At 35.9% G+C, this 144179-nt stretch overlaps 5 protein-coding genes across 6 annotated transcripts in view; 3 read left to right on the top strand and 2 right to left on the bottom strand.

Annotated features, from left to right (window-relative positions):
* The window catches only part of LOC128985319 (transportin-3-like), a 5314-nt gene extending 4910 nt beyond the window's left edge, over positions 1-404 (top strand). The window contains exon 7 of the mRNA XM_054404712.1: positions 222-404. Coding sequence (XP_054260687.1) covers positions 222-282 — 61 coding nt within the window. The 3' untranslated portion in view covers positions 283-404. The remainder of the gene's footprint in view (positions 1-221) is intronic.
* Positions 405-797: 393 nt separating this feature from the next.
* Positions 798-22648, bottom strand: LOC128986621 (UDP-galactose transporter senju-like). The gene is made up of 8 exons (XM_054407075.1): positions 22539-22648; positions 15939-16085; positions 13300-13417; positions 12780-12826; positions 10844-10983; positions 9539-9748; positions 8963-9160; positions 798-7791 (listed from the first exon to the last, which is right to left on the bottom strand). The coding sequence occupies exons 2-8, from the start codon at positions 16054-16056 to the stop codon at positions 7525-7527; spliced, it is 1098 nt and encodes a 365-aa protein (XP_054263050.1). The 5' UTR covers positions 16057-16085; positions 22539-22648; the 3' UTR covers positions 798-7524.
* A 10120-nt stretch (positions 22649-32768) lies between these two features.
* Positions 32769-52386, top strand: LOC128987618 (uncharacterized). Of its 2 annotated transcripts, XM_054408564.1 has the most exons (5): positions 32769-32857; positions 38754-41037; positions 41606-41668; positions 49657-49993; positions 52097-52386. In XM_054408564.1, the coding sequence occupies exons 2-5, from the start codon at positions 38800-38802 to the stop codon at positions 52177-52179; spliced, it is 2721 nt and encodes a 906-aa protein (XP_054264539.1). In that variant the 5' UTR covers positions 32769-32857; positions 38754-38799; the 3' UTR covers positions 52180-52386. The 2 variants fall into 2 exon arrangements, with proteins under 2 accessions (XP_054264539.1, XP_054264540.1); XM_054408565.1 differs by lacking the exons at positions 49657-49993; positions 52097-52386 and adding an exon at positions 44354-44426.
* A 2684-nt stretch (positions 52387-55070) lies between these two features.
* Positions 55071-64278, top strand: LOC128986338 (pancreatic triacylglycerol lipase-like). Its single transcript, XM_054406664.1, has 8 exons — positions 55071-55219; positions 56514-56658; positions 58689-58834; positions 60201-60301; positions 61182-61341; positions 61800-61991; positions 62531-62687; positions 64150-64278. The coding sequence occupies exons 1-8, from the start codon at positions 55171-55173 to the stop codon at positions 64256-64258; spliced, it is 1059 nt and encodes a 352-aa protein (XP_054262639.1). The 5' UTR covers positions 55071-55170; the 3' UTR covers positions 64259-64278.
* Positions 64279-64476: 198 nt separating this feature from the next.
* On the bottom strand, positions 64477-126803 carry LOC128987905 (uncharacterized). Its single transcript, XM_054408992.1, has 5 exons — positions 126691-126803; positions 100639-100697; positions 68974-69193; positions 66199-66411; positions 64477-65599 (listed from the first exon to the last, which is right to left on the bottom strand). The coding sequence occupies exons 2-5, from the start codon at positions 100689-100691 to the stop codon at positions 65246-65248; spliced, it is 840 nt and encodes a 279-aa protein (XP_054264967.1). The 5' UTR covers positions 100692-100697; positions 126691-126803; the 3' UTR covers positions 64477-65245.
* Positions 126804-144179: the final 17376 nt, after the last annotated feature.

Raw genomic sequence — 144179 nt, 5'->3', positions numbered from 1 at the left:
AAGATTATTTTACGGTACCTAATTCGGTTTTGAATTACTAATGGCTCCGATTGTGTTACCTAATTTTTTTTTAAATCATTCTTAATTACTCGTAGCATTTACTAGACTCTCGTAGTTATTTCATGTACTGATATAGATTTAGTGGTAAAAGTAGACAGAAAGTATGTATTACTGTACACCTTGCTCCAAAAAATTATCACAAACTTTTAATTTTGTTTCAGTGCTCAGAACGTGAAGATCATCACGCACAGTTTACGAGATTTCGCTCGATTATACCGATAATTGTACATCATAAACCTTTTATTTATTTTTATATTCAGATTATTTGTAAAAAAGTAATAAATCATGTTTTATTTCATTGTACAACGGACTCTGCAATATTAAATATTGTTTAGTCAGTTCAATGCTTGTTAACCCCCATCCTTACTTTTATACCAGTCAAACCAGAGTTTCTAGGTTTTTAAATTTGAAGTTTATCAATAATTTTAAAGAAAATCATGTTGCTAATGAGATATTTTTTTAAGTGACAGAGTTCAGCTAACTTACCCAAAAAGTTAAGGCCCAGTGGCTAGCTAATAATTACTTGTACAAAAAAGGTCACAATACATTATTTCATCCTAATACAGGACTTCTTAAGAGTTGATCCCTTCAATTATGTACTAGTCTGCTATTTTTAAAACAAGGTAAAAAGTTAATTAAGAAGATTAAGTTTACGGAATCCAAACTGAAACACTTAAACTTCCAAAAAGATAATGTATTTTGATCAAAGAATACAAATATTTAGAAAAGTACTGGCTAGCATCTGCTTTATATTTTTTGGTACTCCAAGCGCAACAGTATACTTCTGATCCTATTATAATATCCTAGTTTGTTTTTCTCTTTTTTGGGGTAAAGCTGGGTTTTTCTAGACACGGAGAGAGGAACGCAGAGAGCGGACTCCTCTTGTCTTAGGTAATTTAATGTTACTGTTTTAATAGGAGTGGAGCAGAATGCAATGTAATCGCTTTTCCGCTCTCCGCCCTCCTCTTCCGCGTCTAGGAAAACACAGCTTTAGATATGTGCACTCAACTCTTAGGTTTCAATACCAGATGACATACTCCATGTTATAAATTTATTGAAATTACAAGAAATACTGAAAGTCAAATAATTATGTACACATTAACATACAGTAGAATGACTTAAAATTGTCTTCAATTCGTAAGGATGATATTGATATCACATTTACAAGTATGTAAAATCTATGGTTATGTCTAGCAGCATTTGATATAGCAAACTAAAAAAAATCCAACATTCTTAGGTAGACATTCTTTTTAAATCACTTTTAGGTCTCTTCTTATTCGCTATAACAAATAATAACAATAAAAGATTTTTGCACAACTGCTTTTATTGAATCATTAGGAACTAAAATAATATGGATTACACTGATATCACATTGATACTTAATTTCTAACCCGTAAAATTTTCTGATGAGATTTACCAATCTATATAATTAATACGCTACATGAAACTTTGTCGGTTGAACTCCTCCGCCATTTATTAACCGATTTCATCCACTGACGTCTCACTGGAAAGAGCGTGTCGCGTAGATTTGCAAACTGGCCTTACATTTTTGAAAAAGTCCTTTGGGCTCTGCCCCAGTGGCTTTGAAAGTTCCCATGTTATCCTTATGAGGAACATAATTGTTTACATTTTGATCAGCTGTATAATTTAATTGCTGTTATTTATTTTTCAATTCAATGAAACGCATTGAGTACATTTGTTTACTATTTGAGTTTGTGTAAACATAACCCCCAAGACGGATCGTGTTAGTATGGTTTTATCTTAAATTTGTGTATTTATGATTGTTTTGTGTCGCTATGACGGATCGGGTTAGCATGATTATAACTTAAATTTGTGCATTTATAGTGTTTTTGTGTACCTATAATTTGTTTATTTGTTGTTGTTTTTTTCTTTTAAATGTCTCCGACGCGACGAAAACGAAACATAGACAGGAGGCGTAATCGTGATAACGACCGCAGCTACAGATCAGTGGCGCGTATTAGGCTTAACTCATCACAGTCGGCACCTGACCCTGGACACACTCAACTATTAGGTTACAAATGCGCCCTAACACTACCCCAAAACGACTTTTTGTTCTCAATTGGCCCTCTATGGCCGGCCGCACACCTGATACAGCACGGCACGGCAAGGCGAGGCGAGACGTCTTTGCCTCGCCTTGCCGTGCCCGATGGAGATTTGAGATGCATACGGCACGGCACGACAAGGCGACTTGAGCACCCACATGGTCGATCCCATGGTTTCAGTAAAGTGAGATACTGTGTGTTATGAGGTTGTTTGTACATTTTGTGACACTTTGTACTACACATTTTGTGAGAATGGATGCAGAAGGCGAAGAAGAGGCTGCTGCCATCGCTGCTATATGGTACCATTGACTGTTGTGTTTATATAGTCAATGATGGTACCTAATGAATGTAATGGATGATCTCCCTAACAGAGAATCGTTGGTGCATCCCATCAACCAAAAAAGGACTTGAAACCATTCATTGCAGAACTAAGAGCAGATCCGGAAAAAATTCATAATTACTAATCGTTGGAAGTGCACACTGATTTTGACAGGGGCAGGGGCTGTCACTGCGCTGAACGTGGTGTCGATCCTCGCGCATGCGCACATCGTTTTGCCTCAAGCCTTTTGCCCGAAAGACGAAAATTGAAAAGGCAGAACAAAGCGCCGTACGTCGCTGTTTTGCCTTGTCTTGCCGTGCCCGATGATGTGTGCGGAACCCCCAGTTGAAATAATAGAAATCTAGTCGCATAAGGCAAAACGTCGCGCCGTGCCGCATCAGGTGTGCGCCCGGCCTATCAATGACCTGTGTTGCCTGTACAGCGAGGCATTTAGAGAAGGAGAAAACCGGCCGGAATCCTTTAGGTTTATCAATAACGAAGATAAACATGGTCTGAGTTACACACCGGTAATCTTTGAGTTGACTCTTTTAAACTCATTGTAAATATGACTGTTATTCGTTTTGAAAAAACTCCTGTAATACATTGCAATTGCTCGAATTCGAGCAACATGTACGCTAGTACACTATTAGTTCAGGGAAATGGCCTCTGGAATTGTTAATACTTTTTTTTATAAACTAGATAAAAGACCATTTGACTCGCTAATAGAACACTTAAAATGAATAAAACAGAATCTAGGTCATTTACCCTTCTTTGCTTTAATTAAAAATCACAGAGTAATATAGTAAAATATTTCAATAATAATTTCTGGATAAAATAGACACAGGAAAATATGCTTCCTATTCACAAGGCTGTGAACTATATTCCTGGTCCTAACATCCAATGCATATACATATTACACCAGAAAGTATTTCCTTCTAGGGAAACAGAAAGTTATCAGTAACATGATTATAGTGTTAACCTTTGAATCTGGTTGCTGGCTCAATTCAAAGCAAAATTGTTTCTAGGCCCAGATGCCTTTTGGGGGTATCAATTAAAGATGCTAACGTTTGTCCAACAAACAATTGACGTTAAGTAACAAGAACCGGGGTTTGGAACATTCCTTTATAAAATCCCAAAAATAAAACAAGAGCACACTATTGTTACTAGACAAAACATCCATCAGCCAACATAGATATTGCAAGGAAAAGAGTTTGTTTTCGGTTGACGCTTGCACAACTTACATAAAGATAAGCACTATCCTTTTAATGTGCTTAGTGCTTTATTCACAAAGTAGGTGACTAATCCTAACTTAAAACTTTAGATCCATTTTTCAACGTACCAAACAAAACACATCTAAGAATAAACTTAACATATTCAGGATAAAACTTTATGTACATGACAAACAGTAAATATTATCTCAATATTATTGTTCTAACTTGTGGCACAGGAGCGTAGGTTTTAAAAATATGGTTGTGATGAAAAGGCTTGCCTGAATAGGGAAAAATCCATACTAGTATAAGAAAACATAAAAAGTACTGTATGACCATATACACAACAGTTCAAACAATTTGTTGCTGATAGCAGTTCTAAACAAGGAATGTTTGAGTTGGACAGGTAATATTCAATTAAAAACATTTTACCCAAACCAAAACATTTTTGTTTCAAATGCTGTCAATGACAGTAAAAATTCTAATTATTGAGTGACCAAATTTTCTTTTCCCGATCCAGGCAAGTCCAGGCCACGCCCTACTAAACCTTGAAAATATCAGTTATATCACAATATGTTTGTGCTGAGGAACAAAGAGTAACAACATAATTGTTCAGATTGTTGATAACTAATATTGATCATAAAGCCTAGTCCACACATGGAGACTGAGTCTGCCGACTGTGCGTGGGCAGTCGGCAGACAGTCTGTCAACACAGTTTTGGATACAAATTTCCAATGTGTTTTGCGTCCACACTAGCCAGCCAGTGTTTCCGTGTTTGTTGGTATGTTGACCGAGGAGGACGTATTATATCCTGTGTGGGCTTCATTTTTCTGAACCATGTGCCTAATGAATCTAGGAAGAGACGATGATGGACCCAATATTTTCTCGAGCAAGGTTCGTACTATGGTCACAATCTTCTATCAGACCTTCAGATTAGGTGGTGGATTTAGGAAATTCACGAGGTTGACTTCTAAAGATTTTGAAATTTTTCTGGGCTTTGTTGGTCTTAAGTTTTGTCTCTTGTCTCCCATTCGAACGGGAAACAGAAAACACTGTATTTTGTCTCCAACAGAAGAGATCATATGGTTCAGTCCAGTGTGGTGGGAAAAGTGAAGGCAAGATGTGTCGAGATGTGTCTTATCTCATCTAGTGTCTTCTCTCATCTACCATACTGGACTGATCCAATATGGAGTATTATATTTGGTTCATATAATAAATCTCCCCCTATAATAGGCTTCAACCCCTAGGCTTATATTAGGTTTTTAACTAAATATAGGTAGCTTCATATGGCATCAACCTATAAATTAGGGTACTAAAGGGTCCTAGAAGGTTCCTATTGTGTAGAGAGTACTGGTTAAATAACAACAATTGGATACAGTATAATTATTTTATTTATAGACATATATTCAATATATACAGATTAGCTTACATTTCCAAGAGTAGGTAAACCATCAGATGCATAAGCATTATCAAACTTCTTATTCTTATGAATGAAATATATTTTATTAGGATTACTTTGAGGATGACTAGCACTTCCACTGCATAATATACTACCTCCAAAAGATAGTAATAATACTTTTAAGTACCCCCCTTAATAATTATTTCTGTATTTATACCAATTTCTGCACAGGCTTCTACATTTTTACCATCCTTGGATCTTTTTGGAAATAATCCTAAAGCTAGACCATCAACAAGAAAGTCCAATTCCTACTTGACCTGCTAATTTACCAAAAAACTCAGTATATGAAGTTGGTTCTATATCACTCAACTCGTTTAAAAAAGTCTCATCAGCTTGTTGAACTAACTGAAATGCTTATTCTTTGTTACCTGTAGATTGGAACGAAGTCGATGCTTGTTGATAAGCTCTATCGTGATGTTGTGCTACTTCATCAACTCTGTTGGTAGGTGGTCCATTATCTAGGGGATTTCCAGGTCCAAGGTAGTTGTGTCCAGGAAATAATAATCCTCTAGTAGTTCCAATGCCAGAATCTGTTGTAGTGAAGAACTCCTTGTTGGAGATAGATGTATCACTTGAAGTAGGTAGTTCTTTTCGATTTCCTACAGAGTTGCTTCGAAGTCTTGATGATTTACTCTGTTCACCTAAAGATAGGCTACGATGTCTAGTTGGTTTAGTAACTTCTTCTGTCCTTTCACGACTTCGAAATCTATCTTCTTCTTTATCTTGATCACTGTCTCTCTTCCTTTTGTTTCTTTCTTTACTCAACTTTAGTCCTAACGTTTTCTTCGACTTCTCAGCCATTTAATGTGCTTAACACAATTCAGTTCTTATATATACTCTAGAAACTGATTACCATCCTGTCACGTCTTTAAGTGACCTCACGTTTTACTACTAACGTGTTATAACTATAAATATGGCAGTCTTGAATGATACCTACACTTAATACACTCCTTATATAACTCTTATCCCCTAAGACCTCATAGGGGTTGATTCATAAGGGTTAGAAACTACCCCTAATTACAGCCTATTATAGGGGGGAGATTTATAATATGAACCAAATATAATACTCCATATTGGATCAGTCCAGTGTGGTAGATGAGAGAAGACACTAGATGAGATAAGACACTAGATGAGATAAGACACATCTCGACACATCTTGCCTTCACTTTTCCCACCACACTGGACTGAACCATATGAAACACCAAAATTTGTCTGCCCCCTTACTGGAGACAAAATAGCAAAACTCCAGAGACAGTCGGCAGAAAATGTTTCCGCAGACAAATCGCCATGTGTGGACGAGGCTTAACAATAACTCCTTAGCTAAAGCACCATAAAATTCTTAAATTCAATTGGCAAAATTGGATCACATATCTCAAAGCTTTGAGGACAGTTGAGTTGAATAATGTAAAATAATAATAGATATATCGTAAATTAGGGAACTAACTAAACTTGGATTGTACACATCTGAAAAAATAAGAATTTGGTGGTCTTAAAAATCCTCCTGTAAATATCCTTTATGCACACTTCACTGTTTTAACGAACTTCCCACACAAGGATTCAGTCCAGAAAACAGCTTGCCTCCAGCTAAAGTAAATGGGGTTTCATTGCGTACTAGTGTACTGTAATGAGTGTTTACTGGACACCAGCTGATTATATTTGGCAATGAACAACAAACATAACAAAAACATAACCTCTCTTATAGGTTATGATTAGTGATTGTTAGTCCTTTAGTCGGTGGGAATATATAAGGATTTGTACAGGTTTTTTATTGTTAATTTAGCATAGAGTAGTATGGCATAAAATATCATTCGCCACTCGTCCAAAATGTGTTTACCAGACTTGGCTTTGTCTCACACAGGAGCGATCACACTCGTCCAGTAAATACCTATTTTCAGGACTAGTATAGTAACGTAATAGTATACTATTATTTTCTTCATCCTTATTTATTTTGATACCTCATAACTTACACAAAAAAGACTTTCGTAATTGAAATTCATGTAATGTTTTGTCTTCTTTAAATAAAAGAAATAGTTCTCAAAAGTTGAAAACTACCATCACAGATAATTTTTAAGTATACCTAACACAAACGTTTTTTAAGAGGCAAATAAATAGTTAGCCAAATATATCTGAACCACTAGATAAAGCAGTTCAAGGTAAAATTAAAATTTAAAATTAAATAGTATACACAACTTTCAATAAATCAGCACAACGATTATACCTCTAAAAATCAGTGTTACGACTATAGGTATGTGTCATAATACTGTACATTGAGACTGCAATTTCACTCACTATTTTTGGTAACTAAGCTTGGTAAAAATAATTTAATATCTAATATTTACAGTTATAAACTACACTTATTTCATTCAATAATAAATGCAGGTAAAAGTATACTCTATTACATTGTAAAACAGATCCTTAAACAGGACAGATCTCCTTGGATTTATCCTTAGGCCTTAAGTTGCTAACAGGGTTTTGACTGTACATGATCACAGCTAAGGAAACAATCATGATGGCAAAGACTGTGTTTAGGTAAATAGGAATACCAAACAGTATCCTTGTCAGGATGGCAGTGAAGACGAGCTCCAATGCGCTAGCAAAGGTCTTCAGTATCGAATTGAGCGAACGCAGAAAGAAACTGGTCACGATGCCGATTGCTGCGTTGTTCAATATCACTAGAAACACCTAAAAATGTTGTGGAATGAAAAAATATGAATATTTCAATGCATTTTATTTAATTTAATTTTAACTGGTCTATGAAGTTACTGATTTTACGAGAGGATAAGGAAGTTCATTTGTGTATATATCTGTCCTAAAATATTATTTATCATTATTACATTCTACAAGGGGGTGAAAAAGTCACTGTCAATTTTCTGATTATACTAAGCAGCAAGAGGTCGTTACGGAGTTCACTGAACGCATTTTACATACACTACAGATTTTTTTCAGAACTACAAAAATGTACTAAAAGCACTTACATTAGTTTTAATTTCTCTTCCACCAAAATAATCAGTGACAGTGGGAAAATGATGCTGTTTAATATAAATTAAATGCATTTTTAAACAAAACAAAAATTAACTTGATAGGTCCTAGTACATTTGTAAAGTTTGTAAAAAAAACTAATCATTTCAAAAGAAAATTTTTATGGCAAAAGGCAACTCTCTGTGAAGTTACAGATTTTAACAACAGAAAACTACAAATTCAAAACAAATTCTTTTTAAAGTTATAATCAAGAATATTCAAATTATATGAAAGGATAAGTTGTAGCTAGTATCGAAACTCAATGATTCAGAAATAAACCAAACAACAGATGCAATCATCCAATGTGTATGTATCAAACAAATACATTGTAATTGTTTACTGATTCACCAAACAATATAGGCTAACAAGCAGCGGGGAGTAGAAATCAGTCGAGCAAGATAATAATTTATCTTTAACGAATAAAAACCATGAATAAGTTTTGAAATAGATTGCAATTACATGTAAGCTCCAAAAATGTAGCATACCTCAGTTAAAACCATGTTTACAAAACTAGCATTTAAAGAGTTTGTAATATATCTTAAATTTGCTTACAACATGTGTTGGTAATAGTATTTCATATTCAAACATTCTAAATTCTAATGCTTTCAAGACAAAGTGATAAACCACAATTTTACAAATTTCAGCAACTTGCAAGGCGTACAGTCTTGTGAAGATTAATAGCTGCAACTGAATTACAATTGAAAATTAGGTAAACTTTGCAAATGTTAAATCAATTCGAATTCAGCAACAATGCAATCAAATTTAATGTAAACAATAATTTGGAATAAGCTACAAGCTATTATGCTAGAGGCCTAAACGCTTACAAAATACTTACTTTGGCTTGAAACAGACTGAAGAACGCTTCAGAATCCCACAAAACTGGCAGTTGGCCCTGCCAGGCTAGTAGTACGACATTGCACACAATGGAGTCAACGTACATGAAGATGTTTTGTATATATATATTGCAAGCTTCACCGTCAGAACTTTTCAACAGAAGTTCGTTGTACACTCCTGCCAGGCATGAGCACACCACCTGGTTGAACATTGAACATATATTGACAATAATCAGATACAGTAAACAAAATAAAGATCATATTTCAAGTTATGTTTCCAAGTGGAAGCCTTATTTTTGATCAGCAGTAAGTGTAGCAAACATTGCTATGGCTGACAGAAACATAATTAATATAATTTGTTCTCTAGGGACATCAAAACCTAAAAAATTCAGTTCCGGGATCTAGTCTTACCATGAGACCTATGGTGTAATAGTAAATCCCTATATAGGAAATTCGCTAAAATAAAAATGAATAGAATTGTTCTTTTAGTTTCCAGTGGTAATGTAAACAAATGTATTAACCTCATTTCAGTAAACATGACTGTCGTCTCCTAACAATAGTGAGAGGCTTGTGTATACCTGCACAATAATAAGTAACATGTGGAAACTGAGGAGAGGGGCCGTTCCCTTGTCAACAGCTTTGATCACGACATCCGCGTTGTCTGTTGTCAGCTGACTGAGAGGCTGGGGAGTGTTGTCAGACAACGGCAACTGTTTGATCATGCAGCCGGCGGTCAGTAGCACCAGCGACACCCACTGCCTGCCACTTAGATGTTTCTTGAACAGAATCTAAGAGGAAAAAAATGAATTAATACATCATTATACACAACAGACAGCCCTGATATCAAACAAACAATAACAATAAAAGCAATGATCCGTCTTTGATTAGAGCTGGGTAGCTGAGTGGTTTTAGTGCTCACTAACCATAAAATAGTAGCCACATTAATCCTGAATATTTAGTAGCTTTTAAAGGTTCAGAACTGGAGTCAGTAGTAGTTATTTTTGGGTTTGGAAATGAAAATGGCTAAAAATAAAATCTAATCTTAGTCAGTAATACAGAGCACACAGATCATCTCATTCTATTCTTCATGTCAAGTGTGAAATAGGCAGCATATTGTGTTGTATCTAAATATAAAGCAACTGGTCATAGTGATAATGATCAAAAGAATGGGAAATTGACTTCTATACTCAAAATCATATACATTCAATTATAAAAATATCTTTAAAATATTTAAAGAGGTATACTCTCACTTAAAACACCAGAAATGTTCTGCTTTTTTGTTATTCCGACTTGATATTTTAAACAGACTTTCATGATGAGAAAGTAGTGCAATTAGCGTGTTCTAGGAACACTAACCGTTGCATAAAATGCGTCGTTCTGGGAGACCGGTGAGTTAACCTAGTAGAAAGCTATTTCCTCTTTTTCCTCCACCGGTGCCGGAAAAGTTGTACGGTGCTTAATACACCGGTTTCCTTTGATTGGTCAGTTTGTTGGACAACAGTATGCAGCTACAGTAAGATGGAGGGTCCATCGAATAATGCACATCAGTTTGATAGGTTATATTAAGTAATGAGTGAATAATTTTCAAATAATTTATTCTATGAGGAAGTTTGTAAATTGGATGTGTAAATTATAATCCGATGTGTATCGTAAACCGGTGACTAACCATTCTGGGATACCATGACTCTTGCCCCGGGGCAGTACCAGTGAGTAATGCACCGGTACATGTTCCCGGAACGTGCCCATTGTTACAAAAGATTATGACACAGAGAATACTGTACTGTCAGTTCCTGACCTTGGATTGTCCTTAACTTTAATCAAGGTATGAGACTCCTAAAAAAAAACATGCAAAAGGAAAATTCATTGATGTGATTTTAAATTACCTGAAAAAGAATGCCTGTAATGACAACTCGTAGTTGCAGAAGAAGGTAATACGATGGAGGATCATACACTGACAGGTTCACAAACGCCAAGTTGTTGTATAAACAGTATAGGAAAGCAGGAACAAAATAATGGTACATCACTGAAACAAAAAAATGTTATGAGACTTTATGAAAAAAAAACTCTGTTCAGAACATGGCTCTTCAAATTGTTTAGGGAAACTACAAATATGACATCCACAATACAATACAATACACAATACAAATATGAACCACGTAATTAACACAAGATTGAAACCCTTTTTAAACTACGATATGAAATTCTATTCCAACAAGGATTGGATCAGCCCTAAAAACCACGTTTACACCGGAGCTAACGGTTAACATTACTTTTGGAACAGAAATATTTTTAAGTTGGAAACAGTAATTTAGTCTTTACAACAGAAATTTTGCGGTAAAGATCAAAGGGCATTCCAAACATAAGGAAACATTTGTTCGGAACAAATGTTTCTGTACTTCTACGCTGTTTGCAACAGTTCCCCGTAGGGATGGACGGGATTGAATTTTTAGTTCGGGACGGGACGGGACGGGATTTTTATTTCCTTCCCGATTTTCGGGACGGGACGGGACGGGATTTTTTTCTGTGCATAAAAAGAAAGTACTGTATTGCAGTTACCAAAAAAAGACATACGAAATCAATTTTTACCATTTTTGGCACTGATCTATAAAAACCAAAAAATGGGTAACAATTTACAGGTACCTATAGTAACTTGGGACTCGCGGGTCACGGGGTGATCGTCTGTATGACTCACGGTCACGGCGCGATCGTCGTCATGACTCGCGGTCACGGCGCGATCGTCAGTATGACTCCGCGCGGTCACGGCGCGATCGTCAGTATGACTCCGCGCGGTCACGGCGCGATCGTCGTCATGACTCGCGATCACGGCGCGATCGTCGGTATGACTCGCGGTCACGGCGCGATCGTCAGTATGACTCCGCGGTCACGGCGCGATCGTCGGTATGACTCGCGGTCACGGCATGATCGTCGGTATGACTCGCGATCACGGCTCGATCGTCAGCATGACTCGCGGTCACGGCGCGATCGTCGTCACGACTCGCGGTCACGGCGCGATCGTCGGTAGGACTCCGCGGTCACGGCGCCATCGTCGGTATGACTCCGCGGTCACGGCGCGATCGTCGGTATGACTCGCGGTCACGGCATGATCGTCGGTATGACTCGCGAACACGGTTCGATCGTCAGCATGACTCCGCGGTCACGGCGCGATCGTCGTCATGACTCGCGGTCACGGCACGATCGTCGGTATGACTCGCGGTCACGGCGCGATCGTCGGTATGACTCCGCGGTCACGGGGTTATCGTCGGTATGACTCCGCGGTCACGGTGCGATCGTCAGTATGACTCGCGATCACGGCTCGATCGTCAGCATGACTCCGCGGTCACGGCGCGATCGTCGTCATGACTCGCGGTCACTGCGCGATTGTCGGTATGACTTCGTCTCCTGCGTTTGCGGACCTATCGCTCGCAATAACGGCGTTATCGGCACACGCGAAGCGGAAAAATCGCCGACGATCGGACCAAATCCCGTCCCGAAAAATTCCCGAGTCAAATGTAATCCCGTCCCGATAATCGGGAATATTTTTTTCCCGAAAAATTCCCGAAATTTCGGGACCCGTCCATCCCTATTCCCCGCACCTACCTACCATTACATGAATATCTCGAGAGGGACTGACCTTGTGCTCTCGGGAACGGTGACTAAACTGTTTCCAACAAAATCAAAGAATAGTGCACTATCTGTTGTAAACTTTTGTTTTAGAAACGAGTATTACTGACAAAAAATTCAAAACATTTTCTTCCAAACTCCGGTGTGAACATGGCTTAACTCCTTAACAAAAACCTTGTTCAAAGAATTATTTCCTACCTTTGGAATGCATTCTCGCATCAGCGACTAGACTAAGTATGCTGTGACTGAAAAATAACAAAATTTAAGTTTAAACAATATTCAATGCAGTTTTATCATACAGATCTTGATAGCATAATTGTCCTTAACACTAGACGTCTTCAGAAAATAATGCTATATTTTCACCTAATTTGTAAACCAGATACTTAAAAACAAATCTTACATGATTGTGGTATGCAATACTGAAGTTAGTTAGTCTAGTAATGTTAATTGCAGAGTTTGAAAAATTCATTATTACGTTGTTTCTGAAATGTTAATATTATTTTTCTTTACTTTTCAAAGTTTTGTTGTGAACGAAATATCGTTCCATAGCACTTTTTGGGGGGAAAAACACACAACGATATATCGACACATAGCACTGAAAGGGTTAAAAAGTGCAAACTCCTATTCTGATCAAAGCTCTGCAAAATAATAAATATGCCAAGAAAACAGTGTGAATTTACATATAGGCCTACAATCTGACCAAACAAATTAAACTTACTCTTTGGTGTAAAGCATGATGGAAACAATCAATTTGACCACTTCTGTGGCCAAAACTGCTTCAATTGTGTTGTAGAGGTAACCATTGTTGGAGTCCTGAGATGCTGTCACTAAGAGGCCTGGAATATAGATAATTTTCAATAAACATTAAATAGGTTTGTTTTCCAAATCACACAGGTAATTAACTGTTTTCATCATCTGAAATGTTTTTGTCGTACATAATTCCTAAATTATTTTTATATTTCCTAAATTTGTATTGAATCCATTTTAGCTTGAAAAAGTTCATTATGGTTAGGGACATTTAAAAATGAATAGTATTTTTATGTTAGGCATTCTATTTAGAGTCCAAATGTACACTGATTGTACAGGTTTGATTGTTGCAAATTGAAACAGCTAAATAAAAACAATAACAAAATTGTTGTTTGTTTATGACGGCAAAATCCAAAATAGATAATAAACATTACTTTTGCTTAGTAAACAATGTAATGTTGAATTTTTCAAGGTGATAAACATAAAAAAAGAGGTGATTTCACAGTGGTGTAGCAAAAACGAATAGAGGATAAGACCTGGAGGGTAAAAATTAATCTAAATTTAACACAATTAGCCCTAGAGTACCCGCGCTTATCTCCATAAGGCGAGAGCTCGCAGGGGTAGATCTACGTTAACCTTATCCAATTTTATTGGATTTAGAAAAAAATTACAAACCTTAATAATGTTAACTGGATTAAATTGAAATAACATACACTCTACTATGTGGAAAAACTCATTAAAAAAGTTCAGCATTAAGACATTAACCCTCCCAGTGTTACTTGACGAAAATTCGACAAGCAGCACACTTTGTGTAGTGTTACTTGTCGATTTTTCGACACGCAGACATCGTTTACGGCGAAGGCTCTATGACTGACTGAATCGGATTGAACTGGATCGAGTTAGGTATCGTTCTTTCCGTAATATTCTAAGCTTTCTCCAGAGGTCTGTCTCTAAGCGCTATTCATTTTAGTTCCGAAAATATTGTAGCAGACAGCTGACGTGCGTATATTTGTAAACAGCTAGGTTCCCCCGGACCGATGACTGATGTGTTTTATTACGTTTATCATTGTTTTAGTGTTAAAAATCAAAAGTAGTGATATACGTGGTGCATTATAAGAAGATTTAAGTGGTTTTGAAATGCTGGTTGATGATCCTGAAGAAGTAGGTAGTGATATTGATGTAAATTATCAGCCAGATTCCTAGCTATGGTTAGGCTATGCATTCTTAGCTAAACGCTATGTACTGAAATCAGTTTTTTGCCCATAACTTATTTATTTGCAAATATACTTCCTTATATTATTATATATTTGTAATCCTCATAAAATTTAGAACAAAGTGGCTATTTTCAAATATTTATAGGCCTATAATTTATACAATTTCATTGAGCGCGAACTTATTTTTTTTTTGAAAATTTTCAAAATTATATTTTTTTTACCTAAAAATTTTTTTTTGAAAAAATGTTCCTTATGTTTTATATATAATATTGAAGCCCATGATTTTCCAAACAAAATGGTATATAGAACATTAGAATTAACATTGTTTTAAGCTTCTCAGATCCGTTTTAATAAAACCTTGCAAATGCGCCAAAATAGGTGGACATTAAGGCCTAAACTATGGACACTTGGAGGGTTAAAAACAGTTGTAGCTGTATACTTTTTCTACTTCACGGTCCTTGCAAATGCTTTAAATTATCATTTAATCAACACAGCACTTGGTAGTTACTTTGACAAAATATTTTGGACCAAATTCATATCTGGCATTATTCTTAGATACTTTTTGCGTTGGTTATCATTGTAGGCCTAATAGTCCTAAAGTCAGCTTTATCCACATTTGTATCTATAGTCCGTGAGGTTGGCGAAGGACTCTGAGGGATTAACGTTCCTTTCACCAACGCACGCGCACTCGCAAGCAGGGCCCTACCAACCCCACGGCGGCGTGACCCATGAGTGTGTGTAGGTGTGTCTCTGTGTGTGTGAGGGCTGTAATCCCTTAGAGTCCTTCGCCTACCTCACGGACTATAAATATTGTCTCTCCAATGAACCGTGCATTTTCTTTCAAAATAATATTGGATAATGATAATTACTGTGACTACTAGTGATGGTCGAATCCAGGAATTTTGAATCTCGAGTCCCAAAAATAATTACAAATGGGCTTATGGTGTTTAAAAAAGCAAGAATGGAATAGGAACCATTTAACACTTATAACCACCACCACGACAATATCCTTTATGGTTAGTCAATGGCACAGTATATGCCTTATAATTCTATAAAAAGAATGTTATTCTTGAATCTTGTTAATCAAATCTCGAATCCGAATCTTTTTGTAGGATTCGGTGAATTCGAGATTCGGATTCGACACATCCCTAGTTGCAACATCCCTACCTAATTGCAATATAAATAAAAATAACAAATAGGCCTACTGTAATATGCACTCAGTAAGTGGTGTTCGTTATCGGTTAAGAATGTTCAGATTGAATGATTTTGGTCACCACAGTTTTCACAAAGTAAAATGTTTCCAAATAATGTCGCCCTCAATAAAGAATTTCATGCTTAGTTGTGGTAAACTGAATACAATTTAGGTACCTAAGTTATTTAAAAATATTTACGTTACCTTGATTTACAAATAATGTCATGTATGCAACAAAAATAAAACCACTCCATTTTGATGGGAACAATTCAGAAAAGTGTAGTTTTCCACAACACTTTAAACTTTTAGTCAGTTCCATCATGTGCTTCTGTCAACACAACACTGCAGTTCCTGCAAACAAAAAGAAATTTGGTACTTTGGTGTTATCCGGAGGCCACCCTTATACAGCGCGCTGCGGGGGTTACAAGACATTCTTTAATCTTAAGTAAATTTTATGACGGGCACTTAAGAAACCCTTTTTTTTTTACTTCATCCGGCGTAAAGGAAGTTCAGTTTTAGACTCATTATCAGTGCCTAGTTTATATTGTTGTTAACCCTTCACGGACGGGTGGCGGATATATCCGCTTATGGTTTTTGATGTTCCAGACAGACTAGCAGGTGCTTGAGCTGTAACCAGATGTTTTGCGGTACCAATGCGCCACTTTCCTGCTCTCTCCATGGCTGCGCTTTCTTCCGCCCACACTCCCACGCCTCCCCCTCTCCCGCACCTCCCCCTCTACTGCGCACCACCCACCTCTCCTACACTCGCCCCTCGACGTTTCGCGCTCAACACTACGTTGTTTTTATTTATTGTTTACAAATTGTTCTTTATTTATTGCCCAACGTGGTCATGGTCATAACTTCAAAAACAGGTGGCAGATATATACGCTGCTTTTCTATTCATCCGCGGATGGGTAGCGGATATAAAAATAGTTAAAAACGAGTACAGTAAACAATTATTTCAACAGTATGAAGTGTTCCATTGTGTTTATTTTATGTTTACTGGTATAACAAAACACAAATAAGGAAAATTAATTTTTATTTTTTCCTATAATTTTTTCCCGTTCTATGTCACGATTTCTCATGTCCAGGAAGGGTTTTTTTAATCCTTTAATTGTCTATCAACTTTGTTATAACTGTTCCTACCTTAGTCTACTGTTGTTTATATTTTAATTGTCTATCAACGTTTGTTGCAATCGCTATCTTTGTTAATTTTTATCTTAATTTCTGCTGTCAGTATATTGTTGCCGGTTTCTATAATTTATTCTTTGTTAAATTATCATATTTATTTATCAAATGTATTGATTGTTAAATCACATTCCATACTGTTAGGTAATCCACAGAGCTGACACCTCATAAACAAACATATTAGACATGTTATCTGTAATGTCCAATGACAAATAAATTATTCTGATTCTGAATCATGTCAAATATGGACAGTAAGTAAACTAAAGTAGCCTATGTTCTTTCCATTTATGATAATCCAACCTTACATAGCCTAGCAGCCGCAGCACGCTGTATAAAGGTGGCCTCCGGATAATACCAAGAAGTACCAGAAATTTGATAACTATTAGTGGTTTCTGTGTTTATTCAAAAATATATAAGTTGTCATAATATCTTGATAAAATAGCCTTAATACTACAATGACAAATTATAGCAACCACTGGGTTCAGAATCTCTCGCTTGTAATGAAACAGCAAACATTCAGATTTCAAGGCGAGTGTTAGGCCTATAAGTTAACAACCACAAGGCTAGGCCTAGCCAAACAAGATACAGTCTAACCTTGATATAACGAATTGTTTTTGAATCCCCTAGAACTCTCCATAAGACACAATGTATGTTTTACCTCTACATAACGAACAACCCATATCAACGACCTTGATTTAATGAAGTTTTCATGATCCCGGCTAAAATAAGACACCTCAATATAGCGAATTTATCATTGTCAGAACCTCTACATAGCGAATTTAACCTCTACTTAACGAATTGTCTGCGTCTCTCCCTCGATAAAACGAACCCCCCACCCCCAATTATTGTTTTTGAAAAATCAGTTTCTTCATCAAATGAAATTGAAAGGTGACGTCAACGCTTGCGCTAACATTCGTCTGCTCCATTTACACATCCCTGTCTGCTGCCGTCGCTGCATGCGCGCTATGTTAAGTAAGCCCCCCATATACGGGCGAGCATGTTCATGAACGTGAACATGTACGTGAACATGCTCGGCATTGTCAACAGACGGACAAGCATGCTCGCGAACATGCTTGGCGTTTCCAAGAGACGGACGAGCATGCTCGCGAACATGCTCTCGAACATATGGTCGTCCCCACAGACGGGCGAGCATGTTCGCGAGCATGTTCGTGTTCGGGCTCGCCAAGTCCGACGAGCCGAGCGCCGAGCCCAACATGCATGCAACATGCTTGCAGCATTTTTGAAATCGAAATTTCATTGTGCTTAATACACTATTTTTATTGCACAACAATTGCCTGTGCGTAATATAAATTACCAACTCAGTTCACTGTAACCTACACTTTACCTTCCTAATCTAACCTAACTTCAAAACACTTAATACAGTCACGAATCCGCATAAGCCCGACTTGCCTTCCACACATGCCTAAAAAAAATCATTCTGAAATAAGTTATTCAGTGCCGTGTTGTTTCTTAGATGTTTGTAGCACATGTACTTTAAATGACTTGATTGACTTATTTTTATTCTCTTCTCTTCAATTTCGTATTTTCATTTCAGGTTCAGTTTTAGTAACTTACCTATAGTTCTACAAGTAACAGTTAGTGCGTTCCGTAATTCTGTAATGCGGCAAGCAGTAGCAGACTTGAATGGAAGGTAGATAAAGGAAATCAAAACGACAAATATCTTAAATTACCTTAGTTAATATTCGTGGCCTCTGAAACATTTTTGCACTGTTATTTCCTGGTAAAAAGTGAGTCTTCTACTTTAATTACTTACAATTAGCGTAATATATCAAGTATCTGGAGAGAACATTTCATAGGCTTATGAATAGGTTAGGTAAAAAAAACAAAGTACCGGCAAATAAAACTTAAACAGCCGTAACTCCGTTAATATTTGAGAGCGCGGAAAAATCTTTGCACCATTATTTTCAGCTAAAAATCTAGTTTCTAGTGATATATAAATCTATATAGGTTCCCATGGTCACGTTCGTCGCAATAAATACCCAAGGCCCTTCAACAAACTGGATGAATTCCTTGAATTGCCTGACGTCGATATTAAATTTTCAATTCTGTCTGTCTGTGATATAGCCAAAGGCTGCAATGTTGTCTTATAAGTATTTATCTGTCTGTTTGTAAGTATTGTATTTAAAATTTTATATTATTTTCTTGACCCCAGCTATGTTTTTACTAATCTATATACTTATTTAATACGCAAGCAGGATTTTTGTGACAATTACTCATCCGAAACTACTGAACCGATTGACATGTTTTTGGTGTCATTGGAAAGAGCGTAACGTGAAGTTGTGCAGGAAACTTTCTTTTTAGGTAAATAATTAGAGAGTGAGGCCCTGGGACCCTTTAAAGTTTCGTATTTCTCCATAAGATTAACATTGTTTTGAAACTCCAGCTGTTGTCAGGAATCTATATATATAATACGTGAAGCCGTATTTTGTTAACGCAACTCCTCCCTTATTTGTGGACAAATTTCAACGTTTAAGGTGTCAAAAGATTCGTCTCAATATGTAGTTTTGCAATAAGGTTTTAAAATTTAAAAATTCCTACTCTTAAGGGCGTGAGACCCTCTCAAAGGTCGGATTTTCTCCATAAGAAATACACAGAACAAATTTAAAAACAAAAATCAGCTGTTTATAATAAGAAACTCATTAGCTTTTTGGGAGTAAATATTATTGTTTGTAATATTCAGTAGGTTAAGACCAAGTTAAAACAGTTAATCAGTTTTGTTGGAAGAACATAATATGCCTCAAGTTCAAAGATGATATATTGAAAACGGGAGGAGGAGACGATTAATAATAAGATATCTTATGCGTATGAGGAGAGTATAAAAAGAAAGGCCTGGTCTAACATGTACCCATGCAGATACAAATTCACTTGGTGAGATTAATAATATTTGACAGTTATGCTATGCAACTTACTTTGGAAGTGAAAAAAATATACGAAGCACATACTGTTTTCACGGTGGTAAAGTAAACTTGCCTTATCACAGATCAAATGAATGCATGCAAGAAATGTTTACTTCTGACACTGACGGATCGAGAAATTTCAAAACATTTAGTGAAACTATAATATTGCCACAATCTTTTGACACCTTAACCGTTGAAATTGGGCATTTGCTATTGAAAGTTTTAGTGGTAATATTAGACCAAACATAAGTGAAGGAATTAGTGTTTATGTATTTAACGATCGAGTAGTTACGGTCAAGTTTATTTTTATGATCCAGGAGAGGCAAATATATAGGTACTCTTTTCAAAAAGAGAAAATGAAAATTGATATCCAAATTTTATAGCTACAAGAGTTATCCAACCTATTTCGACATATGAATTCATACTTTCAAAAGTTTGGGACAGGTATAAAAAGAGGAAATCTACTGAACAACGTGAGAACGTTCAGATGCGGGGCATATACTGCGACTGACAGACAACACGTTAAAATATGTTAACCAACATTCAATGATGTTGCTGCTTTAGCCTATTCAAAGCAGATTATGGCTGTCCAGTTGGTAATCCAAAGTTTGTGGGTAAAAAAATGGAGCACGTGAAATGGTTGATATCACCCAACTTTTCAGGATTCTCTACGGAGAAAATGCTTTTGATTAGAAGGAAGTCTCAAATCAAAGAAATAAAATGTACCAAACTTTAATTAGGTACTTAACACAGTAAGGCAACAGTTTTTTTTCAATTCTCAATGCTGGAAAAACTTTGTTGTAAACATGTTAACTCGAATTGAAGCAGATCGTTTAGCATTCATTAGAAGTTATCAGTTAAAACTAAGAGCAGAAATAATGTAGGTGAACCTTTTACGACGCAAATAAATATATTTAAAATTAGTTTCTAACAAGTGTTTAAACAACTCTAAGATGTAACTAGAAGTACTGGAATTTTAGCATAACGTTTTCCTCGGAGTTATGTTTCATATTATGCGGCTCATTGAGCCGCACGGGTTCTCTAGTTTATTATAAAACACACTGCAAGTATTGTTTAAACTGTGCACCTGTTTATATGTTTGCTCTAGTCTTTGCATGTTTTTATAACCTACAGTATTTTATTTTTAAGATGACTGTGATACTTTGCATGTATACACTGCACTTGTTCATATTAAGTTTGCTCTTATAGTGCCTGTAAACTTTAGGCTACTGTGCATGTAATATACATAGCGCTTTACGATGGATAAAAATTCTTGATTCTTAACTCAGAATGTAGCCTATGATAGGTTGTTATTTCAAATATTTCTGTCAAAAATGTTGTGTTAAATAGGCCTAGGCCCTACTTCTAGCATACTTAGCCTACATTTGTGTGTTTTCTTAATTGTGTTGTAGGAAGTGAAGTTAATATGAGAAAAATAGTATTTAACTTATCTACTAGGCTATAACTTACTTAACCCTTTCAGTGCTATGAAACGATATATCGTTGTTTTAAAAAAACCCTAAGGGATATAGAGAGGAAGGTTATTTAAAAAAAAAAATAGCAAAACGGCCATTGGTGACCTGCATGTTCATAGGATACACTACCAACCACTTAGCTAAAAGATTCGCCCAATCCGATGATTTCGAGGTGTATGTCTAAACCAAGGATTATGAACACCTCACTATGCCCCAGTGGTTGTAGTATATCGCTACAAACACACAGGTCACTAATTATTTGCCACACAGGACGGGATTCGAACCCGAGCAGACGAATGCCACTGGCCAAGTGACACACGCCCTAGCCTTCTCGGCTATCTGTGCTTGAAGACTGGGGAGTCAAAACCCGGTATTTAAGCTGTCGCCACCGATTGCGAACAGATGGCGCTGCAGATGGTTGTTCAATGCGTTACTAGGTAGCAGCACCAGCTAGTCACGGACTATTTAGATGCAATCTTTTAGTTTTAGTAGTAGTAAATGTGTTCCTGAGACTTTGCTGCAAAACATTAGTTTCCCTAAAATTGCTATATTACAATAACCTCGTCCAACTAAATCAGGGTTAAATACAATATTACATTGTAAACTATATGTCTTTTGATTTTGTGAGATTTTGGTTTCAAATAATGCTATCAGAACATAAAAATGTATAGGAAAACCAGGAAAATTACAACAAAAACTAAGTTTTATTTGATGTTTACTACAAATACCGGGATTTATCTTTCTTAAGTTATATGTATATTTTCTTATTGTGTTATTATTCAAAATTAGCCTTTATTAAAATAGTGACAACATGACAGTTAAAATTCAACAACGGGTAATGGAATTAAAAGGCAAACAAAAAAGTCTTACAAAATATGAATTATTGGCCTAGCACTGAAAGGGTTAACTTAGGTGCCTCCAAACAAATTTCTTAGGTTATCGGTTTTTACCTCCTGAATATCGCAGTCTATCCGGTAACTTATCAACTTAACTTAACTTAACTTATTTATTTGGTCAATAGTAAAAAACGCAGATATTTTATTATAATTGGCCAAATTTAATGAATAGGCCTAGCGGACATACAAAATTTGTCGATGTAGCAAAAGTACTACTAAGTAGGCCTAGGCTGGAATGATTTGAGCTAGCTCGGTTGTGTGTGTTAAATTTATATTGTTGAAGTTAGAGTGATAATTTTTTAGCTTTAGGTACAGAAAGAATCTTACCACAGATTATCTCATAGTTTCACTGACATCATCTTTTATGTAAAACGTAACTAACCGACCACAACACAAGAGCTGAAGAGCATGACATGATTCAATCAACCATCGGCTGCGCTGCAGTCTGCACTCTGCAGGTGCAATTTCAAAAATCAACAATAACATGCAACTGCTAGAGTGCTAGAGTGCTATTGTGCTAACGCTGCTAACTTTGAGCTGCTAATGCTAAAAAAAGCCTCAAATTTGTTGACAAGTCCCACCAACCGATCACATGGCCAACCTAACAACACGAAACTCCGAAACAAAACCAGCAAAAACAGTGGTACGTTTTTTAAACACAGAGTGGCCCTCGCGGGTTACTCGTTACTCCAGTTAGCTCAGTGATCAACAAACTAAAATAAAACGGTGTTATGACTTGTTGACTTACTTAAGGAAACACAGTACTCAAATATAATTTTTTTTTATTATTTAGTTTTGTAGAACAGACTTTTCTGAATACGTAGATAATAAAATTTAAGGAAGAAAAAAATTATTTTTAAAAATTTCAGCTACTTTTATAAACTATTGCAGCCTAATTTAGCATGTCCAAGGTCCTACTACTAATCAAGACGCAGAGGGTACGCAGTCAAATATTATTTTTTTTAACGTTTTTTATTATTTAGTTTTGTAGAACACACTTTCCTGAACACGTACATACCAAATATTATGGGAGAAAGAATTATTTTAAGCTATACAGCGACTTTTATACACTCTTACTTTAGCATGCCCAAGGGTCCTACTACTACCCGGACAGGGGGTACTTTTGTCGTTTTCCGAAAGTCAAGTGGTTTTTAGTCAGGTACACTTTTCTTCCTCAATTATAATCCAATTTCAATAATACCCCCGCCGCAGAGCAAACCTGCCGTCTAAGCGAATTTCCATTTGGCTGAATAGATTTTCAATTAATCTATTTAAATAACATTAGGTTTAACGAGTACCTAGGTTTGCTGCTACAAAGAAACTAATAAAGTGTGTGTTTTAAGTAAAATAATTATTGCTTAGTATATAATGAATATATTTGCCAAGTTTGATCAAAAGATATCCATAAACAAGCAAACTACAACATTTTACAACATTCTCCATAAGAATAATATGGGAATTTTAAATGTACCATTTTTTTTTAGTTTTCTCCGCAACCAATAACCGTACAAAAACACTTTGATATACTGAATTGTTTGTTTTTTAAAGCTCTTTAAGAAGGTTTAGAGAAAATTTGGTAAATTTTGATTTTTGAGGGTCAAAAGTGAGAAAACCCAATTTTTACCCCATAAAACCCTGTTCCCATAGTCCGATCATGCTGGATCGCGAATTCATTCAAGTTTATCCCGCCTTACACCTTCAAACCAAATTTCATCAAAATCGGATCAAAATTACTCAAGTTATCGTGTTCACGGACACATATATATATATATAAATCTATATATATATATATACATATATAAAAATTTGAACGAATGGTGTTTTTGGCCTCTTGGGACACCAAAATGAAAAAGTAAATCGGTCCCGGGCCTAAGTCTTACCATGAGACCTACGGTAATAACTACTTCCCTATAGGGAAATTCGCTAAAAAAATTGGTGTGTGTGTTCCTCATATGATAAGGAACAATAATACGAATCAGTTTCCATGACAACCAAAAACCTTTGAAATAAAAAAATATTTTATGTTAAAAAATTATAAAATATTTTATACAATTTTAAAAATCATACTAACAATTTAATTTTGCACAAAAACTTTTTTTGCTTCATTTTATTGTTGGTAATAATGTATTAAACATAGTACAACAATTTCAAGTTGATAGGTTAATATTTGTAAAAGTTATGTGTACCTAAAAACTGTTATTTTAACATGGGCGGGATAGGGAGTACTGTGTCACCTTAACGCTGGGGTATCGTCGCTATTGGATGTAGGTAAAGACTCGAAGGGTATGTGCATAAAATAGTGATGACGTATGAAATCTATTCACAAGTGAACATATTATTGTTTCATCGTTCTTTTATTTATGACGTTTTAAAGGTAAACTCGTAGACCTTAGTATGTTTTATCTATGGTAGAACCATTGACTATAAATCCTTAGTCAATGGTAGAACCTTGGAGGCTTTTCTTACCGATTCGATTTCGATTCCCGCAACTTTTCTTTTTAGAAAAGAACTTTAATGTCATTTTTTCAGGACTGGTAATACATACACGCTGTGAAATTTTTACCATGTAGTCTTAGTGACTTATTCTAAACACAGAGATATAAGGATTTCATAATATCTTTAGTAGGAGCTTTAATTGTAGGAGCCTGTAAAACAATTCGATTTATTTTGGAAACAAATATTTTTAAAATCTATAAAAACCCATAAAATAATAATTTTTTTTATTTTAAATGAAAAATATTGTGTCTGTGACTAGTTTATTAGTTAATATGAAAGTATACCAAGTTTCGCTATCCTACCTGTTCTAACTCCTGAGAAAAGTGACATTTAGTTAACATTACTAAAGATATGACCTAGGACTCCCCTTAGTTATAACATTATTTTTATAATCATAAAATAATTTAAATTTTTTTATCGTAAAATTAAACTGTCATAACTTAACCAACCAAACTTGCTGATAACATAAAAAAGGTACAAGAGAAAAATCGAATGAATGTTTAGTAATCTAAAAAAAATGTTCTGTTCATAAATAAAATCATAAATGACTCAAATTCTAACAAAAGTTGTACAGTTAAGAAGTATTCGCATTCCGAGCGTAATCTTTGACAAAAAGTTATGTAGTGTCGCCACTCGCCGGCGGGATTCGAATTGTTTCCACTCCATCATTATTTACGGAACCAGGCTCTGGGGCCATTCTTCTGGTGTAAGTAAAATTCTAGTGTTGCAAAAGGAGGCTGTCAGGGTGCTGAGTGGAGCCCAGTACCTGAAACACTGCCTTCCTCTGTTCCAACAAAACCGCATCATGACTGTTATAATGTATATATCTTTCAATGTCTTTTAGAAATTAAGGCAAATGAAGTGCACCTTTTAAGAAACAACCAAGTACATAACTATACCACAAGAAATTGTTTAAATGTTTTTGCGCATAGACACAGGCTGAGCAGAACAATTAAATGCTTCCCTGTTTCAGGTTACAGATTTTTCAACCATCTAACAGTAGCCGTAAGGGACTTGCCTATTTCAAGGTTCAAGGCAGTAATGAAGGACTGGTTGATAGAAAACCCTTTTTATGACCTGTCTGAATTTTTTAAAGTAGGACTAACAGTTTTGTAATGCTCATGCACTGCCTTGTATGGCTATTTTCTTGCCTGTTTTTTTTTTGCATGGTTTTGCTTCAGTTTTGTTTTGCATGGTCTTGTTTGTTTCCTGTATTAGCCTATATTTATCTAACTTGCATTTATTTGTGAATCAATTAAGAGATGGACTATTTATTCTTTACTTATTTGTATTGTAAGTGACTTAGCCTATTGCTCTGCTTAATGGCCTAATAAATCATTGAATCATTGAATTGAAGACCTCCAGAACACCAGTCTGAAACGCTATCAACTACGCCACGAATTCCGATGGACATATCGTCTCGGCCTCGTTACGGTAATAGTGTTCCCCACGAATACTAGAAAAATACCGGTATGGATCATCTTACATAAACAAATGATGTTGTTGGCCCGAATCACGGCCGCCTTTTAACTACAGGCCGCGGCCTGGTAGAATTGGCAACGTCGCAAGTGGCGTTGTTCAGTGGCAGACGTCCCATAAAATAACATGGCAGACAGGTGACATCAGCTCATTAATTCGCACTTTATTGATTTAAACTTATATTTATGAACATAAATTTATTAAAATATTGAAAATAAAACATAAAGAATTTAAAACCGAAACAATATGAATTAAAATCTATATCTGTACATTTTTAAGCGGAGTCAATATTGTCATAGTTCAGTAACCAATCTTTCGTAAATACGCAAATACCATTAGCTGCTTCCAAACAAAAACAGCGTTACAACACCACTTGCGACGTTGCCAGTTCGAAAGCCGCGGCCGTTAAAGGCGGCCGTGCCCGAATCCTATACTAATAGCATTGAACATATGTTTTGGCAGTTCTATTTAAGCAATATTAAATTATGTTTATTTTCGGGCCAAAAACATAATTTGTTTATGTTTATGATCCATACCGGTATTTTTCTAGTAATCGTCGTGTTCCCTCAAGAGAAGAGTGACGTCGCACCCTCCCCCCTACTCCTTTTCTAAAGAGAGTCTCATCCGTTCGTGATGAGGAAAACGAGGCGCTATACCGCCGGCGCCGGGCGGCACAATTTTTATTTCAGCTACAGTTTTGTTAATAGGCAAAATAAGAGCATTCTATTGGCTTAGGGAACACCATTACCGCAACGATACGGCTAGGAGCCATCGGTCTCGGTGGTCTAGTGGATAGCGTGCACTGAGCTATTGGAGGTAGCACTGAATGTCAAAGATGCGTGTCGCCAGCCGCCATGTTTGCGTGAGGTGTGAGTTATAAGAAGCCATGTTATTGGATAAGAAAACTCACTGCTATACCAACCTAGTTATAGAAGCCATGTTATTGGATAAAAAAACTCACTGCTATACCAACCTAACAAAATCAGCGACACGCTTTTGACAGACTTCTGCCATGGCAGTGCTACCTCCAGTTATAATTTTAGCTCAGTGATAGCGTGCCGGGCTAAAAATCTGATGGTACCAGGTTCGAATCCCATCGATGGAATAAACTTTTTGTCTAAGATTTTTGCATTATCAGCAAGTTTGGTTAGTTTTAGCGAATTTCCCATACTGTATAGGGAATAAGCTATTACCGTAGTACTCATGGTAAGACCTGGACGCGGGACCGATTTTTTTTTCGTTTCGAGGTCCCTAGAGGCCAAAAACACCATCCGTTCAAATTCATATATATATATATATATATGTCCGTTAGCACGATAACTCGAGCAAAAATGATCCGATTTTGATGAAATTTGGTACAAACGTGTAAACCTACGTTTATTCGAACGAGTTCGCGATCCAGCATGATCGGACCATGGGAACAGGGGTTTACGGGGGGTTTTATGGGGTAAAAATAGGTTTTTCCCATTTTTGACCCAAAAAACATAAAATTTTGCAATTTCTTTCCAAACCATTTTGTAGAGCTTAAAAAAACAAATAATTCAGTATATTGAAGCGTTATCACGCGCCTAATGGTTACGGAGAAAATTCCAAAAAATTGTAAATTTAAAATTTCCATGTTATTCTTATGGAGAACAAGTAAACTGTTGTAGTTTGCTTGTTTATGAACATATTTTGATCAAATTTGGAAAATGTTTTTATTTCTTACTAACTATTAACATTTTACAAAAAAAAAAGTTTTACCCTCTCTGATGCAGCAAACCTAAGTACTTGTTAAACTAATTCTATTTAAATCGGGAATAAATGTTATATTTTTAAGTAGACATTTCAGTGTAAATCAAATCAGTCAAATGGAAATTCGCTTAGTCTGCAGGTTTGCTGTGGCGGGGGTATTGTTAGGTTATGACAGTTTAATTTTATAATTAAAACCTTATAGAATTTAATTTTTGCTATTTATAGTTGGACCGCATTTAGCAGAAGGGAACCAACCCACAAAATTAAATATTTTGAGATATTGTTTGTTTTGTATTTAGGAAATCAATCTGTGTAAAAAAAAATTGTTTCGCTCATCAAAACGACATTAATATTAAATACCCCCGTCGCAGCAAACCTGACAACTAAGCGAATTTCCATTTGTCTGAATTGATTTTCAATTAAATATATTAAAATGAGTACCTAGGTTTGCTGCTACAAGGAAACTAATAAAGTGTATTTTTTAGTAAAATATTAATAGCTTAGTACAAAATAAATAAGTTTCCCAAGATTGATCAAAATATATCCATAAACAACCAAACTACAACATTTTACAATATTCTCCATAAGAATAACATGTGAATTTTTTTAAATTTTCTCCGTTACCAATAACCGTACAAAAATACTTTTATATACTAAATTATTTGTTTTTTTAAGCTCTTTAAAAAGGTATAAAGAGAAATTGGGAAACTTTGTGTTTTGAGGGTCAAAAGTGAGAAAAACCAATTTTTACCCCATAAAACCCCCCGTAAAGCCCTGTTCCCATGGTCCGATCATGCTGGTTCGCGAACTCATTCAAGTTTATCCCGCTTTACACCTTTAAACCAAATTTCATCAAAATCGGACAAAAATTACTCAAGTTATCTCGTTCACGGACATATATATATATATATATATATATATATATATATATATACATATATAAAAATTTTAACGAATGGTGTTTTTGGCCTTTGGGGACATCAAAATGAAAAAGTAAATCGCTCCCGGGCTTAGGTCTTACCATGCCACCTACGGTAATAGCTACTTCCCTATAGGGAAATTCGCTAAAAAAAACAAACACAATTTTGTTTGGATTAGAATCCTGTGTATGAATTTCGAAGAAAAGAACCAACATTGGTTCCACAAAAATACTCAATTTAGATTTTTGGAGAAAGGAACTAATCCACTTTAGTTCTGTCCTTAAATGTAAGGTAAACGCACCAGTAGCTGACAGTATAAGAAACTATACGCACTTAATAATCCGTGGTTTTGAATAAATAGGAACTAAAGAGATATTACGGATTTTATGTGATTCTAAATTTAGTGTAGTTTTCAAATTTGTCTTACAAAAAGGGGTTTTAAAATATATTTTATAACATTCTTAAACTTAATTCAACCTTTGTACGTGTTCCAGTGGCTGACAGTGAAAAAAGCGCTTGTACCAGTAGCTGACTGTCAGTTGTCCCAGTAGCTGACACTGGTAGGGACTATACATGTACTAGCTGCTAAACCTAAGGGTTTTATAATTTATAAGATGAATAAAATCTAACTTAATAATTAAATTATAAAATCATGTAAAACATTATTAAGAAAATTTACTTTACATACCTATTTTAAAATAAAAACATTTACATAAAAAAATATATATTTTATATACATTAAAAAAATATATATTTTTTAAGATAATTTGGATTATTAATTAAAAAATTAAAATGTGTGAAATCAAACACATAAAATTAAACATTAACTATTCATTAGGTTAATACAGAATGGGTTTAGACTGCTAAAAACATGTTCTTTTATGTACTCTCATCTTCACAAAATATCCCCCGTCAGCTAGTGGAATTTGTATGGCTTTTGTGTACCAAAGCCTGACATTGATATAATTTTAAATCAAAAACCCCTAACACCCCAATTTTATCATGAATTTGTCAACAAAGGTATAATTGATAAAAATAATGAGCCTAATCATTAATACTATTTAAGAAATTTAGCGAAATGACAAAAAACCAAACTTACCTTCTTAACAATTTTATTAAGGGAATCGACTAAATGTGATGTGTACAGACAGGGTCGCTTTCAAACCACCACCATTCAGCGAGTATGGGCTAAATTTCACTGACTTGTTTGTAAACAAATCAAGAATAAACATATGTTCTTATAACAATGCAATCATGTGTACATATTTTTAAGAGACCACATTATAATGTAAAGAAACTCAAACTGTCAGCTTCTGGAGCACTGTCAGCTACTGGTGCATTTACCTTACATGTTACATCCTTACCCATATATCTATTTCAGCAGAAAGAAACCAACCCTAAAACCAGCTGCTACTAGAACAGCTGATGTTTTGTGTTTGTGAAGAACAATAATTTAATTCAAACATAAAGTTGTTGTTATGTAGGCCTTACAACAGAATGATTATTGATCCGTTGGCAAATGTGTTATGTGCATAGTTTGTTTATTTAACTTTTGTAGTTGTAAGTACCAAGCCTATTGTGATGCTTGTGAAACTAATTTAAAAATGGCAAAATTGCATTTAATAAATATTATGTAATAAAATATTTATTTTTTATCGTAATTGTTTCTTGAATTTGAACCTTTAAAAGATACTGTTACCAGTATCTTTTACCAGTACCAGTAAGAATTCATTAACCAAAATTATAAAAACAGCAAGAACTTTTTATATTATTCACCAATTTGTTGAATTTTTATTTGTTTTGGGAAAAATTGCAAAAATGTTGTTATTGTGCCAGCCATAGTCAGTAACAAGGCTATAAGATCGCGCAACAATCATGACAATCATCACACTCATCCTTCATTCATATTCAGGTTAAAATACCCACTAAGTGAGGTCCCTGTCTTAAAATAGTGATATAGCTGACGTAATCCGCTTCGCTGGGTGTTTAAATTAAATAAGAAATTACAGCTTTCGATTTACATTAGCAGACAAAATTCAAAAAGTATAGTAAAAATAATAAATTGTTTATCAGCTGATGGAAATTAAACACCTTTATGTATGTTCAACTCTTCCCTTTTATTTATATTTGGGTCCTTAGGAAAAACTAGTTCGAAAAACGAATATGTTACCTCAAATTTTCTCATTGAGACCTTTCATCTAAGTATAAGGTTGATGAATGTCAGACTTATGGTTTTCTCAAAGGTAATGATAATCGAGGCTTCATAGATAGAAGATAGAGAATGTGTCTTAAAGAACAACTGGCTTTAAAACAAAATGTGTCAAAAGAATTTCAGAGAAAGGAATCAACCCTCTAGACCTTTTCTGCTAATTTATTCCTAGGAATTTTTTAAAAAGCTGAACGGAACCAACCCACAAAAACATAGAATAACAAATTAAATTACAATAGGTACCTAAATGTATAACCTTTACACATAAAAAAAACTAGAAAAATAGTAATTCATCAACTCAATTCCTGTATCTCTTGGTTAAAACAGTGATTTATAGTAATCAATCAAATTTATAGGCTTCTAACTCAAAATTGACCCAGTGTGGGTTGGTTCCTTTCTGCTAAAAGCGGTCCAGTTTTATTTTATGAACAGAACTTTTTTTTCGATTAGTAACATTCATTCAATTTTTTTATTATCAGCAAGTTTGGTTAGGTTATAACAGCTTAATTTTATAATTATAAAATTATAAAACTGAATTTGAGGCATTTATAGTTTTATTTCATGAACATAACTATTTTTTCGATTAGTGAACCTTCATTCAATTTTATCATTATCAGCAAGTTGTGTTAGTTAGGTTAGGTTATGACAGTTTAATTTTATAATTAAAATACCCCCGCCGCAGCAAACCTGCAGACTAAGCGAATTTCCATTAACCTGATTGGATTTACACTAAAATGCCTCCATAAAAATAGCACATTTATTTCCTATTTGAATAGAGTTAGTTTAACGAGTACTTAGGTTTGCTGCAACAGGGAGGGTAAAAAAGATTTTTTTTTTATAAAATGATAATAGTTTAGTAAAAAATAAAAGTATTTTCCAAAATCAATCAAAATATGTTCATAAACAAGCAAACTACAACAGTTGACTTATTCTCCATAAGAATAACATGGGAATTTTAAAATTACAATTTTTTTGAATTTCCTCCGTAACAATTAGGCGCATAATAACGCTTCAATATACTAAATTATTTGTTTTTTAAGCTCTACAAAATGGTATAAAAAGAAATTGTGAAATCTTGCGTTTTTAGGGTCAAAAATGGGAAAAACCTATTTTTACCCCATAAAACCCCCCATAAACCCCCGTTCCCATAGTCCGATCATGCTGGTTCGAACTCATTCAAGTTTATCCCGCCTTACACCTTCAAACCAAATTTTATCAAAATCGGACAAAAATTACTCAAGTTATCGTGCGGATGGACACACATATATATATATATATATAAAAATTTGAACGAATGGTGTTTTTGGCCTCTGGGGACATAAAAATGAAAAAGTAAATCGGTCCCGGGCTTAGGTCTTACCATGAGACCTACGGTAATAGCTACTTCCCTATAGGGAAATTCGCTAAAACTAATTTTATATTTTTTTAGTTTTATAATATTTTTTTAATTTCTAATTTTTAAACTCTCATTTTGTCCGTATTAAAAAACTGCAGCTGAAATAAAAATTGTGCCGCTGGGCGCCGCCTGGAACTGCGATTGCGAAAATTGCGAGTATTGCGACTGACTGCGAGTTCCGACTTCCGTTCCGTTTCATCCCCACTACTACCACTCACTACTACCGCGGCGCAGTCCGGTGGACTGCCAGTCCACCTCCACCATTCCAGATCCAGAGTCCAGAGTCCACACAACAGGCACGCCGGCACACCGCACAACCACAACGCACAACACAATAATTTGAATTCACATTCACATTCGCAACGCAAATGGGCTTTTGGCGAATACAATAGAACCACGTTGTTGTAATAACGTAAGTTAAAGTTACACAATTTTATCTTTTACTAGGTAGGCATAACCTATTCAGTTTATGGTTGACATTTCAATATAAATTATAGCACATAAAACTCAGTTAGGATATTGTACATTAATAAACTTAACTTAACTTACTGAAAGTTAAGTTACATTCATGTTAGGCCTTGTCTGTCAATCAATTTTCGATTCAAAGTGTAAGCTACTTACTAGGCCTAAGCTATGCCTCAATAACTTACAGCACAGGTAGGAATTGGGATTAGGCCTAATTATAAAAAAAAAATGGTTTAAATCAGGTGATCCTTGGAGTAGTAGGCCTATTACACTACTGCAGTTTCAGCCCTCAGGGGCTTTCTTCAGGTGTCAAAGGAAGTCAAGAGTTGTCATTCGTACAAATTCGTCACATTTAAACTGACTTAGCTACAAGAACACAAATAAGGACAGGAACACAAATTAAAAAAACTAATAACTTAAGTTTACATATACTAAGAGTCACGAACATTTTTCATGGGTTGATTGATGCGCGATGTGTGCATTTAAACTGCAGTTAGTTAACTTAAGCATAAACCATTTTTTAATTAACTTAAGTGATTCGGAGGCCAACATCATGTAGCCTAATATTTTTAACCTAGCAATCAAAACTCAAGTATATGCATTATTTTACATGTTAAGTTAATCCCAACTTAAGTTAGTTCAGAATGTTGAGTTCAAATTTTCATTAGGCCTAGACGTTTTAAGAAATGTTCCGCTCCAATCTGTTTATTAGAGTAAGTCTCTCATTCTCTGTATAAGTTAAAATAAAGAGATGATCACTCTTCAGTAGCCTAGATGATCACTTACCTAGTTCAAAATTATCCTACGTCATTTTTATTGCCTACATATTTTCCCATATATCCCAATAAAACACCGGTTTTGGGAATGTTTAGCGTCATTTTGGGTTTATTCAAGGTAATTTTTATTTTTTTCAACCTCAATAACTAGGCCTAGATGGGCAAGCCCTGTCAGTGAATAAAGTTAGTCATCGAATAAAAAATCGGGTGTCAGAGCTCGCAACTCCGTAGTCTGCGGACTAGTCTATTCGGCGACTACCTTTATTCGTCAACTTCTGGACTACTTATTCTAGGACTAAGGTTCGAATCACGGGGAATTTTAGTTTTTGAGTGGTGGTAGGGGCAGCTGAAATACAAATTTGAGACAATACTTATCAAAGTTGTTCACGGTCAGCGCTTATAGCGACCCTAGTGTCTACTGTCTCTCTGGTTATAATCTGTTATCAGTTGGGATAATGACTCCTTCGTGCTTTGTCTTTCCTATTGTGTTCAAAAACGTATGCCGAAATAAAAACCCAGTTAAGTTATGTGAACCATCATTAAAAAAAAAAAAAAACTGAAGGATTATCTTAATTTATTGCTGTTAAGTTTGATAAAAAAAACTTCCCGATTGAAGGATAAGGTGTCAAATGTGTTATCCTATGCCTTTACTTTGTCCAAGTTATTTTTTATGAGCATCTAAAAACTGTAGATATTAGAGATATAGGCTATTCGAGATTGGTTGCGACTTTTGTAATCCTAACGCAAGCCCCAATAATTGTCTAGGCCTATTTAAGGTGTTACAACTATTTTGAAATAAATATTTTGGGATGATAAAAATAGGGGGAAATATTTGATAATTTTTTGTATGCAAATCAACCATAACAAATGATTATTATTACAACATAACGCTCTAGGGGTAGGCCCTACATAGTTATAATTTATCTGCTTAGAATGTATTTGTGTTCTCAGATTGTTTAACAATTCCTGGAAGTACAATCTGTAGTAGAGAATAAGTAGGTGTCCAAGCAATTTCAGTTAACTCCCAATCATCTGAGCTCCGGTTATCTGTGACTCCAGGTTATCTGAGTTAGCTCTAGGCTGAAATATTTGTTTTTTTACACAAATTCTAAATTATTATACTATGAGTTTCAATTGAAAATAATACTGTAATAGGCTAATATAATCTTGTTTTGTTAGCCTATACTGTTAGTTTTGATTAAAAGTATTCTTTAGTAAAATATAGCATTATTAAAGTCATCTGTAGCAAGACTCGTATCACAATCACCACATAAACAAAGATTGACCTGCACGAGGTCAATAAAACAAATAAATTAATTTTTTTCATTGTAGGCTATTAATTAATACTATGTGAAACCCGCCCAAATCAACGGTTACTCTTAAGGTTCCATGCAAATTCAGCTATACAATAGACAGAGTGAAGTTATTAAAATCTTGAATATTTAACTTAATTTAATCAGTAAAAATATATATATATATATATAGGAAGGAAACTTAAAAGGCCACCGGAACAAAGCCCCGGGGGAATTTACATCGTTTCTCTTTTGTTGGCTCATCTACAGACCAATACCTTTCCTTAAAGGGTCACCGAAATTTTATATTTTATCCCCCTGGAATTTAACCCCATGGGCAAAGCTCAAAAGTTTGTTCGCGGGCGGATTTTTACCCCTGCGGATTTGGAAGTCTAATGAAAATAGACAGAGCGTGATTAATCAGATTAGCAATAAAAGCTGGAATTTTACCCCCTGTCCATATAACTAGCGTTTGGACAACTGAAGATGTACGGGCCAGATTTTTAACCCCCTGAATTTAACCCCCGGATTTTTACCCCTGGCCGGATATAGAAATGATTAAGAATGATTGATTTTCACATTTCTATTTTTATTTCATTGTAGACATTTTATACGCTTATCTTTATTTATTTATCTTATAATCTCAACTACCTATGTAAACAGAATTCGCTGTTTAATTTTGATCATATAAATTAACAGTTGGCTTCAATGATCAAATCCTGATACTCGAATCTCAAAATTAAAATTAAAAACCTATTCGATTAGTTTATGTTACAAATAAATTAAGATAGGCTACTTAACAATAAAATGTTTAGGCCTACTATTAAATTAAAAACGAATGAAGAGAATTAACCATTCCCACTAATTTAATACATCTGGCCAGGGGGTAAAATTCCGGGGTGTACATTTTGAGCTGATCTCATGAAGGGGGTAAAAGTCCGGAGGTAAAATTTCGGCCCGTACACTAAGCTTATAGGTTTTAAAAATTTTATGTGTTCTGATTAAATTCACAACCTTGAAAATATAGGTTTGATTCCGCGTTTATCCATTGAACTGATGTCGCGAAACTCAAAAATTTGCGGTCGGAATTTTACCCCCTAGTTTGTGACGTCACGTTTGCCCAATGGTAAAAACCATTATGTAGGCCTACCTAGCGTATTAAATACGTACTTAGATTTGATAGGCCCTATATTTTATTATTACAGTTAAGTTTTCCTTTCTTTTATCGTTATATTATTTAAAATCTACGTTTAGTACCTTATAAAATTAATTTTAGGAACCGTTTGGCCTATTATAGTCTTTAGCATAAATTGTAAATACAGTAGGCCTAAACAAGTTTCATTCAAAGATGATTTTGCTTAAATACTAAAGAGAAAATTATACAAAAAAATATCAAAAGGTACGATATGAAATTGCATGTAAATTTTGGGCTGATTAAGAATTTGACATTTAATGGAATGGGACGTTAAAAGTAAACTATTTATTACATGTAGTGGGTAGTATAATTAATTGATTCTGTTCATTTCGTCCTCGTCCTCAGCCCTCGCGCGACGCCAATACTGCCGTTTGTTGTTGCACAAACACCAACGTTTTGCATTCTTTCGGTGAAGCAGGTATAGTAGCCGTTGGTATATATATACGCTACCGGTAACTAAAAACTCTTAATTTCCATGTGAATACCTTTTGCATTAAAGTTTAAAAATTACAAGGAAACAGAAAATGCATTAAATAGTTTGAAAGGAATATGTTTATATATTCAAAATAAATCAAGTTAAAACCATATTATATCAAAGCATGCACGGATTTTTTATTCCAAGATCCTGAGTTATTAGTCAACAGATTCGCTTGATTCTTCTGTTGAAATAACGATAATTTTAAGAGTAAGGGAATGTCAAAGGCGACAATTTTAATTTTTGGTCTCAATTTTGTTTCAAGTTGGTTTTAGTTTTTAACAAGTCTAGCAGACGACGCAAACGTTCTAGATTAGCTTTTGGTAGGCCTAGGCATTGCTTTTGGTAGGTACATTTATTGAAGTTGACAGCTGCAAACATTCAGCGTGTGCAACACTTTTCAGCATTTAGATAAAAATGACACGGCCTATGTATAGTTTATTTATTATACTATGTGTAAATGCCATAACTATTAATACGTTTAGGCCTATTTCTTTGGTGTAACAGGATGGCTGATTTATGATAAAATACTATGTATGTATCCTATTTCAATTCTTAATTATTCTAGCAGCCGATTTAGTTGTACAAGAATGTTTTGTACAGCTAAGTGGTAGGTCTAAAATGTTTATTGATCAAAGGAAATAAGTAATATTGTATAACCGTTGCTGTATTAACCTCTTCCCTCTAGTTGTAAACATCAAGCTTGTGGGAATTATTCTCTTAATAGACTTTTGTGGAAACTGTAAAATTAAAATGTTTTAATATATTTTAACAAATTGTTGTTTATGATTTTAAATTGCTTAACATGTGGTGGGATTAGGCCTTAAAATATGCATGTTTATTATAACAATGTAGTATACACATAATTACAATTTTTGGAGAACTCCACAACTACAGTAGGTAGGCTATAGGCCTACATAATTTGCTTTATTGAACAATTTTGTAATCATGATTTTTAGTTTCTACCAATCAGTTCTGAGAAGTAGCAACAACAAAATAGTCAATAGTCATCATTGATTTTCGATATTGCAAGCAGTCGTCACATCCTATTGAACAAATTTGTAAACCTTTTTTTACTTATGTTTCTTGCAAGGTTACGTTGAAATGCACTGAGCAAAAATGTTTACTCTTATATTTTAAATTAAATCATTTTGCGATTGACGTTGCCTCTCCTCGATTAAGTGTTTACTAAACACTGGCTTCAATTAAACCAAAGAGAATTTTATAAAACTGAGAAAATTTTTATAATTTACTTTAATCCCTAGCATCAATTGAAAATGTTATGCTATTTTTTAGTTTATTTAGCCAATGTGTTTGTTACTATAATGTCTCGTTTATAGTATAGGTAAGTGGGTAAATGTACAAACAGTGATCTACTGAACGGTTAAAGTGTCACTTGATTTATGGGGTGAACCTACGACTGATATGGGGGAGGTTTGTCTTGATCAGTTTTGGGGGGGAATTTGCGTCATAAGCCTTAGGGGGGATGGGCACCCCTGATTCTAACCCTCCACTTGGACAAAAAATTGCTCATTATACTTATTCCTCGAGTTAGTCTTTGTTGCCCAGTTGTGGATAAAATATTTGGCTCCAAAACCCGATTGAATAAAATTTTATTTGAGGATTAAGTAACCCGTGACTCCGAAACCCATGAAAGTAAGTCCAGGACTAGTTAACTCTCGGAATAGACTTAGTCGTTGACTAGCGTAATCCTCAAGCTCCAAAACCCGATTTTTTAGTCCTAGAATAAAAAGTGGTTTGAACTGGATTTTAGTCCAGGAATAGCGTTAGTCCCGAGCTCCGAAACCGGCCCTTAGAGGCATTTTTAAGCACTCTGAATAGATGTAGGCCCTAATGCTGTGAGCGCATCTTTAAAGGATTCGACTATAGTCCTACATGTAACAAAACCAAAATTGTTATTATAACCTCAAGGAAAATTGTATATTTAGGTAAAATGTACAGGTAAAGTACATATAAATGATCAGAAGCTATAAATGATACAATGAAGTCTGTAAAATGCAACTGATTCTTTTTAGTCTAAGTTAAGTATATTTTTTCCAATTATAATTGAAAGTTAAAAGTTACTTATTCGTGTTATTTTACAGGTTATTTCTTCTATTGGTCGGCTCAAGCTATTTGATTGGGAATGGAATGAATTTGACAAAAACAAACATGGCTTTAAGTAACTCGCCTGGACACTTAGTCTTCAAAATTGATGAAAGTAAAAAATCATATGAAAAATGTTTTCCTGGGCTTATGTTTTCGAGCTCCGATAATCCAGTAAAGAATTGTGGCCTACAGGAAAAGTTGAGTAAGGCATTAGATGAATTAAAACCTAAAGATCTTATTGGATCTCTAAACATCACAGACAATATAGGCGTAAAAGTTATCAATGATCAAGCAGTCACACCAAAATCACAAAAACAAAAACCTGATGTAAAAAGATGGGCATCTGTTGTCAAAGCTCAAAAGAAAGTTCAACATTCAAACGATCTCGATGTTAATGACAATCACAATTCAGAAAATGTAGAAAACAATTCAGAAATCTTTGACTGTATATTCAAAACTTTCCCGAAAAGCTTTGAGAGCCACAAGAGTTTTTTTGTTATTAATGACAAAATGTTCTATTGCAACATCTGCTTGGTGAATTTGGATTCTGTTTTGAGCCTTTCAAATCATCTGAAAACAAGGAAACACGAAGATAAAGCCATAGAGTATTTTAAAACTAAAATGCCCACACATCTCCATCATATCATGGAATTTGTGTCTTTTTATGGATCTAGTTTATGCTGTAACTTATGTCATTGCGATATACCTATGTCGTCCTTAAATCCACATGAGACGATTGTGAACATTATAGCTCACAACAACGATGACTCTCACATCAGCAAGAAGGTGAACCATGACACAGGCAGCAGTACCGAGACAGTCTTACAGGCACTCTCTGCATCCTCTGATATCATCAAGGAAAATTTGCATTTTGTTGAAAGCAGAGTAGTGCCAGAGTTCAGATGCCAGCTTTGCAAAGTAAAGATACCGTTTGAAGATAATCAAGAAGTACTATCCCAAAACTTTGTCATGCACATGAAAAGTCAGGGTCACATTAAGAACCAAAAAGCTGTTGAAGTGCTCAGACTATTCGGAGAAGCCAGCATCGCTGGTAAAGACAACTGGGTTGTAGTCAACGGAAGTATAATGTGTACATACTGCAATAAGGAGTTTGAAACCAACTTGCAGCAGTTGGTATCTCATGTGAACGAAATGGAACATGCAGCCAATGTGCTGTTCAAGCTCAATATCAATTCAAACTTTAACAAGGTTTCAGAAAAGAGCACTGTGCAGGAAAACATAATGAATGAAGCAAAATCTATTGTTTTAAAAAAGAAGGGTGATGGTGATGGTGATCAGCCCAAGCTAGGAGGTAGTAGGCTGAAGGAACTGCTTAGCACCATGCCACCTGCCCTTAGAGACGTTGACTATGTTATAGAAAATGAAAAGGGCAGTGTCACTTGTCTGATATGTAACCGTGTCGTGCCTCCTAGCACATACAATCTCAGGACACACCTTCTGGGAAGCAAACACAAAACCAACATGGAAACGAGAGCACCTGCTCCAAAAGTAAACAAAGAATCAAACAAAGCTGTGTTTGAAGCATCTAGACCAGTCGCGAAACTAGAAGCTAAAAACGGTGATCATAACTCTAATGTACCTTCGAGGCCGATGAATATAGCATCTATTGTTTCAAATAAGTTTGGCTATGTTTTGAAGAAGGATAACTTTTCCGTGATGTGTATGCTGTGTCAATTCTCAGGACCCAGTCATAGTTTTGAGACTGAGCATCTCATGAGCAGTGAGCATAAGAAGAGAGAAAATGAATGGCTTAAAAACTGTCCGGGCTGTTCTTCAACAAATCCTTTCACATTTAAAGTTCTGACAGCTCTACCAACCAGTATTAGAACATACAAGTGTCGTCGAATGGAAACAATTCCGGCCAGTGTCCTCAATCATTTGTACTCTTTGCTTTTGGATGAAAACCAATTGGTTAAGAACAATGAAAAAGTCATTGTCAAGAATGTGGATGGAAAACATTGTTACTGTAAACTATGCAAGACCTTGATACCATTGTCTTTGGATCTGGATATTCTTGAAAACAATTTAGTGGACCACTTCAAGGGGAAACGGCATGAAGGCTTCACTACGAAGAAAAAAAGTACAAAGGATGCTTCTACTTCACCTAATGTCGCCAGATCTTTATTTGAGCTTCCGGAAAATTTGGAAAAGTTGCCCAAAGATTCAAAAGTCTTCAATTTTGATGAATTTTCAAGATTGATGAGTAAGGATTCTGAGAAAAAAACATCAGAAGACGAAATAAAATCATGTGAGGAGAATGTAAGTGTTGAACCATATACTTTATGTATTCTTACCTAGTCATCTCTGTTAACAGTCCCATCACATTCACTTGTTCTCTCCTTATATCAAGCCTGCACAAAAAAAAACTAATAATAATAATAAGTTAATGATAAGACCTGTTCTTACCAAGTCAATTATTATGGTGTAACACATTTTATTAGTTTTTTTACTTTTCAAATCACAAAACCAAAAATATTGCTATATATTGTTAAATAATAGTTATGGAAGTCATGTAATTATTTACTGGTTGACATATACAGTATTACTACAATTAACCTAACAAAAAAGTTTACCTTCCTTCAATTTCAATTAAGTTGTTTATAGGATCTGTCATGATCAAGTCTATTATTATGGGTTTAAACATACTATTTTTGTGTTTTTAAACATTTTTCAAATCACTACTAAAAAATCCCTATACATTGCTAATAAGGCGGAAGTCATATATTGATTTACTGATTGACAAAGATCTCCACAATTTACCTAAGTGTTCGGCCATAATATTACTTGTCTTTACTACCACAATTTTATCACAATGCTTTTTGGGCAGGTGCTTGGAAGTAAATCTGAGGAAGGACAGAATCAAAATGACAGCCAGAATGAAAAACAAGAGGTGAGATCTTAAGTCACATTTTATCTATAGATGTGTATAATGATAAGAAATAAGCTGTGTGGTTTGGCTCCTGAACTGTGAGTATAGGAGGAAGTAATATCTCCAATCTCCAACTGTCGATCAGTTAAACTATTTGCATTTGGAGGTTATGACATGTTTTGCCACAATGTATGATGTTTTGCTAGCCACATCTTCAGCTAGTCAGTGCGATGTAGCTTCGATGAAGCCCTTAGCTGAACTCCGAGAACTTTAGGACAGCTGAACCAGAAAATATACTGTAGTTGTGAACAAAATATCTCCAATGCCGATTTCCTATTTTTGCTAATGGACCCTTTGAAAAGTCAGGGTGTCTACCAACCGGGAAATCCGGGAAAACCGGGAATTGTACTTAATTTTTTACTGGCCATGAAATGTACGGGAATTGTCCTTAAATGCCAGACTATGTCCTTAAATTTTTAATGGGCCATAATTTTATCGATCGCTAGTTGGTTAGGAGCACATAAAAGGTTTATCAGATGTTTGTTTACATTTTCATAATTTATTACTAGAGTAATAAAAACCCTAATAAAAACCAAATATGCAATAAAAACCCCAGCATTCTCAAACCCATTAATATTTTATCACGACAATCAAGTGTCAAATCAAGTACTTCCAAGAACTGTTGATTCAGTAGTAGTTTAGCTCATAAAAGCTGTATCACTTTTATTCCTTTACAACATTTATTTATGACTAGGGTAATCATTATTAGATCCCAAACATATTTTATCATGGAAATAATAGTTTTATAATGGTTGTTAAATTTCACTTCTTACTTGTACTTCAATTTGCCGCTGGCCATTGCCTAGGGCCATAAAACTGTTTATGGTTTCATATAAAACATGTAACTATAATCTTAAACATAACTAAATTAAACCCTTTTTTTATGGATATTTTATCTTTCAATTGACAAAACCAAAAGCATCATTGTTTGCATTACATTTTTATCACTACGTAGGCCTACTTGGTTTCAAATGATGTCATAGCATTTTCTGTATCTTTGTACATTGTTGGCAGTCAGGTTTCAATGTTTTTTATTTCCCATATTTATTTATTGAGTTGTATGCTTTAAGCAATCTAAATCTTATTAACTATTATTAACTATCTTTTTATCTTATTATCTTATTGTAGTGACTTTGCTGTATAACCTCATAGTTTGTTTCTCAGTTTATATAGGCCCTCCTAAATAATTAGGCCTAGGCCTGGGTATTTTGATTCTTTGAAAGTGCTGTAAAATATACTAAGAAAATGTAATTGAGCCTAAGATAAAGTAATGATTGCTATGTGTCGATATTAACTTTGCAGATGAAAAGACAATAATCTTACTCTGTGCTTACTGGTACCGATTTGTACCTAGAACCGAGTTACAATATATTCATTATGCATTAAAGATTTTTTTTTTTCAAAAGTAGTCGAGGACCTAACGTTGTGCCAGGGCGAATAATGCCAAATTAATCCACCTGCATCGGATAAGCTATGTTATGATGTTTCCGTGACCGATGGAGATATTTAGGATTTTGTCGCTATTGCAGGAGACATTGATTGCGTTTTTCTGTTAAACTATAAAAGCTGTACCTAAAGTATATGTTTGTTTACTTCAATAAGTTTCTATTTTGAAATTTAATTCTTGTCTATTATATTTTACTTTTCTCTCTGGAACAACCACGAAGAACAAGATTAATACAGTTTGACAAATCAGGAATATTATTCTGTAATCACACCAACAAAGGTCCTTAAATGTACGGGAATTGTCCATGAATTTTTTATCCAGAATGTAGTAGACACCCTGAAAGTGCTTATTTCTTCAATTTTAACAACATAAAATCATATTCAGACACACTATTAATTTTATTCTTCTTTTTTCATACATTTATTTTATTTTGCCCATCGTCAACAACTTTTATAATTTACCCTAATGTATTTTTTTTAATTTTTTGTTCAGTCTATTAAGGCCTTTCCCTCCCCCATCTCTTTTATATTTGGCCCAGTTTACTTGTCCTTCCAATCCTAGTCACAATTAATGCGAGAACACATGTATATGCATTATTATTAATGAAATCATATTCAGAATAATAATATATAAATAATATGACAATAATAATGAATACACTTGCAAATGTTTTGTTAAATTTATCTTTTAAAACGTACTGAAAAATCACACCATTTGTTTTAATATCCCACATACACAAAAAGCCTTTAGTTTTTTTCTTTTCTTTTTTCTTTTTCTTTTTTCATATTGCATTTTTGGAATATTATAAACAAAATCCATTTACAGTATACTTCCTAGAAACTTAGAAAATACCCTTGCTGCAGCAAACCTGCAAACTAAATGAATTTCCATTTGTCTGATTTCAGGGATTTGAAATTTAATAAAACCCAACTACCCATTTACCTTTTGGATCAAGTATTTCCTAATGATAATGTGATTACAAATGTTGAACCAATATTTATTTACATTTAAATGTTGATCTGTTTTATTCTTGATTTGCTAAGTATAAACTTAGAGAATAATATAAAAAAATAATTTAGAGCCATTTTTACATTAGTCCTTGGTCAATTTGGAAACTTAATAGCTCTAGCTTTAATAAAAAATCAATTTTAATTTAAGTTTTTTTTTACTTAACCCTTATCATTTGTTTTTTTTTCTAGCTGCAGAGAATTCAAGTCTTAGATTCAAAACTGTGATGTGAATTAATTTAAATAATTTATTAATTAGTTTTAACTAGAGAACCCGTGCGGCTCAATGAGCCGCATAGTATGAAACATAACGCCGAGGAAAGCTTTATGCTTTACTCGAGTAATTGTAGCTACATCTTAGAGTTGTTTAAACACTTGTTGGAAACTAATTTTAAATATCTCTGTTTGCGTCGTCAAGGTTCACCAGCATTATTTCTGCTCTCAGTTTTAATTGATAACTTCTAATGAATGCTAAACGATCTGCTTCAATTTGAGTTAACATGTTGCAACAAAGTTTTTCCAGCTTTGAGAATTGACGAAAACTGTTGTCTTACTGATAACCTGTGTTTAGTAATTTAAGTTGTGGCATTTTATTCCTTTGATTTGAGACATCCCCCTAATCAAACGAATTTTCTCCGTGGAGAACCCTGAAAAGTGAGGTGATATCAACCATTTCATGTACTCCATTTTTTACCCACAAACTCTGGGTTGCCAACTGGACTGTCATAATCTGCTTTGAATAGGCTAAAGCAGCAACACCATTGAAAGTTGGTTAACGTATTTTAACGTGTTGTCTGTCAGTCTCCCGTTGTTCAGTGGAGTTTCTCTAAATACCTGTCCCAAAGTTTTGATAGTATGGATTCATTTGTCGAAATAGGTTGGATAAATCTTGTAGCTATATACGATTTGGATAGTAATTTTCATATTCTCTTTTTGAACAGCGTATATTGTTTGCCTCTCCTAAATCATAAAATTAAACTTGACCGTAACAACTCAATCGTTGAATACATAAACACTAATTCCTTCCCTTATGTTTGGTCTAATATTGACACTAAAACTTTCAATAGCAAATGAGTTTTTGAAACTTCTTATTTTTGACTTGTAATGTCTGGATTGTGTTGGTAAATTCAGTCAAAAAACCGTATAGGTTTTTCCGAGGAACTGGCAACATAACATAGAAGTAAACAATCCTTTTGCGTTTTTTTCTCAATTGAAGTAGAGCAAGTAATACAAAAGTTTACAATAAAAACAAAAGGTCCGCCAAGATTTGGTATAATCTTACCAACAATCTTACTACTTGAACTTATCATAGTCAAGGCATTATTATAGTTTCTACTAAATGTTTTGAAATATCTCGATCTGTCAGTGTCAGAAGTAAACATTCCTTGCATGCATTCATTTGATCAGACATTAGGGGAGTTTACTTTACCACCGTGACAACACTATGTGCTTCGTATATTTTTCACTTCCAAAGTGAGTTGCATAGCAGAACCATCGATGTATAGCAGAACTGGCAAATATTATTCATCTCACCAAGTGAATGTGTATCGGGATGGATGTCTGTTAGACCAGGCCTCTCTATTTCTACTCTCCTCATACGCATAAGATATCTTATTATTAATTGTCCCCTACTCCCGTTTTCAATATTTCTTCTTTGAAATTGAGGCATTTTCTGTTCTTCCTACAAAACTGATTAACTGTTTAACTTGGTCTTAACCTACTCAATATTACAAACATTAATATTTACTCCCAAAAAGCTAATGAGTTTCTTTTTATAAACAGCTGTTTTTTGTTTTTAAATTTGTTCTATGTATTTCTTATGGGGAAACCCCAACCTCTGAGAGGGTCTCACGCCCTTAAGAGTGGGAATTGCAAAATTCTAAAACCTTATTGCAAAACTTCATATTGAGACGAATCTCTTGACACCTTAAACGTTGAAATTGGTCCACAAATAAGGGAGGAGTTGCGTTAACAAAAAACGGCTTCACGTATTATATATATAGATTTAATTGTGCCTTAACCATGTTAATTTAGGTTTATTTGTCAGCTACAGGACCAATTAAAAAATGTTCCTAAACTTAGATTTTAAAAGTAGGTCTACTTTTATTTTTAACATTTTGTTTTTCAACAATTAATTGTTAACTTTTTTATGTTAATAATAAAAATAAAAAGTTATTCATATCAACACTTAATGTACATTTTACTGTATTCTTTCTAGGTAAAAATACTACAGAGATTAAACAACTTTGAAAGATTAATGGAAGTCTTTTTCTCTTTTTCATTTAACTCACACATGAATAAAACTCACCCACCTGTCACTAAAATTTATTTAAATCAAAACTGATCACAGTTTTCATCAACAACGAAGCTATAGTTTTTAACATAAACATACAACACATAAAATGTTAAGAATGGGAAATATTATTAAGCACTAGACTCACTCAAAGAAATATTTTTTATACTATTATTATTGTTTGTCATTAAAAAAACTCCCTCAAGAAGAAAAGGGGGGAGGATTTTTAAGTAAGTTTAATAATTTCAGTTTTAAATTTAGTAATAGCTTCGTAATTATAAAATGGCTAATTGTTTATAAACAAATTATATGGGAACTTATAATAACTGTTGAATCTATTAATCCAACAAATTAGCATGTAACAACTCAAAATACCCTTGAGTCTGACAGTTACCTAAACGACTTTTTGTTGTTGTTAAGTTGTTCTAACTTGTCCAAGTTAGAAGTTAGGGTATCAGTCATTTGAAACCTAGGCCTACTCGCTGCCCAACAACTCAGCCAATATGCAGTGTAACTTCAGTCACAATATCCATCATAACAGAATGCTACTAATGTACGATAAGTAAGATTTTACGAGATAACCAATCATAGGAACAGTTAATAGTCTGTTACTATGTACCTATTACTGCCACAATACTCGTTCTTCGCAAGAGGAAGAGGACACCAAAGAGAATAACGTGATTTTTTATATCTGCTAATTTTATTGCTTGGTTTGGAATTCTTTTCTTTCAATTCAGGTAAGGGCTTTAAATGTCTAGTCTACTTAGTACATTAGAATTCCACTAACCTGACCTTGGCTAGTCCGTTTCATCGTTTTATTGGTCCCATCGCCTATTGGTGACAATGTAGTCACGGTAATTTCTGAGTTTTTGTCATGATTATCATCGTAGTGGAGATTATCATCGTCTCCGCAATCGCAGCAAAAATCTTATTTTGAATCAGTTATCATCCTTTAGTGATGATGGCAAAAAATTAAACGTCTCCCACAGTCACGGCAATATTATAATCGTCTTTCACAATCGTGGAAAAATCCTAGACGAATCCCAAGGTTATGGAAAAAACATCATCTACTTTGGCGATCGTGGCAAGACATTAAATATCTCTTGAACTTGCAGGGATATCATCATCGTCTCCAGCAATCACGGAAACTTCATCGTTGTTAGGGGTCTATCTGCAATCGTGGAATATCTCTTGCAGTAAAGGAAACGTCGTTGTTGTCCCCGTGATTGTAGGAAAAACATTAAACGTCTCCCGCGGTCACAGGAACATTGTCATTGTCTTCCACAATCGCACACGATCATTAAATGTCAGTTAATCAACTAATTCGGTCATTTAATATTCCTCGGATAATTATTCCCTTTTCATTGTTCCGACCATGGTCTTGGTCCCATAGGTGGTTGATTAGTTGTATTGTACTGTATTGTGTGTAAATTGCGCTAATGAGTGTTGAGAAATACTTCAACAGTAATAAATAATCTGAGGATTAGTTGGGCATAAATAAGTATAGATTTCCTCAGTAACCAAATACTAATAAATACAAACAAAAACAAATCACAGCTGTCCACAGACATTGCTGTAGCACCAATCCCACCACAAATGTGTTGGGCCCCTTTTTCTTGAATATAAAAGTTGAGGTTTGTAATTTAACCATGTGATTTGTGTGAAAGCAACACAGAAGTAGAAGCCCTCACTCAAGTTCCTTTGCTTGCACTTGATTTGGTCAGCCAGTTGCAATCCAACCAATTTTGGTATTCACTAAGTGGTTATAGGCCTGGTGAAATTGTAAATTCCGGCCATTACAAAAAAATCATTTTCAAACATGTTCTAACTAGAAACCAGTCCAGTGGCCGAAAACTCGACAATAGTTATTTGTGTAACTAGTGGTGAAAGTGGCACTTTGCTGCACACGAGCGGCGAGTGCGGAATGATCTCGAGTGCAGCAAAGGCCTTTTTCACTCGTGTTACACATTATATTTTTCCTACAGTCACTATAAAACATAAATAATTAGTCTTTCAAACACTATACAACACGTTTTTAGGTTCAGCTAGCAACACAATTACACAAATGGTGCCCTGGAGAAAGTAGTACCCGTGGTCCGTATCACTCCGCTATTTTTCCTCGGCAAGAAATGTGCTCCGTCTTTTGAGAATATAGTTCCGTATGTTTTTGTAATTTGAAGTGGTTTCCGCGCCTAAAAAAAATGCTTCAAAGGTATTTTCTTGTTTATTAAGACCGTAGGAATGTTTTAAAAACGTGTAAAAGAAAAGTCCAGAAAGTTCAGAAATGCCAAAACTATAAACACGAAATGACAGGTTAAATCGTAGTTATAATAGTCAATCAGCTGTTCATAGTATTATTATCTTTAAGTGTTGCCAACCTATTTCCAAGCGTACACGGATTACGTGCATAATAAAACCACGCTGTTTTGTGTTGTTTGGTTGGAATCCTGATGTGCGGCAAAGTATAAACCGTGCGGCAAAGTATAAACCGTACGGCAAAGTATAAATATGCAGCAATTAGCAGCTTTCTGTACTATAAACAGTACAGGGAAGCCAACTTTGTCGGGTGACTGTAGGAAAAAATATGTAATGTACAGACTTCTCTATTTTCACCCCATGTTGTAAATAAAACTTGTGATTGGAATTTCTTTCCATTTGTTTTGGTTTTCTGTTTATATTTCGTAGTTATTTTGTCACTATCGTGACAACCCATAAGACCCATGTTAACTTTTTTAAAATTTGAATTTAATTTTGTGTTCTTATTTTTGAGCCTATTTTAGTTTATAAAGGGATTTTACCCATTTACAGGAAAATACCTTTCTTCTAACAGTATACGTATACGTAGATATTTCCTACGATGCACAGGAGCTAAGAAAAAAGTTTTCCAAGATACATGCTTGCATATTAATATATGAGATGTGGTAGTTAAAATATTAAGGTTATTCATGAGAATAACATGGCAACTTTGGAAGCCAGTGGGGTTTTTATTTTATAACCTCAGTAGAATAAAAAATATTCCATATACTCATAATGTCCATCTGTTTTTTATTGGCTCTATTCCTGTGTTTTATTTTTTTAATATTAAGTAAGATATTAATTTACACCAATGTTTATTTCTTTTATTAAAAGACTAGCAGTGCAACTTCAATTTGATTTTTTGTAGCAGCACAATGATCTAAAAAATATTTGTATATTTTTTTAGGCCATTGCAGATTCAATCACAGGAAAAGTAAACGATGTATTTGTGTTTGGCAAAGAAGACAGCAACAACGTGGCTTTAAAAGATTCTGAGGGTGGCAGTGACAAAATAAAAAGCCACAACTCAAAAGCTCTGCCTGTAGGCAGTTGGGGCCGTCTGGTTAAGTTTGAAGAGGAAACTAGTGAAGACGTATTGAAGCGGCGACAGAAACAGATTGAGTACGGGAAAAACACAGCGGGATACGCTCGCTACTGCAGTCTGGTCCCTCGACGCAAGAGAAGCTGTGGCCATCCGGTCACACCGCCTAGGCATCTCCGGTGTAGCCGGCGTACTTGGGACGGTAAGCTTTAAAACACAAATTTAATAGATTTTCCTTAAACAAAATTTTTCTGGTGCATTTTCTTAAGTACAGGGTGGCCGAAAAGTCCCTTTAAAAATAATTGTATCCGATAACAATCTATTGTAATCAGAAATTAATTGTTGAATACACCAAGTGAACATAATTTTTTGTCCAAAACATCGGCATGCATGCCTCTATTGTCTCGGCAAAGCTTGACTCGACGCCAAGTTCGTTGGCTCATTCGTTTCAGCATTTCTGGGGTGACTAGTGCAAACGCCGCCCTTACTTTCTACTTGGTGTCGCCTCGTCCTAGGGCTGTGGCGGTGGTTGGGAAGGGAGAGAGAGGCTTCATTCTCTTCCCCACTGTTGCCTTACTACTCACGTACAAATATTTGCTGATGTGTAATACATAACTTACTGCAGTATTGTGTAAAGGGACTTTTTGGCCACCCTGTATAGCCTACTGTAGGGTGGCTGAGCTATTAGAGTGCTTGTCCAAAAATCAGAGCTGGTTTGATCCTAAGAAAAGTCAGTAGCTTTTTGATGATTTAATTTTTACTTTTTTTGCGGTAAGAGGGAAAAGATTTTCTTCGGATTCTCCGATGGGTCCGTAATTGAAGTATGTGGAGATTCCACACAAAAAAATCGGTGTTTTCTCCTGCACCATTCTAGTACAACCTTTTGTATTTTATTGGAATGGGAGGCCTTGTTCTGTTTTGCTTTCCTCATATCACATATGCTATCATGAGATGTTGGTATTTTAGGAAGGTAGGTCAGACACCTAGGTGCTGCTTTCCATTCTATTCCCTTCAACGGGTCAAGGTTTCCAAGATTTACCTCGTCTTACTAGTTCCATTTCCACAGCTTCCTTTAACTTCCTCCATCCACATAAGAGGTTAACTGTAAGAAAAGACCATGTGGTCCTTATGTTCGCCTCGATAAACAAGTATTTGAATTCATTCATTTTCATTCTAAGGCTGGCAAACACTTTGTGAAAGACAGAATCTTTAGTCAGTAACAAAGCTTGACAAAGCATTCATATTTTTACATTTTTACTAAGACTAAATAAAAGAGTAAAGACAATCAATTCCATAAAAAAAAAAAAAAAAAAAAACAACGGGAAAGAGATTTTGTTATGCATGTTTTCATTTTAAAATTAAATTTAAGTGCATTTATCCCTCTCATACTTTACTTATGATTTCTAAAATTCAACTTTACCTAATATTAGGATATTAGATGAACTGCACATATAATAATGAGTTTTTAATGGCAAAAAATGTAATTTTTAGTCTCATATTTTTATGTAAGGGAACTGATCGGCATTCTGTGAGAGAGAAATGAATTTTTTTAATGTGGATATGTTTTCTTAGTTTGTATTTATTTTGCTATGGTAATATCCTTCCACAGGGGAACCAATATGGGTAATTTGTGTATCCCCCCCCTTCAAAATGTTAAAGCTTTTAAAAATATGAATTTCTACATTTAGGCCTTATAACATGCCAAAAATCTAGCCGATTTGTCTATGAACTTCATTTTTGTTTTAATGTTTTGTTTAACTGGTTTAAGACTCCATAACCACAAGTGCTTAAACTCCTATAATAATAGTCAATTGTGTAAACTAATGATTCGCCTTCATTACTTCCTTTTTGTTGTTTAGAGCACTCTTTTTATGCCAATTAGTTGTTCCCGTTTTCACTCCATTAAGTTTTGAAAATTACATGTTTAACCGAAAGCTCAAAACCTTTTGGTGTAGTATTTTGAATCTGACTTTACTTTCCTGTATGTTAAGATGCAAAAAATAATAACGTAAAATAATATTAATACCCCTCGTCCTGAAAATAAATTTTTGGGCTCGGCCCAACCTCTTTTTTTTTAAATTCAATACTTCTACAAGAACTATGTCTATTGAAGATACAGTATATACAATTAAAAACACAATGGAAATAAAATTTGTTGATAAAGTTTTAGAAAGATAATAGATTAACCTGATGTACATAAACAATCAAAACTTCAAGGTTCAAACAATTCTACTACCCATCATGCATTTGAACTGTTCATTCTCTTGATTTTTTTTATCAAAATAGAAATCTTTGGATTTTCTAGGTATGATACATGCATGGAGACGCCAACTTCATGCTTGGGATCCTCCATCAACTGTGGAATCTGACATTCGTCCTCTCGACTGATTTCATCATCATTTTCTTTCTTAACTTATTTGTTATATTGACTTTCTAGTTCTATACAGACTTTCTTAATTTATTTCTTAAAACAGTCCTGAGGCAATACTCCAAAGGTTTCTTAAACATTGTTAAATGGTATTCATAGTTTTGAAAGAGAAATATTTTTGCATGAGACACTGGAAAGGATGGATACACTTTTTCAAATTTGTATTGAATGTTTCCTAGTGTAGATAATTCACTTATACGTCAGAATTTAAATAGGTATTTTTAAAAGTTTTAATGATCTGAACTACTTGGACGAACGTATATGCTTATTTATTGCCTAGTTCTATAATCTATGTTGTATTAAAACATCAATATTTATACATTTTTAACAATGATCTATTTTAACGATGAAGTCAATGATTATTTTTGATAAACAGTATTCTAAAGTATAGTTAAGTTTTGGTATTTCATAGCTTAGAGGTATTTTTTGTGATTATTCTTATTCGGTGGTTTTGATTTTTTTCATTGACGTTATTTATATGACTGAGTGATCAAGACTGATTATTTTTACATTTATTTGTTGATTTGTACTGTTGCAAGTGAATTTTGCTCAATTATAATTCATGCATGTTGTTAGTTGTTCTCTTTATCCATTAGTGTATTGTTGAGGGTATGTCTGTGTTTTAGGATTAATTTTGTCGCTCGTTGGATAATTTGGTTGCAAGAATATGATTCCTCACTGCTGTTCTTTTGAAAGCTAAAGATGAATGTTGTAAAGACTTTTATGTCAAAGAAGACTGATATAAAACTGATTAGAATTCTTTTATAATGTATTGTGTGCCTTAAAAAGGAAAAATCAAGTAATAAATTTATTTTTAATTTTTTTTACCAGTGATATACAGTAAGTATTTTTAGTTTCATAACACATCCTGTAGTTTTAATCCAAACAATTCCTGATCTTTGGGCTTTAAATAAATGATCAAGACTGACGAATCAGCTGATCTTAATCAGTAACAAAGCTACACAGCATCTCACACCATTCTACAGGGTGGCCAAAAAGTCCCTTTACACTAAAGATAAATTTAATTGGTGTTCTAGGGCCGAAGCAGCAGTGGGGGAAGGGAGAAAGAGGCTTTATTCTATTTTCCCACTGTTTCCTTACTACTTGTACGAATATTTGCTGATCAGTTGTGTTTATAACAACAGTGTACTACGTACTGCAATATTGTGTAAAGGGACTTTTCGACCACCCTGTACATTCTTCCTCACTCATATTTGGGTTAGAGTACGCACCTTGGTGGCGCCCCATCTCAATTGATTATTGGTTGAATTGAGAATTAGATCTCAACCTACAGTTTTTACTCATATAAGACAGGGCTTAGATTTTACAATGCGATGAGAAGTCTAATTGACTGATTTAATGCTAATTTGATCGGTGTTGCCTTTCTATTAAAGATTATATTTTTTGTGTCAAAACGGTTTTGTGCTCAACTCAACCACAACATATTCATCACACTTCTGAAACAGTTTAGAAAGAGTAAAATTACAGTAAACAAAATAACAACCAAATTTTTAATAAGAACGAATAGGTTTTTGTATTTCTTAGTCAATCTGATTTTGTAGCTAGTGCTTTATTTTGTTATTATTTATTCGTTATTAACTTATTATTTATTTTCTTAGCTTTAATGCTCTTTGTGAGTTAACTTATTTAGTTGTTTGTCTTTGTTGAAAATCACATTGTTCCTTTGATTTGTTAAACTGTACACTAACATTCCAAAAAAAAAAAAAAAGACTTTAAAGTGTGCCTTACGTTTTTAGCGAACATTATAAAACTGCTTTTTTATCATGAGGACTAAAAGTCTCGTGCAGTTAGGAGCTAGTTTTTGATAAATTTGTAAAACTATCGTCGTTAAGGATTTCTAGTAGTTTGACTGAAACTGATTTTGTATGTTTACCAGTGATTCATTGATTGATCTTGAAAATCTTGAAATAAAGATGTTTGTGTGCCAACAACATTGTTTTTATATCCTAGATATCGTCCTAATTATGAAGTGTAAAAGGTAAAAAAGTCTTAACATTTTTTATTTTTTATAGTTCACATATGCATTGATTACAGTATTGTGTCATGACTAAACCTAATTGTTTAAGTTAAAATGTGTTTTTGAAATTGATAGGTCTAATCTTGGACAAAATGGATCTATTTGAACTCTATAAATTATTCAAAATAGAACTTTGCCTTTTTATTTTGTTTTAAACTCACCCTAGGAATACAAAAATCCAAATTATTTAGGCTTTGTGCTTCCAGTTGCTTCTGAAGTCACATTTATTAAGGGGTTATTCAGAATGTACACTAACCAATACTCATAGTTAATTCTTATTGGGTTAAATAGACAAGTTACCTCAATCTTAAAATGTGATAGTAAATAGCATAAATAAAGTTAAACATCTTGCACAAATGACTCAACAATATTTTTAGACAAGTGATAGGACATCCTGCTAAACTTATCAGTCACAAATGAGTCAAGAATGATTGTTAACATCAGGGTTTTGAGTGGACAACTTGAATGTTTATTGTACACAATTACTTTGACAGATAAGATCAAAGATTACCTCATCCAATTTAATGTTTGAGGATTCCTGGACTGATAAAGCTAAGTATCAAAAACAATACTTATTTCTCAAAACGATTTGTTTTACTCAGTGACTTTTCAATCAAACTCAGTCTGTGTGGGAATCCAAACGATTTCTTTATCTCACTACCGGTTTGAGTACCATAGCAATGTGATAAAAGTATTTTGTTAAACTTCAGATAGTTTTCTTTAAGAATTTGTTATCTCTTATAAGCACTCCACTTTGGTTGGTATTGAAACGGGTGACAATTATCTAGAATTAAGATTAGCACGGATTCATTTGTGAAATGTGCCATCAGTCGGGTGCAGTAGAGTTTGAGTCACTGCCAGCGACTCTTTGCAGTGGTGAATGGTTTAAATTGTGATTTGTCGAAGGAGGCCAATGAAGATGCTGACTGTGTACTTGATATGTGCTTTTGCTTCAGTCGAAGGTAAGACACTCATTTCACACTTAAATGTGGATTCTTATTCAAAGCATTACTATTTTTTGCGTAGGATATTGCAATAAAACCTACAATATAACATGTTTGCTATATAGATCGTATGAATCTCAGCTCAGAGTATGGAGTGTACTAAAGAACCCTACCCCCACCAACATAGTTTTTGATTTGTACAATCATTTCAACAATTGCTATTAGATTAAAATAATACCACAAGCATCAATAGTGCACTTTCAACAAGATTATCAGAGCCTTTTCTTGGAATTCTTCAGCGCCATCCTAATTGATACCATCTAAAAGGGGTTAAAAAGCTTTCCAATATGCACAGGACTCCTATGTTTAACTGTTAAATGGCAATTTATCTATCAGCCATCAAAAGTTATATAGGTAAACAATTCTTAACTTTCAGCACTTGCAAGCGTAAAAAAGTATATTACTAAATTTAAAGAAAGAATATGTTTGCAATTACTTGTAAAAATAAAAAGTAAATTTATTTTACAAACCACTGCGAACATGTATAATTTGTAACCTTAGGCATAGGCAAAATAATTAAATATAGACTGGCAGCAGTGCTGCAGTTAGCATATATTCCGGCGTCCACCGCTAGGAGTGCCGTGTAGTTTCGGCGCACAACGCTGCAGCGTTGCCATGAAAAGTTGGAGCCAGGGTTTCCAACTTCTGGAGAATTCTCCGGAATCCAGGGAGTAGGAGTTAATTCCATGTTTTAAAAATTTCTCGGGATAAAAAAATGGATTTTTTTGTTAAAATTACGGTACGGGATTTCAGAGCTTTGTTCTTGCCCTTATTAAAAAAGTGGGTCTGATAAATTGGTAGCTTTTCGTTTTCAAGGGTGGTAGTGCTGGTAGCATATGGCAGATTGAGTAAATCGACGAACACTGAGCACGCTCTAAAGAGACACATCACAAAACCTTCCTTTGTCAGTCTATATTTAATTCTTTTGTCTATGGTTTTTTCCATACCATACAATATCAAGAAACAATTACAATCAATCTACAAACGAACCAACACTTGTTGCAGTTTGGTTGAGTACCGTAATTTCTGTAGCAATGCAGCATTTTCAGGCCCACTTTTATAAACGTGCAGACTGGGCATATGCCCAGGGGCGCCAGCCCCACAACCACCGCCTGCCCGCACTAGGAAAAAAAAGGGGCACTGCTTTTGAGTTTGCCCAGGGCTCCACTGACCCTAAACGCAGCCCTGAGCATTTTAAATTTTGTTATGCCTTTTTTATTTAATAAAACCCTGACAATTTTTGTGTTTTCAGGTTCATCACTTTGGTCTCTTTCACAATTGCCTGACAAAGGGCTACATTTTCTTGAGAAGCGTGATTCTAATGACAGTGTTCGAGTAGAAGCCTATGTGCAGGATGTTTCACCAGTCAAAACAATCAAATTTTTACTCTTCACCGGGTAAGAGGCACCAGAATCTTTTTTACCATAGAAAACTCAATAACGTCCTTTATTAACTATTATGATGAGTTACACGATTTAAATGAGCCTTTTAACACATTCACTGCTAATGATATGTAATACTTTTATAAATGGCTAAAAACATAAACATTAACATGATCATGTTAATTGAGTGACAATATATCTTTAATTAAATAAATTTTATACTATAAATTGTGGATTAAAATATATTATGTAATTATATACTTTATGTATTATATATCTGCTAATATGCTTATGACGCACAAGTGCGTCATTAGCAGTGAACGTGTTAAATGTAACCGAAATTGCAAATCAAGTCAATTCGAATCATACCAACATGTTTTTGTTGAATATTTTGAGAATCTATGGTTTACTTATTAGTTAGAAAACTATAAAAAATTATACTGACAAAAACTTGAATGATTCTGTTTATTTTAATTACACTTTAACACTAATAGTATATTTCACTACTACAGTAGAGTCCTGCAAACTCGGCGTAATGTGGACTGGAAGGGTGCCGAGTTTGTGAAATGCCAGGTTATCGGGATCTAGGGTTAAAAATAAGGACAATAAAATTTTTAAGCTTTTTAACCTTCCTTTTTTTATATTACAAGTCAGTATTTAGTCATCATATATAGTACAAAAAATCCTTGGTATGAGTTGTGAATGATTTTACTTGAGCTGGCTTGAGTCCATGTTTAACTTGGACTCAAAATATTAATAATTTTCTGAGCCAGGTGATGGCCGAGTTATCCAGATTGCCGGGCTATCGAGTGCCGAGTTTGCGGGACTCTACTGTAGTCCCGAAAGTGATAAAAGTAGTTTATGAGCTAGAAGAATCAGTTTTATGATGTTGAATGTTGATTGGTTTATTCTAGCTGTGAGACTGTTTGCTAACGCTAGACCAGTATGAGTGAGTCATGCGCAGGTGACCGTCCGTGCTATACAAAGTCTGAACCAAACAGATCTAAATGAGAGCAAGCCCACTGTAAATTAAGCCCAAAAAACATCACAATATAATGTAGTAAGAGTCCAAAGTACATAATTGCCGCTCAAGAACTGTATATTGTAGATGGCTGCCATACATTTTGGAGCGGCATTAAGTGTTTGTGCTTGTACAGACCCAAGATTTTACCTACCACCATAATTTACTTATCAACACACACAGATTATTTTTTTTAGTTTGAAATAAAATTTAATTTAGGTAATATTAGATTACCGGATTTTAGTGTTTTATAGAAATACCAACAGTGAAATCAGCTGATTAAGCGAGCTAGACACAAACGCAAATGAGAATAAATGAAGCGGAAATGAGCAATTTCGAATCGTGTTTACAGGTGTGGCTATGTGATAATTTCCATGCAGTGAGGAGGTAGGAAATATATTTCATAACAAGAGTAGAAAATGAGCCATTACATATTTGAGGCTATGTTTAAAGTGCGAGATTTATCAAGCTCTTTAAATGGTCGAGAATATCTATAGTGAACATTTTCACTAGTGTTTTGAACGTTTACTTTTCGCTACACTACAAAGAATAATTATTTTCTTCATTAAAAAACTCATCTAGAATTTTTTGGTTATGCCTTCAATTTTAAGTTAATATTTACTTTAGTAACGTTGATTAAACAATAACAAATATTTGAAGTTGTTGACAGTGGAAAATTTTCGTTTGTAAACAATGTTACTTTCGGTAGTAAACAATAGACAGCTCATTCTTAAAAATATGATGTATCACAGGTTGTAAACGTATAACGAAAAAAGCTCAACTCATAGTAGTGTAGTGAAAAATGAGTTGTTCATGAGTTCATCAAGGTCGATTCCAATGGTTATAACAACAAAATATTTCCATTAATGCAGGCTAGGTAGGAAGAAAGTGGAGCTTTTTCACTTCATTGTTAGGCACTTACAGCTCTAGACTTACTCTTGACAAAGCAGCCTAGTGGTAACAAAATTTTACTTTTCTTTAGCTGTAAATTTTTTGGGGATTTTAAAAATTCCCCTTTTTGTAGGAAATTTCATAATGGTGTTGAACTGCATGACAATGATAATTCAACCTTGAAGGAATCAGGGTTCAATCCTGAAATGGAAGTGAAAATTATAATACACGGATTTGCTAATTCTGCCTCTTCAAAGTTCAGCACACTCTTGAAAAATGGTGAGAAATATCTATTAACTTATATTAAATAGAAACTAATAATTAAAGAACCTATTCAAATATGTATTTCTTTTACAAATAAACCATTAAGTTTAATTACATCTAGTTGTGTGTTGCAACAGAATACTCTAGGTTCTATAAGCACAAAATCAAGCTAACATGAGTAAAGCCTATGACAATGGTAAAGCTCTATAGATTTAAAGTTAGTTTTTGTTACAGAGAATGTATGATATCTTCAAAGAATAAATAAACGGTATCAGCATTCTGACACATACTTTCTCCCATAAGTTTCTCAACAACCTTTATCATGTGTAAGCGGTGAGAGTAAATATACGGAAATGGGATTTGTACAATTTTGTTCAGAATAAAATACTAAATTTTCATCAAAATTGTTCGGGCCATTTTTGGGAAAATCCGATTTTTCTGTTATTTTATGGGGGTTTTATGTGAAAATAACATAATTTACAATAACTTTTGAACCGTAATTTTTACAGAAATGGGATGTGTACCATTTTGTTTAGAATATAAAGGACTATAACATAAAATTTTTTTATCAAAATCGTTCAGGCCACTTTTGAGAAAATATTTTTCTGTTATTTTATGGGGTTTTTATGGGAAATAACATTATTTACAATAACTTTTGAACCGTAATGTTTGCAAAAATAGGATTTGTACCATTTTGTTCAGAATATAAAGGGCTACAACATACTAAATTTTTATCAAAATCGTTCAGGCCACTTTTGGGAAAATATTATTTTTCCGTTATTTTATGGGGTTTTTATGGGAAAATAACATTATTTACAATAACTTTTTAACCGTAATTTTTGCAAAAATGGGATTTGTACCATTTTGTTCAGAATATAAAGGGCTACAACATACTAAATTTTTATCAAAATCATTCCGGCCATTCTTGAAAAAATCTGATTTTTGCGGTTTTTTTAGGGGTTTTATGGGAAAATCCCCATTAAAAATCAAAATTTCAAATAATGAAAAAAACACCTGAAGATACCATGGATTAGAACCTACATACCAAATTTCATTGAAATCACACACAGACATCACCTCGAAAACCACTGTTTTGGGTCCAGGGGGGCCCAAAACGAATATATCCATTCAAAACTCAAACTCGAAAATTTTGACGAAAACAATACTTTCTCCATATACTATGGTATAGGGGGAAAAATAAAAAGCAAACATTCAAAACTAGTATAACAACTAAAAAAAGTTTACAATAATATTCTTAACAACACAAAAGACTACTAGTTAAATTCATTTTTTTACCCATTATATTTTGAAGTTTTCCTGAGATTTGTACTGTAGTACTTTGATGTTTTGCGTAGCTAATTGAGTTTGTGATCATCCACAGCATATTTGAAGTACAAGAAGGTCGTGAATGTAATCGTAGTCGACTGGAGTGATTATTGCAAGCCTCCGTTCTACTCTTCTGCTGTGGATAGTGCTAAACAGGTAGTGCATTGTTGATTTTGTAAATCTTCACATTTATTTCAGCACAGTTTGTTTTAAACTTGGCAGAAACTGTTAACTAAACAAAGAAAATCTACGATTGCTATTGTTGGTTTGCTTAGTGGTTTAGAGTGCTTGCATATTAAATCACAAATCGACAGTTCAATACAAAACAAAACTTCGGTGAACATTTTGGCATTCCATAATCGAGCTCAGTTGGGAACTGATACATTGCGGCTCTTAATGAATACTGGCAAATCAATCATGTGGTTTTAGTCAGTAGCAAAGCTTCTTAGCTTCTAGCCGAGCGAGTGAGTTTTTTCTGCCTCCAACACTGGGATTCTTTCATCATCTTAATATTCTAGCGGTTTCAAACCCATCTGTGGCGACTATTCTTGTCGTAGCTGAAAACGATGTGAAGAAAAATTGAAGCTCTCACCAAGTACATTAATCTTGTTCAGTCAAGAGGCGTGGGGACCGGCTAGTGCTGCGATCAGATTTGATCAAGCCTGCAGTTCGCATGTGATGAGCTATAAGCCCAAAACTGCCCGATAAAGGTTGTGGAAGGTGGTCCTTCCTTGTGGGAGAATTTGTCTCTTCTTGGCACCCCCCTCACCCCCAACATACTTAAAACCTGTTGCGCCTCTAGGAATATTTTAACAAATAATTTGTCTGTAATCTAAAATGTTAATTGTTTCATCCCAATGTAATAACTTGATGTAGTCAAGAGTTAACATTATCTCAGGAATTTCTTTGTATTTTGGGTTTTATACTGTACTACATCTAATATATTATTCTTTATCATTTCATGTATGTTTCATCGCAAGGTAATACTAATCCATCTGTTACCTTACCGTACTTCTATCCAATTTTTTCACCGCAGGTTGGTGCAGCGACAGCAGACCTGATCGCCTGGTTGATGTCCAGAGGAGTTTCGCTGTCTCGAGTTCACATCCTTGGGCACAGTGTTGGCGCTCACATTGCTGGGGTGGTGGGGAGAATCATCTCTTACCGGGGCTTGGGACAAGTGAGGAGAATCACTGGTAATACACGGTTTGGGAGGTTAATGTCCGCGGAAAAACTAACGACTGACTATAGGCTTGTTTAGAAAAAAGATTAGAGATTAGCAAGCTCTCTTGTAGTCCATATTCAACTGCTCTGAATTGCTTGACGTCCCTAGAATCACTATATAGTAGGTAATAAACCTTGAAATTATAGTGGATGAGACCTGTCGCTATTAGTTTTAGGTTAGCATTAGTTAATTGACAAGAGTCATCCTGTAAAACAGTTTGTACTGAGGAGCGCTTGTTAGTAAATGGCATTTTTATTTATTTATGACTATAGTTAATTGCCAACACTGCTCCTTTTTACCAGACTGGTTGAGATGACGTGGTAGGAGCACAAAGTTTGTAGCATCGCTTGTGTTGTGCAATGCGGTCTTTATGTTTGGTTTGCTGGGTAATATAATAACTGCTTTTATGGCTGTAACTGTTGTTTCCAGGCCTGGATCTGGCCAAGCCGATGTTTGAGGTGGAGGCTGCTAGTGTTCGCCTCAGTCTGTACGATGCACAGTTTGTAGACTGTATCCACACCTGCGGTGGATTCCTTGGTCTTTCAGACGCTGTCTGCCATGTCGACTTCTACCCCAACGGTGGAACCAGTCCACAGCCGGGATGTCAGTTTGACTTTTTTGGTAAGCCTTAGATAGATTTATTATTATTATAAGCTTAAGATTTAGATTATTAGATAGGTATTTAAATTATTTGATTTTAAACTGAAAAATCCTCTCTTTAAATTAGAGTTGAATTTTGAATCATCTCTTTATGTGTGTTCAATTGGTTAACTATTATACAATATACTTAAATCTATTGTCCTCTGCTTTACCCTCTGGTCAGGTAGCCTGCCTCAACTTGAGATGAGACAGGCTTGCAGACTGCAGAAGGGTAGAGTAACTTTGCACTTGTATGTACCAAACTGTACCAGTAATTAATAAAGAGTTTTATTTTGGTAAAAAAAATATATGATGAAAGAGCTTGTGTCTTGTTTAAATGGCTAGGAAAAAAGTGACAAGAGTTTGGAAATTATACATTCCTTCCATTCGAACCAACTCCATCATCGTATCTTTTTCTAACAAGCCTCCTCGAATAGAATTTGCCATGAGGTTTCAATTCTCAAAATATTGTTCTTTTATTGGATTTAGCCTAAACTTTGCATTATTTGTATGCGTGTCAGGTATCTGTAGCCACCAGAGAGCCTACAAGTACTATATTGAAACTATATCTTACCCTCGAGCCTTCAAGGCCGTTGGATGCTCAGCAGTAGAGAACTACAGCCCGACTGACTGCACTGCTAAGTCAGAAACATTCATGGGAGAGAATCTAGATGTGGGGTGAGTATTTCTGTATCATATTATCATTGATTACTCATCCTTCACTTGTATTCCCTCAAAATACACATGCTGGTGTGTTTGCATCGTATAAATCTTTTTATCTAAAATTTCCCAATTTCTCTCTGGACTTTTTAAAGAGCTTAAAAAAACAAATAATTTTTCCTACAGTTACCTAACAATGTACATGTTCTCTCACTGATTTGAGAAAGCAAAGTGGCCAATTCGCTCATCAGTGAGACAATGTTAACATTGTCTCTCTCTAATTACTTTGTCTCACTCACTCCAGATTTGCAACGTGAAGGCACGAAATAGTGAGCGCGTAACATGCAGACAAGGTTGTACGCGCGCGAAATACGTTGGCAGCACTAGCTGTAAATCAGCTGTTGTACTGTAAATAACTGTTGTATCATTAAATGTAATATTAAAAGTTAACTTCTGTGTAAAAATATGTAACGTTTCTTTACCAATTTATTTGTTTTATGGTAACTGTAGGAAAAATATAATGTGCAACCCGAGTGCAAAGTGCAATTGCCTCACTCGAGAAACCATTCCTAACTCGCCTACGGTTCGTGAGTAATTATTTCTCTCGAGTGAGTCAATTGCTCACTTTGCTCACTAGTTGCACAAATAACTATAGTATATCAAAGTGTTTTTTTGTACAGTTGGTAACGGAGAAAATTAAAAAAATTTTAAATTTTAAATTCTCATGTTATTCTTATGGAAAACAACTGTTGTAGTTTGCTTGTTTATGAACATATTTTGATCGAATCTGGAAAATACATTAATTTCTTACTAAACTATTATCATAAAAAAAAACACTTTTTACCCTCCCTGTTGCAGCAAACCTAAGTACTTGTTAAACTAATTAACATTTAAATAGGGAATAAATGAGATATTTTTAAGGAGACATTTTAGTGTGAATCCAATCAGGCTAGTGGAAATTTGCTTAGTCTGCAGGTTTGCTGCAGTGGGGTATTTTTACAAACAATAATTTTTGAGTCATTACATATTGTCTCCTGGAAGACTATAGTCTATGATCCCAACAAACTACAGCTTTAAGCAGTTTTTGTTGAGTTATGGTCCACATAAAAAGTTGTAAGTGAAAGTTTGGTAATGTTAATCATTAGGTATGATATATTTGACCTTTGGAGTACATAGGTCAAAGGCACAGGAACCTTGATAAAACCTTCAATAGCAAGTCATTTTTGAATCGCAATTTTCAAATACCTTTGATTTTGTGTTCCTAATCAAATGCAAATCTCGATAAGAAGTCTATATAACAAGTTTCATTTACTGGTAATCCCCAAGAGAGACTTGATGAGTTTCTACTGTATAAAGGTTTGGCAATAAATGTAACAACACCCTTAGTAATTAATTGTATTATAAGGCAAAAATCCTCTTCCTCAATACTTACATTAAATACGATTATGGTAAAATCTTAATTGTGGTTTTATTCTTTCAGGACTAGAGGAATATTCTATTTTGCAACGGCTTCTTCGTCTCCTTTCTCTCTAAAGGATTACACAATGTCAATCACAGATTTCCAAAGGTTTTCTTGGTATTTTATGTGATTAAAAATTGTAATAATTTTTATTTTTGCATTTTGATTTTCTTTAAAAAAACCTACAAAACTAATTGGGTTCAGGAAAGCCAACAGGATTTTTTCCAGTGGGGAAAAATCGCTATCCTGTTTAAAAACAAAAAAAACTTCCCATCAAAATCAAGCATAAAGCACAGAACTTGTAACTCTCTGGAGGATAAAATAAAAGGGAGGAAACCATAAAAAATGTTCAATTAATACATTTTTATTGCATTTAGATTCATAGCAATACATATACCTAGTTTATAACTAGAGAACAAATTTACAACATGGTATGTTTTATCAGGCTTATCTTATCAACTATAATATAGGCACAAATGATTGAGTTAGAATTAAATTGAATGAAGATGTAATAAATACAATGAATGATTATGGAACAAATGTGTTAAATTATTAAAAATAATGTCCGTTCAACGGTGGGCTTAAAATTGTGTTCAAATTGATATTGCCAGTCTATTTAATTTAATGCTGAACATAATAAATATCTACTTATTTGTGGTTGTTAAATTGAGTTTAAAAAATACATCAGTCTTATTAACTAATATCCTATAACGGTATTTTTATATAAAAAATAAATTTAATACAATAAAATTACAAACGCATATACAGCAACACAATGGTACACAAAATGATTTAAAACACATAAAACATTATTTGAATTTCAACACAATAAGGGAAAAAATACTATAAAATATGTACAAAATATAACAATAAAGTACCCTGTAGTTCTGGGCTATACAGCAAACCATATTTAGCATCACAGTTTCATTTTACTTAATGGTATCACTCTCAAGTAGCCTACTATTTTGACTCAAAATGTTAGACATTTTAGAGGACTTTCTGATTTATCAAACGAAAATCCAAATGTATCCTGACATGGTTTATTTTTAACATTTACGACTATTTACAAACTTACACGCACTAAGTGACTTAGATTGTACAAGAAACGACGTTGAGTCTAAGACTCGTCTGAATGTTCGGGACTGGAGGATATCGACAGTTCCTGCATGACGGGAAGGAGGGTTTGCAGGGAGTAGTAACGGGTTCGATCTCCCGGCTCAACACTCGTGATGTGTTGAAAACAACAAGGTTGGGAGATGTGAGATTTTTGAGGTAGTGGTTGCACCGGGACCTTCTTCTTCATCTTCTTTCCCTTCTTGGGTACAGAGAGACTGATGTTCTCTGGGTCAGAGGTTAGACGCTCGATATGCTGCCACATCTCCTTGGCAGCTTCCACACAGTCAAAACTCAGCCCAACCAACTTGGTGTGGTCTGAGGAGAGGCACATGGTGTGGAACGCTGTACCTGAAACCTGCGAAAACAATTTGGATTTTAGTACTGTGGGAAATAATCTAAGTGGTCAAGTTGTGTATGCTAAGGTTTTGAGTATTATCTCTGACAATTTATGGAAATAGATATTGCATTTCCATGTTAAAGGGGTTAATTTTAATACAATTAAAGTTTGTCTTCAATAATACATTGAGGATAAATCTGTCTTGGGCTGATACTTCAGCCTTTTGAACAAAAAAAGATGGCTTGTCATTGTCAAGATGCTTGTCTTCAAAGATGGCTATCTTCAGAGCAGTAATGGACCACTACCATTTGTAAGAGGATATATTTACATATTTATTATTGTGTTTTTCTGCCAATGAAATTATTTTCCTAAAGAGCAGCTCAAACCCCGGTCTTGTCATTATTTAACCTCAAACTTTGTAATACAGCATTATTGATGGATTGCCAAATAGCATCTGCATCCAGAATTGATCTCTCTTGGAACAAGCCAGAGACTTTAGATTTGAAGGCGACCACTAACTACTCGGCTACCGTACTCAGACCATTATTTACAACACTACACATTTCACATGGGAGCAGTCATCTTGATCGGAAAACCTAATCAGCTAGATGACTTACTTTGTAACTAGAGAGGTTGTCGATGGTGTCGCTCCACAAAGTAAAGCAAGTTCCGCGCTCAGCCAGTAGAATCTGGATTCTCCGTTTGTTCCTTGACCTGGTCTCACCGTAGTCCAGGAGCACAACTGGGATCCCGGTGTAGTGGAGTTCCCACGGTCCGGGATTGGAAGCCGAGCCCAGGTAGAGGTTAGCCAACGATCCACACACAAATACCTGTACATGTTGTTAGGATTACTTAGTTTTAAAGGAAGTTTGGAAAAGAATATGTAAAATATTTTACATCATCCTACACAGAAACAGGTAGGCTACTTTTCCATCCGTATTTATAGGCTGGTAAGTTGCTCCTTATCTAAACAAGGAAAAGTAACGTTATGTACTTTTACCGTGCACTTAGTCAGCTGATGATATAAAAAACAGCTAACTGCAACGGCCAATTTTATTTTCTGTAATACAAAAATATTATAATTTATGTTATGTCCTAAATAAATGGTGTTATGCGTTTTAAGACAGGAATACTATGTGTATATTATACGGTGAATTTGAGTGCAAGGTGAGTTTCAGTAACTGCGCTGCGTGCTACGCGATTAATCTAAAGAACGCGGCGTGGCCAGGAACAGCGTGATTAAAATTTTACGCTGCGCAAATGTGTTTTCCTAGAAATCCGGCAATGCGTTGCGTAACAAGCAGATTCGCGGTTTCCACAGTAGCGTTCTGTTCTGCTATGGATCGGAGAAAGAAGAGTCTCGCTTTTATGTTATTGGTGGAAGAGGAAGAGATGGACGAAGATGTCGACTCGACATAGCCCTAGCTCTACTGTCCAAAAGTCGAAATTCCTGTAGTGAACTGTTTAGATCTAGGAGCCATGAGGGTGCTTTTAGTACTCTTATTAATAGGCACCTGATAGACTATGAAGTAAATTTTAAGGAAACTTTTCAATTTAAGGAAAGTCGATTGCGTTAATTTTTTTGGCCTATCCCACTCCAAAGTTTGTCCTTCTTCAAGTTATTTTTAAAATCAGGATGGCTCATTTTCCACAGAATTTCAAACTCGGACACACAGTCAATTAATAAACTGTCATCATCAACAGTGAACTTGGTAACATCACTACAACTTATCGTTTTCTCCATATTTCCAATGTAAACAATGGCCCAGTTCGGCAGCGTGGTTCGCAATTGACTGCTCTCGAGGCAGTGGTCCTAATCACGCTGCGCACTGCGCAGTTGGTGGTTAGTCGCGCACCGCGCCGCTAGGAAAACAGTCTCATTAGTTTAAAAGGGATCGGTGGTTCCGGCAACCGCGAAGCACGAAGCACGCAGCGTAACAGGCTTAATCGCGTCGCTAGGAAAACGCCGCTTAAGAATGGCTGGCGTAAGATGATATTGTAGCTACTGGCATTAATTTTGATACTGATGTAGATGTGCCATCAATATGGACGAGATGTAGCCATTTTCTAATAAAAAAGAACACAGTGGGGAAAATAAGACAATCGCAGAAAGTGTTCCCGTCTAAAATAATATTTTCACCCTTAGTTTGTGTTATTAAGATAGTTGTGACATAAAAGATGAGCTTACAATAAGTTATCCTATCAGCTGGACAATGTTATAGAAGTTGGCATATCCGGAATCAGTAATTTACTCAGTGACTCAATTCAATTTTTATTCTAAAACTGGGGACAGTAAAAAATACATAAAGTCTAATCAAATAAAATCTAAAAATCCTTTATTCAAACAGTACACTTTTATACATGAATTGTGTCTACAATTTATTAATAGTCAAAGCTACTGGCTAACATCAACAAATTCTTTGGAAAGATTATTTATTCTGAGGAGAGCTACAAGGAGAGCTGGGCCCCGTTTTGAACCATCAAAATACTATTGGCTTTTCTCAGGAATAAAACCAATTTTTCTCAAGATCAGCGAAATTAAAAATCTAATCAGCTTTTTTTAACATCAAATAAATAATATGCAGAGCATACTTTTAAATGAAAGGCCGTTTGTCAATTAATTTACTACAACACTAAATAATCAGGGAGTTCAAAGCAAAGACATAAGTAAGAAAGAAATAATATGTTTTGCTACTAAGGCTAGGCGCACACGAGCGATTATTTTGAGGCGACTATTTCATCGGCCGATCTGTGCATCATGTATTTGAATGGAAGCGCGCACACAGGCGATTGAGAATTGCGCCGATTTTAAAATCTGGGTTTTGCCACAGATTCGTAGGCGAGGCGATTGTCGCCCGAAAATCTGTAACGTACAGATTGTTATCAGTCCGCGCACACGGTCGACTAAAAATCGGCCAGTCGCTTGTTGTTCTCCACAGGAGTCAGTGAACTTCAGTACTTCAGTCTGATTTGTGCTGTTTTCTTTGCTAAAAAAATTCCACAGCTGTTATAATAAAAACTGAAACTTTCAACAAACATTCTTAAAGAACTTTTTACTGTCATCTTGTAAAGTGTATAGTTTATAAAACTGTCGATTTAAAAGTCTCTGACTTACTATCGGATGAACCCAATATTTAAGTTGTCTTCTTTTTTCTTTGGCCTAATTAGAAGAGCACAAACATAGGTTAATTCAACAAAGTCCATTTTAGTATAGCTTAAACCCATTAAAAAAAATCCGTTTCTCGACTAAAAAATCGCCACGTGTGCGCCTAGACATAAATCAATGGCGATTTATTTTTGGCCGATTTTTTTATCGGCCGATCGAAAAATCGACCGTGTGCGCCAGGCCTAAGGGAGAAAAACAGGGAAAGAAACTGATGAGTTTTGCTCACCTGAGTTTTGAGACCCCGAAAGCAGCTTTCGACCTGAGCCCGCTCATGGTCAGTAAGGTCCGATGTGTCGACACTCCCGCTGCTGTTAGAGTCTGTTCCTCCTATAGAGGAGAGGCGACGTCTAGTCCGGGGATAGACACTGCTGAGGCGACCGTCGTCCGCATCTCCTGAGGTCAACGCTCCACACGAGGCGTAAGGTCCGACACTGCCCACGGGCATCCTAGGAAGGGAAATAACTGTTAGAAAAGAAATTATACATGATACTCAACTCTAGCCTGACTGGACATATGAAGCACCACTACCAAGATGACTGCAATGAAAAATACTCCCGCCGCAGCAAACCTGCAGACTTAGCGAATTTCCATTTGCCTGATTGGATTTAAACTAAAATGTCTCCTTAAAAATATCACATTTATTCCCAATTTAAACAGAATTAGTTTAATATGAGTACTTAGGTTTGCTGCAACAGGGAGGGTAAAAAAGTTTTTTTTATGTAAAATATTAAAAAAAATATTTACTGTTGTATGGATTTACTGTGGTTTATTAAGAAATTAATGTATTTTCCAAATTTGATCAAAATATGTTCATAAACAAGCAAACAACAACAGTTGACTTATTCTCCATTAGAATAACATGGAAATTTTTAAAATTAAAATTTTTATTAATTTTCTCTGTAACAATTAGGGGCATAATAACGCTTCAATATACTAAATTATTTGTTTTTTTAAGCTCTACAAAATAGTTTAAAAAGAAATTGTGAAATTTTGTGTTTTTATGGTCAAAAATGGGAAAAACTTATTTTTACCCCATAAACCCCCGTTCCCACTGTCCGATCATGCTGGTTCGCGAACTCATTCAAGTTTATCCCGCCTTACACCTTCAAACCAAATTTTATCAAAATCGGACAAAAATTACTCAAGTTATCGTGCGGATGGACACACACACACACACACACACACACATATATATATATATATATATATACAAATTTGAACAAATGGTGTTTTTGGCCTCTGGGGAGATCAAAATGAAAAAGTAAATCGGTCCCGGGTCTAGGTCTTACCGTGCCACCTACGGTAATAGCTACTTCCCTATAGGGAAATTCGCTAAAAGGTTACTGAAGTCTGAGGCAGTTGCTCTATCAACCCTCCATTGGGAGCTTAAAACTCAAACTGACATTAGTTCATTATTTTAAACATCTTTTATTTAGTTAAAGTTTACAACAAGGTGTCAAGATTATTGAATCAAGACACACAGTTATAAATTTTGGTTTATCTTTCTACTAACATTTATGTGACTTAACAACAATATTAAATGTTAGTGCCAACATTATAAATTGTTTCTGACAACAGTGACAACTCTGGTAGATATGCTGATTACAGATTTTTCTTGTAGTTTTAATTAATAGTGTGCAGGACTCCGGTTCCTGGGGTCCCGGGTTCAAATCCCGCCAAATCCACCAATGGATTTTATCTAAGTGATAATGCCATAACCCCTAGGTCTAGCCTGAAGTAATGGGAAAAACAATTTCGGGCTCTGTCTATAGCGTCCTAGGACAAAAAAAGTAGGCCCAAATATAAATTTAACTATTAAAAAGTAACTAAAACATTTGAGCTACAAAACAGCACTCTAAAGCAAATTGACCAAATGGAATAACTTTCGGAATTTCTATAGAGGTATACATTAATTAAAATTAATATATACAACAGGATAATTTATGTTTTTTTTTCAGGAATCAGGATAGTTGTATTTGTTAAAAAATTGTATTGATTTCTAGACAAAATCTTGATCTTTTTAACACTGGGAGCCCAGTTTGTATGAATGCTCTCATGTTTTAACTCTATGTGTTTTTTCTGGGTTTGAGCAAAATTGACTCTTTACGCTTTTCTCTTATTAACTTTCCAAGTTCCCGTGTCTTTGTAAATTAAAATTGAGTATGTTGCTTTGTTAAATTATCTGATTGAAAGTTGTAAAAATATTTGCCAAGTTTCAAACAAGTCAAAGACACTAGGGGTGCAAATTTTTATTTGCATTTTTAGGTTTAATTTAAAATATGAATTTTGTATTCAGTAATATTCCGCTCTCAACTTTGAGCAACAAGTTTTCTTGTTTTCCTGTGATTATTTAATTAAAAAATTGACATAGAAAATTTTACTACCACCTTAGTTCAAGGATAAAGCCTCCAAAAAAGGGATAACTTATTATATCCCAAGAAGAAAATATTAATAACTGATAATCTGTGGTGCAAAGATCAATGAACATTTTACAAATCTCAAACACATCATATCATAGCTCAATAATATTAGATTATTTTGTTTTGGAATAAAAGGACCTCAGATAAAGTAATCTGTGAAGTAATTTGAAAAACAGAAACTTTCCAGTCACAGATTTAGATGGCTGCAGCAGATGCACAGATGTGTAAAAGGTAAACAAAAACAAACTGTTTCCAAAACTTCCTTAGTAGTCCAGGCCCCAGACATTCAACTGGTTATTTTCTTGTTGGTGTTTTGAAAAGGTGGGGGGAGGAGGGGAAGCAGTTGAAATGACATCATCTCATATCAACATCCGGCTCCTCATATCACCATGAAGCTGCTGGATCCTGTTTCCTATGCCATCTCAATGCCATCTGCTTTGAGCTGATTTGATAAGTATTGTCGGGATGGCCGTCCTTATCATTCAATTTTTAATGTAATCTTCTCTACATGATTTATTATGATTTCGAAATATTTACGGTAGATAAAAAAGATATTTAGGCCTAGATATAAAAAGATTTTTGTGTATACTTTCTGACATTTTTGACACTTTTTAAATGTGTAGATGATACAAATGTGTTATTTCGCCACTTCTTGGGAATAGTGTTGCCATAGTGTGATATAAAAAAAAAACTCACACAGTCCGTAGGGAGTGTAGGGGTCAAGGGGTCCCGGCCACCGGTCGTGAATTCAGGGGTCATTTTTTTATAATCTAACCTAACCTAACCTAACCAAACTTCTATATGGGGATTAGGGCCAGAGGTGGCCGGTTCTCCGTTTCCCTTCCGTAGGAACTCAATTTAACAAGAGAAACAACAACAACATAGTTGAAGTTGATGACAAATTACGAATCAAAGCATTATAAATTTCAACACGATCACTGATCACAACTACTATAATAGAGGCGTTACAAATCAAGCAATTACGGAACAATCTCGGCGTTTCCTAATCGAGTAATCGGTCAAAACAGTCACTGAAAACAATCGATATGGTACAAGGCGATCAAGTGATACTTCGCCGACAAAACCGAATGGGAGATAAGTCGTTAATCATTCGAAAACTAGGCTCCTCATCGTTACATAGACTACAGAAAGTGGACGTCATTGGCCCGAATATCAGAGTCCAAGTACGAGTTGTGTGTCCATTTGTGGAATTTTTATCTAGGAATCGTTTGTCCTAGAGCCTACGAAGGTTCTGGTGTTGTCAGTATTGATGGAATATTCTATTTATATTTTAATAACTACATACAATTCTAGTGTGTTTAGATGTTTAGAGGTTAAAAATGTGAATCCGTTAAAGTGTTCCCAAGTTCGGAGATCTCAGACAAGAAGCAATGTAGGGTTTTAAACTAGAACGTAAGAGACTAGAATGCTTGCTACACCTGAAGAAGGATTTCTGCAAAAATCCAAAACTTCCGTTTGTATCATCACTACTCACTAAATAGCTCGACAATGCGGCATATAAAAAGATTTCAATTATATTAAGCAATCAAGCTAATTCCTAAGCATTTTGAGGAATGAAACAGGACTCTACAGCTCGTGATATATGTTCAATGTTATAAAGATAGATCGTACAATTTATTTTGAAAGTACGGAATCTCTTCCTTATCGGTATCGGCCAACGCCAAGTAACCGGGTAACCTAGCTAAAGGTTTTTATGCTCATGGTTATGGTTTGATTTGATCGTTTGCACGTCGCTCATGAATACCGACTACGATCGACGTGCTTCCGATACAACGATAGCGTGATCGCTTCCCGTCGTCGACGTCGGTTGAAATAACGTCACGAATCTTCACAAGCGGCAAACATCCACCGATTCCTTTGTTTAGATCTGTACAAGGTAAAGGTTTAGTAAATTTCATACTAGAATGTTAAAAATCAAATACGATTGACGATTCTCTTTAGTATTCAAGACAATGCTCAGATTGATATGGGAATTGCAACAAGCTTTTTTGTTCGTGTGCAAATCACAAACTAATTTAAGAGAAAGCTATCCAAACCCTTAGGATTTTGTGGCTATGCCGGGAATCGAACTCGTCTCTCTCATACCAAAGTCCAGCAACACATCAAAACTTCATTGCAAAGGTAAATTACTATAGAAACTGTAATATGCATTTCTGAAGTTTTATAATTTTCTTTGGTAAAAAATAAGTAACGATTCTACCTCACATCAACAGCATTTTATAATTACATTCTAATTAGGAACACATATTGACATAGGAACCCCTTATCATGTTTACAACATTATTCAGCGACGATTGCACTACCCAGAACTGTATTTACAAAAGAAGACGTTACTTTAGGGTGTTATTCTAAAGGTCAAATCAATAGAATGTAGAATGTCATTTGATATAACCGTTATGTACAAATCAACAAATCGTAAAATTTACCCTAAAATGGGAAACATTTCGTCGACGTCAGCACGCTCAAAACGTTACTAACATTAACTACAGAAAACATAGGTACAGATTTTACGATATGATAATAAGTCTACTTCCACTAGTCAAAGTAAATATTTTAATCTATCACATCACTAATTTAATCAGCTGTCATAAATTTCAAAGAGCATAGATCTTAAATAACTTCCGAATAGAAAGTAATAACACATGCAAGCACATGTCTGTCTGTCATTGATACTTTACGGCAGAGAACTGGTTAGTTCACTATTCGGATATGTACGATTAGCTTATTCATGTGTTGATTGAATTCTATCACGTGATTCACCGGAGGAGAGATTGAAAGTTGAATAGTTATGTAAAATGACCCGACCTCTATCGTAGATCCGTTTAATTAAGAAAACTAGCTTTTAGATTCGCCTAACAACTTTGTAATTATTTTAAAATATAATATTACTTAGTAGATGATAGATAAAATCACACCGAACTGTTATCTCAGACCATTGATAGATTGGATAGATACAGGGTGTTTTAACGCAACCCAAATCAATTGCAAGTACACAGAGACACTGTTTATAAGCAACGATATACCCATCGTTGTTCATAAGTTGGCAGACCTGCTTCTTTGCCTTCATTAACTATCAGCTGATATCATAGATTGTAGTAGACTAGATATGTCTACTTTTTTAATCTATGCTGATATGTTTGCACTGTTGTCTACATAATTTAGTATTGTTTATAAGACATTGCTAAATTCACGCAAGTTTTCACGTAAATCAAGATTATAGCCATTTAGGTACTTTTTCTAATTCAAACACCATCCAACATGCCAGAAATTAAGCAACCTTGTTTGAATACACTTTTTACTCGCTACCAGACGATTTCCTTCCGTCACGAATCACAGGACTTACAATTCAAGCATGATTCCAGGATGTTGTTCCTGTTTCTCCCTACAATAGTGACAATTACACTAGCGGTGAAGGTGCAAGACATCAGCTGTGAAGGAGTAACAATTAATCAGCTGATTGGCGCGTCTGTTTGGCCTCGGAGAAAGCATTTGGCCAGTTCATCAATCAAAGATGCCGAAAGTAAAAGTGGTTGCGGCTTCCGCGTTATCCCGGGGTCGGATTTCGATCCCGCCCAAGAAATGTGGGAGACACGCAAGAGGGAAAGTTCGGAAACCACTTCCTGAATATATTAGGTTGCAGTGCAACTTGGACCTGTGACAATATTCTAATTCCAAGTCGGAGGTGGTGAAATAGGAGTGCTTTATTATATAAAACGACGAAAGATAGGTTATATGTACCCCACCTGAGATTCGCATAGGTATCAAATGTGTTTCCAAATATTCCTACGGAACCGTTATACACATAACCATCGTTAAAACAAAATACGACAGTTTTAAGAAAAGGCAAAGCCTTGCACAAAATGTCACTCGGGTATCCGTTTTTTTACATCTGATATTTTAGAATAAAACCAGTCAAAGATAAAACAGTAGTTTTATGGATCTTTGAGGTATAAAAGATTAGGACTACTTTCCGCATCCGCACTGGTTATAAGTAGCTAAATATCACATCTCTATTGTACACTATACCGGTTGACGATTTCATTGAACAACGGTGTTCTTGTCTTTCCCATGAAACTCCGACAAATAGAGCAGTTGTGCAAAGTGTGTATTCATGTGGATTTTCACTTATCACTTAGTTGTGCATAAGACCAAAAACAATTTAGATGCTAAACTATACGTATTATATTCATTTAACACACTTTTATCGTTTTCGATTTCTTCTCCCATTGACGTAATCGTGTGAGAAGAAAAAACGTGAAACACTGCAAGCGAAATCTCACATTGTACATGGACTTTAAAGAATGCTTCTTCATATTATTTATCCTTTAACATTTCCTTGGGTTGTAGAGGATATAGAATTATACTTATTGCCATGTATACTTTTTCGACATTTTTCCCCAATGTACACTGTCTAAATTAATACTTCTGTCATATATTGCCAATGTCGCATATTTTCCCACACTAGGGTCTGAAGTACAGTCTGAGCTCCCCCACCTACTAGTAGGGTCTAGACCGTGACCCGGCCGGTATGCACGCCGACGTTAGCCAACAATGCTCGTAGGCGGTTTTGTTGATTACTTCACATATTCGCGGCGAAGTAGGCTTTGTTCCGACGGTTTTCGCTTCGCGTCCGACAAAACACCTGGGCTCGACCCCGTTAAAAATCTTGCTAAGCGATTTTGCTCGTAAAACGCACTACGCGGCGTCTTGAAAGTAAATACGCAGCAAAACCGGGTTCGAGTCATTTAGACTCCATAATTAGATATGGTTCTTATTGTTAGAAGGCTGTAAGTAGTTAAAAACCGCAGGGGGCTCACGCTTGCGTGGGTTCGTGGCCTGGGCGACCACGCGGACCCTAGCTCTCCCAGAGGGGAGGTAACTGCCCGGTGTCAGACCCGGCACTTCAGGTAGACCACAGTTATGGACGACTGGTAAGCGCCAGCCCCTTAGGGGGAGCCGCCAGTGACATTCCCTCCATTCAGGGTGGGGGGGGGGGGTGTTTAGCTCTCAGTGACGCCGTTAATTCCGCCTCTCCTCATCTACCTGTAACTGTGGTTGTGACACTGTCCTACCTGTTGTGTTCGACTGACATTTTGTGAGGCATATCCTCGACTTTGGAAGTAGCCTCGTCCTGGGAGGTGAAATACCTAGCCCCCAGAGGGGAGGTAAATGCTCCGTGTTGGTATCGGCATTTTCAAGTTGGCCACAGACATGGACGACTGGGCATTGGGTCCCAGTGACATTCCTTTATCCAGGATGGAGGGGTGTTTAGCTCTAGGAGAGATGGAAGTGCATCATAATCTCTAACCTACCTGTGTCTGTGGTTCTTTGGGCTTCGGCCTGCTTGTTGTGTGCGACCAGCATTCAGTGGGCAAATCCTCGACTTTGGAAGTAACCTTTCCTGGAGGTGAAAACGGGCAAGTACCCGCAGCTCACGGGGACACTCAAGGGCAACGTAACCGCAGTGTGAGGGCAACGGTTTGTAGGTACTTATGCAAACCAATCCCTGTCTCTGAGCACGGACGGTATGGTTATCTTGAGTGTGGGGGGTTCTTCCCGGAACCTCAATTGAGTCAAGGGTGTCGCCACCTCTGGTGGATAGGTTCATCCGGGTGGGTCCCACTTCTATACCTGCCTCCTTTTGGGAAACCCTGATGGCCTGGCAGTGATGTTGGGTCTGACGGGCAAACGAAGTAGATCGGGTGCTGGGTCCGAGCCCGCCAGGGGTATCTGGGGATCTATCGCTCTGGATATCTCTGGTTTCCCAGCAATGGGTAAGGCCTCGATCGGGCAGCGGTGTAAATGGGAGGTTGGGGTTCCCCCCGTCAGCGTGCTGATGGTCCCCTTCCTCCTGGCTATCGATGGCGGGTTCTGCCTGTCAGGGATTAGATAGGTCCCGTTGCTTGCACTAAATGCGTCGGGGCGCTCTACTATGGACCTCTAGGTTCCGACCTAGTGGAACCCAGGTGGAGTGACGCTTAAACAAGCAGCCGGAATCCCTGGTTAGGATTGAGGGGCAACCCTCTTTCCGAAGGGTCTGCTTCGGCAGCCGGCGAGCCTGATGACCTTAAGTCATCCGCCCATGATGTGCTAAAGGTTGATGCGTAAGCTTCGGCCTACATCATGGGGCCCGGGTATGTCCTGAAGGATAGGTACCGGGTAAGCAGTCAGGGGGCTTCGGCTCTCATGACAACAAATGTAAATGTAAATGTAAAAATGTAATGTAAGTAGTTAAAAGATTATAATATAGACTATATTACAGTAGTCCACTTTTAAACAGTAAAACAAGTGACATTTAGGTGGCAAGCAAGATATAGTAACAAGTTAGCAAAATTGGTGCAGTGCAGATGCAAGATTATTTTGAGTAAAATATTTTAGAAATTTTGCATTAGTACGATTATACACAAATACAACTCACGTAAGTGAAACCATTAAAATTAAAATTAAATGTAATCAATAAAAATGTGTGTTCCCAGTCCAGTCGTTATTGTATCGGGCTTCGGTGCTGGAGAGCCGGGGTTTGTCCCAGGATATCCACAAACTTTAGTGCTTTCCCTTTTATTTCAATAAACAAACTACTGGCCGAGTGTCCCTAAACAATTTTATAAAGCGTTGACAGTCTTTTGTTGTATGGAGAAGGTTAAGGCGCATCTTTTATCACGGAAAGTTTCAATGCCATTACTTTATTGGTTCAACAATTTGTAACTTGGGCGAAACTGATAACAGAAAATGTTCATGAACACGATAACGTATGATATCAAGTATGTAACATTATGCGGGTAGGTCCCTACATAATAGTAGCTCTTGTGGAAAGTACAATTTAATTTAACAATGCTGAAATGCTGAAATATAATCCCCGGCTGATACACGTGTAGGATACGAGTTGTTTGTTGAAGACATGAAATACAAATTACACACTGCAACTCACAGTATGGCCTCATAGCTTTACGTGATTGGTGTTTAGGATTTGATCAGAAGCCTTCAAGATCGAAGTCCTGCACTCCAATCCCATAACGAATATGTATGTATACATAAGGAAATAGTCACAATAACGCCGATTCATCACATATAACTAGACAATATTCCCAATAATTTTCTCTGTATTTACCAATGTATTCTATAGAATCATGAACCAAAGTTAAGTTAGAGACAAGGTCAGTGACCTAGGACCTGCCTATATGTGGAAGATCTATAACGTAAACCTCTCGATCCCCCAAGGTTATATCCGTCTCCGCCCTTCTATGTTTAGAGATGCACCCGCATCCTGTTCACCACCCTTACCAATTGGTTCTGGGTGATAGGAAATCGATAAGAAACACTTCCCTGTTTGTAATTGAAGATCAAATGTAGACTCTCGTAACAACAAGTTCAACTAATGTTCTCAAATAAGCAATGGTTAAAAAATTCTTCAGTCGACTTTTCGTATAAGTTCAGAGTTGGCCTTTGTTAATGTATTATGACCATTGAAACTCAAATACCTGCTAGCATGTTTTATTCAGGAAAAAAAACTAAAGGTTATTTTTATTTTTCGTTCCTAGCAATATTTTTTCGTTTCCGGGAATGAGTTGCTAAGGTCCCTGTTTTCCGAGATTGTCGATGTTCTTGCTACTGTTATCATCGGAAAAGATTTGATCCAGATGCCAATGCTTTTAAGTTCCTTTCTAAATATTTTCCCACCCTCCTCCCTCTACAAGATTGATCTGTGTCCAGGTTTCGCTCAGCCCAAATATGGCAACTGCTAGTTGAGTAAGGCCTTCGTTCCAGAGATTCAGAGGTTCAAACCTCGCCGAATACCAATGAGTTTAATGTCGTTATGTCGCGACCGCCAGGTCTTAGCTATGTGGTGTGTTCCAGTATGGAGCCTGGCGTCTTGAGATGTGAGGGAAAGACATAAACAATTCTACGTAACGAAAATTCACGCCGTAATAGTCCGCATTCAAGCCCAATACATCCAAAATACACCATTACTGCTTTCTGACCACCTTACATAAGTCCAGACATTATTTCTTCCACTCCCTCAATGATGTCCCCCGGCGCGGCGGCTTCTGTTGCCCAACCACCTTTTACTGATCCAATTAACCCTTTGTTCCTTATCGGACGGGCTTCAACTGATGACGCAACACTAACAGCCAACGCTTCCTGGACAAGCCGACGGTAAATTGGCCCTACCTGTCCAGGAGGGTGACGGGCGACCCGGGAGTTTGGCAACTCCAGGAGTCACGTCTGGAGTCGGAGTGTTTAGGAGTGATTTGTTCTGGAAGTACTCCAGTCGTACCATTATCTGGAATTGGCTGGGGATTGTTTTGTTCCTGGTAGAAGTATTATCATTACTAGGCAGCTTTCGTTATAGTGTGATGTTATAATAGAATGAGTTAATAGATTTTTTTTAAACAGTTTGAAGGAATTTTAATTAAATATTTTCTCTGTCGAGTCCATAGGAGTCCATATACATTAGGAGTCCATATGCATACATACACTTCCTCTTTTATAGGTATAGATTTTCTGTCATGCCCATGATGTCATGATCTTAGTTGAATGGGGGCAGTTATAAAGATAAATAATTAGCATTTAATGAAAAACCTGAAATAAAAGAAAAATATCTGGTTGATATTAGCACCCTCTAGCGTGATCGCACATGAAACTTGGTTCTGAATTTACTTCTAGATGTTTAAAGTCTACTTGCAGAATCAAAAATCAAATCTAAAACTACCGAAAACAATATAATGCATCCAAAAACTGAGGTGAAAATATGTTTTTAATAATAAGAGTAAAGTAACATTGTAAGAATAAGCCTAAAAATAAGATGAAAAATCAGTTGAAATCAGTTTACTCAAACATTACTTAGTACAAACTAGGTAAAAAAGTCTACTTGCAGCTAAACAAATGCTGGTGCGCAATGGATTTCAAAATACAACACCGACTAATTCCGCGCTATACCAAAGATGAGAACATTTTCACTAAGTTCGTCTTCATACCCAGTTAACCTGTTGACCATGTACATTAATGGATTACTCGCAGCAACTGTTTTGAAATACACTCTAATGATCACAGTTACACAGTTAAATGGACCAGAAGTTGAGGGAAACCTCAATGCGGTCACACCACTTAACTGTGTCTAACCGCGTCGGATTTGGTCTACATTGATTTGTGTAATCGCTAAACGATTTTTATTTCCTTTCTTTAGAGGGTTACGATCTAACAATGTATGTAAATATACCATTCCAACTACTATAACTCCTTCCACGTGTGCATGAGACATTCATATATAAAAATGCGACATTACAACACTTTTCAATTCATAAACAAACATTCCTTAATTTGCAATCAAATTCAGCTGACCCATCTAAACCGTTGGCTATTATTTTTGCCAGTTCACCTTCTACATACACTTAAAGCCGATAATCTAGCTAAATCGTTATTATTTTTTCAGTGTTTATGAATAATGAATTGGATAGCAAAAGTAGAACATGGGAACCTTGCCATTCATCGATGGGTTGACTCAGAGGATTTTAACTGTTCAACCTTTCAAACTCTTAAATTTCAGATATATCAGCACAAAATACTGATAGAGACCTTGTTATCAGTTAACACATTACATTAAACATCCAATTGACTGATATATATTTCCAAACGTCAGTAAAATTAATGCGATAATACAAGAAAAGTCCACAAACATGAAGCAGCAATTCTTCACCTTACTTTTACATATTAAATTTCCCACAATTGTTACGTAACGTTGCACACGCACTCAAATCACAGGTTGATTGTTTTTCAAAAGCGTGCGTGAGAAATGATTCCCACACTCAGACTCATTTGCAGGTTCAACGGCTTGAAAAAACGCGTGTTAATTTGAGCCGAGCAATTTCGTTTGAGGGCGTAAAAAGAAACGAAGTCGAGGCTACAATGAGCTGTCATTGTTGAGGACAATGGGCTTAGCTCAACCAAAGCACAATAATGCCTTTGGTACTTGAACTGGCTATCGGTATAGGGTACCAGCAACATGAGCCAGTGTGTTAAAACTGTTTACTTTTATTGCATAGCCCTTAGCCCTACCAGATTAAGAATCTTATAGTACTTATAATGAAATATAAATTGAGTCAATTTACTTGGATATGAATAACTATATTAACTTTTCCCATGATTCTCAACGAAGTGAGGAAATAAAGAGAATAGTAGGGTTTTTACCATAGAAAACAGTTACACACCTATGTCCGTATAAGAAAACTAAACTTTACCTCCTAGTTCGTAAAATCATCATTTTTGAAATCATATTTACCAGCGCCACAGTATAAAAATAAATGCTGCACCCCCGCAGCAGCAAACCTGCAGACTAAGCGAATTTCCATTTGCCTGATTGGATTTACACTAAAATGTCTCCTTAAAATATAACATTTATTCCCTATTTAAATAACATTAGTTTAACGAGTACTTAGGTTTGCTGCAACAGGGAGGGTAAAAAGGTGTTTTTTTTTTTGTAAAATATTAATAGTTTAGTATAAAATGAATGCATTTTCCAAATTTGATCAAAATATGTTCATAGACAAGCAAACTACAACAGTTTACTTATTCTCCATAAAAATAACATGGGAATTTTAAATTTACAGTTTTTTTTTTAATTTTCTCTGTAACCATTAGGCGCATAATAACGCTTCAATATACTAAATTATTGGTTTTTTAAGCTCTACAATATGGTTTGGAAAGAAAATGCTAAATTTATAAGTTTTTAGGGTAAAAAATTGGAAAACCAATTTTTACCCCATAAAACCCCCCATAATCCCCTGTTCCCATAGTCCGATCATGCTGGTTCGCGAACTCGTTCAAATAAACGTAGGTTTACACGTCTGTACCAAATTTAATCAAAATCGGATGATTTTTGCTCGAGTAAGCAAGCGCGCACATGGACACATATATAAATATATGAATTTGAACGGATGGTGTTTTTGGCCTCTAGGGACCTCAAAAAGAAAAAGTAAATCGGTCCCGGGTCAAGGTCTTAGCATGAGTACTACGGTAAAAGCTTATTCCCTATAAGGGAAATTCGCTAAAAACAATTATGTGTATAGTGTAGATGCAAACACTCACTATCTAGGCTATATTTCAGGCGAACTGAGTCATACCATTGACTAAACACTATAACAATACATTAAACACTATGGAACAGTATAAAATCAATTATTGTATTCAACCCACTTTGTACGGGATTACCGAAGTGGGTGATATTTACAAAATTAAATATTTATATTTTAAAATATGCATTTATACACGACCTTATACGGTATGAAAAGGACAACTAACTAAACTGTCAAAAACACTTTTAAAACTTTAAGCCTACATTCTATTGATCAGAATCAAGAGGAATACAGTTTGTAATTTCAATCACAATAAAAATTCGAAATGATTAAGCTTAGAAATTAAAAATTATAATATTTTATCGCCAATTAGCACGATAGTTACGAAGTAAATTAAACATATGCATCAAGTTTTTTGATTACAAAATGATTTACTGTAATCTAAACGAAAACCTCACTTTAATGTCCCAAAAACGTCCAAGCGATTTAGCATACATTAGCTTTACGAATCGGATTGTTTCACAACTGGTCGACCACAACCGATTGAAGTATTCAGGCCAATCGAATAAACGAATACCTGACGATTGCGCAAAGCTATGCAACAGTCGAGGACATCTAAGTTTTCAAAGGCGTGAGAAAAATCGTCAAAGTGATTGATCAATAACGTCATGGCAGTTGGCAAACCTGGCAAACGAGGGTTTGCACATCTGACCAAGCACGAAAACTCGATTTACAAATCCGCGATGAATGGGTGGTGATAGAGTGAATGGTAATCGGTAACGCGTGGTCCAATACGTGGGGCGTTGATTTGAATAATTGGCTGATTGGTTTATCAGAATTTTTCGTTGCAGTTAGGGTGGCTTATTTTGAGTCGCAGTTCAGTGGCAAATTTATTTTACATCAAACGATATCCAGCTGAATAGACGTACACAATGAATTGTATAAAGGGGAATTATTGTTTAATTTGGACCAAGAGTAGATAGGTAAAGCCGGAAAGCCAACTAGAACAAGTGACAACGGGTGAAAAGCGACAAACAAGATGATTTGAGAACAATTCCAAACACTGTAAAACGTTTAAGTTTAATGTTTTAATTTACATTTTCAGATGTAAGCACAAATTAAATTAATTGTAAATATCTTAAACCCAAATTCCCTACTGGTAATTGGTAATAGGCCTATCTTCTTGAGAAATCAATACATATTTTCTGGCTATTTGATTAATCTACGATTTTATTAATCAGGTACAGTTTGTCTAAATAATAATTCATGCAGTACTTTCTGACGATCAACGCAAATTGTATTTTGTGTACATTTAAAATAGCCCTTGCCTAAATCTAACAAAAAATGGTTGAATTAAAACACACAGTTATTGACAATTAGAATGTGTTGGTCAACAGAACATTACTGTTTTCCAAAAACGTTTCCGGCCTTTGTACCTGGTCAACTACAGACTGAAGCTAAGACAAAAAAACGTATACACAAAAACGTCTGTGATGACTAACGCTTCCAAGGATGCATGTGGGGAATACTATGAAGCCCATCCTGTTAAAGGACTAAAGGACATCCCGTGCACGACCTGCTGATAAGAGATTACAGGTGTCAACACGACGCTGCGTTATCACAGCTATCAGCTGACCAGATGACGTCACAGGCCAAGGCTGCGGGAACCTTTGGTAGTATCAAGGTGAGAGGTTCTGGTAAGGTCTCAACCACATCCGTATATGGTACAATAACACGAGGCTATGCTGCGGGATATACGGAATCACAAACAGACAAGGTGTAGACCTCTAGCCTTAGCCTCGCCTGAGTTGAGGCTACCAATATACCAGTGGGGTAAAACATGATACAGTAGCTGGATAGACCTTGCGAGTAAATCCATTAGTCACGCATGCCCTAATGCACAACTTGAAATCGGAAACGTAATATATATATATATATATATATATATATATACAGGGTGAGTTTTAATTGTCCCCCCCCCCCAACTTTTTTCTACATTTTTTCAAATATCAATCCCAGACCACTTCCAAACATTGTTGGGTAGTAAGTACTTCATTTTGACAAGGTGGCCATTTCCGGCCGCCATCTTGGATCCGCCATATTGGATGCAAATTTTTTTTTTCAAATGTAAAGGTGGGGTTGTGACCCATTATTTCGAACTACATTTTTACCCTAATTACAATGCCGCAAACCGTTAAAAAAAATCTTGATTCATTCTAAAGTTATGAGGGCTTTTTAAAACTTTATTTTTAGCCCATTTTAACATTGTGCATTTACAAACTAAGACCATAATCTCAAAATAGTGCTAGATAAAGATAAGTATACACTACCAGTAATTGTCGACCTATTTTCACTTGGTTATGACTGATGTATTTTTTTCGGCCGCCATCTTGGATCCGCCATTTTGAGATGTGATAAGTTATTCTAAATATGAAGGGGGTGTTGTGACCCATCATTTCGAACTACTTTTTTAAGCTGAAGACAATGCCGCAATCCATTTTTTGTTATCAAGTTTTATTTATGAAATATTGAAATTTTTTTGTAAAAAATGTCAATATTTCAAAATAAAAAAATGAAAATGAAAAACGGATCATGGAATTAAGTTCAGCTTAAAAAAGTAGTTCGAAATGATGGGTCACAACGCCCCCTTCATATTTAAAATAATTTATCACATTTCAAAATGGCGGATCCAAGATGGCGGCCGAAAAAAATACATCAGTCATAACCAAGTGAAAATAGGTCGACAATTACTGGTAGTGTATACTTATCTTTATCTAGCACTATTTTGAGATTATGGTCTTAGTTTGTAAATGCACAATGTTAAAATGGGCTAAAAATAAAGTTTTAAAAAGCCCTCATAACTTTAGAATGAATCAAGATTTTTTTAACGGTTTGCGGCATTGTAATCAGGGTAAAAATTTAGTTCGAAATAATGGGTCACAACCCCACCTTTACATTTGAAAAAAAAATGTTGCATCCAATATGGCGGATCCAAGATGGCGGCCGGAAATGGCCACCTTGTCAAAATGAAGTACTTACTACCCAACAATGTTTGGAAGTGGTCTGGGATTGATATTTGAAAAAATGTAGAAAAAAGTTGGGGGGGGGGACAATTAAAACTCACCCTGTATATATATATTTTAATTCAAGTTATCATAAATCAGGTTTGTATGTTGGAAGCATGTTAGTCGGTCGACTTTAAGTGTTGGAATTTGAACAATTTTCTACAGAAATTTTAAGGACTGTGATATTTACTGGTTCTATTACCCACTTACAAGGTCAAAATATTATTGATAATAATTTTCAAACAATTCAGTAACAATTAATTCTGGTCCTTGGGATTTAACACATATTTACTGTGCTTAACAAAACAGGAAATCAAACCATGGTGCTGGCTACGATCTTAATTGAAAATAGCTCTTAAACTTATAATTTGCCTTCATTCAAAGGTGTAAGAGATAAAAAATCATGTACAAATAAATTTGTCAGATAAGAAATTCAAAACTGATTCGTCATAAAAGTACGCATGATCAAAGCTTGCTTATCTCGTGCTGATTATAATCTTGTATATTGATTACAAGCCATTGATTCTTGATAACATGCTCAAATCTATTGACTACACGGTATTTATAGTTATTTACTTCTATCCACTCGATTACAAGCAACTCTCAGCTTTAATATATTAACTCATAATTAACAACAATTTGCCCTTGATTACAAACTCTTTAACTCTGTATCACATTCCCTTTACTGATGACTGTATCAGACCGAGACTAAGTTGACAAAGACGGTCTTATCATCATCTTATCACCACGTAAGTTCTCCAGCTTATCTCACGAGTTTCATTAAGGTTATCAGTGGAAAATGTTATCGTCCACGGTTTGTTTATGATACAGTTATCACTACAAGGTCCCACCCTCACGTTCCGAGAGTTCCTCAGGTTCACAAATTATTATTTATACTGTAGCGTAAATATATGTTGGCGGTAAATTGTCACGTGGATGAATAAGATGCCGTACAGTACCATATTGATAATGGAAATATAAAACTATTTAGTTACAAGTTAAGTATTGTCAGATTCAAATCACAACTTGGGACCAATTCACCGATCGCGTGGTTTAAGGCCTAGGAATAACATTTTCAAGACTGTACACAAAATACTACTGTATTAGATTTTATATGTTGTTATAGCCTCCGGATTGCCGACAAACACCTAAACTAGTGTAAATAAATGCTTATGCAAGCCTTTAAACAGCATTACGAAGCTCGTTTCGGCACCGAACTGATGTCATCACCAGAACACAAAAACATTTGTCCACTGTACAGTAGTCATATTCTGTTGAAGACCATCTGACCGTCACTTGAATAATTTAAAACAACGTAAAAGTACATCGATATACACGCAAAAACTCTTAAAAAGCACGGGAATGACGTGTACGTTAAATTTAACAACCATATACCATAGTAATCCCTAAATGCAAATAGCCTCCAGACCTACTCTGTACAAATATTACACACATCCACAAATCTAAAACACGCATGCAATCCATTCGAAACGGCTCCACCGGTTCCGGGATTGGTAAAGAGAGCTCTAAAAATATTCGCAAGTATTGCAAATTGAAAGCTGGATACAACATCGATTCTTCACAGCGTGATTGGTCGTGTAGCGCGGAGTGATAAGGAGACAAGGTAATTGACAGCTGATCTTCCGATGTGTCGGAATCTAGCAACGGTGCGGATTTGTCACAGGACGGCGTGACAGTCGAGACAACGGTTAGCGCGACGTGAGGGTGTAGGGAAAGGTGCGGAGAAGACTTTCCAGGAGTTACAGAAACTACAACTACTGATACTGTAACCGCTGTTGAAACATGTGCACCAGCTGAGAATACTTTCTAGGAGTTGCAGAAACTACAACTGAAACTGTAACAGAGCTACTGAAACATGTGCATCAGCTGAGAATACTTTCCAGGAGTTACAGAAACTGAGAAACTACAACCACTGATACTGATACTGTAACCGCTGTTGAAACATGTCTATCAGCTGATAATTCTTCCTAGGAGTTGCAGAAACTACAACTGAAACTGTAACAGCTATTGAAACATGTGCATCAGCTGAGAATACTTTCCAGGAGTTACAGAAACTGAGAAACTACAACCACTGATACTGATACTGTAACCGTTGTTGAAATATATGTATCAGCTGAGAATACTTTCTAGGAGTTGCAGAAAAACTGAAACTGTGACAACTATTGAAACATGTGCATGAGCTGAGAGGACTTTCTAGGAGTTGCAGAAACTACGAATGTAACTGTTAACTATTCAAGCTATTGAAACGTGTGTAAGACCGTGAGGGTATTGGGAAAATTGATACAAGGACTTGACAGGAGTTGCAAAGATGAGTGCTATTGAAAACTCAACCACACCACCATTAAAACCATGTGTAGGGTATAGAGGATTTTCGGGAGTTATAGAAACTAACACTGCTGAATCTGTATTCAACCAACTATAATGTAATGTAATGAAAAGTGCTAAACTCGAAAGTGAAAGGAAAATATCTTGAGAAAGACTAGCAGTCATGAAAAATGTCTCCCAACATCCTACATTTTATCATGGGATTATCTGCTATCTACACCCCGGAAGTTGTATGATTTAGTAACCTACAACGTAGAAGTAATAGCTGTACAATATATAGGAGGAAACAAGCGTATGCAAATTGGAATGACGACATGACGTCTACGTTTGTATCGCTACCAAAAGCCCAAATCGTAACCACATCTAAAGAACTTAACCATTATCAGAATGTTTTCTATACAAATGTTTCCACCTTTCTCTTTATATCTCCTCTCTGAGCTTCTTTATTCAGCTCTCTATGGCTGTCCTTAACTAAGCCTTAGATACCTCAATCCAAAATAAGTTTACTAACAAAAATAACCATTACACCTAACAGCAATCGCTATTACAAATCTAGGTCCTACGTAATGGATACCGTAGGACATCAAAAATCATAATCGCAACAATTAGGAGATTGGAAACATAAATTGATTTCCAAATCAGTTGTGAGACCACCTGCAATCAGGCGTTTCCGCCACAAATATTTAGGTTAGGTTTCCCGCCAGTGCAGCCTCCAGGTGTGATCTGTATCTCAAGGACGGCTAAACTAACAATCAGCGATCAAAGGCATACGATGGGCGTTGAGCATGACGTCGCCTAGCTTTCTCATAACGCCGCTTTGAGCGCTGTCGGCGGAACAGCTGTGAGTGTTGATTGTCTTCGTTACATTTACGACTAAGGGTAATTGTAATTACGTGACTCTACAGGACGTGGCGCAAACGAGGAATCAAGCGACAGGATGTGGAAGAACTGGAGTGCCGCTTGAGATGTTTATTGCGGATTTCCACGAATCGTTGACAAATGTTTGCCAAGCAATTGAACAGAGATTACATCGAGAAATGATAAGGTTGAATCATCAGATGTCAACGCTGTTGAGAGTATGGTGATCATGTTGAAAGAGTTCGGTCGTGGAATTGACTTTTTGACGTTTTCTATGTCTGTTGTTTATAGTTGAAGCTTATTTTGTAATGCCTCGTTTTGTAATAAAAACTTATGGGGCTGAAGCTCAATGACTTAATATTTGTTTATTCTATCAAAAATTCGAATCAAGTTCAGTGGGGGCACATGTACGTTTATGCTATGTAACCACGGGATCTAATATTTGTGTGTAATTATGCATAAATATTCTGAGCGAGATTATGAATACTAAAGCTTTTTACTCCCAGACATGGTATTCCAACAATCAATGTCAAATTGATCTATAGATGTGTCTTACTGAACATTGATTACTCTTAGTTGTTTCATATACCAAGAACAAATATTTTATTCCGTATTAGTTTGTAGGCCATAAGCCTAAATTTTATCTAATTAGAATAATTGATCAATATTTTAATAACAGTTTTGTGATGCTATACTCCGTTCAAACAGCCGTGGCACCTGACGGATTAGGACACCCCATGGAAACCCTTGGGGCCTCCTAATCCCTCAGGTGCCACGGCTGTTTGAACGCACTATAGTACTGATATGCGTTGGATACTATCTCGAGTAGCAAAACAATGCGCAACCAGTAGTGCCAAATCATTTTGAAACTTAAAGCCCAAAGCCAAATTTAAACATTGCACAACAATCTATATTGATCTCAGTGCGGTATTTGCAATATCTACCTCATAATGTAATAACGTCCTTTAAGGCCAGGCGCACACAGGCGATTTTGAGTTGCGCAACAGTTGCCCGACTAATCGGGGGACTGTTGCGCAACTCTCTCGGAGACTCTGAAGTCTAGCGACAGTTGAGCTGGAGTGCGCACACAGGCAACTTTTTAGTCGCGGATCTAGTCTTGAGACGTGTTGGAAATACATTCGTAACAGCGTTCCGAATGGATTTCAATGATACAGCCGTAGTATGCGCTTTGTTGCTGAAGTTTCGCGCGCGAGAGAAAAAGAGAAGATACTGGGTTCATCCCATATATATATAGTGAGCGACTTGTGAACGGACAGTTTAAATGACTTTTAAATATAGTCGGCCTCTTCCCAACTTCATCAATTAATTGTTCAACATCCTCATCACGCACACTCATACTTGTAATTTTCTAAAATCTTCACACAACAAGAAAGCAAACACTAGTGACAGTTCTGGGCTCTGGCCACGAGTAGTTGAACTCCTGGGGTGAGACTGAGCGACACAGCGACTATTTAGTTGCATGTGTGCGCATCTACACTTGTTTCAATGGATACCAAACCTGGAGCGATAGTCCCGCAACAATTCAGTCGCAGAGCAGTCGCTGGCAAATTGGGTCCGGGAACATCGGTTGCAACAGTTGCGCGACTGTCCCCAGACTGTTTCTTTCGTGTGCGCACTCCAATTTAAAACAATGTTGAACATTTTAGTCGGGCAACTGTTGCGCGACTCAAAATCGCCTGTGTGCGCCTGGCCTAATGCAAGCGCCTAAAATGAAATTGGTCATTCTTTTGACAACATTTATGTGGCTTTTGTGTTCAGTAAACCGTTCAAGTTGTAGTTTGTGACAGCTTTGATATCCTTCCGCCTACCAACAATGAATTAACATTCGGATAAATCACTTCCTTCAAATGCATGCATTCAGCTAGTGCATTACAATGAAAAACTTTGAAAAATTATTATTGTGACGATGCACATGTCAATAAGCCCTTTAAATGCAACTTGAACACGTTTAAAAAGATTGGGATCAACAGCCAATTGCATGCATATCTATATTTCTCATTATTCTCTGTACTTGCAAGGTTATGCTGAATATTTTAAGCAGAATTTGAGTGGGAGATTGGTCTAACATGGAGTACAATCCTTTGCAACGGTGTAAAAAGACTACAATGTCAGATACCTTGAGAACCTTTTTTACTATCAAGAAGATACCGTATTTTACAGGATCTGTACCAATTCAAGCGAACACTACAACCGCTCAGCTACAAATTGTTGAGTGCCAAAAAATATAAATAACAGAAGAGACGCCAATTTTAAACATCAATATGGTTATGGTAAAACCATCTTTTTATGTTAACTCTATTTATCAACAAACAATTATGACAATACCACATCCAACGGGTTGAAACTAATAGGTAAGATAACACCCATCCCGCCATAATCCTTGACCTTTCCCTCCAATATTCACGGCTCCCGTACTTTCACTGCCACTTAGGCGGGGAAAGCGCTTCAGACAAAAACAAACAGAGGCCCGCCCGACTGATCAGCTGGTTATAATTGCCACTATCACCAAGGCTGCAATACGGCTGGATTCCTTTGGTAATTCACTGGTAATTAGCATGTGTTTAAATGACGACAGGTGATTCAATATAACCACTCCGCAAGAGAAATCATATTAATTGGAAATTCCCTTGTAGTAATTGGCTCTTATTTACATCGCATTTCAATTTTCGAGATGGGAACGCACGCTATTGCGTTGCAAGCTAAGCCATTTTAGCGGCCATTCAGATTTGCAATGCTTCTAAAAGTTTGTCTGTAGCCTATGCACAATTTTGTGTACAAACATTTTGGTTAAACTATATTATTTTCATTAAGAATTATTTATCAGATGGAGAAATAGGTAGCCATGGTCTGTTAACTAACAAAAGGATGTAAAAACTATGTGTGGAATGAAGTTAGATGCCTATGTGGATGCTTTAGCTGGGCTAGTCTGGAGACCTTATTAAAATAATATAATAATAAGGTTGGGACCGCTTATAGTTGTACCATTGCGTATATCTATTGGTGTACATGTACAGTATAGTCAAGAGCTTTTCCTCAAAATCCATATAATCTTTTATCTCCTTACCTCTATAACAGTTCAAAGCTCTTTGAGGATACTAGCTAGAAACACTTCACTCAGCTATTGGCGAGACTTTCTGAGAAAATGATCAATCACTTACACAATAAACATGTTATGTCAATCATCAAACCACCTTATTCACTCTGGAGTTAGCGTGAGGATCAATTTTTTAAAATTGTTTACGCTTGTACCCGAAACTTTAGCTCCTGACTGGCTGAGTACTAACTACCATTGACTATATATACCTATAATGTAGGTATATATCTATATATACCTGTAGGTATATATCTATATATACCTGTAGGTATACAGAGAGGTGCAAAAGTAGGTATACAGTACAAAGAGAGAAACAGTTTGAACACACAAGGAAGTGAGTGTTTTTGTCAAGTACAGCATGTTTAAGAGTTAATTTAGGTGTCTTAATACTCTTCAGATTAATTTGAAAATGTTTGCTTTTTATATGAGTAAATATATTTTTCTATAAAATGTTTCATTAGTGTATACCTACTTTTGCACCCCTCTGTATATCTATATATACCTGTAGGTATATATAGTCAATGGTACTACTGTATACGCTAGTGTAAGGAAAAGGGATAATTGTGTTGATATTTCCGTATCAATATGTATGGAAATGGATAAAACCAGACAATGCTGAAAATCTGAAAATAAAGTTAAATTACTTTGGATGGATAAGTTCACAAGTTCCCAAGTAGAAAGACTCCAAATTTTGTGGAACTTTTTTTTAGCAAAGACAGCAATTTACATCTTGTAACAGCAAATATTTGTTTTTTCCAAAGAGAACTCTATTTCACAGCATTTAGAGATTGGATTAAAGGGTGTCAGCTGAATTGTTTTCCTCAAATTCTTTAATCACGTCTGGAACGCACCTTTTTGTGGCTTGGACGCAACTATTCCCGGAAGCGTTTCTAGTTTCACGGCCGACTTGGCGTGCAGACCGCGTGAGATTAGATACATTGCACATTGCACGTGAGCATTGCACTTGCACGTTGCACCGGTGCAATTGGATCACGTGTCTTGCACACATTGCACCAGAGCCGTTCTCATTCCTGGGTTTGATTTAGTTTTACTTCCATCAACAGATATCCTGTTTTGTGATTGTTACTATTCCTTTTCCTATAACAAATCTCTCAGATGTGGAAGATTGGATATAATCCATAAGCGAATCAGTTAATCGATCACAGTTTCAAAACAAAATAAATTATCACATATTTATTGGTACACACAGATTCCTAATAGCTTTTGAATGGTGTATTGCAGTTAATGATTGCAGGTAATGATGTGGTACATATATGCTATGACCTATGCATATCATTGTTTAAGCTCCAGTGCTTAAGGGATCTAGGAACAACTTGCCTACGATGTACTACTGTGGGATCTAGGAACTACTTGATATACGATGATTGTGATTTGGTTTAAATAGTTAAAGTTTAAAGGCAATGTATGAAAGAAATTTTATGTTTTTTGAAAGGGATTTCAATACTTCAACACAGTGGACTAAGTATGCATGTGCAATACCTACTTCTTTTATATAATTCTTCATTCCCTATGTCGCTAGACTCTAGCCCGGAACCGTTTTACACATTACCTCAAGCTTCTTATAAGGGTGAGTTCATTACAACGGATGTTAATGTTAGGCTAAAGGTTGGTGATTGGCAGGATTTGAATACATGACAGAGAAACTGAAGCTCTGTGCTCTAACACTTTACTAGCTCTTTCCCCGGGTACTAATACAGTAATACATCTTTACTCGTGGGTAAAAAAATAAATTTGTCCAGACCTTGATACTTTAAATTTCACATGAAAATTTCAACCCCATTGAGCTAGACGGAGGATTCTTTCTATCCCCACTGTTTTATTTACCCCAGACACCCTATTACATATTGCCCATACCCGACACGGCTGCAGGTTACCCCAGGGCCTCGGCTGAGGTCGTCGCCCTCGTGGCTCAGATGGATGCACCCGAGGACGTAATTAAAGAGCCAGAGCCAGCCTCGGCACACGCCTCGTGGCTCATCGACTCAACGGTACTGCTACACGCTGCACACTACTGTGGAGTCTACCACTAGGCACGAGGGCCTAGAAACAGAAACTATTCCTCTGGACATAATTCTATACATACAGGTGAAATTATCACAAATCATCGCTCTGGATTGAAGGGCTACGAAATGGCCCTAAAAGGATGGTTTATAATAGTAAAGTAAAATTGGAACACAATTTTCACCATCTATAAAAGATTCAATTGGATTATGAATATGCAGTTAAGTGCAAAAATAAACAAATATCTTAGATAACTTTATACAATTCTCTCAGCCCAACTAAAAGTACTTTCTTCCACTATCCGTCCCAAATGTCTGTTTATTTTGTACTACTGTAATATCAAATAGTTATTTGTGTAACTAGTGGTGAAAGTGGCACTTTGCTGCACACGAGAGCAATGTTTACGCACGAGCCTTTAAGCACGAGTTTACTCGCCTGCGGCTCGTGCGTAAACATTGCTCTCGTGTGCAGCAAAGGCCTTTTTCACTCGTGTTACACATTATATTTTTCCTACAGTCACTATAAAGCATATAAATAATTAGTCTTTCAAACACAATATAACACATTTTTAGGTTCAGCTGGCAACACAAATGGTGCCCTAGAGAAAGTAGTACCCGCGGTCCGTATCACTCCGCTATTTTTCCTCGGCAAGAAATGTGCTCCGCGTTTTGAGAATATAGTTCCGTATGTTTTTGTAATTTGAAGTGGTTTCCGCGCTTTAAAAAAATGCTTTAAAGGTATTTTCTTGTTTATTAAGATCTTAGGAATGTTTTAAAAACGTTTAAAAGAAAAGTCCAGAAAGTTCAGAAATACCGAAACGATAAACACGAAATGACAGGTTAAATCGTAGTTATAATAGTCAATCAGCTGTTCATAGTATTATTATCTTTAAGTGTTGCCAACCTATTTCCAAGCGTGCACGGATTACGTGCATAATAGAACCACGCTGTTTTGTGTTGTTTCGTTGGAATCCTGATGTGCGGCAAAGTATAAACCGTACGGCAAAGTATAAACCGTACGGCAAAGTATAAATATGCAGTAATTAGCAGCTTTCTGTACTATAAACAGTACAAGGAAGCCAACTTTGTCGGGTGACTGTAGGAAAAATACTTTATGTTCAATCATAGACCAAACACTACTCCTTACAGCGTTCCCATAGTTTTTGATCAAATAAGAACGATAAGTATGTTTCACTCTTACAACCAAACAAAAAGATTTTTACAATCTATTGCTTATCCTTATCCTTTGACGTCGCACGGTAAAAACCTAAAGTGAATCAAAACCATACATCAACGCACTCAAGTAGCCAAACATGTTGACCATCCACAGAAAGTTAATAACTCATTGTAAATATCTATAAAACGAACACGATGACGCAGTAATTAATAGATCTAACGACCATGACGACATCTGAGGAACTTTCGGTATTCGCCGTTTACTCGCTAACGGCCGTCGTATGTTTTGGAATTCGCTTGTCACTAGTTAGCTGAGCGCAGGAAACTGCTTCTGTGACCCCAAAAGTTGACGTAACCCGGCTGAGTACTTTCTCGTGTTTACATTCTTCGGTAGATGCATTGGTTACTTTAGGACAGGCGTTGCTAAATTGGTTCAAGGGACTGAGTGGCAAGGAAACCCAATTAGGAGTTCTTGAGTTGACGTTGCCATACACATGGGTAATGGAATTCAGAAAAGAACGAAATATGATAGGTATTAAATATTTGTAATGTTATTGTAATCAATAGAGCATGAACATTTCTTTTTTTAGCTGAAGGATTTTTTAAGTAGGCCAACCGTGCTCATCGTTATAGTAATTCAAAAAATAACGAAATACTATAAGTATTAAATATTTTTTATGTCTTTGTCGATGAATAGAGCGAGAACATTTCTTATTTTTTGTAAAAACTGGAGGATTCTTTCATTTTGGTGAGGTTTGAGTGCCCTAACGTCGTTTTAACCAAATTTAGCTTATTGTTTGCTTATAATTCCGTAGAAAAAGCAAAACACCTTTACATTTAAACCGAATGGAACTAATTTAAAACTGTCCTCAGATAACCTATTCTATAGATAGTAAAATCTATAAAACATAATGGAAGCCATTTTTGGAGCTGACATTTAAAAGTGGACAATATACACGTCGTATTGTGAATTAGCTACTAAATTGTAGGTAGTATTTGTTACAACGATGAAAAATACAACATGGTTCATCAAACCATAACAAAAACGACCCTCACTAATTTTCTGATGATCTTCAGGTCGTGTCGAACAGAGCCACTTTGGGAAGTGTTGAAATATTCTAGATTGGATCAGCTATTGCATTGTTGACATTTACATTTTGTTCACTCGAGTTGGCACCGAAAGGTGAACGTGGCGCATTGCGCGCGTGAGGGTGCGTGCGCGTTTGCGAGTCACGGCGACGAGAGGTCAACTACGACTACGAGAGACGAGACGAGCACGCACAGAGGGTTCCAAGGTAATAAGGAAGATACAATCGCAGGATACACAGATCCGTGTGAACTTTCACAACAAACGTCAACAGCTCGGCAGAAACACGGCATACTCGTCGAAAATCCTAGTCTATTATTACAACATTTGATTTTTTTACTCCTTTAAGAACCTTTTCACGCCCAATTTAATTATATTCTCGTTTGCTCTAGGATTTTGGCGGAGGGAGTAATACAAAAACAGAAACATTTCTCATCAACTGGGAAATTTACTCTTTTGTTGTATTCTAGAACGTAAACCTACAGCTTGAGAGGGTTCCGAACCACTGGGTCACAGAGTTATCACGCTAAAAGCTGTTGGCGATTGTCAGGATTTGAACACTCACCTCAAGTGCAGAAAGTTGCTTCAATAAAAGCCAATGATAGTTGAACTGTATGCAAGGGACGTTTATGAAATCCATACCTGACATTATCATTTCTACGATCTCAAATGAATTAGTACAAGGCTCCCCACTATGCCATTCATTGTACCATAGATAAAACATACTCCCTTATCGTAGGCTACATTCATTGCACAATAAGATACATCATATGGCACCGAAGGTGGTAGATACATTACGTACCCCACAGAACCTAAAAAACTTTACGCGAATAATAAGAGGAGGGATGTAAAGAATTGTCACCGAATTAAAGTTTTATAATCCGAGTTGCGATTTATACATGAACATTTTTTTATCTCACTTAAACGTGTGCAACACGTTAGTGATTCAAATGAGGAAGAAGAAGAGTAAAGAAATGTGTAATTATGTGGATCTACACAAAACAATGTATTGTAATTATAATTTTACATGTCATGTAATTTATAAAATACTTTACTATCTAAATTAATCTGTAATAACATAAACTTAATTCAACTCTTTATTACGTAAAAAATCTGTCATGTTTAATTCCATGCAGCCCTGTGATTGGTTGATACTTAAGACGTAATCGACGCAATGTAATTCACAGTTTTTGTAACCAAGGCAGTTAAAACCCAGTCTAACGCTATTGTGTTCCCACAGTAAAAGTACTGTAGCTTTTTACATTCGCGCGTAAAAGACCCTGTTCGCTCATTACATTTCCGGTTACGTCAGTAAAATAAAGAAACTACCACATAAACTGTAATTAACTGAGTGTAAAATATATTGGACTTTGAGCTAGTTTAGGTTTTTACTTCTCTGGTATCTAATAGAAAACACCTCTGTTGTCACTTGTGAGGATTTCCTCTTAAGGTTGTCACTGTATAAAAGGCGCCGACACAGATAAAGTTTAGTTTATTTTAAAAAGGATATCTTAAAATTGACGTGGTACACGATTTTTATTGATTTTCTAGGAAATACTAGAAAATCAAGTCCAGTCAAATCATCTTTATTAATTGGGAACATATAAGTACATTGAATGGCGTCAACTGAAAAGGAATAAAACTTGGATTTAAAATATACAGTGAAAACTTGCATGTATCTCATTGATAAATGTTAATACAGCCTGTTTACGTTGTGAATACAGATTTTCAAATAAATATAGGATATTCAAAATGACATTGACTAAGAGTAATCAAATCGTCCCTAAAATGCAAATCGTATGTTAAATACGAAAATGCAATGTATTAATAATCTTAACGACCAGCGGAAGCATCATTTAACTACACCTAACACGTAGGATGAATAAGTATAGTTTACACTGGGCTACCATTAAACACACTTAACGAAGAAATCGAAGACTTTTAAAGTGAAGGTCGTACCGGCACGGCATCATCGCGTGACAGCTTTAGAGGTCTTTGGACATCAATCGTGGTTAATGCAAACATCACCAACTTTTGAGGTCTTTGAGAATCAATCGTGGTTAATACTTCACCAACTTTGAAGTCTTTGAACATCAAACCATTGACTATTGGATGCAGAAGAGCAAAAGTTCGTTTTGTCTGCATTTGATTGCTACATCTTGATGAAAAATTATCTTTGGCTGTAACCTGTGACTTTGGAAGAGGTAATTAAGCCTCCCCATTAGTAACTGAGCTGGAGAATAATCGAGTCCTGCAACAACACTGTTTCTGTAGTTAAGTAGGCTCAAATTTAGATCTGATCCTGATTCTGAGGATGTTTTTATACGTTTTTTAGCAATACCTACAGCTTTTTCTGTTAAGCCATTGGCCTGAGGATAGTTGCAAATATCACCAACTTTTGAGGTCTTTGTATCAAACTTGGTGAAAATATCACCAGCTTTTGAGGTCTTCGATCATCAATCAGATTGTTAATGCAATCAAAGCTAACTTTTGCGGTCTTCTAGCATCAATTATTGAATACCGCCAACATTTGTGGTCTTTGAACATCAATTTGGGAACACAAACACCGCCAAACGTCCAAGGACAGACGAATTGTTCTCGGTCTATTGGAAGATTGCCTTAATAGCTTCATCACCGGTTTAAAAGCTCATGTGAAAATACCGAGGAAGTATCCATGACGGTAATTGTAGTCGGCAAAGCTTCGCTTGTTACTTCGTCACGCTTTGCGATTTATCCGTTCTTCGTTAATTTGCGTTACTCTCATCATTGTAATGTGTTACAGTCCAGCTCGGGTAACGTTTTGGTTGCGGTTTTAGATTTCACTTTTGGAAGTTTCGAATATTGATAGGACAACGAACGGTTAATGTTTCTTTACAGTCTTATTTGAGATTTTAAAATCTCCAAAGGCGTTTTATATAGTTTTGTTTGCCAGTAAGCTGTCGAACTTAAAATCGCACCGAAACAGTTTATTCAAATGATTATGAATAGTAGCCTATGTGACAGAAAACATTAGTATGTTTTCTGTGCCTATGTTCATGAATTTTAAACATTGCTATATCAATTAGATTATTTGATTGTATAAATGCAATTACTTAAACTATGTTTGTCGATTTAGTTTTGGGTTCAACTAGGTTTTAGTCTATCGGGTATTTTTTTTTCCTTTTAGCGAATTTCCCTATAGGGAAGTAGCTATTACCATAGGTGGCACGGTAAGACCTCGGCCCGGGACTGATTTACTTTTTCATTTTGATGTCCCCAGAGGCCAAAAACACCATTCGTTCAAATTTTTATATATGTATATATATATATATATATAGATTTAAATATATATATATACGTCCGTGAACGCGATAACTTGAGTAATTTTTGTCCGATTTTGATGAAATTTGGTTCTAAGGTGTAAGGCAGGATAAACTTGGATGAGTTCGCGAACCAGCATGATCGGACCATGGGAACGGGGTTTTACGGGGGGTTTTATGGGGTAAAAAATGGTTTTTCTAATTTTTGACCCTCAAAACACAAAATTTCCCAATTTCTCTCTAGACCTTTTTAAAGAGCTTAAAAAAACAAATAATTTAGTATATCAAAGCGTTTTTGCACGGTTATTAGTAACGGAGAAGATTCAAAAAATTATAAATTTAAAATTCCAATGTTATTCTTATGGAAAATATTGTAAAATGTTGTAGTTTGCTTGTTTATGGATATATTTTGATAAAAATTGGCAAATTATTTATTTTACACTAAGCTATTAATATTTTACTAAAAACCCCCACAGTAGTTTCCTTGTAGCAGCAAACCTAGGTACTCGTTAAACCTAATGTTATTTAAATAGATTTAATTAAAAATCAATTCAGACGAATGGAAATTCGCTTAGTCAGCAGGTTTGCTGCGGCGGGGGTATTTTTTCTTTGTAACAACAATGCAAACAAACAAAGCCAACTGATTCTTTAGCCTAGATACTGTATAAGAAATTTATGGGCCATTTAAAGTCTTTTCATTTAAAGTTACTAAACAAATTTAAATGTAGAATTTAAAATCAATTTTCCATGTTTAACCTGTTTTTGTAATGTACGTCTTAAGATTTTAAATTCAGCATAATTGTTAAATGCTCAACTTCCTACACTTTCCTAGAACAAATATATATATAGGGTTTTCTCACTTTTCTCGTGATTTCAATTTAGTTATTTGGTAGACAGTGTAACTTTTACAATCATTGTCAAAATTCTCTCCAATTGAGAAGCTTTGAATAAGGTTAATGGACATTGCTGTGTTTTTCAAATGATTTTAGCTTTTATTTTCTTGTTGTCTTTGTTATATTTAAGTTTAGTGAAGATTCCATGTTATAGACCATGTTATACTATCTAGAATCTATGGCCCTTTTTGGCACCTTTTTTTGTTAACGAGGTCTATTGTAACATATGTTATTTAATGACCAATAAAGATTTATGATTTAAGATTTAAGAAAACGAATAAGGTGAAAACAAACCTTTCAAAAACAACTCAAGTGAACAATGCATTAGTATTAAGGATATTTTGACTTTCAAAACACATTGGCTTGTATTGGGTATAGCACTTACTCATGTGAGGTTAGGAACTTAATTATTCAGAGGAATTCAATATTATAAATTTACTGATGAATCAAAATACGAATTACTAAAGCTAATCGACCATTAGAAGATGTAGGAAGACGGAAGACTTCCTAAGAAGACTTACTTCAAGGTGACGGCCTCCAAATGGTTCCACGACGACTCGAAATCCTTCGGCATCCCCTCCTAGAACACAAAGGTCAAAGTCAGAGCCACGGGGAACAACAAACACCTCTAGAATGTAATTGTGGGTATTGGTTTTAGAGGTATGTGAGAAAATTCACAAACCCGATCTTCTATAGTTCAGTTTTAGTGCTGAATTTATACTGCTAAAGTGGTTGTATAGTTGGGTGTTATAAAGATCAACAAATGGTCTAATTATTTATCCCATCAGCTCATTTGAAGGATTATTGAGAAGCTTAATTGTTAAGGTTTTCTTGAGAGCATACCCTTTTTGGTGTTAAACATGTTTTTGGTATTAATTATTGAAAATGAACACAATATTATGCCGTATCTTTGCATAGCAGTTTTCAAATCTATATCTTTTTAACTATCGCAAAGGCAAAATACCTGTAGTGGTCTGAAATTTTATACTGGCGGAAATAAGCTCAAATAGCGGAAATTTTGAGCTGAATATTATTCAGATGCAAAAAGTTCTAATGCCTGAAACATCTGAATTTCATATAAATCTAAATCCTACAAATACTGACAACACACTACAAACACAGCATTGTTCACTGTACTGTCCCCCGGCAACCCTTCTCTTCAGCATTGCGCCAATTAAAGGTAATTAAAGACTATAGCAACCCAGCAGACGAACAGGTAGAGTTTGTTTATGTATACTAATTTCACAGACACCAATTACTAATTATTGAACTAGTTACAAAAAAATATTAAGTTTATTTATGTTCCTTTTGTTATTTTTTCATCATTCACCATTTAAGTCACGTTTTTGTTTTTCTTCCCCTCTGTATTTAGTTACTTTATGTTAGTTAAAACTAATATTTATTGTAAACATTGTTAAATTTTGTACCGTGTCGTAATTTTTTTTCTGGAATAAATCATCATTCATCCACTATAAAAACAATACGATTACGTTGAAAATACCTCATAGTAGCGTTTTATTTCTACAATGGTTGGTTAAGCAAATCAATACAGACGCACTTAATTGCAAAACTTTAACATTCTAACTATATATACATATTTTTGCAGGATGTCATTAGTTGGTTCTCGTCGGAAAGTGGTGTCTTCGCGGCGGCATATATACACTGGGCGAGCCACTAACACTCAAGGGAGGACCGAAGCCGCTAGGTGTTGGTAGCGACATTGTCCTACCGCTGAAATCACAAGCCAAAAGCCACTCACACCAACGCTCGGGACTACACTCAGTGTACTACCCTTGCGATTGGTACATTACACCTCAGCGGCCCCATTTGTTCTCCCATTTTTTTTATTTGTCTGTAGAAGACACAGTTTAACCAAAACTTGTCAACATAAGCTAGTCCTCAGCGGCGAACTTAGTCATTATAATTTTACATTTCATAAATATAACCGATTTTGGTAAGAATCTTATTTTTTATGCAACATTTTTGAACACGAATGAAAATGGGGAAATTCTACCTACATTGGATTTTAGGACATACAATTCTATAAATAAACTTACCTACAAGATACAATTTTTATAAGACCATGAATGGATATGAAACTATAACTATAAGCTGCTAAAATAAATTGACGTTATGTCTGTCTGTAATGTTAAATAAACTATGTTCCAAGCATTATCACATGTTTGTCTGCCATTTTGGTATTTTGTATTAGAGTTCCGTTGGTAATTAGTCATATGGTGAGATTTTTGAAAGTAAGTTTTCAAAAGCCTAATATAATTTTTCCTTCAATACTTAACAGAGGCATCACGAATTAAATATTTTACAATTAGGCGTAAATTCCAGTTTAGCTTGTTTAAAAGGTTGCTGTAGACAAAAACCTGTATTGAATTGGTATTGAATTATCAAACAGGATTACTAAACATACTTGCACTCTGTCGTTGGATCAATTCAACGACTTTTTTAACTGCCAACCACTTTTCCAATGGAGTGGAGTGTGTATCATGGTTATATTCATAGTTGAAGAGGCTATATATGAAATTTTGAACAAAACACCTGATTAAACGCGATTTTGCTTATTGAATTGTGTAAAAGTGTCAGTAAACTAGGACAAAAAAGTGATTCTTTCACATCATTTTAACATTTAAAACTAACAAATTTTCCAAACAATTAGCTTCACAACGAACACTTTGACACACTACATACAATGTCTGGACAATTCAACATATTTTTAATTCTCACAGAGTCAGATGCACAATGTAGCACACAGGTGACGTCAGCATGAGGTAACTCCTACATGAGTTTATAAGCAAATGTTGGCTGAGTCAGCACCCGCAATACAATAGTTACAATACAATACACCCACAATACAATGGAATCATTGCTATCTTCATCGGCGCCTCGGGTGGTATTCCCTCATCTTCAGTCACCGTTGGTAAGAGATGTTCAGAGATTGGTCTGGTTGCTTCACCCTGATGATTGATTATGTTGAGTGGATGTTGAAAATACAAAGAATCTTTTGACACTGTCAGTGCAGAAAAATAAATGGCACGTGATACATTACCAAACCGCACAACCAGCAGCAGATGTTTTGAATCAGCGAGAAACGAAGCTATTTTCAGATCACTTGATTCTGTGTCTAACGGTGGAAAGTAACTCGTGGACTAAATATATTTGTCATCTAATGCTGGAAAGAACCTTTGTTTATCAATACGATGTTCAATCTTTAAATCGTGTTGTTTGAATACAAACGTTTCCGAGTATTTCAGCATTTGTTAATAGGGCTTCGATGACAACTCATTAAGTAATTTTACGAAAAATAGTCCACTTTGTCATTCCATTACCCTTGCACAGATTAAGCAATCTGATTCATTGAATCTTGTTCACAAATTCTGACAAACAGGAAAACTGGAGTCTAAACATCTGCTACCTAAATCTGGAGTGGATACTCCAGGATTAAAAGATTATCCTTTTCGACAGCAGGAATTGAAAAGTGAAGAGGTTATCCACCTGATTATTTAGGGTGTTAAGTTCACCTACTTAACACCGTTTAGCCTTCGAACGGAATGAGTCTGTCCAGCTTAGCCTCTGCGACTTAAGCAAGGCTTTTGACGTTGTGCCTCATGAAATACTCCTATTAAAGCTGGGCAAATATGGCATTGGCGGCAATGTCCTCAAGAGCCTCTCAAACTATTTGAGTGATCGAAAACAGGTTGTGTCTCTGCGGGGGGCCCTTTCCAGCGTGGGCCATCTCTCTCATGGCGTTCCTCAGGGATCAGTTTTAGGCCCTCTCCTATTCACGATCATGATTAACGACTTACATATGAATGGGAGAACGTTGTTGTTTGCAGACGATACGACATTACTGACCAAGGGTGCTAATATTAACCATCTAGCAACAGAAGCTGAAGACCTGCTTGAAAAAGCAAAAGATTGGTTTGTGACAAACAGACTCAAAATAAATGACGACAAAACCCAGTCACTAGTCTGCACCCCAAAACAAAGAGTTGAGGAAGTGGGAGTGGTAAGGCTCCTAGGTTTCATGGTAGATTCTAGGCTGAGTTGGAACCAACACATCTCACAGGTATGCGTTAAGCTATCAAGAGTCCTCCATCTCCTTAGAAAACTTAGGCCAGAAATTCCCGAAAATTCTCTGCTGTCAGTGTACTATGCGTTATTCCACAGCCATGTGACCTATGGGCTGGTACTGTGGGGGCACTCCTCAGCGGCCGAAGATGTGCTGCTCTTGCAAAAGGCAGCTTTGAGGATCGTAACATCTGCTGGCTACTTAGATCACTGCCGACCTATCTTCAAGGACCTAGGAGTCCTTACGGTATACAGCCAGTATGTTCTGGACATTCTGACCTTATTGAAGAGCAACTTAAAGGCTCACCTTAGGAGAGAAGAAGTACATGCGCACCACACCAGGAGGGCCCAAAACATAGATTTTCCCCGCTGTCGTCTCAGCCATACCTCGAGTAGATATCCACGTTCAGCCATAAGAATTTACAATACGCTGCCCACTCGAGTGCGGGAGTTGGATGTGCCCTCTTTTAAGAAGACACTAAAAGACGCATTGATTAAAAGGCCGCTGTACTCCTTAAAGGAACTTGAGGATGAGCCCCTTGTTAGATGAGTTTCTGTCCGCCTTGCCAATAGTAAACGGCCAAGTTAAGTTAAGTGACTCAGTATAATTACTGTAAATAATGTAAATAGTCTTTATTTTTATCATTAATATATATAACGCAATCTATCAGACTGGTTCTGTCAAAGATGAAGAATTCAAGTATACAAGTAAGTATAAGTATACTCTTTGATCGCTAGCTTATTTGGCTCAAGGATTTCCACGCTACTCTTGTTTTTTTAAATTACCTTTTAACAAATTTTCTAAACATTTATGTATCTTTGACATTGTCTTCGGAATATTACGTTTCACGTAGTACCTCCTTCCACTCTTACACCCTTGTTAAATTGATTCTTCCGCTTTTGTGTCAGAGCTTACCTTGGTTACCAAACAGAACATAACTCTATCGTGATCATCGTGAGGAATATGCGATTTCTTCATTCAAGCTTATTAGAAGGTATCCTGCTCCAAGGCCAGTTCTAGTGGTCGAGTCAAGGACAGGTTAAGGCTTGAAACGTCAAGGTTAGTTCAGCATGTCGTTTGATATCCATAATACTAATGTAATCACCAGTCTTGCTCAAGTAATTTCTACATGGCCGTAAAAACAATCAACATAGCCGCAGGCTAATGGGAGCGATAAGGTAACGATGGATACATTTGATTGTGACTACAGTTAAAACAAGTTATTTTTCGTAGTTTCGTTAATGGTGTGGATAAAGAAAAGTTAAAAGCCAACGTAGCCAACTATAAACTGAAACACAGTCAACAATCGTCTTGGTCTTCCTGCCTTTGTCCACGTGTGTCTATGTAACTAAAAAATTAAACGTAGCAAGTTTAAATTCACAAGACGTTCTTTGGTTTTGACATGTGATGGTCAAACAGTCTTGGCAACCTCGTCCTACTTCCGCATCAATTCATAACTGAAAACAGACAAACTGACAGACGAACAGACGGAAAGAGAAATGACTGAAGGACAGACAGACACCACAGAAGTAACTCCCAGTCGGAACCTTGACCTATCACAACATAAGTGAAGCCTGGAGATTAAAGTAGCTGATAGAATTTACTGCATTGATGAACTCAAATGTCTAATGAAGGTGTCATTCAAGAAGGGGGGAATTCAGGAGATCCCTGTCAAAAACGTTCTACTGAGCTGATGTATCCACATTATAACTCAAGGTACCGGTAGACACGCATTGAATCGTGTGAGATGTCTTCAATAGATATCAGATTTTTTAATAAAACCAACTCGAGCTCACACTACCTTGCAACTACAGTACTATTCTTTAGTCTGAAGGTTAGAGCGTTTCTTTGGTTGAAGAAGATAAACTGTAGAGTTTTGAGTGTACAGTAGTGTAACATTAATAATGTTGCCTAATTACAAACTACTTTGCAGCTTATTTGTTTATGTTCGTAGAGTGAACATAACTAACACACGCCCACGAACTACCGCGCGCGTGTACTAACGTGTGTTGGGCCCACGAACAACATAACTATTGATTAACCATCACAAATACTTTATATCCCTAATATCTGTAATACATTTTATCAATGTAAAATCCAAGAACAAATTTTGAGTTAATTCATCTTATGATGTAGTTACGAAATAGAACACACATGGTGAAGAAGGCCGCCTCTTCCCATGGCCTCGGTTTTGAGGGCCTCTCAGAATTCGGCCTACTTGGCTATCAGGCCTCTGGTAAATGGTTCACACAGACCGTTGGCTAAGTACGCCACTTGCTCACTCACATCAACTGATTACAGAGTACGCATGGCGCATGCGCCGCCAGATTTGAGGTTATGTTGACCAGCTGATTTCTGATTACTCAGCTGATTACAGTACAACATAACGCATACAGGGATGTAGGCTATTTACTGGACTATTATGCATTAGTGTAAAACACTCCCTACAGTGTGGCATCTATCTATATATTAATAGGCAAACATGTTTCTTTAAAACCTTTTTTCTCAGCTTGTGTGCATCGTGGGGTAAATCTGCGCATACCGTTAGAAAGCAATTTTCCTGTAGGTGTGCAGAATCCCTTTATAAATTTAAATAGGCTTAAAGATAAGCACAAAAAATGAGTTTGAAAATTTGAAAAAATTAACATGGATTTTATGCGTTGCCATGCTGGTGACGAAATAACAACGAAATATAAACAGAAAATCAAAACAAATGGAAGAAACTCCAATCACATGTTTTATTTACAGTGTGGGGTGAAAATAGAGAAGTGAGTACATTACATATTTTTGGTCGAGTTTCGACCACTGGACGACCTCTCGTAATAATTAATATACGGTTGAGCATACTGTATTTAAAATATGCTAGTTCAATGAATTAGTTAATTACGTTTGACGAAGACTTAAGTGTGTGTGGTAAAGTGATGGATATTGCACCGAAACGTGACTTAATCATACATACAATGATTTTCCGGGCGAATCATTCGTGACAATATCGAATAATCTAACATATTTTTTGACAAACATATAGTTTGTAATCCGTCCTTAATGACTTTACTAAATACATGTAATGTTTAACCACACAAGACATATTCCCACGAGTTAAACTCCCTATTTATACGTCGTACTACACTTACAATAAAGATTAAAAATACAATAGACTATAACCACAGCTTTCGACGTGGAAGATCGAGTCAAATTAAATGGCCCATTTATGGATGCGGAGGGGGAGGGGTTCATTGCACAAGGAAAGACACGGAGATCACGACTCCACGCCATCTCAACATAGACCAAAGAAGACTTTCCACAATTGTGAGTATGCTGAACATACATGTGATTTTGAATATGGTGAAAATTGTGTATTTGGGTCGGGTCAAATGTGCATGGTACACAGAATACGGACTTAAGATGTTCTACGTTTGGTTAGATACCAAATCAATAGGGCATCAACTTAAATTTCGGTATCAATAGCTTGATTTGCAAAAGAAGATTCAACCTTTGAAATTTCCTTTGTAACGTCTTAAAATCTTCGTTCTTAATGGAAAGCATCGGTTGATAGTCCGATTCTGATGGATGCATTTGAAGTTACTGGAAGGAGAGTGCCAAATCTAATCTTGGTCTTCGGTAGACGATCGTGTTGTTGAACTCGCGAAGATAATGGCTAATAATGACTGGAGAAACGAATCCGAAACTCAATTAGTTTTCCACAGTTCAAGAGGCAACCGAAGATCGAGATTCAATAAATGTAGACCTTAATTTCCAAAAGGAAGTACTACCAAGTCAACTGTATCCTAAGAACCATAGACGTTGACGCTACATTTAGATCCAAAGAACTTATGACTCCGAGTGATTACTGTAGAGGTGATAATTTTCAACATACAAAGTGAAGAAACCAGTTGCTGGACCGTGACCTACGAGGGACCAGTCGACCAACCGGTTGTTGAATATGCGGCGACCGTGTGGAGGAGGAGAGGGGTCTCTGACCGGGGACTGAGGAAAGTAGTGAAAATCCAGTCAAAATATTCTCTTGGTCCAAAAAGTCCAACAGCCTGACAAGGAAACCGGCTACGACTGACAGGGTAGATGAGTCAGATCGAAAACTAGACAATCTCAAGATCAGTCTGTAGTATAACTTATTTTTAAAAGTTTTAGTTCCATCTTCCAAAAAAAGGATTAAGATTCAAAATACACCAAAATTCAATACACTGAAAAAATATTGAATACCCCATTGGAGCAAAGGTTTGTGATTGTAAAAAGGCAACTGCCTATTTACATATCATTAAAATGTTAAATTAAGAGTTTCATTAAAACATCTCAGAGTGAAAACCTTATTAAGTTTCTTGGCCGTGAGAACATATACCTCAGTGGACTGGTTGGCCAAATTGAAGTAATTAGGGCAATTGTTTTAGTAGAAGCCGTTTTTGGCATTGGACTTCAAGTTTAAGAAAGCTGAAGAAAACTTGTTGCTTGATGTAACTATATAAAGTTCCAATATATGAAGTAGGAAAAACTGTATTATCACCACTTGGTATAATTGATATTGTATGCCTTTAAGAAATCATGAATGGATATTTTCTAGTTACCTAATGAAGAAATAGTTTTTGTCCTAGGACGCTAGGCACGAGCCCGGGATTGTTTTTCACATTAACTCAGGCTAGACCTAGGGGTTGTGACATTATCACTTAGATAAAATCCATTGGTGATTTGGCAGAATTTGAACCCGGGACCTCAGGGAGCGAAGTCCCGCTCTCTAATCACTAGACCAGCTCTCTCCCACACAAAGAAATAGTATTGAATTATTCATATTTATCAACTTTACTTTCAACCCGACTGGATAGTATCTTCAACATCAATAAGAATCTACATTAAATGGAAATTAGCATTAGAGCGCAGGTTCTTTTCTAAGCGGTCGACCTATAGTTAGTTCAGATAATATGTAATTCACGCATGTACAAACGTCAAAACAATAAATCCGTTGACGATTCAAAGGAGAAACCGTTTTCAACTGCAATGACGTCAATATTAACCAGCTGAATAGTAAATAAGAAAATCCAAACGAGACGAAAGAGAACAGCTTTTCGTGACATTCCGGCACGTGCAGGCCCAAAGGAAGCGTAGGACGACAGCATTGTCTGCGACGCCCATTTCAATTTTAGGGCCCCCACTTGTTTTGAATTGACAATTACTGCTTGAGCAAAAGGGCAGACCCATCAAAGGAAACGTGGCGCCGTTGTAATAAATTTTGACGATGGGAAAAGTTCTTGGGTGGATAGACATATTACCTGACTGATACAAAAAGATCCTAACATAAGATTGATGTACATCTTACATTAATCTATACACTGAAAATAATTCTGTGAATTCGTTTCATAAAAAGATAGTGCTTGCGAAGTTCAACCGCCAATTGATAACCCGCATGGTTGGTTAGTAACAGGTACTGTCAGTTCTTTGCGTGCCCATAATTTATTTGTATTAAGAACATACGCGCGAATCATAATATAACTCATCTCATAACTCGTCCGGTAAATAACGGCGCGATGCCGAGGAATAACCCGTGGGAAATGTTGATGTACAGCAGTGAACTAGATCTTTGAGCATTGTATATCCGAGGAGATGAAATGTAACGGAGAGAATCTTCCCAGCAGATACAAAGTCTACACTGAGGATAATCATTTTAGTATCCACAGCTATTTCGTCTGGTGTGATTTACTATTTGAGTAACGGAGCTAAAGATGAGGATTTTTCATGGTATATTAAAAATTAACAATCTCAATAATAGTGGATGTGTTTTGTCTAAGACATCGTCCAGGCAATAAAACAAATTCCATTGTTTAATATTCACTCAAAGTGTTCTTTCTAGTTTAGACACTAATATCCAAAACATGCATCCTAAATACTTTTTTAAATAATTTTCACATTAAAAAGTTTTAAGAACAATATTTCATAAAATTAAATAACGCTGGAATGAGGAATGACTCGACTCACCCATTTAGGTTACCATTTCCTATCACAAGGAAAATCCCTTAACTGATTCCTTGCATGCAAAGGCAAGCGCAGTGACACTTGGTACTGTACCAGCAAGATTATGACATTATGGTCTCCTAATACCTCACTCAAAGAAGATCACTCATTCAACTTAGTGTTTACAAGCCACAACATGCTGCAACCTACATTTTGGACATTTCACACCAAACACGGTGTTTACATTCTCCACAAGTAAACAAGATTGAGATATATGCCAAACCGGAATGGCGGTGCCGTACCGTACCCATCGTCAGAGGCGCGATGGCGCGTACCACTCGATGAGAAGACCGTAACCGGTCCAGTCTTCACATAGAGCAATTAGTTTGACACACGGGAGCGGAGCGAAAGATAAACCGGGTGTTACGAGGGCAGCCACGGGGGGCTGGGACCTGCGGTCGCGGAGGAACATCAAGGTGTCAAAACTGCAGACAAGGAGGCGAAGTAGAAGAGTTGGTAAAAGAAAGTTACAGCAAGACTGAGCCGATCTGTAAGATCAAAAAGTATTCGAGCTACAGCTCCTGTGCAGCGTAATACAGGTTTACATTAGAAATCCACAAGAAGGTGCATAAATAGAATAGCATAGATTCATTGGGGGATTCCATAGAAACAGTTCGGCGATCGGTCTATATTTGTGACACTAAAGATTACTTCGTGAACCTCAATGCTTGCAACGTGTTTAGATTGGTGACTTGCAATGCCCCAGTTTCTTCTGAAAGTGTTACTGCGTTCGGGAAATTTGGAACTGAAGTACGCTCTAATTGGTCAATTTTGTTTAATGAAGCTGGGTATTAGTATCTAGGCAGAAACCAGATATATCCAAACTATCAAACTATCATATTCATCCGTGCCCAACAAACCGGAATAAAGTATACTTACGTATACTTTCCTACACTCATTATTGAAACTTGCCTTCATACCCCACTGCAAGATCAGATCATAGCGATGAATTATACCAAATCAAAGTAGTTTCGTGCTTTCATCTTGACGCTACTAAATTACGCCCCAATCAAAATCTCTCGACCCTAAATTTGTTTCCAATTGCTAGGTAATTCTTATCTGCTTTCACTGTTTACTCCTATCATGCCACGATGGTGCTCGGACGTCTATAGCACGCTGGAAGCCGAGACCCATCTCAACGCATCAACAATGCTTGGCACAGTTTTCACGGCTGGATTTCCACGCTCGCGAGTCCCAGAATCGGGCCATCAGTACCACGGGGGGAGAAATGAGCCTCTGGAATTACTTTCCCGCCAAAGATACTTTCCCCGTTCTGTTTTGATTGGCGATGGAAAGTGTTCGCTTGGGGGCGGTGACGCAACACCTGCAGCAATTAACCCAGACATAAGCCATTAATTGGCTTTTTATGGATTGCCTCACGTCGCCATTGCTTTCAAGGCATGGGTGACGGCAATCGCGCGATCTTTTAAGGTTTCGTAAGTTTAGACAATTAAAACTGTAATGACCGTGGTTGTAGATAGATTTTAAAAGCTTGAGCGTTGTTAGTGGAAACTCTGACACAATTCCTATTACTCAATGTTCAATTTAGAGTTTTGCCTCCGGATACTAGTGAGAACACCAAAATGCCATTAGTACGTACGCAGTACTTTTATGATGAAATTTCATCTAACGGTGTAAATTGTTATATACACAACGTTGATATTTTGGGGTACCGTGAGATATGTAAAAAATTATTTCAACAAAGAATAACTACTGAACTTAGTAGGCAATAGGCATATTCTGCAAGGAATTGTTTGGTAGAAAAGCAATTGGCCTTTAAACTATTATATAATCAGTTCACAATCACAGACAGGCCCGACTGTTACAGTGACCTATATCTTTTCCGCTTCATTAAAATAGATGACAGCTAAGAGACTTCCCCAACTCTGGAGTTCTAGCAAGAGCCTGAGGCATTAACGGGGAAGCTTGAAGTCACTGATTACTCCAGAATGCATCGTGGTGTGATGCTGATGTCGACGTCCAGTTAGTTATAATCGACGACCGCCAGAGCTCAGGACACTCAGGTACCGTTCTTTGCCATGAATATTGATCACAAAGTATGATGGTAACTGGATAAGGGTAATTCGAACAAATTGATTTCCAAGGACGTGAACGAGGGGGTGTGGAATTTAACGACGAATGATTTACTACAAAAGTTGCCTTGTCTTATCACCAAAGACTTAAGTTTTCATTTGGTGTTGACCACCTTGTCAATTCAATTAACTTTTATTGAAGCGTTGGCAATGCAATTATGTGGTTGGCAACAAAGAGGGAAAACTTCATATTTTTTTCTTTGTTGTGTATTTGGTATAGTTCTCCAAAACTCCGGAAGGACATATAGTACTATATAATCTGTTGAGCGAAATTCCTTTTCAGATTGGTTTCATATTTACCACAAACCAGCATTGACGTCTTCTGTGTCCCTGCCAGTTAGATGCAACATCTAACCATAGATTAAAGGAGTAAAGTGTGTACTCCTTTAATCTATGGACTAACCCGTCAAAGAAAAATGTCTTGAGTAGCTTCTAGCTTCAGTAGTGTTGTTTGAACTAACTTTACTAGCACAACTCTAAAATATGCATACCTCTAACACTATCTCCGTATCATCACAGAACCCTGAACGGATATTCGACCCAAATGAGTCCTGGAAGATGGCTATCAATGGCTACGGGCTACTTTTACAACGGGACTAGACTTGGACTTTAAGTATGTACTTATCCAAAGCACTTCACGCTTCGCAGGATCCCATTTTACGCCCTATTGAACATGTAAAAGAATCGTCTGCAAGAATGTATACTTTCGACCTCGTGAGAGAATGTTGGATGGAAACGGTTTCAGGTGTGACAACGAGTTTATTCAGTTTAGACTTTGCAGTGAGACGAACAGAAGTAATCACATACATAAACGACAATGATTAAATTGCTGTCTATTAATTCTATACTTCTAATAAAGTGCTTCCAATGAGTCCGTAAGTTTATTGCAAATTGTAAATACTTTACAATTGCCGAGGGCATTTAAACACACAAACCTCCAGAAGGTATAATATGTGTCCTCGAGTAGGCGTTTGATTCACTTCATATGGTGAGAAACAAATTTACGTTTGAACAACTCCATAAACGAAAAATGTACATTATTTTAATACGGAAACTTATGATGGCCTCAAACCCATTCTAAGAGCAACGATCTTGCAAACCTGCGTAAGTCCCTGCACAACAATGTCCACACAACAGTAGCGCAAGTGTGTTTGTAGGTTGTCGTTAATTATGGCAGACGGGACGAATCGATTTCGTGGATCCCATCTGAGACCATTGTGGTATACGCACTTCACTATTCCGGCACTGGCGTCGTAGCCTCGGTGAAAACTCCATAAGTCTTGCGGAGGAAATTTACAAATATAGTGGAAAAGATCAACAATGCTCTGTAGAGAGATCGCTTATATTAGTGTTTACATTTCACAAAAAAGAACTATCCTGTTTCGAAAGAATAGACGTGCTAAGGACAATTGATAAGCATATATCATGAGAGAAACCCGATCTTCCAAGTATACAGTGAGCCTCTAGATTTTGAAAAGATGGAAACGAGACTCTTCACACGAGTTGAATGAATGACTCAACTAAATTCAGCACATTCCGTTGCGCTCAGTCCTTAGAATGCTGAGCAGAAAGATTCAGCACTGCTGCGCTTCTTTGGAATTAACAAGCGCATGCCACATTCAAGTACGGAGAAAAAAGTTCTCGTAACTTTGTAGGAGACGAACAATTGGAGAACTTTTTTCAAATGTTACCCGTTCTAAGTTTAACACAAACCTAGAGCGTTTCACTTCCTTAATGCAATTTGGCTTAGTATAATCATAACAATTATTAAGTATCAAAAGTGTAGCGGAGTGGTTCAATTGGGAGATTTATAGTTCCAGAAGGTTGTCATTTGTCATGAGACTATAAACGTACATACAAGCACCAGACTTCAAAATCAAAATTTTGCAAAAGTGCTGCAAGTTGTGTGTAAATTAATACTTCCTTTTTGCGGAGTCCGTCAGAAATTTGGAATCACAAACACAGCATAATCCAACATGAAGATACGTTATATTTTGCACAGCACGGACTCATGCTAGTTGATTCATTACAGCAGATTGTTCCAACAGGTAACATACACTAAGTTAAAGTTGTTTGAACCATCTGCAAATCGACAGATGCAATCAAGGCCCATGTTCACCGGAACTAGTAATTCAAGGTAGTCGGTGCCAAGTGCCCTTGTAGTTTATGCCCAACCCACGAGAGCGAGGCTGGGTGCGTTACGAGCCGAGCCGTCTGGGCACCATGAGTTATCGTAGTTCATGGTCCAGCATCTGGCTGTAAATCTGCACCAGGTGTTCTGCAGAGAGATTCTGCGGATGCTTCAGCAAAGATCTGCTCACCAGGTGTTGTTCAAAGAGTTTCTGCCTGCTATTGTACTCTACTTCTTTGGTGTCTCCAAATATGTACACTAGTCGTTCTTCAATGAGATTTTGCCTACTATTGTACTGGACTTCTTTTATGTCTGCAAATATGTACACTAGTCGTTCTTCAAAGAGATTCTGCATGCTATTGTACTCTACTTCTTTGGTGTCTCCAAATATGTACACTAGGCGTTCTTGAGAGAGATTCTGCCTGCTATTGTACTTGACTTCTTTGATATCTATAATATATACACGTGTTCTGCAAAGTGATTCTACGTTCCACGTGGACTATATATTGGTGTGTTTAGTCATCATGCCTACCTAAAAAAGTACCTTCTTAATTAATGTATACATTTGAAGCAAATAAAATCATAACACTGAACTGTCAGATGTCCTACGTCATTGTGATGCTAATTAATGATTATTTCCGGCGACAAATATATGAACTCACAATTCGATTCCCGACATATTCACAAGCTTTTCAGGAATTTCAACAACTATCCCTTAAAACGCGTGTGTTATTGAATTACACGTCATGCAATTTTTGTTTGTCTTAGATTGTTTTTCACACTACTTCAGGCTAGACCAGCAGGCATTATCACTGTAGATAAAATCCATTGGTGATTTGGCGGGAGCGGGATTTGTACCCGGGACCTCTTGGACCGATGTCCCGCGCTCTAACCACTAGACCCAGTTCGCTCCCTCAAAGATAGCGTCATGCTATTTGCGCAGACTCGAACCAAACACGCTTCAGGTGGTTAGGCACGTAATGACAATGTAGTTGATAGCGAGTTGTGTACCTGTACACGCCCAACAACGAAACCCAGGATATTACAGAAACAGGTCTTGTCCAATGGCCAGGAGCCACTCAAATTATAGTTTAGAGGCTGTAAATTTTACTCGAAGGCCAAAATAGCTCCTAATTCTTATTATGACTTTCACTTTCAACCTGCTATCAACTCTAAGCTGGCCACCTTGAAGATGTACATTGGGCAATTGGGTTTTTGGGCTTGAACAAATTGAAACTACTGTACAATGGCCAGATCGAAATCGATAATTTCGTCTTATCGTTCATTACGTAATCAGTTATCGGGTTTAACATAAACACACATGCTGTGGAGATATCAGTAAAACAATTGTGTAATTTCATCAATTGAGAACAGAGTTTCAAATAAGCTTGAAAAATACATGTGTACAATTGAATTAGCTTAAATGTGTATATTAAATGGGTGTCGACTTCATGATGGTTTATACACGATTGATATTATTTAGGCCCTTTTTTTGTTAAATATTAAGGCATTTAAAAAAATACGAGGTGCAATATTTAACTGCTATACATAACTCTTCAGCGATGTTTAACCTAGTTTGTAAATATTTATAGTGTTGGTTAATATTACCTTTCTAATTCAGTGATAAAAACTGCGTAACGTTAGCGTGTGTGAAATTTATAACTAAAGCGAGGATTCTAACATGAAAAGGTATTGATGGTGAAAATGCCATAGATACAACTAAAGTCACAGCTTCAACTATACCAGCATGGGCAATAATAAAATATAACTAACAAAGTAGCACTCTCTATGAGATAATTCAACAACGCCCTTTTAGAGAGAGAAATTCTGGCTCCTACTGGTCGACATAGATTGCAAGTCTAATTCCAATAAAACACTGACATTTGTCGAACAACGTTGACTTGAACAACTTGTGGCCTCGACATGATGCTAATGGTCATCAAAATAAAACAGCGTGGGATTCTGAACAACGACAATCAAAGAACAAAGATTTACAACCGGAACTCTTGAAGATCCCACACATCATTGTAACGATTGTGACATTGGAGTTGTCATAATGACGTGACATTGAAGTTGTCGCTTCAATCATGTATGGTAACGATAGGTAGTCAACCGCCAACAGAGCACAAGATGAATTTGTACAATAAAACAACCAGTTTTTTAACAGCTTGTTTGTTTAGTTTGACTCATAGGAATATACATGACTCAATTAAACTCTTCAATGATGGCTAATTTATAACCAAATAGTTCATAATTAGGTTGACATCGTACCATGGGGTGGAACATTTTAAATCTTCATTCACTTGCATAGTGCGTCCCAATCTCAATTGATTATGATAATTGGCATCCCGTCTGCATATGGACCAGCTGTAGCCTTGCTTTACTTCGCATAGAAACTTGTGCCGTTGGAGTACTTGCTCTTGTACTTTTTCGCGTCGCAGTCTTCATACTATGATAGTAGGTGAAAAAATTGTATTTCACCACAGTACTCTCTGTCACTAGCTTAATTGAACCGGGTCATTTTCATTCTAAACCTATGTTATATGGCAATGCATCTTCGTAGTAGTGTACCCTTAGTAAAAGGTACATTATCCACGCCAAGCACAAGTGGTTAATACTTTTAACATATAACATTAAAGTTGTAAACACATACGTTATATAAAGTTGTGCATTAGTTTGAACAGAACGATCGATCTTCCAAAAGTCTATAATACTGTGGTTTTGGTCTTTTGGTCTATCGCAACTCTACTTTTTTGTCTCAGTTTGTTTAATCAACGAAAAGACTGACGAACGAGGCACTCGTTATTCTTGGGTGGTTTAGTTACATGTTTTATAATACTTTGCATAGAATACACAAAAGTTTAACCAACTCTACCCATAAATTTGATATGTTGAAAAAGTATATTAGCCTTATGCCTATAAACACATTTGCATCAAAATTGATTTGGCGAGGGAGATATTAAAACAAAATTAGCAAATAGTTCGTGATCCTTACAATATACTAACAATTAATTTTGAGATGATAAACAATTCTAAAAAGCTACCATCCTCTGTTAAATAGAGAGCTATACAGCCTTTTACAGATTTGTTCATCTACTTCACCTTACGGTTGACCTAGGGTGTTTCAGAATTAGTGTCGGATATTTTATGGTATTATTTATGGGTAAGAAAAATATCCAAATATCATATTTAAACGGTCCGGAAGTCTTTATTTACTCAAACAGCCGCCATTTTGTTTTTTTCCTTTCATATTTTTTTTTAAAGAGAATGGTAAAACATACGAAATTGAAACTTTACACAAACATTTCTGACTACTAGGCAAAGCTACAAAAAAATTATGAAAATTTTCCAAATACATAAAACAAAATGGCGGCCATTTAAAATTTTGTTTCTTAAATAACTCAAAAACCGTTGATTTTATGAAAATTTTACAAGAATAACTTTTTTTAGGTAATATTATTACAAATCGATTGATACCTTAATTTTTGCAATTGAACGTATATTAACTGAGATATGGCAGTTTTAGTGATACGTCTGCCACAACATTGCATGGCTCCGCATGCACTACAACTAACCTCCAGTGGTCACGTATCACTAAAACTTCCATATCTCAGTTAATATACGTTCAATTGCAAAAATTAAGGTATCAATCGATTTGTAATAAAATTACCTAAAAAAAGTTATTCTTGTAAAATTTTCATAAAATCAACGGTTTTTGAGTTATTTAAGAAACAAAATTTTAAATGGCCGCCATTTTGTTTTATGTATTTGGAAAATTTTCATAATGTTTTTGTAGCTTTGTCTGGTAGTCAGAAATGTGTTTGCAAAGTTTCAATTCTGTATGTGTTACCACTCTCTTTAAAAAAAATGTTAAAGGAAAAAACAAAATGGCGGCTGTTTGAGTAAATAAAGACTTCCGGACTGTTTAAATATGATATTTGGATATGTTTCTTACCCATAAATAATACCATAAAATATCCGACACTAATTCTGAAACACCCTGTATACAACTGCGTGTGTGCGTGTTTTAGTACATCAAAGTTACCCCGGGATATATCGAGCTCTTGGTGATTTGTCTCGTGGATATACTCCCGGGAAATACAACATCAGACCCATAGCACGCTAGGAGAGAAGACACGGTAATAACGCTAAACATCGTCAATAGTCAAGGATTAATTTCTTTAAAAAAATATTATCAAACTTGATACTTGCTATGAAAAATCGGGGATGAATTTAGTTTTTAGCTTGAAATTCTAAAGACTACATGAAGAATTTCAGTTTTCTCAAAGCGCTAGGAAAGAAGACACGGAAATGACGCGAATCGTCGTCAATAATCAAGTATTAATTTCTTCAAAAAATATCATCAAACTTGGTACTTGCTATGAAAAAATCGGGGATGAATTCAGTTCTTAGCTTGAAATTCTAAAGACTAAATGCTGAAGCTCAAGACATTGAATTCCTAAAGTACGCATAACCAGACAGGATTTACCTACAGCTTTACAATGTGCAAATGTAAATTACGCTAGCATTTTGCTTTAAATTTATTTCAACAGGTTACAGCAACAGCATCGGCTAAATTTCTTCAAGATATTTTGGGATGCAATACTTTATCCAATTTCGGGCTCTGTTACTAAAGGGATGTGTGGTAAATGCGCAGATAGTTACTGCAATGAGGGTAAATACAAAACATCAATATATCTCAGTTACACATCTGGCCAAAATAGAATGCTCAGAATTCTAAAAAGACAACTTTACCTAACGTCTAAATATCATGGGATTCAGTGCTTGATATGGTAAATTTTAGACTTTGTTTCTTAAGGAACAAAATTTAAATATACGGTTTTAGCAATGGCGAAAGAGCCACGAATAAGAAAGTACATTAGTCATTAATTGAGCTCAATTATATACCAGGAAAAAATGAAATGCTCAACCAATTACAGTATTGTAATTGTATTTTAGAACTCAAAATCACGTACCCAAAATCACGAATGTAATACATTTTGTAAGTAATTTTTGTAAGAAAAGATATACACTTTTGTTCACTGTAAATTCATTAGGAAATGGACTTTAGTTGTTACTAAACGTGTTACCGCATTACTTTATAATACTTTAAACTATGATGATAATTTACAAGTTATCAAAATGACGTTTAAGAAGATAAAGATACCAGACGGTCGTATTAGACAACATCAAACCCGGCATTTCAAAAGTTTGCAGTCCAATTAGAGAATGCGGGTAGACAGCCCGGGGGGAGGAGCCGAGGTGTTTTGGGTTTCGGCGCCAAACCTAAAAGCCTTGACCTCGGAGGTCAAACTGCTGTTCTTTTTTTGCATTATAAATTGTCTGAGCTCGCTCACTTTGTTCAGGTAAAAGATGTGTTCCACGTTCAAACCAAGATGAAAAAGGTATTGGAAACATTCAGGAATACGTGTTTAGTTTCCATTACATCAAACGCACTTGTGACTTGTCAGGTCTACGGTTGATTCAAAGACATAAATTATGCTTGTGCATTTTTCTTTCATTACAGATTTGAGCACTGATAAAACTGCATAATATGCCTGTTATTTCTATTACTGAATCAGTTGATGTTTCAAAATTGCTAAGGCCTAGTAAACTATGTAGGTTATTGTTAGTTAGCTACAGAAATAAGAATTGCCAGAGAGGTGTTACCTTTAACAATTAATCAGATAGAAATACAACGTTTGTTACGTCACGGGTACATAATCAGATAGGATTATGTTCTTTGTCTCGTAATGATGTTCTATTGTTTTGCTGTTTCACATTCTATAACCTCTCAATTGAACAACTATTTCGGACTTTTACTATAGTGGTTGAATACAAAAGCGAAACAAATCTCCACCTAAGCTGGGCGTATCCGAAAATATTTTCTTGTATTCGTTAAAATTGATACACTTATATTTTTTGGTACACCAAAAATTAGAAAACGTAAAACCGTTTAACAAATTCATCAGGAATTCCAGTACAAATTTTACAATGAAAATATGTCGATGGCCACGAATTTAACAATGTGTCTACCTTTGCTAATTCCCGAGTCCTGCTCGTACTCCAAACCTTTTTGAAGCAGAAGTTTGGAGCACGTACTGTATAAATGTAATATTTTTTAACCCCCTTTGTTAAATTTATACTACAGACACAGTTAATAGGTTGTCACACCAAAGGAGGCTGACTTGCTTTGCAACTCGTGTTTGCTTTTCTATGTTGACCGTTGCTGAGAGATTAGTAGACCTTTTTCCATCCTTATGATTCGGAATTTTATTCAGTTTCCTAAACAAATTTTTTTCATTTTGAAACGAAAATTGAATTCGAATGTAATAGTCCGCATGGCTGGTCTCCAAAGGAATTAAATGTTCTGCCTTACTTGTAAAAAACCGGAATCTTTATCGATAAATTATTCCGTGTCCAAATTCGGAAGGCTGACGCTGGTACCGTCGAGACAAAAATCGATGTTCCCTTCGCTCGCGTGAGAGTGACTCACGCTGACTCACCTGTAGTTAGCATGGCTCTTGATGACATCATTTAGCTGTGTACTTTAACTACTACAATCATTGATAACCTTGAAAATAGCGTGATATACTACCAGACGTTTTCCTCCGCCTACGCCTAGCATTTAAAAGACCTGTCTTCTACATTTGCTACACTAGGAAATCATGTATCGCATCCCGTCCAGGTTGGTTATAATGAAAACTATTAAGATGAATCCCTTGATCCTTGATGTTTTAAGTACAACATTTACGTACAATCTAACTATAGACCTAATTATACAGACGGAGAGTGAATAAATTATCTGAGCTACGATGCCCATGCATCTCAAACTACGAGTTTTTTTTAGAAAACCATGCATCCTATCAGTAATATTGTAGATAGACAACAATGCAATTATCCAGACCCTAGCAGTGACATAATAGACAACCATCCTCTAGCAATTACGTCAAAGACAACATGTTTAGAGTGCAAAAGGAACTCACTACTCTCCAGAAAACCTACATCATCCTTCCCCTACAATGACGAGCAAGAGGAAATTGTCTCGACTTGACATCAACAACACAGTTTAGCAACCATTTCCTTAAATGCAATGACGTAACCTCTTAAGTTTCCACTCTTAAATCGTGCAATTCTGAAGGTTCAAGGAACTTTAAGCCCGTTGGAATTTGAATTACAGCACATGGAACGAAAGTATACAAACTGTCAAGGGATTTCGACCAAATTTAGATTCTTCGTGTGTTGAATTTTTAACCCTTCAAGAAACTAAGTATTGAAGGTAAAACTACAAATCGCACTAAACATTTAAATCGTGCAAATACATGGAAATCGCTTATTAACACATTATTCAAAAAGTTTAGTGGTGGATGAATCACAATTAATGTCCCCTCGAATTAATAAGCGACTTCAATTAACTCAATACCTAAATAACTCAACTAAATGTTTTTTTTCATAAACGTGGGATGGGGTCCCACTAATTAACAATGTTCTATATCTTTTTAGCATTTCTTCATACAATAAGGAGAAATTTGAATAACATTTGAACCCCAAAAGTATATAGGAAATCGCTCGAAACGTATAATCGTAAATAATCTAATATTTGAAACTCATGTTGACTTACAGAATAATTATCAATCCATGGGTATTTCGAAATGACTATAGAGAATTTTAATTAAAAGGGAAATATGTAAATACAATTCCACTTGGTTGGCAATTTAAATGCACTTTTCCCACAAAAATGTTAATTCCCACATAGATTAAATGCTGTGCTGAGTGTAGTTAAGTGTGCAATGTCACGGGCGTTCGAGCTAAACGGTCGACGGTCTAAATAACTGCATTTGTCTAGAACAATTGCAAGATAAGGCTGAGAAAGACAATGAGTGTGAAAATAATACTATTTTATAACGAACAATAGGATATAAACGAGAGTGTGATGTAAAATGTGACTTAATAGTCGTTGAATGGAAATTATCATGGTAAATTACCTGTTGGAAAGATTGACAAAATATAATCAACGAGTTATGATATCAAATCTGGCAGAAAACGATCTTCTGCCTTCCATTGGATCATTATTTATGGCTATTTCCACAGAAAACATACTGTTATAGTAGGTAGTATGTTTTCTGTGCTCTTTCATAGATTGAATAATCTGTTTGGATAAACGTAAATACCTGAACCGACAAACCATCTCTATATGCAACCATCTCTACGCTGTCATACAAACGAAAGAATGTGTTTAATAATTGTGAATGCGGCTAAATAACATCCAGTTTTTGTTTTTAATGCATCGACTAAATATAATTAACATATAACATTGTTTCCTCTGATGGGGAACTTAATTCACGCCTTACCAACCAAGCGATAGTACACTTTCAATTCATCTTTGGCTACAAACTACAGGCAACTATAGATTAAAACCATAGCAATTCATTATAAACCATACTTATACTTTAAAGTCAATACACTTTTTAAATCACATACATCAAATAAGGAGAATAACAATAAGGAGAATAAGGAGAATAACAAAACTGACAGTTAAACCAAAATAAATATATTACACGCCAACAACACAATAAGGCCTTTAGGCTGTTTTGAGGATCGAGTTAAATTTGAGAACAAGGAAAATAAGGCGATGTAAACATGTATATGTTGTGTACAACTAGACCTTGTCAATCGTGCCTTCGGGTTCACATCTGGTCAATCGACAATAGTTTCGTTGACATGTGATACAGCCAACAGCTGTGAGCCAAAAATATATATTAAATCTTGAAGCGTACATACACACACTAAAAAAACGTTGAAAAAATATTAAATTGTCGAAAAATAACAACGTGACATATCTATGAAAACAAAAACGTACTAAAACATTCCGAAATGTATACGAGAATTTGTCAGCGTAAATGCCGTGATATCTTCGTATTAATTATAATGTAACATTGTGATATTACTTGACCACAGAACTACACCAGCATTGCAAACCATCAATGAGTTGTCATGTTTATCCGCGTAGTGGAAGATTGTCATGCAATACATAGGCTATCAAAGTAAACATCCTAATTCTGACAATCACAAGACGATGTGTTGGATTAGAGCTAGAGGCACATTATTGGTGATTGACTTGTGTTGGTAAACACAAATATTAGTAGATATTATCTTCTAATGGTCTAATGGCATCATTACCAGTATCGAATATCGATGGTATATAACAGATAATTAAGGATACAGCCTACATACAATGTTTCTTAAATCAATATGTATTTCTAATTTAGCACATTAAATTCAAGTGTAAGTAAATTAAATGCATTCCTTGCTGCCTTTTCTGGTTCTGAAATATTTATTCGCGTTAAAATGGTAAAATGTGAAAATTGCTAGTTAGCATTAGGCCCTATAGTTACTCTGTAAGTTACAACAAAGCCTTTCAAAATCAAAAAAGCTAGAACTCAAATTTCTAAATATAACCTGTTACAGCATGAGTTCCTAACAGGTTTTGAAATCTCTAATCTATCATTGAGTATAATGGTATTATGTATATACAGTATTAGATTTCCTCTATTGCGTTTACCTGGTTAACGCAAAATGTTAATTTGGCCTAATAAAAGATCTGGTTTGATACTTTCACTATTTGTAAGAATGTATCATACAAATTACATATATCGTCTTTATTTGGTATGTAGTACCAAAACTCTTCTGACCGTTGGTATAAATTTGGTCTGCGCTTTAAATTCAGGAATTTCGTGTACTTAATATATTCATTTAGCTTTCTTTGTTTCAAAACATTTTACTATACATTGAAATCGTTATACATTGACCAAAATCTTATAATGGGGCAAATATTTCAACTTATACTACGATTACAAGTGAGTTAATAGCAATTTTTTGTTGTTCTGTGCTAGGCGTTCAATCGTTCAATATAATGTGAATGTATCATCGTTTAATACTATTTATGATCTGTTATGTTTTTGTAAATGGCGTTGACCGTTGATGCTGTTGTTATTTTGTTTTTGTTACAGAGTATATCATATTGTTTTTTTTTGCAAGTATTTATCTGTTTTTCACATTTCTTTGCTTGTATTTAGGCTACTTAATGTTGCATGGTATTTCCGTCTTGCTATCATTATTGTTTTATGTTGGTATACTGGTTTTGATTTTGTGAATCTATTGTATTGTTGCCTTGTTATGTTAGTTATTTATAGTGAATCATTATCTTTAGGCTATCTTGCCATGTCTTGTTCTTGAAATCTTGTTGTTTCCAGTTTTTCACTACTTATATACTGACCAGTCATCTGTCACAAAGACACTCTGTATTTTATTGTAAACATTGTGTAAAAGTCAGAGGTGCCCATCCCCCCTAAACCCAGAGGCGCAATCCCCCCCCCCAAGCCAAAGGAGTAGTCCCCCCAATTTATGTTGTCGTCTATTTAAACCTACCCTCCCCCCACCAATTTATCTGACAATTTCCCTTTACCTCATAAAACGAGTATTTAAAGTATTTAGTAAACTTGAGATACAAAAAACAAACTTGCTGATTGAGAATCAAAATTAAATGTTTAATAGGAAACGTCATTTAACAATACATATCTAAGTAATGGTTGAATTAGAAGTTTTTCAATTTACAAAATTCCGAATTTGTATTGTCAGCCAACATGTGCTCAGTATTGCTATAGACAACGTCTTCAACACGTTCAACAATAGGCCTATACTCGGTGAATTACTCTACTCCAACACAGTACTGTAACTGTACAATATATTAGGTGGATTTAATGTTTAGAGGGTATTAAGAATTCAAACAGCTTTAAGTGTATTAATAATACTTTGGCAAAAAGTATCTTAATTGTTTCAAAATTATAGACAGAGTCACGAAATAAGTCAGACTTGTTGCTCGCCACTTCCAGGCTGCCTTCTACAAAAATCGCCGGGCAAAATACCATGTTACCAGAACAAAAGGTTTTTGTGACGAAGTAATCTTATAATTCATTTTGATAGCCCCAGGATTGCCTTTTATGACTAAAATGGTAGGAACGTATTTTGTCAGACAATCCGTTTGTACACAAAACACGAAACGATAACAGATAGGCCTATCAATCCACGCGTGTATATTGCCGCGGGAAGGACTGGAAGTAAACTGAATCAGGTTATGACGGAAAGACGTGGTCTCTGGATTGTCGTCTGCGTTATCAAAAGCTGATATTGGACTAATTGTAGTGACGAAGTATGTTGAAAATATAACGGGATTCATAATTGAGTTTTCCATTCAAAACTATTGACAATAATAACCAATTTATATGCTGGATATAATTGATGGTCTCGGAATTCTACAGTACTGCACGAAAGGAAATTTTTAAATACTTTGAGGAGTTTGAAATATATGAATACATAAAATTGGGGACAGCACAACATTTTTGAATGAAAACACTCAATTAATTATGAAAGCCATTATATTTTCAATACTCTTCTCAGTCACTATAACAATAGTCCAATATCAGTTGTTGAAAACGCATACGACAATTCAGAGACCACGTCGGTCCGTCATAACCTGAACCCGATTCAGTTTACTTCCAGTCTTGCCGACGGCAATGTACGCGCGTGAATTGATAAGCCTATCTGTAATCGTTTCGTGTTTTGTGTTAAATGTTTGTAACGTATACTGACGACACCTCCAGAAGGGGATCTTTTGTAAATCCTGACTATGGTGGAGTTAAAGAACCAACAAAACATATGTAGCATGTAAAATTCTACACTGGTATGTTAAGGGTTGTCTGACAAGGTGCTTTACCATTCTTAGAAGCAATCTTAATTACGAACGGCAAAATGTTGGTGTTGATAGTGAGCTACTTTTAGTGAGAAACACTTTTTCGGACTGCTTGTACAAAATTAGACAGCCATTATGACAGCTAGCAAAAATTAAATATCCCCCCCAAAATCCCTTAAAAATAGTCCCCCCCCAAAAATTCCTGTGGCGCAAACGCGCCACAGTACCCCCCTCTGGGCACCCCTGGTAAAAGTTAATAAATAAATAAATAGAAATATAGAGGTTTTAGCTTTTAGAATCTCCAAACCGTTTTAGTATTACCGTACTCATATAAAGACACGGTCTGTTGGTATATTATCTACCATAGGGGACAATTATTTAAACATTTAAAATGTATACAGTATCTAAATATTGTGTTGTATTATTGCGTTTTTTTTTTCTGCGTAAATAAAAACTAAAGTATTTTATTACAGACAAACACAATAACACACCACTTACCAAATTCCAATAGTATATGAACAAGAAGATCCAAAAATGTCAATCCACAATAGCACACTGGTATAATTAAATGAACATTAAGCAATCGTTGCTCTCCCTGGCACTACTACCGCACGACTGAACGAGCAAGTTTCGTTTCGAAGTTTGTTTTGAGTTTCATTCTCGTTCGCGACGCTAGGAGCGCTGGGCGCATGCGCCGGATTTGTTGGTTCATTGTTGCCGAATCAAATCTCGGCGCGCTTCCAATGTTTTGGTCGCCAAAAATAGCATTATGTTTAAAACACGGTTCACAATCATTCTTTGAACATCTAAGAATAGACATTCAAAATTAAATCATTAGTAATCGTTTTTATTTTGCGAACTGGATTCATTAGATAACTGATTCACGGTGGGAACTACAGAAAGAAGCAATAATATAACTCTAAATAATATCCACTATCAAGATCATAACAAAGGATTCGTTAAAAAGAATTCTCACATTAACATCCTTGTACCTGGTTGAAGTAATAACTCAAACAATAAAACTGAATCCTATTAAACGAACTGAAACCCATAACTACAATACCAGAAGGAAAAAATTACCTACATTTACCACGGCATAAACTGGAAAAAACCTGCAAGAACTCCAACATGTAGGGGGATAAAATAATACAACCTACTACCAAGCAGCCTTAATATTCAAGACACAACAAAATTCTCTACTCAGCTGAAAACCATCTCCTCGAACACCTTCTACTACAGCTTAACACGAATTCCTGAATGAACACACATACAACAGAAGACATAAAACAAGAAACTAGAAGCAACTAAGTCATAAAAACGAGAAAAGGAAAAAGATTACACCCCAATCTTGATGACTGCGGAGGAGAAGAACTGCAGTAAGGGGAATCCAAAAAATATTTTAATTACATTTTTTTATTTTATTTATATTTATTTTTTAAGTGGGTTCACCATTTGCAAAGACACCCTTCATGTTTTTCTTTGAGGCCTAATATGGGAAAATTAAGTCCAATCTATGCATTTAAAAAATACGCCCGCCACAGCAAACCTGCAGGCTAAGCGAATTTCCATTACGCTTGGTGTAACTAAATCAAACAAAATATTACTTTATGTTTTAAAATATATCTAGACAATTTTAATTACTTGTATGAATCGTTTGGGTTCCCTTCAATGTATGCGATATGATTAGTCGATTAGTCAACGAAATAATCTTGTTTACTTAAAAAAATCATTTGTGATTTTAATAATGTTTGTTATATGATTAGATATCTATTATAGACAACTAATATTCAAAAGTCATAGCTGATAAGCATTTTGATTGTAAGGTCATTATTACATTATCCAACATATTTAAACTTATAAAATGGAAAGAAATTTCATAAAAATCGTATAATAAATGTTTGTTACTTATTTACCCCACTTCAATTGAATCTTACAACTAACCCCTTCAATATGATTCGTACAAAGTTTGTTTTACTATTAATGTAGTTTTTATCCAGTTTGTTTTTTCATAAAGTCTATTAGGTTTGTCGCATGATATTTAGATTTCATTTTTTCTGACGGGGTTTACGCGTATTCTTGTGATTTATAGTGGCGTCCCCATCTTAAATAATTGATAATTGAATTGATAATTGATATAATCCTTACAATTAATTTAAAGGTAAGTTTACTGTGTGTGTCTTGTCCTGTCATTGACTTCATTGTCATTTAACCAACTGTACAACTGTTTAACTAAACATATAGATATATTCATACAATATTACCATATTAACCATATATGTAATATTACCATATTACAATATTAATATGTTGCTTGTACTCTATTATTACATTATAACCAAAAAGTCTTGCTCTAAAAATAGGATATAAACGTTATTCAATTTTAGTCAACATCGTCGCAATCAAGCACAAACATGCGTCAAAACAGGCATCCGATTCAACAACATGAAGAAAAATGTACTTGCACTATCTAAAGTCAATGATAACTCATCAGTTCTAAACAAATCATGGACTATAAGTCTACACAATGTAAATATCGGACATGAAGATGAGTTGAACAGTCAAATAACATGAGTGAATCATAATCATATTGTCGTAGTCACAAAATGCAAATGTTGGGTCGCAATGTGAAGTCACGTTTATAGACTTCTCAGTCTAAAAACGCATGTCCAAACACGTTCGGAGACAACCTATCATAAATTCCAAGAAAACGTCAGCCAATAAATGTATAGAGTGTTCCATGTTTTCTAACAAATGACACAACAGCAATGCTGCCTTAACGTAAGTTTTCACTTAAACTATCTTTTGTAGATTTACTTATCGTAGAAAACCCTAAGTGCAAAAACTAGCTATAAAGAGTGATCACAATAAACATTTTTTAATGTGAAAAACTTACTCAAGTTTATAATCTATACCGGTAGATGATATATTTTAATATCGTCAATAATTTACCTATGATGAAAGAAAATATCTCACAATTCAAAAGTACTTTATAGCTACACAGTCATTTATACTTTAATATATACAGTACATTGAATATATTTGGATTAGAACAATTTATTTTCTTCGTCGTGAATGAACGATGAAAAAGCGAAAAAATATGAAAGAAAACTTAAAAATTAACGTAATTCAACCTGAGGTTTATTTGTGAACGAGTAAGCACTGTAATAAATTGATATACAGTATCTTAGTTTAAAAAAAAATTACACTGGTTAAGGAATTTCAATGCGACACAAACTTATTCAAGTTAAAACGTATTAGTACAAGGTGGCCTATGCGTAAATTACACATTTTGATAGGATTCAAAGCTTAAATCCATGGTAAAATAGTAATTCAATACCCTTTTACTTTCCAAAATTATAGATCTACGTCATAAAGACTGAAGAGTGATTTACATACCTTGTCAAAAAAGGTTGCCTATTTAAAATCTATTTTCATTAACTGTCTGTCTCTTGTTTACAATCTGACTGTGGTTTAACATTCTGAAGGATCAGCTGTTAGATTATAATTTGAATTAAAAGCAGTTTAAAGACAGTTTGCCAGCAATACTGGATCTTTGAATGTGGACTCTAGAAATGATATAAACGCAAGGGTGACGAAACTCGGAAATGACCTTATTCGCATGTGCGTTGGATCATAATTTATAAAATGAAATTTAATTGTGAAAATCTGCTGTAAAAGGGATGTTCAGATACACCCCTTAATGTATTAAGTATGTAGATATGTTTTTATTCTTTACGAAACTTTAGAAGATTATTGAGTGTAGATCATCCAAATTACTGTCGAGCGTGTATCGGTTGCCATACGTCACTGAGTGAAGTGAATCCTACAATTCCAACCTCCATTTCAACGGTCGGTCAGTGCCTCAAATGACTCATAGATTTTATCTACAGTACTCTAAAAGGTGTTTTATTTCGAGAGGCTAGTGGCGGCCTGTCACCCAATTTTCATTTCCTGAGAACTCACCCCCCGGGGGGGGGGGGTCCCTCTCTGGCGGGTAAGGTGGTTTTTGTGGGCGGCTTTTTGTCAGAAACGCTCAAATATCCCTGGAGCATCCGATTTTGGGACCGTAATCTTGAAATATAATGATAAACAGCTTAGCTAATAACGGTGTTATGTTCGTCCATCCTAATTCATAAGTTATACCAGTCTGGAGGATCCAAAAAGGTTTCTTACGTAACTTCGGAATGTGAGCTTAATTTCTAAAGGTGATAGTCTAATACCATTCAAAATACCTAATACCTTCTATATCACCTAAGGACCATCGTGAACCTTCTATCTATACAGCTAGCTGCAGCCTATTAAAATATGTAAAAGAATAAGCCTATGTTATATTCCTGTAATATAATAAATGTAATACAGAAGCAGAATCTAGTTTGGAAGCTTAACTACCAACTTCCCTCAAAATTGAGAAAATAATCTCCCGGGAGCGAGCTGGTCTAGTGGTTAGAGCGCAGGACTTCGGTTCCTGAGGTCCCGGAGAGTTCAAATCCCAACAAATCACCAATGGATTTCATCTATGTGATAATGCCGCAACCCCTAGGTCTAGCCTGAAGTAATGCGAAAAACAATCCCAGGATCGTGCCTAGCGTCATTGGACAAAAAAATGATAACAATCTCTATAATGTGTATTATGTTTCTAAGATGTAAGCAAGACCAAAAATTTAGAAATCGTCAGACGAACCTCTGTCAATAATTGTTGTGGCTGTGAATAATATGGCTCGTCGTTTTGTAATTTTAAATAATTGTAGATAATGGAGTTATGCTAAAATTATTAATTTCAAATATAATCACTTTCTCCACCTCGTGACCAAACGTCGATAGGCTCCGCTTATTAGCGTTGAATGAAGAAAGCATAACTTTACTTCATCACGGGTTATAAATTATGTTCGTTACGAAATAATGAGTTGCATGATCAGAACTTTGCTTGGATTTCCTTAAGATATCCATATCCAAGTTCTATACACATAAAATTACTACTTCTTCAATCAATTGCATTGATTTTCAGCTATTCTGTTGGGTTATTATAGGCTTTGTGCGATTTGGTAAGAATGAGAATGGCAACACTTCAATGTAAGGAGACCCAAACGTAAGAAGAGCTATGATATTCTGTTTTAGTTTCAACACCAGTGGTATTTTGGCACTCTTTTAACTTAAATATGTCTAAAGCCCTTATATTTTTGTGGTTATACCGGTATTGGAACCCGACCCTCTCGCACCAAAGTCCAAGAACTTAATCACTAAGCTAAACCACAGAATACAGTTTGAGTCTATTCTGTAGCTAAACACGCCCAAACAACTGGTTTCAACACAGAATTGATTATTTACAATAACCCAAACAGTTTTATTCACCTTCCATACAAACTTCTAGGTTCACAATGCATTAGAGACCCATCAGTGAATTATATTTATGGAAAAATCAACTACTTAATTCAATAAGACCGGTCAATTACACAATATGTAGGAATTCCTGAGTTAAGTGACGTTTTATGATGGGTAATGATGGTAAATCCTAACATTTACGACATCGTAAAAGATCATCATTGGAGACCATTGAATGCAGAATGCTGGTCGTATTTACGATGCTTTGTACGTTTAACTTTACGAGATGCGGCTCGTGAAGCAGTGTCTGTTAGTCAAGGCGAAATGGAATGTTGACAGACAAATCCTTGGTTTGTGTAGTTTTAGGTTACTGTTTGAGGTTTTAGGGGTAAGTTAAAGGTTTTAATGTTTCTTAAGAGGACCTAACTCTTTAGAAGTGATAATATTAGTTCGTGATTAATGTATTTTTTCGTTGAAAAAAAAAAACATACTACGACTGTGGTATTAATTTTTCGGCGTTTAAACTGGTTCTATTAGAATGGAGGAGAATTTTTTTTTAATTTTTGGTAGATGTACCAGATCAGTTTATTATGGTGTGCATGTGTTGGTTTCTGATTGTTTTTGACATATTGAACCAAAATGATGTTTGGGAGGAATGCTCTCCGCTCTTTTACTTAATCTTAGAGCAATGTTTGTAGAATTGTTTAAGTGATGCTAGGTCAACATTTTTCAGAAGTTAGCGGCCTCTTGTAGTCCTGAATAAGCCAGTTCTGAGGCCTTAACGTCTAACCTCTCATGCAAAGCAAGTGGTTACCGATTCACCAACGTACATAGCAAAATGTAAAAAAATGTTTTATTCAAAATATTTTAAGTTATCAAACTTTAAATTAATCGAGTAGCGTAACAGTTTTGGTAACTTTTTTAAAATTTATTTCGTAACCAATCATTTTTTAGGGTAGTAGAATTTAATCTCTTGTAAATTACCGTACATTGTCTTTATCGGCGCACATCAAACAATCACTTTTCTAGGCGGAGAGGAGACAGCTGTCACTGCTGTCAGAACCGCTGATAACTTGCCGCCAAAACCAGACAGATTCCCACCATTCTCACGCCCTGCGCGTCACATGCCACATGACAGATTGTTGAGTGAAGATGGTACACAGATGGCTTCAACTACTTATGTTCTGTATAGAAGCACACTAGTAATGTTACATGTCGAGTTGTCCATCGCAACGCAATAACAATCTAGTTTTGTCTTATTTTGATGCAAGGAGGAACCTCGATAAGAAGATCCTCCATTACAAGTCACCCTTGATAACAAGTGTCATTTTCAAATCCCCTTGAATTTATTTTACCCCAAATCACATGTTATTGCAAACCTCAATATGGAGTCAACCTTGATAACAAGTCTCATTTAATAATTCCCACGAGAGTCTTGCTATCAAGGTTCTACTTCTACTGTACATTCTAAACAGTCTAAACTACCATGGCGGCAAATACTGTATAGCCTAAACTATTTTTTTTTGTAAACGTATTTTTATGCTGGATTACAAATATATGCAAGATGGATGTACAAGTAAATTGATATAAATTCATATATTAAACAAACACCCTATAAATAAATCATCCTCATGGATCAGTAAAAGAAAATTTGGTTATTAGGTTTATCCGATTTATATATATGGCGTTTTGTTAAAATGTATTCTTGGTAACCACTTACAACACTGTTTAACCAAATGATACTACTCCAAAATAGCTTGTATCTATCTATAAACTATTGATTGTACCATGGACTAACCAATACAAGTAGCCTTCTCATCCCATTGTTACAAATGTTAAAGCCCGTTTTTCATGTCTAGTTCATGTCCGGTAACACTGTTCTGTACTGTTAATACTGTTCTATGAAATGGCGACCATACAAAGTAGGTATTTTAAGCCAAGTATGAATGGAGATGAGTGTAGGATGAGTGGCGCGATCTTGTAGTCTTGTTAGTGACTAAGGCCGACATTCCTTAGACACAGCTGTTAATTAATAGCCCATACAGCTAATGGCAACCAAGGGACCTACAGTTTATAGTGGAATCCGAACCACAATTATTGCCTTGGTAACTACGAATTGGTCTAATTATCAGGATAGTACTGCGGATAGTCGTAGTACTCACCCGTGCGGACGTTAATCCACACCAGGGAGTATCGCATCCATAGTATATGCCTATAAATATCCACAATTCGACCTCCTAGTAGCTAGATTACAGGACGACGCCACACTGATCGCTAGTGTCGATGAAATTTTATTTCTATTATCCTAGGGTATTCACTCCGATAACTGGACCATTCTAACCTGACAGCGTTCCAAAGGCTCATTCGTCAAAAGTAGACACGCTACATTAATCTTGTGTCAAGATAACAAATTTTCAAGTTGTAATTACAACGATTACAAATGCAGATTACAACAATGTAATTGTATGCAGACTATCGCAAGAGGTATCATTCTGTTAGTGATGAATGGAGAAAGTTGTTAAAATGTGTTTCGCAGCGGGGGGTATGATGGAGGTACGTCTCCGTGGTGGATGGACCAAGACTATGTCACTTGATGCAGTCAACTATATGTCTCTGTCAAATAAGCTATTTTTCTTACAATTACCTGACAAAGCGGGCTTTCTTGCGCTGATTGTATAGCACGCAAAGTAGCTGATTTCCGCAATTGAATACTTTCCCACACTCATTTCACTTTTTCCGCGCTCATTTTACTTTCCCGCACTCCAGTATTTCAACCAAACAACACAAAATAGTGAGCTTGTATTAGGCAATATGGGTAAGCTTGAACCCCAAGTTGGCAACATTTAAAATCGATCAGCTGGTGCAGTGTTTAAGGTAATTTAATTTGACAATTGATATTAACGAAAGACTTTACCTAACCTATAACCCTGTTGTGTGTTAACATAAACATTAAAAGTCAAACATTATGTCAAGAATTTGATTAATTGTGTTATTGCAATTTCATTCAGATCTTTGTTTGCTAATTTGTGAACAATTTCACTTAGGCTTTGATTTTTTGTTTGTGAGACAATTTAATTAGGTTTGTTAATGTGTGAAACTGCATGGTAAAAGTTAACTTGTAACATAAAATTACCCATTATTTATATATGATTTATGGTAAATGTAGGGAAAACATAAAACACACGAGCTCAAAGTCTCTTTGCGCACTAGCATTGACTATTAATAGTCAAAGGCACTAGTTACACAAATAACTATAGTATTTACTGCGTAGATTTTTAATTAGTAGTTGGTCTTTGGTTGGTAAAAGTAATGACCAATCGTTAGCATATCATTAATTAAAATGAAAATTGCACCATTTACTACAGATTGATTATTGCCAAGTTGATAGCCTATTAGAATTGACTAAGTCAAAGCTATTAGCCAGTAATAATGACCAGGAACAGCTGGGTCCAGAGTCGAACCATAAACAAGCTACTGACTTTTCTCAGGATCGAACCGGCGACCTTTTGATTGTTGGCAAGTAAGACTCAGTGCTCTGCGTACTCAGCTACCCATCCAGTCAATTTAAATTAATTTTAAATTCCACCTAATAAAAAAGGTTGATGTTAAATAACATCGGTCGGCAAATAAAGCTTCTATTGTAAAATAAAACTCTTTATAATTATCTTTTCTTCTTAACTTTGTCGCTGTCCTTCTAAATTATATTTGTGGCGATAGGATTTTTGGGGACTGAAAATCTATTGGTAAAAAATACTGCCCTGAAAAACCTTTAAAAAAAGATTATTTTAAAAAATTTATCATTGGACATACGAGTTTTTAAGATAAGCTAATAATAGTTGTTAACAAAAAAAAAAACACCTACTAAAATACATTCACAACTAAATTTTAGATCACAACATATTATGATTAGAGACAAACCAGAGGAATTAAAATTTAGCCAACTTGAATAGGCAAAATCTTTACCATCTTAAATTCGAACCAGATGGAAACTTTGTTCATTGCACCAATTAACGTGCTAATTCAGAATTTTCTTAATCGCTAGGTTCCATTTTGAGTTTTGATGTGGATTGATGTTGTGAATGGTGGTTAAAAGAGCCTTCGAATTTGTTTGTTGTGAACTGCATTATTATAGATTAGTGTTCTTTTTATCGATGTACCACAACAAAACTATGGCTTGTCATGAGCATTTGCAAAGAGCCTGGCCAATTTAATCTTTAGACACTGTTTACACGACAATAATTGTCACAAGTTGATCCAACAATCGGACGAACCTTGTTTGAAGCTTTGCTGTGAAATTCAGTTGAACCTTCATAATTTTGTAGGTTTTACATCTAGAATTGTGTTAAGGTTCACAGCCGTGATGTAATTGTTTTATGGTCCAGAATTTTGAATTCTTGGGCTCAGCAACTCTTTTAGTGGCCTAATGGGAAGTTTTGTACACTGTATGTTCAAAAGTACTTTAACCTACAGTTGACATTAAAAAAGTCTACAAAGATATTGCTACCTATATAATTTTATTGTCAATTATTCTTCCGAGTTAGTGGCATCCTCGATACTTGTCCGCGTAGGCGCACTGGACACACTAATAGCGTAACTCCACAAGTTCAGTGCGAAAAACGTGAACAAAAGTAGTTCCACCAAAAGAAACGAAATCCAGTAGATTTTTTCACCCCATTCTTCACTTCCCCACGCCAATACCAAAATGTAATCCAGAACACCGTACACGACTATCCAGATAGCCAGGTTCTTTATGGCACGAGGAACGGGTTTTGTGACGATATACACTATCCAGGGACCTACGAAAACGCCGAGACTAGCGAAAAGCATAACACCTTCGTTGCTGAAGGCACATTCACTGTGATGCATAATGTCAATAATATGACTGAATACGAGGGCTAAAAAAGCTATTAGACCGCGAAGAATTAAATAAACTGCAACCAGAATGCAACCGAGTTTAAGGTCGATGCAGAAACAAAACTTGTTCACACACTTTGCCATCACAATAAACTTTTGAATTTGACACAAACATAACCTTTAAAACTTTGTGATTTTGTTCGTATACGTATTAACTAAACAGCTGAATTTGTAAATCATATGTTAATTGAAGTTAAAGAGTGTAGTGAATTTTTCGGAAATTCTCGTAAGAGTTAGTTAGTCTCGTAAGTTACTGTAGACATTGATTATAGCAGTTTACATGTTCATAGATATTTTTGCTTCAAATTGTCAAATTTATTCTTTTCATACTGCCCTGTGACATTATGTAGGAAATATATATGTAGAAAATAAATTTGTTGGTAATGGATAAAAAACGAGAGTCCATACGAGATAATACATATTACTTCATCTATGATAATACGTACAAAATAAATTGAAACCTATTAAATCACTACTGTTTTCTCCAGCAAAACTAACCGAGTGACCTAAATCTTCCTCTGAACTATAACATATGACTTACATTCCCTCACATTATGCATATTTAATGACAGTCTAATAGTGGGGTAGAGACTATTCGTAGCCTACAGCGCATTCTTGCGTTTGCTGAAAATCTACAAATTTCTCTTTTCTGTCTCAGTTTCTTCGTATTGTTTTTCGTCCCTTATGGATGAAAACAAAATGTTAGACACATGTCCCTTTTAATTGAAATAAGTCCATTGAATGTTTCTCCACTCCCAAGATGTCATCACGGATGATATATGAACCATCTTGGTATTCTGGATGAATTGTCAACCAAAGTTACATCAGTAGAAACTTGTGCAATCATAGCCTTGCCCAGGATTTCCACATTTTAATTTCTGGTATCCAAACATGAATGTGCGTTGTTTCCAAATCGTAAGAGTAATCGGGGAGACAACTTACTATTCGGAGAGAGTAACTAATTGTAGAGACTCTTAATTTAAGTTTCCCACCAAATTAATTAAATATTTGCTGACTTTTTGACAACATTTTACTGACGCTCTATTGTTTTGAAAGTGTGTCATTATAGGACCAAATTATTAAAATAATTAGACTTATGACATAATAACTACCACAAGTCATAAAATAATTCGATTTAAGTTTTTTATATGTAGGGCCGTATTAAGAATAAAAAGTTGAGTGATTATAGTGTTCAATTTTTAATCAAAAGCTTGCGTATAACAATGGTATAACGCTGGTTTGATTATGAGAAACGTAGTAGTTTTTTTTTTATGATATGACGACCAAAGTGATCTTTTGGCCAAACAAAACAAAGCTACACCACGCATCTCACTTCATTTTACATTCTCATTTTCAAATGTACTTAGTTGCGTCTTCATTTTAATCTGTATTGGTAGTGATATTATCATTTGATGAATAAGGAGAGTATCATAATAAGGAGAATAAGAGACAAGACGCAACACTGTCGTAGTCTCCTCGTCGTTGTTGTGTTGCTGCGGAAACATCTAGAGAAACGCAACGTTCGCGCAGTTATCGCACAATGCCCAAGATGGCCAGTTTCCCAGGTTTCCACGTGGGAAACTCACACGCCCGCGTACGTCCACTGATGACGGCCGAAGTAACAACTCGAAACGCACCTCTGGACTAATTGCGCCATTACGGTAACCTCTAATGAATGTGTTCCCCATGCATACTTGGGATAAAGGAAATCGTCTCGTGAAGATAATACCTACTACTAATTATTGCATCAAAATGGTTGTTTAACATTTCTATCGCGGGAGGTATTTTTTTTTAGTCCGGTGAGCGGAAAGAATCAGCTGGAGTCTTAGTAATCAGCTGTATATTTTCACTTGTAATCTTCATGCGCTGACTTTTCATGATGCCGTTATTAAACGTACTGGAGACAATGGGTAGTACCATGCTGACTACTTTATCATTGACGAAGATCAACATGGACAACCTAATGCGGCTATAAGTGGGAAACATTTGTAGAATACACCAAAAACCAGACCAGCTTTTGAAAAATAATAAAATATTCACAAGAAATGTTTATTATAAGGAACTGTTAGGTACGTATCTATGAGTTGAGTCTTTTAAACTCATAGGAAATTGTGAATTGTATTCGTTTTTAAATAACTACTTTACTTATTTGCAATTGCTCGATTTCGAGCAACATGTACACTAGTTGAGATTTTATTTACCAACTTGTTACATTGTGTACGTTACATTCAAATTTAAAAATACCCTATTTTTTACATTGTTTATTGTACCAGAGGCAGGCTATAGTTCTTAGGTAGATCTTTTTACTTTGTTAAAATAGTTAAAACGAAAATCCAAACAAAAAACACCCAACTCAACAAAAACCGGACGGACCTTAAATTTGTGTTCTGTTTTATCCTTATATAATTTTCAGTATGGAATATGTTTAATCCATGAGCTCCTTGCTCCTTGACAATTTATGGAGAATTGGTTGTGCAACCTCCATAACCATTTACACGTGGTCAACCTCTCCAACCGCAACAGAATGGTTTACAAGGATCAATATACCACATTCCACCACGGACGCAACAAATACCTACCATGGATGGAGTGGATACTTACACTTACACGATCGCCAATCTGGTTAACACTTTCATTGTAGGTTGATTTGACCATATGGCCAATCGAGAGCTGTCACGTTCGCAGCACTCTCGTATAACCTTGGGACTGGCTCGGCCAAATGACTCCATTGGAAGTGATAAGTAGTTTGCTGGATTAGTAAAATGTTATTTAGTATATAAAATTACATGAATGTCAAAGTTTTGTCATAACAACCAATTATGAAAACTAAATGGTGGAACTATACTGCAAAATAAAATAAATATACGTTTCTTAGTGATTTGGAAGCTAAGCATACAAATAGATTTAGTGCTGTTTGAACAGAGGAAAGTAGGCATTCTTCGTTTCCGACATTTGACTCTTGGCCCGGATATCTCGCGGAGTTGAGGTAACGATTCGTAAAATTGCCTCGAACCTTTCACTCTCTACCTCCAGGGCTCCACCCCAAGACTCCAGAGTTTCAGTTTCAGAACTCTATGGATTCTAGTAGAAGACTCAAGGACTTCAAAACTCTATGGATCCAAGCCACCTGAGAATCACAACTCTATGCGTGATTTTCTAAAACTTCAAGTGACTCCAAGACTGCGGGCTTCAACGATATAGTCCATAGAGTGGTGGTGACTTATGTTTGTATGCTAAGGGGAGATCTTGGAACTGTTCTTTATAACTAGACAATGCTTATTTAAGTCAAACTCGAAACCACTCATTCACTTTGTGGATTGGGATACTGTGAAATATTGCAAGAAAAATATCTACAATTTAAGACGAATGCTTTAAAGACTGTTCCACGTTGGGATTGTGTTCCTCAACATCTAAACTTCAATACTAAGCATTTTTTTCCTAGCAAATCAAACCCATCTGCCACAGATTTTTTAATTCTATATGTATATGCACCCCTGTATTTAAATTTTCAAAGGTTTGACATTTCGCTATCAGTGAGTATATTTCACTTTTATAAGTATATAGGATGACAAAAAAGGCCTGTGTAAAGCCACAGAATAAATTGAGATTATTATTTATTCTGGCCCAGCTAATTTATGACTTAAGATCTAGTTTATCTTACAAGAAAAGTACTACCCCATAACAATTTTAACGCTATTAAGTAGCAATGCTCCTTTTCCCATTGAATGGCTCAATGGTTACAGGTTTAAATTATCATCCAACAACTCTCACGCATCCTAACCGACATGAAGGTGAGGTGGTTGCCACCCACATGATCGTGCTTTGTACCATAGAAAGCCCGTCCTCAGGGAAAGTAGCTTCAGTCATTCAGCATCTTTCATCTCACACTTTGTCGGTTACCAGGTGATTCAACCACTTTCGCCCTGTGGTGACCTATTCAATGTTGGTGTCAACCACACTACGGTGTACCACAAGGTTGTGTTCTGGGACCGCTGATCTTTTCGATTGGTTATAAGATAGCTGAAGGATTGTTCAGTTGATTCTCATCTCGACCTCGTACTACTCTACGGTGTATATGTAAGAGATACATGAAGGATTGTTTAGTTGATCTCAACTCAACCTTATACTACTCTGCTGTGTATGATAAGGTGGTGTTCTGGTGCTTATGATTTTCTTGTCTGTCAACGAGATAGTTGAATATTGTCAAATCTACACAATGAACAACCGCCAATGATCATCGAGTCTCTAGAAGTTTCTCGTTTTTATGATCATCGTTCACTCTTACAGACGTCAATGGTCTTCAATTCGTTCCGGTGATGATTTCAGTCCATCCTTTTACGACCACAATTAAAACAGGATGGGAGAAATCCTTCGCATCCTGCATGAAGATGGAAGAAGTAGCTTCAGTTGATGTAACAAGCATTAAGTTGCGGTTGTAGCTGCGGGCATAAAAAAATTGGACCTCGATATTTGTTGCGTTGAAACAACGCTTAAGTTATAGCAGTTGTTGGTTGATACTGATCTAGATAGAACCACAGTGGTAATATAATATACTCAATTGCCCTGCTAAAAAGTAACAAAAATACCAGTAATAGTCTGTAAACATGTACACAGTTTGAGTAGTGACGATTTTTTTTATTGGGTAAAAATGAGCGACGATTATTAATGCAATTTCCATAATCTTGTATGCAACCAACAAACAACACTAGTAAGTCTTCAGTATTTTAGGATGGCATGTATTCGACAAGTTAGTTCTAGCTCGTTTTATTTGAATAGCTTACAATCGATATAGGTATTAAAATCCCCAAATAAGAGTATAACAACAATGTTCTTCTTTGAACTAAAAAAATAACTCCGAGATTCCGGCTACAAATAGATTTACCTAAGATCCAATAATTTCTAATAGAGGACAAACGCTATTTGACAAACACGCTCTAAGAATGCAGTTAATGATTATGTGTGTGGAAAAGCCAGATAAGACATGTGTTCCGTGCTTTATCATTACCAAACTATGATCACATTTTACGACCAAGCTTTGCTTTGCTGTGACCTTTGACGAAGTATACGCTTTCTTACATGGTTACCCAGGCGGAAGAATATTGCGAATAATTACTCTGTGGTTTGTAAACTATACGAAATACACTACTCAATTAAGAAATTACCAAATAATCAGAAGGTGAAAGCAAAATCTAATATGCTTTTGGAGGTCTAAAACTGAACCCAGCTGTATTTGGTGATTACATCCATTCAATTATAAGCATAAAAATTCTTCTAACATATTTTCTTTTCACAAAATGTTTAAATATTTGAAAATATACATAATATTCAAACATGTTGACTTATTTAATTTATTAATTTAATTTAATTTATTTGAACATGCCATGCCAGCAAAATTGCGTGCTGATTTAATAGGATATATTACTCAATAATTCATGAATTAAAAAGCAATTCTACCTTTGTTTCATTTGTCCTTAACAAAACGTTTATGTATTTGGTATTTTGGCTTCCTTGGTGAAAAAAAAACATGCCACAATCCACCACTCCATGAAGATGCCATACTCATTAGCGAACATCAGAGACTATGATAAAATATTCTACAAGGTCAAAAGCTAATAAAAAATACAAAAACTATTTCACGTTATTGTCACTTGGAAAATTAAATCAAACATTTTTGTACTGTTTTCAAACAACTGGCCGATTGTCCATCTGTCTTGCGCCCAAAACCTTGACCAATGTCACGTGACTTATGTGATATGAAGGCGGGGGAGTAGAATGAAAGTCACGTGGGGTCAGGGTCTGAGTGTCGCTGTGGCCATTGTCTGCCCACGAGTTGGGCAACCGGGGCGAAAAAGGAAAAGTCATTGTGGGCGAAAATGTAACAAGCGTGGACGACTGGTTATGACGTCATAGGTTATGGGACTTTGGACTTGGAAGATTCAAGATTTCCAGAAAATATTACAAACGAATACACGAGTAGTTACAGAAGTATACGAATGCAAAGAGCACTCCCAGAAAGGAGTTTACGGATGCGGTGGCGACTGAAACCATCTTCAGGCAGCAAGGACGAAAAATCGCAATGGGGAGGTCGCATCGGTACATATATAATTACAACACGAATACTTATCACATGACATATAGAATTACGGTTGAATTGTATCTTGACCCAGATCTTAGGCTCACTTGGAGGAGTTACAGACAAACGACATAATTAGCTGGGAGAATAATACTGAAAAATGTGAAATTGATGAACGTTACGTTAGCGTTTTAGCTGCTCTAATAGAAAACTATTTGCCTAATTCTGCTTCAAAACAGGTTGAAGACTCGGAAGAGAATGTTTTTAAACCTTACACACGCATCATTGATTATTAAAATAAAATCATAGATTAAACTACCTCGTATAATGGAAACCCTGAATGTTAGTGAAATAAGAACTTGAAATAAGAAAGTAATCTGCTTTCAACGGATAATAAATTAATTATGACTAATGGCTAATCTAGTTTGGTTGTTTTTAGTTTAAATATTGTATTTTTCTCATGGTATATGCCTATGTTCCCAACTTCTCATTCGTCAAGTTCAAAACGCTCAAACTCTGCAGCCTACAGAGATGACGTAGCGTCAACTTCAACTTTCCTTTTTGGAACTGTTCCACATTACTTAATGGAATGCGGCTGGCGGAGTGGCGATGTCTGCCGGTGGAAAACGAAGGTTCTTTATAGTGTGTTTACAAAACAAATGTGTGAATGTTCCAATTGCTTCATTGCATTGGCATTCTAAATACTTTTGGGTAAATCCTACTAAATTCTCCCTTTCGAAACAATGTTGAGTCTTCACGAATCCAAAATAACCTGGCTGGGTGTCACCTCGACCACAATACCTATCACTCCATTTGCTGCTTCTATTGGTCGTATCACGCGATCCGAGCACGATTCAATTATGATGACGTCACGACCAGTGGCAACTCGCTGATCACGACTGGGAGAAAGGTCAATCAGAACGAGAGTGATCGACATCAAGTTAGGTTTGGTGGGACTGCGTTTAATCTAGAGTAAGTGATGTCATGCTATACGCACTATACTACTGTGTGTGCCACTGTGCACCACACTGCTGTGCAATAGACTTCTGTGCAAGTGCAACACACAACTGTGCACCACAAATTTCTATACGTGCACACAAGTATGGTGAAAATTATGCCCTTTACTTCCTTACTCTTGTATGAACCATTACTACTAGGGTTTAGCCAATGCATTAGTTCATAAATCAAAAAGACATTCACATTAAGCAAGCCATACTGGTGAAAAGCTGGCCATACCGGTACATCAGAAGGTTGCCGTTTCGATCCCACTAAAAGTCATTAGCTTTTCGATAGTTCAACACTGGGTCACTGGGTCCAGCTGTCTTTGCCGAATAGTACTGAGGAACAAGTTTGTTCCAGTCAGTAACAAAGCTGTCAAATCAAACATTACACACATCGACACATACTTCACCTTAAATTGCAAATCGATGCGAGAGATGTAGTATCATCTGATCCATTTGCAATCTGGTCGGATTGACGAAATTGAAAGCTAACAAATATATATGAGTCACGCCAGATTCTACAAGGAATTCCTCCGATCGAAAGTCTCTGTTACGGAGCCGCGCCTATTTCCATAGATTTCACCATCTGCAGCTGGTGTCTGCAGGACCGGTCTGAGGTCTGATGACCTATGGCCATGACCGACGACTGTGTGGGGTGGGGGGCCAGGTATAGGATGACT

This window comes from Macrosteles quadrilineatus, unplaced genomic scaffold, assembly GCF_028750875.1.
Source record: "Macrosteles quadrilineatus isolate MER2022 unplaced genomic scaffold, UCM_ALF_1.0 Scaffold_2__2_contigs__length_208266976, whole genome shotgun sequence".
Lineage (NCBI taxonomy): Eukaryota > Metazoa > Arthropoda > Insecta > Hemiptera > Cicadellidae > Macrosteles > Macrosteles quadrilineatus.
The sequence above is the reverse complement of the archived record's forward strand: the minus strand, read 5'-3'. Positions and strand labels throughout refer to the sequence as shown.

What these genes read in the sequence shown, in the direction of transcription:
- LOC128986621 (XM_054407075.1), bottom strand. Translation starts at nt 16,056, where the DNA reads ATGATGGAACTGACTAAAAGTTTAAAGTGTTGTGGAAAACTACACTTT. An exon ending in TTACAGGCATTCTTTTTCAG is followed by an intron (nt 9,749 to 10,843) that starts GTAATTTAAAAT and finishes TTTTCCTCTTAG; the next exon opens with ATTCTGTTCAAGAAACATCT. An exon ending in TCAGTCTGTTTCAAGCCAAA is followed by an intron (nt 7,792 to 8,962) that starts GTAAGTATTTTG and finishes CAACATTTTTAG; the next exon opens with GTGTTTCTAGTGATATTGAA.
- LOC128987618 (XM_054408564.1), top strand. Translation starts at nt 38,800, where the DNA reads ATGAATTTGACAAAAACAAACATGGCTTTAAGTAACTCGCCTGGACAC. An exon ending in TAAAATCATGTGAGGAGAAT is followed by an intron (nt 41,038 to 41,605) that starts GTAAGTGTTGAA and finishes CTTTTTGGGCAG; the next exon opens with GTGCTTGGAAGTAAATCTGA. An exon ending in GCCAGAATGAAAAACAAGAG is followed by an intron (nt 41,669 to 49,656) that starts GTGAGATCTTAA and finishes ATATTTTTTTAG; the next exon opens with GCCATTGCAGATTCAATCAC.
- LOC128986338 (XM_054406664.1), top strand. Translation starts at nt 55,171, where the DNA reads ATGAAGATGCTGACTGTGTACTTGATATGTGCTTTTGCTTCAGTCGAA. An exon ending in ACAAGTGAGGAGAATCACTG is followed by an intron (nt 61,342 to 61,799) that starts GTAATACACGGT and finishes TGTTGTTTCCAG; the next exon opens with GCCTGGATCTGGCCAAGCCG. An exon ending in ATGTCAGTTTGACTTTTTTG is followed by an intron (nt 61,992 to 62,530) that starts GTAAGCCTTAGA and finishes TATGCGTGTCAG; the next exon opens with GTATCTGTAGCCACCAGAGA.
- LOC128987905 (XM_054408992.1), bottom strand. Translation starts at nt 100,691, where the DNA reads ATGCCGAAGGATTTCGAGTCGTCGTGGAACCATTTGGAGGCCGTCACC. An exon ending in TTGGAGGCCGTCACCTTGAA is followed by an intron (nt 69,194 to 100,638) that starts GTAAGTCTTCTT and finishes TTCCCTTCCTAG; the next exon opens with GATGCCCGTGGGCAGTGTCG. An exon ending in TTCGGGGTCTCAAAACTCAG is followed by an intron (nt 66,412 to 68,973) that starts GTGAGCAAAACT and finishes CAACATGTACAG; the next exon opens with GTATTTGTGTGTGGATCGTT.